Source organism: Hemitrygon akajei, chromosome 3 (assembly GCF_048418815.1).
Source record: "Hemitrygon akajei chromosome 3, sHemAka1.3, whole genome shotgun sequence".
NCBI classification, from domain to species: Eukaryota; Metazoa; Chordata; class Chondrichthyes; order Myliobatiformes; family Dasyatidae; genus Hemitrygon; species Hemitrygon akajei.
In genome coordinates this window covers 113,859,633-114,003,811 of record NC_133126.1, presented here as the reverse complement: position 1 = coordinate 114,003,811, position 144,179 = coordinate 113,859,633, and the positions used below count along the sequence as shown (strand labels likewise).

The 144,179-nt window shown below is 42.3% G+C and overlaps 2 protein-coding genes across 4 annotated transcripts in view; both read right to left on the bottom strand.

Annotated features, from left to right (window-relative positions):
- Nucleotides 1-8,040, bottom strand: part of aqp12 (aquaporin 12) — a 31,111-nt gene extending 23,071 nt beyond the window's left edge. For all 3 annotated transcript variants that reach the window (XM_073038164.1, XM_073038169.1, XM_073038174.1), the window contains exon 1: nt 7,376-8,040. In XM_073038164.1, the coding sequence (XP_072894265.1) occupies nt 7,376-7,982 (607 nt within the window). In that variant the 5' untranslated portion in view covers nt 7,983-8,040. The remainder of the gene's footprint in view (nt 1-7,375) is intronic.
- Nucleotides 8,041-24,879: 16,839 nt separating this feature from the next.
- LOC140725316 (serine/threonine-protein kinase PAK 2-like) lies at nt 24,880-115,865 on the bottom strand. Its single transcript, XM_073040631.1, has 15 exons — nt 115,701-115,865; nt 52,286-52,494; nt 46,506-46,606; nt 45,218-45,362; nt 45,052-45,086; nt 44,552-44,668; nt 42,614-42,746; nt 39,722-39,785; nt 39,296-39,344; nt 38,021-38,133; nt 37,632-37,749; nt 35,807-35,906; nt 31,483-31,679; nt 27,385-27,522; nt 24,880-26,802 (listed from the first exon to the last, which is right to left on the bottom strand). Exons 2-15 carry the CDS (start codon nt 52,473-52,475, stop codon nt 26,716-26,718), a joined length of 1,587 nt encoding a protein of 528 aa, XP_072896732.1. The 5' UTR covers nt 52,476-52,494; nt 115,701-115,865; the 3' UTR covers nt 24,880-26,715.
- Between the last annotated feature and the right edge of the window lie 28,314 nt (nt 115,866-144,179).

The following is a 144,179-nucleotide window of genomic DNA, read 5'->3' as shown; positions in this document are numbered from 1 at the left end:
CAGTCTAGTTCTGCATCCTATCGATGTCCCGTTGTAACCTCTGACAACCCTCCAGACTATCCACAACACCCCTAACTTTTGTGCCATCAGCAAACTTACTAAACCACCCTCTAATTCCTCATCCAGGTCAGTTTTAAAAATCACATAGAGGATAGGTCCCAGAACAGATACCTGTTCTACATGGTCACCATTCTCCATGTAGAATATGAACCATCCACAACCACTCTTTACCTTCTGTGGTCAAGCCAATTCTGGATCCACGAAGCAAGGTCTCCTTGGATCCCATGCCTCCTTACTTTCTGAAGGAGTCTTGCATAAGGAACCTTATCAAATGCTTTACTGAAATCCATATACACTAGATCCACAGCTTTACTTCATCAATGTGCTTTGTTACATCCTCAAAGAATTCAATCAGGTTCATAAGGCATGACCTGCCCATGACAAAGCCATGCTGACTGTCCCTTATCAGATTATGTCTCTCCAAATGCTCATAATTCCTACCTCTCAGGATCTTCTCCAACAACTTGCCCACCACTGAAGAAAGATTCACTGGTCTATAATTTCCTGGGTTATCTCTACTCCCTTTCTTGAACAAGGGAACAATGTTTGCAATCTTCTAATCCTCTAGAACCTCCCGTCCCTACTGATGATGCAAAGATCATTGCCAGAAGCTCAACAATCTCCTCCCCCGCTTCCCACAGTAGCCTAGGGTATATCTCATCCAGTCCCAGTGATTTATCTAACTTAATACCTTTCAAAAGTACATCCTCTTTCTTAATGTCTGTACACTCAAGCATTCCAGTCCACTTTAAGTTATCCCCTCATGTAGTGAGACTGTGGAGGAGGACAAGCAGATGTTAGGGAAAAATTGTAGTTTGTTGGATGAGTCGAAGTGTATCATGGAGACAAAACTGAAAAGGGTGATGAAGGTGAAGGGTGACGACTGAAGGTGTTATACTTGAATGTATTTGGAATAAGGTAAATGATCTTGTAGTACAATTCGATTGACAGTTATGATGTTGTGGGTACCACTGAGTTGGGAGTTTACAACCAGGATTATACATTATATTGAAAGACAGGCAGGTGGGCAAAGGAGGAGGTGTGGCTCTTTTGTTTAAAAATTGAAATCAGATTCTTAGAAAGAGGTTCAGCAGAAGTAGAATCCTTGTGGGTAGAGTTAAGAAACTGCAAGGGAAAAGACCCTGATGAGAGTTGTTTACAGTCCTCCAAACTACAGCCAGGATATGGGGTACAACAGGAGATAGAAAAGGGCCTGTAAAAAGAGCAATGTTATGATAAACATGGGAGCTTTTAACATGCAGGTAGTTTGGGAAAATCGGGTTGTTGAGTGCCTATGAGATGGCTTTTGCAAGCAATTTGTGGTTGAGCCCATTTGGGAGAAGGCAATATTGGGTAGGGTGTTATGTAATGCACCAGATTTAATTAGGGAAGTTAAGGTAAAGAAACTCTTAGGAGGCAGTGATCATAATATGATATAATTTATCCTGCAGTTTGAGAGGGAGAACCTAAAGTTAGGTGTGTTATAGTGAAGTAAAGAAAATTACAGAGTCATGAGAGAGGAGCTAGCCAAAATTGACACTAGTAGGGATGATGGCAGAACAGCAATGGCTGGAGTTTCTGGGAGATATTCTGAAGGCATATGACAGATACATCCCAAAGGTGAGGAAGTATTTTAAAGGGAGGATGACACAACCATGGCTAACAAAGGAAGTCAAACACAGCATAAAAGCAAAAGTAAAGGCATATAATAGAGCAAAAATTAGTGGGAAGTTAGAGGATAGGCAACAGAAGGCAAATAAAATAGCCGTAAAGAGAAAAATGATGGACTGTAAAACTAATCAATAATATTAGGGAGGATACCAAAAACTTTTTCAGATAAGAACAGAGTAATAGATAGGCGGTAATGGATTATCAGACCACTGGAAAATGACACTGGAGAGTTGGTAATGGGAGACAAAGAAATGGCAGGTAAACTTTATGAGTATTTTACTTCAATCTTCACTGTAAAAGACTCTAGCAGTAAATGAGAAGTTCAAGAGTGTCAGGGCAGAAGTAAGAGCAGTTTCTGATACTAAGAAGAAGGTGTTTAGGAAATTGAAAAGTCTGAAGGTAGATAAGTTATCTGGACCAGATGGACTACACTCCAGGGTTCTGAAAAAGATAGCTGAAGATGTTATGGAGGCATAAGTCATGAGCTTTCAAGAATCACTAGATTTTGGAATGGGTCTGGATTAATGCAAATGTCTCATGCAAATTTAGCATGGTCTCCTTCAGGGGAAGTCTAGCCAGACAATTCTGTTGGAATTCTTTAAGGAAGTAACAGGCAGGATAGACAAAGGACAGCCTGTGGACATTGTTTATTTAGATTTTCAGAAGGCCTTTGAGAAGGTGCCACACATGAGTTAAGAGCCAATGGTATTAGAGGAATGATCTACTATGAATAGAAGATTGGGTGACCAGCCATTTCTGGTTGGCTGCCGGTGACTAGTGCTGTACCGCAGGGGCCGACATTGTGACCTTTCCTCATTGTATATGGATGAGTTAGATGACGGAATTGATAGCTTTGTGATCAAGATACAAAGGTAGGTGGAGGGGCAGGTAGTATTGAGGAAGCAGTGTGAGTCTGCAGAAGGACTTAGATTATGAGAATGGGCAAAGAAGTGGCAGATGGAATGTAGTGCAGGAAAGCGTATGGTCATTCACTTTGGTAAAAAGAATAAAGCTATAGACTATTTTCTAAATAGCGAGCAAATTCAAACATCAGAGGTGCAAAGGGACTTGGGAGTCATTCTGCAGGATTCCCTAAAGGTTAACTTGCAGGTTGAGTCTGTGGTGAGGAAGGGAAATGCAATGTTACCATTCATTTCGAGGGGACTAGAATATAAAAGCAAGGATGTAATGCTGAGGCTTTGTAAAGCACTGGTGAGGCCTCACCTGGAGTATGGTGAGCAGCTTTGGGCCCCTTATCTAAGAAAGGATGTGCAGCACTGGAGGTGGTCCAGTGGAGGCTCATGTGATTGATTCCAGGAATGAAAGGGTTAATGTCCGAGGAGCATTGGATGGCTCTAGGCCTGTACTTGCTGGAGTTTAGAAGAATGACGGGGGATCTCATTGAAACCTTTTGGATATTGAAAAGCCTAGACAGTGTGGATGTAGAAAGGATGTTTCCTATAGCGGGGAAGTCTAGGACCAGAGGGCACAGTGTCAGAATTTAGGGATGTCCACTTAGAACAGAGATGAGGAGGAATTGTTTTAGCCAGAGGGTGGTGAATCTGTGGAATTCATTGCCACGGGCAGCTGTGGAGACTAAGTCATTGGGTACACACACACACCACCCACACACACACACACACACACACACACACACACACACACACACACACACACACACACACACACACACACACACACACACACACCATTCTATGCATCACATTTACATGTACAGTACAGTGGTTTGCGATCACGTTGATGTGCATGCTCTACAAGCATAGCATATTGTGTGTACTTATTATGATACAGTAATTGTATTTTCAGGAGTATTTGTGATAGCAAAGTGCCTTGCAAGTGTTGCAACAGCCTCGACACTTTCCGTTATATTTGTGGTGAGTCACTTAAGTCTCAACGAGAGAGCAACGCTCCTTCTATTAAGAACGTTCATAAGCTCTACTTTAACCATAGAACCATAGAACACTACAGCACAGAAAACAGGCCATTCAGCCCTTCTTGTCTGTGCTGAAACTTTATTCTGCTAGTCCCATTGACCTACACTCAGCCCATAACCCTCCAGACCTCTCCCATCCATGTATCTATCCAATTTATTCTTAAAACTTAAGAGTGAGCCTGCATTTACCACATCAGATGGCAGCCCATTCCACACTCCCACCACTCTCTGAGTGAAAAAGTTCCCACTAATGTTCCCCCTTTCACCCTAAAGCCATGTCCTCACATATTTATCTCTCCTAATCTAAGTGGAAAGAGCCTACTTGCATTTACTCTGTCTATACCCCTCATAATTTTGTAAACCTCTATCAAATCCCCCCTCATTCTTCTATGCTCCATGGAATAAAGTCCTAACCTGTTCAATCTTTCCCCGTATCTCAACTCCTGAAGACCCAGCAACATCCTAGTAAATCTTCTCTGCACTCTTTCAATCTTACTGATATCCATCCTATAGTTAGGTGACTAGAACTGCACACAATACTCCAAATTTGGTCTCACCAATGTCTTATACAACCTCACCATAACATCTCAACTCCATACTCAATACTTTGATTTACGAATGCCAGGATGCCAAAAGCTTTCTTTACAACCCTGTCTACCTGTGACACCCCTTTCAGGGATTTATGTATCTGAACTCCCAGATCCCTTTGTTCCTCCGCACTCCTCAATGCCCTACCATTTACTGTGTATATACTCGTAACATTGGGCACCAAGACAAAACCTGGGCTCCTCACATTTTTTGCATTCCTATTTATATTTCTTCCCTGCAAGTCTTGGCACTGTCAGTGACGAGCACAGTGAAAGGTTTCACCGGGATATTGCGGTCATGGAGAAATGTTATCAGGGCAACTGGAACCCATCAATGCTGGCTGATTATTGTTGGACATTGAAGCGAGAAGCCTCAGACACTGAGTACTGAGTACTGGGCCTTAACCACAAGCTGTTCCAGCAACTACCATCTGGGAAACAGTACCGTAGCATTAAAGCCAGGACCAACAGGGTCTGGGACAGCTTCTTCAGGCTGATTAATTCACACTGATACAATTGCATTCCTATGCTATATTGTATAAACCTCTAGTTTAATTTCTTGTTTTAGTTCCAGTTTCTGGCTCAGTTTCTTCCTCTTCCTGTTGTACATACTATTTATTACAAATTACTTTAAACTGCACATTTAGACAGAGATGTAACGTAAAGATTTTTACTCCTCATGTATGTGAAGGATATAATAAATAAAGTCAATTCAATTCAAATGAAAATCATCAACAAAACATCTTTAGCTTAGCTGAACTATTGCAAATCATCAGCACCATCATGCAATTAAATGCATTATATTCAATAAAAGTTCATTTCTTCTTTTTCCAAATTCCTATGTGATACGAGTAGTCTGGAGTTACATCAGTGTTCAGCTTCAAGCTGTCTATCATAACCACAAAAATTTCTGACGAATCTACACGTTTTAAAAATATTCTTGCCCAATGTTATCAACCCCTTTTTTAACAACACCTGTACCAGTTTGGTTATGCAGATGTGCTCATATCTCTACCCTGATGTGCTAATATCTGACAATACCTCTATTGAGGCAAAGATAAGACTAATGACCCTCTCATTACCTCATGACCCTCATGTGTTGCTATCCCTTTAAACAACTCAGTGTTCAGAAGCAGGAAAACTACCCACCACGGATCAGAACTGAAGAAGCCTCTCGGATGAGTGGCAAAATGACTTTGAGACAACACGTCCAGTTGCCCTGATTTGCTATTGCTTGATCCCCAATGACCTGGATGACTGAGAACCTTCATAGACAAGAGTGCTCTTTATCTCCTCAAGCCCATTCCATTCTCAGTGAGATAATGGCAGATCTCTGACCAAGCTACATACACCCCACAATATTTTCCCCATAAAGACTTGAGGTGGGCCGGTGGGAAATGAGCAGAGGCATTCTCTTCCCTCTCTCATTGACCATCCCACGCCCAATCCCATTGACCACTCCTCTCCCAATCCCGTTCACCACCCCTCTCCCAATCCCATTCACCACCTCTCTCCCAATCCTGTTCACCATCCCTCTCCCAATCCCGTGCACCACCCCTCTCCCAATCCCGTCCACCACCCCTCTCCCAATTCCATCCACCACCCCTCTCCCTCTCCAGTCCACCACCCCTCTCCCAATCCCATTCACCACCCCTCTCCCAATCCCATTCACCACCCCTCTCCCAATCCCATTCACCACCTCTCTCCCAATCCCATTCACCACCCCTCTCCCAATCCCATTCACCATCCCTCTCCTACCCTCAATCACAGCCCCTCTCCCTCTCCCGTTCACCATCCCTCTACCACTCCATCACCGTCCCTCTCCTACCCTCATCCACGGTCCCACTCCCTCTGCCGTTCACCATCCCTCTCCAAATCCGGTTCGCGGTTCCACTCCCACCCTGCCCTCCTGTACTGCTGTAACACAGCCTAAAACTAGTACCTCAGCTTCTGCAATCAACAAACTGCTGGAGGAACCCAGCAGGTCAAGCAATGTCGGCAGGAGGAAAGAAAAGGATGGACGTTTCAGATCGAAACCTGTATCAATCCGGATCGCTGAAGTTCTTCGGCAAAGTTTGTAACACTCCATCCTCCACCTGGGCACACTGCAGCCTACAGGACTCAATACTGAATTCTCAAACTTTAAACAAGTCTTTATTTCTTTCTTAAACTATTAAAAAGGGTCTTCGACCCAAAAAATTGTCTCTGTTTACATTTTAGACTTCCAGCATCTGTTAAATTCTTCTAGGTTTTCAATGTTTTGTACAGTTTCTAGATGCAAGGTTAATGAAATCCAGTCACTGGCTAATGGGAAGGATGTGAGTTGTGAAGAAATCATTAGCTTCATTTGTCACACGTACACGGAAACATCAGAATGGTCAGTGAAATACGTCCATTTGTGTCAAAGTCCGAGAATCTTGCTGGGGAAGCCTGCGAGTGCCCACAGCTCACTAACTCAACCCAGATGTCTTTGGGATACAGAGGAAACCCACGCTGTCACAGAGAGAATGCACAGACGGGGGCAGGGATTGAACCCTGATCGGTCAGCGCTGTGCTGTAAAGCAATTGCACTAAAGCTCCCCGCTACAGTGCCACCCCCTGCACAACGGGCAGCACCGTGCACAATGGGAATCAAACTGTAACAGACTGGATTTTACAAATCCATTCATCTTCTCCATTTTCTCTCTTCTTTGTCCATATCAGGACAAGAGGTGTATGTGTATCTGTCCTTGAAAGCCAGAATCCCAGATTATGCAACATTATTCAGACTTTACAATATTAGTAACACATTACACAAACACAGGTGATTAACTTCACCCTGAGAGTTACAGCACCCTATCACAGAAATTCCCTTTGTTCCCCCTTCGTCCTTCACTCCACCCACTTCCTCTACTAGCTGCCTGTCTTGTTGCTGTGACAGAAGGCCTTTACCTGAAACATTAGCTCCATTCCTCTCTGCAGACGCTGCCTGACCTGAAGGGAGTATCCAGCATTTTCTCTCTTGCAGTTTTAGTTTAGTTTTGAGTTCAACATCTCCTTCAACTGTTTCCAACCACAATCAATCCAATACTTACGGATACACTTGCTTTGAATGGAGACTCACCGATATAAACCAAGGCGGTGATTGTTAGGGCTTTGGACAGAATCCTCAAGCCAGAAGCTGCTCCCTCAAACTTCATCACAACCAGGTGCAGTAGAAGGACGCAGGCTGCTTCGACCAAGGCTCCGTGGCTGATGGATGTTTGAATGGTGGAGCTGCAGTCAATGGCCATCAGGTTCTGGATGAGATGAAACTCTGTCAGCTCCCAGGACCAGTACACCTTTGTGACGGCGCTGGCCAACTGCACCCCTCCAAACTGGGACAAGATCCTTAGAGCAGCTGCTGCCAGCGGAGCATTGGAGCAGAGCAGCTCCTGCAAGGTGACCAGGGGGTTGGCGTGTGCACCATCCAACGTGTACTCGTGGATCAAGACGAGGATGAAGAATAAAGTCAGAACCACGTCCCGCCCAAACCCCCCTCCCCACGGCCCAATCACCGTCAACATCCTGAGCTCAAGCCAGCAAGCCCCCAGCTGGAAGCAGGAGACCAGCTCCAGCAGGAAGGTGCAATAAACCCAGGGCAGAAAGAGCCTTCTGGAGACCATCCTGACCACCTGAGAGAGAGCCACAACAGCAAAGAAATAGGTGGCGGAGATGTTGAGCCCGGCCATGGTTTTCCTCAGACCCGGCTCTCTGTGACTCTTAACATTTGATGCATTTTTAAGTGGAAACGTGTACATTCACTAGAGTCAAGGACAGTACAAACAAATACACGTCTACAAAGCAGAACCAGGCAAGAGTTGGTCAATCATCTACAGACAGTTTACACCTGGCATCCACAGGTTCCTCTCACTGCTGGTGTGAGCACTTTTATCCCAAAGTCTTTATGCTAATAAAAATATCTGTAACACACGTGCTTAAAGGTGCATTTGAAAACTCTCACCACCCTCTGGCTGATCAGCAGAAAACAGAGAGTGGGAATAAAAGGATCCTATTCTGGCTGGCTGCCAGTTACCAGTGGAGTTCCACAGGGGTCGGTGTTGGGACCACTGCTTTTTATGATGTATGTCAATGATTTGGACTATGAGATTAATGGATTTGTGGCTAAATTTCCCGATGATACAAAGATAGGTGGAGGAGTGGGTAGTGTTGAGGAAACAGAGAGCCTGCAGAGAGACTTGGATAGTTTAGAGGAACGTGCAAAGAAGTGGCAAATGAAATACAATGTCGGAAAGTGTATGGTCATGCACTTTGGTGGAAGAAATAAAAGGGCAGACTATTATTTAGATGGGGAGAGAATTCAAAATGCAGAGATGCAAAGAGACTTGGGAGTCCTTGTGCAAGATACCCTAAAGGTTAACCTACAGATTGAGTCGGTGGTGAAGAAGGTGAATGCAATGTTGGCATTCATTTCTAGAGGTATAGAGTATAAGAGCAGGGATGTGATGTTGAGGCTCTATAAGTGTGAGACCACACTTGGAGTATCTTGTGCAGTTTTGGGCTCCTTATTTTAGAAAGGATATACCGACGTTGGAGAGGGTTCAGAGAAGATTCACGAGAATAATTCCAGGAATGAAAGGGTTACCATATGAGGAACATCTGGCAGCTCTTGGGCTGTATTCCCTGGAGTTCAGGAGAATGATGGGGGATCTCATAGAAACATTACAAATGTTAAAAGGCATGAACAGATTAGATATGGCAAAGTTATTTCCCATGGTAGGGGAGTCTAGGACCAGAGGGCACGACTGCAGGATTGAAGGACGTCCATTTAGAACTGAGATGTGGAGAAATTACTTTAGTTGGAGGGTGGTAAATCTGTGGAATCTGTTGCCACGAGTGGCTGTAGAGGCCAAGTCATTGGGTGTATTTAAGGCAGAGATAGATATGTTTTTGATTAACCAGGGCTTCAAAGCATATGGGGAGAAGGCAGGGGAGTGGGGATGACTGGAAGAATTAGATCAGCCCGTGATTGAATGGTGGAGCATACTCGATGGGCCGAGTGGCCTACTTCTACTCAAAGGAATTGAGGTAGAATAGTGACCATAATTCCCAGTACTTAAGACCACAAGACCATAAGACAGGGGAGCAGAATTAGGCCATTCAGCCCATCGAGTCCACTTCACCATTTCATCATGGCTGATCCTGGATCGCATTAAACTCCATACACCTGCCCTCTCTCCATATCCCATGATTCCCTCAACCAATCAGGAATCTATCAACTCCTGCTTTAAATATATGCACGGACTTGGCCTCCATCACGGTCTGTGGTGGAGCATTCCACAGATTCACCACTCTTTGGCTAAAAAAATTCCTCCTTACCTCTGTTCTAAAAGTTCATCCCTCAATTTTGAGGCTGTGCCCTCTAGTTCTGGACACCCCCACCAGAGTGTACATTCTCTCCACATCCACCTTATATAGTCCTTTCGAAATTCAGTAGGTTTCAATGATCTCCCCCCCCCCCCATTCTTCTAATTTCCAGTGAGTACAGGCCCAAAGCTGCCAAATGTTCCTCATATGTTAATCTCTTCATTCCCAGAATTATCCTAGTGACGCTCCTCTGGACTCTCACCAGTGACAATACATCCTTTCTAAGATAAGTGGCCTAACAGTACTGTGGATGTACCTACACCTCAGGGACTGCCACAGTTCAAGAGGTAGCTCATTACCACTTAGGGATGGGCAATAAATGCTGGTTTAGCTGGCCAAACCCACATCCCATAAATTAATAAATTAAAAAATAACTGTTGACAATACTCCAAGTGCAGTCTGACAAGTGTCTTACAAAGTTACAACATTATGACCTTGTTTTTATATTCTATTCCCCTTGAAAAAATGTCAATATTGCATTTGCCTTCATTATCACAGACTCAACCTGTAAATTAATCTTCTGAGAGTCTTGCATAAGAACTCCAAAGCCCTCTGCACCTCTGATATTTGAATTTTCCCCCCATTTAGATAATAGTCCACACTATTGTTCCTTTTACCAAAATGCATTATCATATATTTCCCAACACTCTATTCCATCTGCCCATTCTTCCAATTTGTCTAAGTCCTGTTGCAATTGCATTGCATCTTCAGCACCACCTACCCCTCCACCTCTCTTTGTATCACCCACAAACTTTGCCACGAAGTCATCAATTCCACTATTTAAATTATTAAACAATGTGAAAAGTAGTGGTCCCAATACTGACCCCCGTGGAATACCACTAGTCACTGGCAGCCAACCAGAAAAGATCCACTTTATTCCCACTCGCTGCCTCCTGCCTGTCAGCCATTCCTCTATCCATGCCAGTATCTTTCCTGTAACACCATAGGATTTTATATTCTTAAGCAGCCTCATGTGAGGCACTTTATCAAATGCCTTCTGAAAATCCAAGTAAGTGACATCCACTGCCTCTCCTTTGTCCATCCTGCGTGTTAGTTCCTCAAAGAATTCCAACAGATTTCAGGCAAGATTTCCCTTTACAGAAACCATGCTGACTTTGACTTATTTTATCATTAGTCTCCAAGTACCCTGATACCTCGTCCTTAATAATAGACCACAACACTTTCCCAGCCTCTGAGATTTGGCTAACTAGCCTATAATTTCCTCCTTCTTGTCTTCCTCTCTTCTTAAGGAATGGAGTGACAGTTTCAATTTTCCAGTCCTCTGGGACCATGCCAGAATCAAGTATTCTTGAAAGATCATGACCAATGCATCTGTTATCTCTTCAGCAACCTCTCTCAAGACTCTGGGACGTAGTCCATCTGGTCCAGGTGACTTAGCCGCCTTAAGACCTTTGAGTTTGCTTTTTTCCTTTGAAATAGCAATGGCACTCACTCCTGCTCCCTGACACTCACAGACCTCTGGCATACAGCTAGTGTCTTCCACAGTGAAGAATGAAGCAAAGTATTCTTTAAATTCATTTGCCATTTCTTTGACCCCCATTACTATCTCACCAGCATCATTTTCTAGTGGTCCAATATCAACTCTCACCTCCCTTTTATTCTTTATATAACTGAAAAATCTTTTAGTATCCTGCTTTATATAATTGGCTAGTTTGCCCTCATATTTCATTTATTCCCTTCTCATTGCTTTCTGAGTTGCCTTTACTTGGATTTTAAAAGCTTCCCAATCATCCAACCTCCCACTCATTGTTGCTACATTATATGCTCTTTCCTTGGCTTTTATGCAGTCCTTAATTTCCCTTGTCAGCCATGGTTGCCTATCCCTGCCATTTGAGAACAACTTCTTCTGTGTACCTATCCTGCGCCTTGTGAACTATTTCCTGAAACCTCAGCCATATCTGCTCTGCCGTCATCACTGTCAGTATCCTCTTCCTATCAATCTGGGCAAGCTCCTCTCTCATGCCTCTGTAATTCCCTTTATTCCATTGTGATACTGATACATGTGACTTATGCTTCTCCCTCTCAAACTGCAGTATGAATTCCATCATATGATCGCTGCCTCCTAAGGCTTCCTTTACATTAAGCTGACTAATAAAATCGGGGTTATTACACAACACCCAATGTAAGATGGCCTTTCCCCTGCTAGGCACAAGTACATGCTACTCTAAAAAGCCATCTCGTGGACATTCAACAGATTTCCTCTCTTGTGATCTGACACCAACCTGATTTCCCAATCCTCTTTCATATTGAAGTCCCCCATTACAATTGTGTCATTACACTTATTACATGCCCTTTCCAGCTCCCTTTGCAATCTCAACCCCACATCTTGGCTACTATTTGGAGGCCTATATATGATTCCCATAATGTTTTTTTCCCTTGCAGTTTCTTAACTCCACCCACAAGGATTCAATATTCTCTGACCATATGTCACCTCTTTCTAAAGATGTAATTCCATCTCTTCCCAACAGAGCCACACCACCACCTGTCCTTTCAATACAAAGTATATCCTTTGATGTTAAGCTCCCAACTATAGCCTTCTTTCAGCCACAACTCAGTGATGCCCACAACGTCATACTGACTAATCTCTAATTGTGTCATGAGTTTATCCACTTTATTCTGAATGTTAAATGTATTTAAATACAGCACCTTCAGTCCGGCATTCTTCACCCTTCTGAATTTTGCCTCTGTGTACAATTTAACTCTTTGCTCCATTTGCATTTGTACCCAATCATTGGCTTCTACTTCCTTATATTCATATTACATATTTCATCATCTACCTGTAAACCTGCAGGCTCATCCTCAGCTCTATCATACTGGTTCCCATCCCCCTGCCATGTTAGTTTAAACCACTCCCAGCAGCTCTAGTAAACCTGCCCACAAGGATATTAGTCCCACTTGGATTCAAGTGCAAACCCGTCCCTTTTGTACAGGTCACACCTGCCCCAGAAGAGGTCCCAATTATCCAGAAATCTGTATCCCTCCCCCTTGCTCCAATTTGTCTGCCACACACTTATCTGCCACCTCAATCTATTCCTATCCTCACTGCCACTTGGCACAGGAAACAATCACAAGATTATTGTCTTTATGTCCTACTTTTCAGCTTCCTTCCCAGCTCCCTGGATTCTGGTTTCAGAACCTCCTCCCTTTCTCTACCACGTCGTTGGTACCTATATGTACCATGACTTCTGGCTGCTCACCCTCCCTTTCCAGGATATTGAGGACATGTCCAGAAACATGGTGGACCTAGGCAAACTACCATCCACGTTTCTTTTCCACAGGTAGGTAGTTCCCCCCAACAGTACTCAAAACAGGAGTACTTATTGTTCAGGTGGACAGCCACAGTGGTGCTCTCCACTATCTGAAGTTCTCCCTTCCCTCTCCTGACAGTCACCCATTTATCTGTCTCCTGTAGCCTTGGGGTGACTACCTGCCTGTAGTTCCTGTCTATCACCATTTTACCCTTACAAGCCGAAGGTCATCGAGCTGCACAGTGCTTCATCAACAGCTTAGTGAAACAACACCTTTGTTCCTACTGGACAGGAAAATCTGTTCAAGACCAACTTTAAATGCTGCTGGATTGGGGGCACAATAAATAGCTTTCTCATTTGGAATCAGATTGCAATGGTTGACTTGACTTAGATTTGGCTAATTGTGGAGAATCCCTGCCTGCTCCCTACACCTGCCACCATCTGCAGTTAATAGAATCAAAGTAATAATAATAATAATAACAATAATTTTATTTATAGAGCACTTTTCATACATTGTAGCTCCAAGTGCTTTACAATGGGATAAAAGTATAAAAGAAAAATAAAGATGAAAATAAAAGACAAAAAGGTGCTAGTTAAAAGCAAGGTTAAATAAGTAGGTTTTGAGCTGGTGGTTAAAAGTGTCAACTGCGTCTGCATCCCATATAGTTTTAGATATTGAATTCTGCAGTTTAGGAGTGTAGTTCAAAAAAGCTGACTTACCAATTACCTTTTGAGGGAGATTGTCTAAATTTCAGAGACCGGTGGAAAAAGATCTGAGAGTTGGAGCAGAAGCAAACAAACTGACTATTTGATGTACTTTGGTCCCAGGCTATTGAGAACTTTAAAAGCAAGTAAGAGCACTTTAAAGTGAATTCTAAAAGATCCAGGAAGTCAATGCAGAGTAGCTGGGTTGGGAGTGATATGTTCTAGTTAAAGTCTAGCAGTGGTGTTCTAAATGCGTTGAAGTTTGTCAATAGATTGTCTGGAAGGTCAGTAAGAAGTGCATTGCTGTAGTTCAGTCTATTCAATATAAAGACATGAATTAGTTTTCAGCATCTTAATGTGACAGAAACAGTTGTGCCTTTGCAATATTTTTTAAATGTAGAAGTACTGCTCCAGTCACTTTCTTCATGTGGAACTCAAATCTGAATCAAGGATAACTCCCAGGCTTGTTACATCTGACTTTACAAGGGGGCCAAGTTCCCAAGCTTATCAAGAAGTTTATCTCTTGGCTTTGGTGCCAAACAAAAGTATTTCAGTTTTATCTTCATTTAGTTTCAAGAAAGCATTACTCATCCAGTTGTTTATTGCAGCCATACCAGATGTCAGGGAAGATAGGGTGTTGTCATCATCAGGCTCAAATGAGATGTACAATTGTGTACCATCTGTATAACTGTAGAAATCAAGTTTATGCTCTCTAATAATGTCTCCTAAGGGGAGAATGGATAAGGAGAAGAGTGGAGGATGATGACAGCTTCCCTGAGCAACACCAAAAGGTACATCGTATCACTTAGAAAATTGGTCTCCAAGACAGACAAAAAAATTCTCTCTAAGATATATGAACGAAACTGATTAAGGGCACTAACAGTGAGGCCAACCCAGTTCTCAAGGCGATCTCGGAGAATGTTGTTGTCAATGTGTGGAAGGCAGCACTTAGATCTAGAAGAATTAGAACTGAGACTCTGTTGTCATTAGTGCTGAGCCAAATGTCATTGACAATTTTGTTAAGGACTGTCTCTATACTGTGGTTTGCTCTAAAACCTGACTGAAACTTTTCTAAAATATTGCTTGCATTCAGTAAGTTGTTGGATTGGTTGAAAATGACTTTGTTGACTGTTCGTCAATGGAACCAGGTTAGGAAATTCACCACACAGCTCATAATTAGTCGAAGCTTACACTTCATTGTCTCTGCACAAACAATGTGACCATGTTTTCCCCAAGCCATCAACTTAGAACATGAGTTCTACTGTTCCTCCTGTACCAATACTACCTCAATTTATAACTCCAAAATGTAGGATCGCCATTGGCCAGATGATCGATCCTTTCTATGCTCTGCCTGGGATGGAGGGTTCTTCCTTATGATGGTGGGTCTCTTCAGAGAGTTACCACTGATTGCATACTCGGGGTTGTGGGGTGAGTGTCTCCGACTCACATACTGGCCGATATCACTTAAGATTCAGCCCTTACTATTTTGACAGACAATAGAGGTGATGGTGGAGTCAGGTGGGGGTGAGGTTTAGTACTGCAGCTACAGAGATTATGAAGTTTGGAGCACTGACTACAGCCCAGCTTAACCCCAGTCTGCACTGGTGTTTGGTCTGTGATCTATCCTAGATATAGCAAATTCAACATGTGTCAACATAGAATGGAGATGTGTTTCTGTGGGCGGCTCTACTTGACCATTCTCTCATGTCTCTCAGATAACAGAGTCAAAGGCTCTTGTACTTGGCAGTAGACATCTAAGTGGGCTCAGACAAGTTGAGCAAAGGGACATTTTTCCTTGCTGTATCACTCTATAGCAAGACAGAATGGCTGATGCATTTTTTCTTGTGTGGTTCTACAGTGAAGGCCACCCTCTGAAGCTCTTGAAGGACGGAATCCACACTGCAATTCAAGGAACAGCTCTTTAGCCTCTGGGAGGAAGCGGGTGAGGTCAACTCTCCTGTAGTTGCCACAACTTTGATTCCCTGCTTGCAGCTGCTCATGAGTGCAACGTTACCGAGATCCCCTGGTCAAGCCAGATAAGGGAAATGAGGCTGCGAGTTCGTGTCATTTCACAACCGATGCGCTGGTTACAACCTGTTTTATGTGAAACAAAACGTGCAGCAAGTCTAGACGTAAGCTTTCTCTCAATTTGCTGGTGTAAATCGTCTAGATATAAATCACCAGCACTATTATCTCGGCTGACTGGAATTACACTAAGATATTCATCACCTTTCTGGGCTTAAATATATATTGCTACTCCATTGCCACTTTTCAGTGTTTTTTTATATATAATCAGATGTCCGGATGGTTGAGCTTATTGACGATTGAACTATTACTTGAATTCTCTTTAGTCAAGATATTCTTGGCACTAAGCTGGTCGGTGTAGTGGCATCCGGCATCCGCACCCTCCTTCGAGGCGAGTGGTTGCGGGTTCGAATCCGGCCGGCTCGTTGCTGCTTTCAATCTGTCTGTATTGAGCTATTTCGTGCAATTCCCCCGAAGCGCCACAAGGGGCGGAGAGGAGCAACAACAATTTAGCAAGTTTGCTTGCATCCCAATTTAAAGCGACAAAATTAATATGTATACTTAATAAACGATGTGGTACTTCCCACTAAAAACTTAACACTGCATATAACACCTCACACGTTTTCCCACAAGGTAATAGTGATGTTGAAGCTCCACCTAACGGTGAACATGTGCAGCTGCAAGTGAAACCGAACTGGGTAAGAGAAGGACAGAGAGCGCCAGCCCGCCCAGTGTTATCTATCATCAGTCACCTCAGAGCCAGAGTACAGCAAGTGGACGTTTCGGGCCGAGACCCTTCTTCAGGACTGAGCAGGAAACGGGAAAACGTTAGAGTAAAAAGTGGGGGAGGGCAGATAGAAACTGTTAAGGGAAGCCAGGAGGGTAGGAAAGGTAAAGGGCTGGAGAGGAAGGAATCTGATAGGAGAGGAGAATGGACTATAGGAAGAAGGGCACCAGGGGAGGTGATAGGCAGGTGAGAAGAGGTAAGAGGTCAAAGTGTGGAATAGAAAGGGGGGGCAGAATTTACTTTTTATCGGAAGGAAAAATCGATTTTATGTCATCAGGTAGGAGGCTACCCAGACAGAGTATAAAGCGTTGCTTCTCCACTCGGGGGCACAAGACGAGGGCGTGGACCGACATGTCGAAATGGGAATTAAAGTGTTTTGCCACAGCGAAGTCCCGCTTTTGGCGGGTGGAGTGGAGGTGCCAGTTTACAACGGATCTCACCATTGTAGAGAAGGCTGCATCGGGAGCTGATTAGCAGATGAAGTGTTACCTCACCCGGAAAGGATGATTGGGGTCCTGAATGGAGGCGAGGAAAAAGTGAAGGGGCAGATGAAGAACTTTGGCCGCCTGCAGCGATAAGTGCCAGGAGGGAGATCAGTGGGGAGGGACGGATGGACAGGGGAATCACAGAAGAAGCGATCCCCGTGGAAAGCGGAGGGGGAAGAAATGAAGAGGAGGCAGTGGTAGGATCCCTTTGGAGATGATAACGCAGAGGCTGATGGCGGGAAGATGAGTGCGAATGGAGTGACGTCATGTTCACTGGTTATGGACCGTTCGGTAATCTGATGGCGGAGGGCAAGAAGCTGTTCCTAAAACGCTGCCTGGGGTCCTCGGGATCCGATTCCTCCTGGTTGATGGTAGTAATGAGAAAGAAGTCCTTGCCGATGTGAAGGTTCGTTATGATTTGTTACGAACCCCGTAACTGGGTCACTTACCAGCAAAGAGAGAGAGGTCCGCTGAAATCTGATGGTACTATTTTTAAACGTTTTTATTTATAAAGGGGCACAAAAGTAAGGTTAATACAAACATTCAGATAATATACGTCGTCAATACTCAATCTAAAGCGCGGGTATAGTAATAATCAACAATAAGAAGTAGCTCTATCGTTTTGTCTAGGGGTAAATTATTGTCCGATGGAAATATCAAAGTCTCTGAAGTTCATACAGGCTTTTAGCCTTTCAGGGACCGCTGGGGTCTCACGTGTTGGAGAGAGAAAATAAACTTGCCAGCCTTTTGGACTCAACTCGTTGAATCGGGAACGTGGGTTCCCCGTTGTCATTTCGAAGTCTTTTTCGGGGTTATCAGCCACTCGTTCCCCAAGCTAGGGGAACCAAATCACACATGGCTCCCGAACAGCTTCCCATTCTCACGGGAGCGATGAGCAATGGTCTCTCCTTCTGGTGCGTCGCTGGGGTACTGCCTCCTGCAGTCTCCTTTTTATCATGACTGTCAGATTTGTAAATGTCAATCAAGGTAGGGTGATACCATCCCCACACCACATTGTCCGAGGGTGTCCATGTCCCTGAGAGCTGGCACGTAGCATCGAGTCGCAATTCACACAGGTGTCTCTAAGAACAATGGTCAAATCCGTTGCATTGTTTCTCATTTCCTGGGTCCAAGACCCGAATTAATAGCGATCTTGCGATTCTCAGGAAGGAGGGGGCTGGTCCCGCACCCTTCGGCCCCTCAGAGCTGTGGTACATTCATAACAGATTGATGCCGCCTTCTTGAAGCACCGCTTTTTTGAAGATGTCCTCGACGGTGGGAGGCCTGTGGCCGTGATGGGGGTTTAAAACCCTTTGCAACCTCTTCCATGTCAGGCGGTGATGCAACATAATGAGAACGCCCGGCTGAGGCATGGCCGGAATGGTTTCGAAATAGTATGGTTATGAATGGTTTGACTCATGCTGTACGGTAGTAATCAAACTTCCTTTCTGGTTCACTACAGTGTTTCTGCTTGCTCAGATTATTAGGGTATACAGATTTTTGACGCTGGTTAGGAGGATCTATCTCCACCATACCGGAGGGGATTTGGGCTTTGGTTGTCTGGCGGCGTGAGAACAAAGCATTGAAATGTTACTTTTGTACAAAGATAATCTCATGTCATATCTGTTCACAAATCTGAAAGAGATTTATTCACATAAACAGTTGTAATTGTTTTTCTAAAACTACTTTCATCAGAACGGATTTCCTGTTCTCAGTTGTGGCGATAAATCAGGGTTTAATAAACTGGTGGGCGTGAACACGCAAGTCCATGACTGTTCTGGGATCCATAGTCATGGTTCAGTTGGAAGAATTATAAAAGCCTTTGGCTCAACCCAGCATGTTTTTTCATTAATATTTTCTCACCAATCCCTTTCTCCTTCATGAGGTGCTTAAAAGCCCAAGCTGAGAAATTGAACCCTCCCAACAGCAAATCATTTCAGCGGCGAAGACTCTGACCTGGGCTTACTGAAACCTCCGAATCTGCAAGGGCAGGTGTTAAAATGGACGTACAGCAGAACTTAATGTGGGCCAAAAAGATGACTAGCCAGTCTTTAATACCGGATAGAGGAGTCCAACGGTAGAAGTTTAAAGTGAGAGAGAAGTCGTTTAAAAGGACTCGATGCGCATGTGTATCAACATTATGACATTTAAAAGACATTTGAACAGTTCCGTGGAATATGGGCCAAATGCAGGCAACTCGATTGGATGTTTACCATTTCTGCCTGGCCTGCTGAGTGCTTGTAGCATCATTTCCAATTTCCAGCATCTGCAGTTGTTTTCACTTTTATAAACATATGATTTGTGAATCAATACCCATCAATTCATGTTTGGCGTTCTGTCCTAAATTTTAAACAAGTTTTCTAACCCCCAGAAACTCGAGATTTGGAAGCAGTTCCAGGAGTTCTCGAATCTCCAAAGAAATCCAAATGTAATCACGGTAGCAGAAAATGGTTAAGTACAAGACCACAGTGTGTTGACCTTCTGTATGAAAGGGTCAGAGACAAAGGATTATGAGTATTCTGCCCGTCTCGCTGTACCAGCTCACTGGAAGATTCATCCCATTCCCATATTCTTACCCCACACTTGCTCTTATTCGAAAGCCCTTCAATTAAATATCTTTAAAGGTTAGCTTTATTTGTCAGATGCACATCAAAACGTACAGCGAAATGCATCGTTTGCATCAAATCTGCGAGGATTGTGCCGGGTACATTTCCGGCATCAATACAGCATGCCCACAACTCAATAACCCTAACCGTACATCCTTGTAACGTGCGAGGAAATCAGAGCAGGCAGATGGAAACGTTTAAATAGCAACGATTGGAGAACTAGTCTGCGCACTAAAATAAAATCCTGCAACAGTGAAGACTTGATATCATTTCCATTACCCTGTCTCAGATCAACCCCACCAGTTCTATTCCCTATAACCTGTCTCCATCTCCCCCCCCCCCCCCCCAATATCCTCTCCGACTCCACTGCCAGGCACCGGCACCAGAGAGAATTTACAGCAGCCGATTGCTTTGGGAAACCAAAGCGCCCAGTGTCAATTCGCACACAGACAGTGCCCGAGGGCTGGTGGATCTGTCAGGAAATAGCAACAACTACAGCGTTGTCACAAGATGGAGAACGCTATACCAAGGAAGCGTGGCACCGTAAGTCTCTTACATACTTGTTATAACGGACAGGAAGTATCTGTAGCGTGAGATGTACCGGACATGGTCACTCAGCCTTCAGTCTATCAGGTACGTGCCAACCAACCACCACCCATTCACACTCATCTACACCAATTCCTACTCACCAGCACACTAGGGACAATTACAAACAAGGGAAAATGTGCAGATGCTGGAAATCCAAGCAACACACACAAAATGCTGGAGGAACTCAGCAGGCCAGGCAGCATCGATAGAAAAAAATACAGTCGACGATTCGGCCTGAAGGGTCTTGACCTGAAACGTCGATTGTACGTGTCACTAGGGACATTTACCAGTCTCCCACATACCCACACACTAGGAACAATTTACCAACCATGAGTTAAAAGGAAAGCAGAGAACCTAAAGGAAAATCAGTCATGCAAGCACTGCACCCGAAGTTAGAATAGAACACAAGTGAACAGAGCTGAGGAAGGGGCTCTGCCCAGCTGTGTCACTGCGTTGCCCACGCGGAACCCAAACCGAAAGTAACAAAAACTGCAGTGGTATTACAGCTACTGTCTCATCTCCTGCTCCATCACAGTTGCCCCAGATTCTGAACTGCCAATTTCTCCAGCCTCATGTTCCTTCACCAGAGAATCACTCTAAGTTGCCCTCCCTTGTTATAGGTGAGGATGGAAAAATGCAATGCTCTTGGACTGTAGTCAACTGTTCCATTGTCTCATTTCACGTACCACCAAATGCTCCAGCTAAACTCCTGCCTGTCCTGATAGAAGAAATTAAAACTACCAGGGACAAAGACAGGATGGATATTTAGTTTGTAGGGCAGGTTCTATTGTTTTAGAGACAGGTAGGTGCCTAGAACTGTTAGCAGGGAAGTGGTGGAAGCAGATATATGAAAAGGCTGGGAGCAAAAGGATACACACCACATGCAGGCAGATGGGATTAAGTAAAAGGAACAAACTAACTAACTGCTGGGTGAACTCAGCAGGTCAGCAACACCTGTTGGGAGAAAGGAATTGTTGACATTATGAGATTACCTAAAATTGGCATCAGGGACAGGACAAAAATTACAAGCTGAAGGGCCTGTTCCTGTTCTATTCCCTGCTTCACATCTTTAACAATCTTTATATAGCTTCTTTTCTATCTCTCTTCACATCCCCTCTGAACTCATCTCATCTGGAAGATTTGCCACCTAATACATTAATTTATTTCCATTAAACTGCTCACCACCCCTCTCCCTCCATTACTGCCTCATCAAATATTTCCAACAACGCTTCCCCTCCAGAACCAACCCCTCCAAGTCTACCATCATCATTGGCAGGTAAGCAAGTTTAAAAGACATGAAGTTACAGGAGCGAGTGGGCAAAGATCTCTATATAATTAAAAATAAGGATGCAAGATTTTACGATGATAATACATGATCTTCATAAGATTGGTGTACAAGGACAAGTAACTATGAAACAACAATGCTATTGTTCATTGCTAGGGAAATTGAATACAAAAGTTGTGCTTCAGTTATATAGGACAATGGTGGGTTCAAATCAGGAGTATTGTATTAGAGTATTAGCTTTTTTTTAATTCAAAGAATGTTGATGCATTGGAACCAGTTCAAAAGTAGTTCACTGGTCTGATAAGTGGAATGGACAGGTTGTTTGATGAGAAAAGACTGGATAGACTATGTATCTGCTGGAGTTTAGAAGAGCAAGAACATAGACACCACAGGAACAAACCCATCACATCTACACTCAACATGATGCCAAATTAAATCAAGACTCATCTGCCCTTACATGACCCATATCTCCCCCTTAGTGGAGGAACTACAATTAGAACTCATTGTTTTATAACAATTACTCACAGACTAGGCATTCTTTTTCTCTGAGGTTGGAATTCCCCTCTGTAAAAGGTGGCAAAAAATCAGAGTTTATGAATATTTTTAAGGCAGAGGAACTTGGATACTTGGTAGGCAGGGATGTGGTGTTCAGCCTCAATGGGCTGAAAGACTCCTCCCAGGTAATTATGATGCTTATATCTCCTTAAAATATGACCCCTTATCTTTGTGAGTTTCCACTCCATCAACTTTTCTTACCATGGTTACCTGTTAAATTAATGCCCACATGCCCTAAACAATTTTATTTTAACTGCTGACTGGTCTTCGGTGCTGAAATGGCCTTCACGTAAGTCACACAGATGTTGTGAGACTGTGGTAAACTCTTCCTTCTCATCTTCCTGAATTGGTCGACCGAGTCACCCTCACCAAACACCTCACTTGTGATGCCATCCTCAAATTTGTCAATGACACTACAATTGTTGGACAAATCACAGACAGTGATGAGTCAGCTGACTGGAGTGGGACAGGTCACCTAGCTGAGTGGAGCCACAAAAACCTCTCGCTCAGCATCAAAAGAGCTGATTGTTGACTTCAGGAAGGGGACGGAGGACAGACATGCAGCAGTCTACACTGGGGGAAATAGGCACTGTAGAGAGACAACAGCTTTGAATTCCTGATATTAACATCAAATCCTGGGTCCAGCACATAGATGTAATCATAAGGGAAGCACATCAGCATCTTTACTTTCTTAGGAGGTTAAGGAGGTTTCAGTTGTCATCAAACACTAACAAATTTACAGATGTACTGTTGCAAGTATCCGGTCTAGTATGTCAATTAGAAAGCAGTAATGTAAGAAACTGCAGTGAGTGATAGGCTCAGCCAAATGACACCACTGCTGTGGGCCATATCAAAGGTGGTGATGAATCAGCACACAGGAGGGAGATTGAAAATTTGGCCGATAACAACAAACTCTCAATGACCATAGAACTGATTGCAGATTTCAGGAGAGGGAAACCAGAGATCCATGAGCTGGGTCTCACTGGAGGATCAGTAACTTCAAATCCTTAGGTGTCACTATCTCAGAGGACCTGTCCTGGACCCATTATATAAATGTAATTGCAAAGAAAGCACAACAGCGCCTCTACTTCCTCAGGAGTCTGCGGAGATTCGGCATGTCATCAAAACCCTTGACAAACTTCTACAGATGTGTGGTGGAAAGTGTACTGACAGGCTGCAATACAGCCTGATATGGGAATATCAATACCTTTAAATAGAAAATCCTACAAAAGGTAGTGGATTTGGCCCAGTACATCATGGGTAAAACCCTCCCAATCATTGAGCACATCTACATGAAACACTGCTGTAGAAAAGCAGCACCCATCATCAAAGATCCTCACCTTCCAGGTCATGGTGTTTTGTTGCTGCTACCATGAGGTAGAAGGTACATGAGTCTCAGGACTCGCACCACCAGGTTCAAGAATGGTTCCTACCCCTCAACCATCAGGCTCTTGAACAAAAGAGGATAACTACACCCATCTACTGAGATGTTCCTACAACCAGTTATCTCACTGCAAGAACTCCTTATCTTGTTATTTCATGCATTTGTAGTTTGTTGTTTTCTATGTTGTTGTTCTTTCGTTGAACCTGTTCTATAGATTTGTGAGTATGCCCACAGGAAAAAGAATCTCAGGGTTGTATGTGGTGACATGTATGTACTCTGACAACAAATTTTCCTTTGAACTTTGTATATCATGCACATATCCCTTCCCACCATTAGTCCTATCAACAGGAGGCCCTTAAGAAAACCACACCTATCAAAGATCCCCATCATCCAGGAAATGCCATCTTTTTGCAGCTCCTGTTGAGCAGGACGTACAGAAGCCTGAAATACCACACCACCAGGTTCAATAACAGCTACTTCCCTTCAACTATTTGGTTCTTGAACCAACTGGTAAAACCCTTATCACTACAGTTTAACAATACTATTAGAATCAGGTTTAATATATCTGGCATACATCATGAAATTTGTTGTTTTGTGGCAGCAGTACATTGTTATACATAATTTTTTTAAACTACAAATTACAATAACACACACACACACACACATATATAAATTAGTGCAAAAAGAGCAGAAAAAAGTGAGGTAGTGTGTATGGGTTTATTGTCCATTCAGGAATCTGATGGCAGAGGGGAAGAAGCTGTTCCTGAAACATTGAGTGTGTGTCTTCAGACTCCTGTACCTCCTCTTTGATGGTACAAATGAGGGCATGTCCTGGGTGATGAGGTTCCTTAATGACAGATGCTGCATTTTTGAGGCATCACCTTTTGAAAGTGTCCTCAGTGCTGGGGAGTATAGTGCCCATGATGGAGCTGACTAGTTTAAAACATTCTGCAGCTTCTTTCGATCTTGTGCAGTGGCCGCTCCATAGAGATGATCATGCAACCAGTTAGAATGCTCTCCATGGTACATCTGTGGAGATTTGTTTGAGTTTTTGGTGACATAACAAACTCCTCATGAAATATGGCCACTCTCATGCCTTCTTTGTAACTGTATCAATATGTTGAGCCCAGGATTGATCTTCAGAGATGTTGATCACTTATGCTACTACGACTACTTTGCACTATAATTGACTGTTTTGTTCAAGACAAGTCATGGAAATGACTAACAGAGAAGCACAAATCCTTGAGTGGCCCAGTCAAGAATTCTCACCTTAACCCAATCGAACATCTCCGGCAAGATCTCAAGACTGCTGTCCGCTGCTAACTAACCAGGCACAGCTTGAACAATTTTTTAAGGATGAATGAGCTGGGCTCTAAATAAATAATGCACATCAACTTTGCTGATCTTCTTATGACCAGCCCCATCTTCATGAAGTCCAATAAGTGATCTTATTTCTGTGAGTTATGTTCTCAATATCAGTATGATTAAATACAATAACAGAAAATTACACACTTGTGTTATCTAAAAATTTTATTTTTTTAGTATTAATTAGAAAAGAGTCCAAAACCCCAAATTCCCAGTAAAATCAGACTCTACTGTTAGGCACTTTAATAGATGTGTTCATCTCTTTGTTATAGTTTCTCCTTTAATACTGCAGTAATTTAGCCACAGAATTCACCAACACTCTTATCAGAACCACCAGTGAGGTGTGTGGAGTATTATCCATTGGATAGTTTGCCACAGTCACAGTGTGTTGAATGGTTGAACTTTTGCATCACTGCCTTGTGGTACTGTACAGGTCAGGGTAGCAGGACAGCCCCAGTTATCTGAATTGGCCCATCCCTTCCCTGGAGACTACATCTCATTGTAACACAGTGAGGATATGAGAACTCTGCTCTCCACTACCATCTCTCCATGTGTCCTATCTCACATTCCCAACGATTGTTTTGCTTATAGACAATGTATGATGTTGTACATTGTGTGGGACCATATGAAATGTGCAGTGTGCTGCATGGAGTGCGGCTTGATGCAATGTTTTTGTTGTGCAGTGATGCACAGTGGTAAGTTTGCAATGCAATGATGCATTTTTTTTCACAGTGTATCCATGGAGGTTGGGTGCAGTGCAGTAACAAAGCTATAAGATGCACACAGGAAGGGGTTATCTGCAGAGGATACAGTGTAGAATGAGAAGTGTATGAACATCAGGAGTTCTCTGGATGCAGTTACTGCACTCATCACTCTCTGGGGCTGCACACTGCTGGTGCAGTGCAAAAGATTGAAAATGCAGAGGTCGCTTTCTACAGAAACCTGACGCATTAACCACTGTTACTGTAAACACATCGCAGTTTTTAAACGACAGTGAAAATAAATCAAAACAATTTTCTTTTAAATGAAAATAAATAAGACTATGGGGCATTTGGGTCTGTGCCATCACAATGTAGCACCTGTGTACATCAGATGGGAATACTGCTTGAAGATTCTGATTAACCTGTTCTAATACTAAACATTCAACTCATTCCATCAGCAGAAGCCTTAGGAGTCAGTGAAGCATCAATGAATGCACCCAACATTAAGATAATTTAATGCATTGTTGTGGCTGCAATATGAAGATGAGGGGGATCTGGCAACAATGCAGAGAAGGTCCCACTGCAAAAACAATATTAGGATAACTTGGGCCAAGCATCTTATTGCAAGTTTGAATCCATCGACATTTGCCCAATTACAGCCACAGAAAAATTTAACTCCTACAGCTCTCTTTTGAGTGTGCACACCAATCATCAAGGCATTTTGTGACTAACATCAAAATAATTTCATCACACTGATCACAAGCATGGAGGAAGCTGGTACTTGGTCCCGACAGTCAGTGCTGGTGACTAGTCAGAACTCCAGAAAGTTAGTACAAACAATAAAATTTTTTCTTTTATAAAAGACAGCTACACAGCTTCTCTCCTGAATTCTAATGCAAATCGCCACTAAGATACATAATATACATAAAAAGGCATTAAGCAGAACATCCCAAAGCCCCGCTCACCCAATACAGTACGTAATGTCCTTAGAAGACAAGCAACTGGCAGAGCGAACTGCATGCTGGGAGAAGTCCAAATTCCACAGAAGCGGCAGCTAATCTGTCTTTCAATCTGCAATTCAAGTATTGAAACATAGAGGGAAGGAAGAGGGACCACTTTTTGTTTGGAAATATAAAAGCAGCATCGACCTTGCTTGTGTGGGTTAGCTGGTGGTAGGCACGTGTAATGCCCGAGTGGGGCCTGCCAGCTGCTCTGGCATTTTGTTGCAGACCGTAATACTTGATTCCGAATCTCTGGGGCAGAAGGGAGTCATTGAGGAGAGCTAGCGATTGCTTTTCATCGCGTCTTTGGCAGCCAAAATCAGCGGCGTCAAACTGGATAAGGGCTTGGCCAGCTTCAGGAATGGATGCTGCAGGACAAAGCAAGAAAGATGACCCTTTGATACCATTGAAAAAAATACCAACAGTTAGCATAGTACTAGCTAAATGTAGTGACCAGCTTCTAGGCTGACAGGAAGGACAACGACGTATGCTAAACTTAAGGGAGGGGGAGAAGTTACCAAGGCTCTAAGATGCAAAAGAGTGTAGATGTCAGAATCTAGAGCAGCAGTCGGCTGGAGAAACAGTTGAGCAGCATAGATACTGGGGGTTGAACAGGTGCAGGGGGTGGATTGTCAGTGATTCAGGTTGAAATTATATAAGGACTGAGTGGAGAAGGGAGATGACCAGCATTAAGAAGAAAAGGGGGTGGGGGGGAGTGGCCTCTGAATTAATTTTCTAATTTTGAGGAAAGCAAAATTCTACTAAATTAGTGGAAGTCGTAGAGATCCTTCATGAATAATGGTAACAATGAATGATGGCAGAATTTGCACACATGCATATAAAGAATTGTTTGGATGTGGAAACCTATCAATGGGAATTTACATATAAAAAGCAAGCATTTGGAGAGACTGATACTGGCCAGAAATTTCAAATTAAAATAGGATCAATACCTGCAGTAGTTCCTTCCCAGAGCCCCGTTTCTCTACATCCATCTCCAAGCAGCGGTTCAGAAAATCACGGAAGATTCCAGAGAGCTTCTCTGGATTCTGAAGCTCTGGAGTCCCATTAGTGGCGATGAGGTACAAGGCCTACAATGTATATAGATAAATGAAACGTTGCTAGATTAAAAAGGCAGGGTGGAACCCTGCTCATCTCCTCCTTGTTTCTAGCAAAGATCTCAACTAGGTCAGAGGAACTACATAAAGCTTCATTTAATTAATATCCCTCAAATGATTGTGAACCTGTCAATGTGTGAGAAAACAACCTGCTTTAATGAACAAGTCCCACCAGATACAATGAGAAAAGCTGGGGATCTTAGGAACAAAGCTTGAAAACACACACCACCAGGCTCAAGGACAGCTTCTCTCCCACCTTTCGGTTCTCGAACGGACCTCCTGTACGTTAAAGATGAACCCTTGCCCTCACAATCTACCCTTGTCATGGCCCACAAGGCACTTTCTTTGTAACAGTAACACTATACTGCATCTTTGATTTCCCTTGTACTACTTATGTTTTGAAATGATATGTATGGATGGCATGCATAACGAAATTTTCACCTTGGTACATGTGACAAAAATAAATCAATTCCAATTGATGACTGTCATTTAAATTATTTATTTTTCATTTGTAGGATTTGAATTTGCTGTCTAAACCAGCATTCACTGATTGTGACTGACCTTTGAATTGAGTGGATTGCTGAGCCACTTCTGAAGGCATTGGTGAGCTTTGAGTTAGACTAGGGACTAGGCAAGGATTGGATACTGGTGTGTTGTTTTGATCAGACTGTACCATTATCACTATTACTGGCTGAGTGGTGCCATAACAACCTCTTATTCAATGTCAACAAGACCAAGGAGTTGATTATTGACTTCAAGAGGAGGAAACCACAGGTCCATGAATCAGCTCTCATCAGAGGTGGAGAGGGTCAGCGACTTTAAATTACTATTTTCGAGGAGGTGTCCTGAGTCCAGCACTCAAGTGCAATTACGGATAGAGCATGGTATGCCTCTCCTTCCTTAGGAGTTTGCAAAGTTTCAGCATGACATCTAAAACTCTGAAAAATTCTATAGATGTGTGGTGGGGAGTATATTGACTGGCTGCATCACAAACTGGTATGGAAACACCAATGCCCTGGAACTGGAAATCCTACAAAAAGTAGTAGATATGGCCCAGTCCATCATGGGTATAGCCTTCCCTACCATTGAGCACATCTACAAGGAGGGCTGCTGCTGGAAAGCAGCATCAATTGTCCGGGGCCCCACCATCCAGGACATGCTCTCTTCTCACTGCTCCCATCAGGAAGGTGGTACAGGAGCCTTAGGACGCACACCACCAGGTCCAGGGACCGTTATTACCCCTCAACCACAAGGCTGTTGAACCAAACGGAATAACTTCACTTGCTCCATCACTGAAATGTTCCATGACTTACTTTCAAAGACTTCTCATCTCATGTTCTCGATATTTATAGCTTATTTATTATTTATTTTTGTATTTGCACAGTTTGTTACCTTCTGCACATTGGTTGAACAAAGTGCAGTCTCTCATTGATTCTATTATGGTTATTAATCCATTATAGATTTATTGAGTATGCTCACTAGAAAACAAATCTCAGGGTTGTATATGGTGACATATATGTACTTTGATAATAAGTTTACTTTGAACTTTGATATCAGCTTTGCATTCCAATTTAGCCTGATTATATGAATTTAAAGTTACTGATCTTTACACTGGGCCCAAATCATAGTTAGGTTTAATATCACTGGCAGATGTTGTGAAATGTAAACACAAAGTACACTGCAGATGCTGTGGTCAAATCAACACATACAAACAAGCTGGATGAACTCAGCGGCTCGGGCAGCATCCGTTGAAATGAGCAGTCAACGGATGCTACCCAACCTGCTGAGTTCATCCAGCTTGTTGTGTATGTTGTGAAATGTGTTGCTTTGCATCAGCAGTACATTGCAAAGCCTAACAAAATATAGTGCAAGAGAGCAAAAATAAAAAAATAGTGAGGTAGTGTTCATGGGTTCATTGTCCGTTTGGAAATCTGATGGCAGAGGGGAAGAAGCTGTTCCTAAAACATTGAGTTTGCATCTTCAGGCTCCTGTATTTCCTCCCTGATGGCAGCAATGAGAAAAGCTTGTTGATTCGTACTGAGAGCATGATGATGTTGAACGCTGAGCTGTAATGAATAAACAGCAGCCTGACAAAGGTATTGCTGTTGGCCAGGTGATCCAAGGCCGAGTGGAGAGCCAGTGAGATTGCATCCGCTGTGGATCTTTTGTGGCAATCGGCAAATTGCAGCAGGTCCAGGTCCTTCCTTAGGTAGGAGTTAATCCTAGTCATGACCAACCTCTCACAGCACCTCATCACAGTAGATGTGAGTCCAACCAGGCAACAGTCATTGAGGCAGCTCACCCTGCTCTTTCTGGGCCCTGAACACTCCTGCCAGTTGGCTGGCACAGATTATCAGAGCCCTGCCAGGTACACCATCCTAGCCTGAAGCCTTGCAAAGTTTCACGTCCTGAAAGGTGTCCTGACATCGGCCTCCAAAACAGATATCACGGGGTCATCAGATGCTGCAGGGATTCACACAGGTGTAGTTTTATTCTCCCTCTCAAAGCATGCGTAAAAGGCACTGAGCTCTTCTGGAAGTGAAATACCATAGCCATTCATGATGTTAGGTTTCGGCTTGTGGGAAGTAATGGCCTGTAAAGCCTGTCAGAACTCATGTGCATCTGATTCTGTCTCTAACTTTAATCGGAATTGTTTTTTCAGACTTAAAAGGTGATTGGACTTTCCAAAGTGAAGGCATGAGATGGCACAGCAAGCGTTCTTGGTGGTGTAACGATGGTCAAGTGTATTGGCTCCACAAGTAATATGTTGGTGGTAGTTGTTCAGAGTATTCCTCAAACTGGCTGGTTGAAATCCCCCACAATGATAAGGAAGGTATCAGGGTGTGCTGTTTCGTGCTCAGCTCCCCCAGTGCCTGCCTGACATTGGCCAAGGGAGGTATGTGCACCTAGATGTTGCAGGTTGGGTGTGCAGGATTGAGTCAGAATTGCCACATAGGTGGAACACTATGAGTTAATCATGAACTGTACTCTGTCCACTCTACCTTTAAAAGACTCAGCTGTCCTGTCTTTGCTGTGAATGGTGAAGCCCTTTGGCTGCTGCGCTGCGTCTGAAATGTCAAGCCATGACTCCGTGAAGCAAAGTATAGAGCAGTCCCTCATATCCCCTTGATACTGCAATCTTGCTCCAAGATCTTCAGTTTTATTTGCCGGCAGGAGAGCCGAGAGTCGGTGTTGGTGGGGGGGGGGGGGGTCCTAAGGGCTTTCCATTTCAATTGTACCTGCAGCCAAGTACACTCTCTGAATTTCCCTTTTTTTTTTAAAAAGGGGAACTGTATCAAGGGTTACAAATTAGTGGGGGGGGGGGTAGTATCAGAGGGGTCCTTTTCCGCCTAGAGAGTGGCAGGTACCTGGAATGCATTGACAGAGAGAATGGTGGCAGCATTGAAGTGTCTAAAATTACTGAGGCATAGAAGGCTATGGACTAAGTACGTAGATGTGATTAATACAGATGGGTGCCAACTGGTTAGCATAGATAGTGACCCCTGTTTCCATACTACAGGTCTACGAAAATAGAAGAGACAATAGAAAGAGAGGAAATACATAATCAGACAGGATTCTGTGATCTTTTGGCTGAGTCAAATGCAATGAAACCTTTTGTCTCCCTCCCACCTCCCATCTAACTTTCATTCTTCCAATTTTTAATCAAATCATTTGTCTCCACTATCTGCAGTGTGGTCCATTCCACACAATTATCATCGCATGCTCGATAAATAAATATTAAACCACATACTTTGAAGGGGCCAGAGAGCATCTTCATAATATAAAAATAAATGCATTAAAATCTCCACGTTCTATCTCCAGCAGTGTGAAGCACCCTAGGTCCCTTGACATCTTTCTAGAGTTAAGATGACTTAATAATGACAATATACTTCAAGTCTTCATATACAAGACCACCAGTGAAAGCATACTCACCCTCAGTGGATTCTCATTTAGATATGGGGGTTCTCCTTCCACCATTTCAATTGCCATGATTCCCAGCGACCAGATATCAACTTTGGGACCATAAGCTTTCCTCGTCACCACCTCTGGTGCCATCCAGTAAGGCGTCCCTACCATGGTGCTGCGTTTGCTCTGCTCTGGTGTAATCTGGGCACAGAAGCCAAAGTCGGCTTTATGGGTGCAAATAAAACAAAACAATGTTAAAATATCTTACTGGGATAACAAGTGAACACAAACAAGGGAGATTTTGTTAAAAGTCATTTGCAGATTTCAGAATATTATTCTTTCAGTGAGAAATATGATCGAACTGCTGTTGTAGTTTGTGGAAAGAACACCCCTTGTAACATGTAGAGAAAATGTAACATCTTCTTGTACTAGCCAACATACGGAATGGTGATCTGTGTTGAAGGGACTGTGCAACTTCAACAATATGTGCAATTTGCCATAATCCTAGTATCCACAGTTACTAGTATCAATCTTTGTTCAGCCAAGAGACCTTAACATTGGAGGATCAGTCAAACTGAGAATGTTAAAACAAAAAGGTAACAAAATATCAAGACTACATTTAAGTTTTATGTATAACATGTTTTGATGAAGGGGATTCAACCTGAAATATTAAGTTTCTCTTTTTACACAAGACCAAAAGACATAGGAGCAGAAATAGGCCATTCAGCCCATTGAGTCTGCTGATCCATTTCCCTGTCAACTCCATTCTCCTGCCTTCTCCCCATAACCTTTCATGCCCTGACTAATCAAGAACCCATCAACCCCCACCTTAAATACACCCAATGACGTGGCCTCCACAGCTGCCTGTGGCAACGAATTCCACAGATTCATCACTCTCTGGCTAAAGTTGTTCCTCATCTCCATTTTAAATGGATGTCCGATTATTCGGAGGTTATGCCCACTAGCTCTTGACTATCCACACTATAGGAAACATCCTCTCCACATCCACTCTATCCAGGCTTTGCAACATTTGATAGGTTTCAATGAGATCACCCTGCATTCTTCTAAATTCCAGTGAATACAAGCACATAGCCCTCAAATGATAAACCTTTCATATGGGAATCATTTTCGGGATCCTGCTTTGAACCCTCACTAATGTCAGCACATCCTTTCTTACAAACTACTCACAATACTCCACTCTCTGCCTCCTGCCAATCAGCCAATACTCTAACTATCCTAATATCTTTCCTGAAACACCATGGGCTCTTATCTTGCTAAGCTGTGTCATTTGTGACACCTTGTCAAAGGCCTTCTGACAATCTAAGTACACAACATCCACCGACTGTCTTTTGTCTATCCTGCTTGTTACTTCCTCAAAGAATTCCAACAGATTTGTCAGGTAAGATTTTTCCATAAGGAAACCATGCTGACTGGCCTATTTCATCATGTGTCTCCAAGTACCCCGAAACCTCATCCTTAACAATCGACTCCAATATCTTTCCAATCACTGAGGTCAGGGTAACTAGCCTATAATTTCTTTCCTTTTGCCACACTCGTTGTTGAAGAGTGAGGTGATATTTGCAAGTTTCCAATCCTCTGGTACCATGCCAGAATATAGTGATTCTTTAAAGATCATTACTAATGCCTTCAAAATCTCTTCAACTAAGTTTTGTTGGTACCCTGGGGTGTAGTCCATCTGGTTCATCTACCTTCAGACCGTTCACCTTCTCTCTAGTAATAGCAACTGCATTCTCATATACTCTTGAACTTCAGGGATACTGCTAGTGTATCTGACAGTGAATACTGATGCAAAATACTTATTGAGTTCATCTGCCATTTCCTTGTCCCCCACTACTATCCCTGCAGACTCATTTTCTAATGGTCCAATATCCACTCTTGCCTCCTTTACTCTTTGTATATCCAAAAAAACTTCTGGTACCCTCTTTGATATTGGCTAGCTTACCTTCATATTTCAACTTTTCTCTCCATATGGCTTTTTTAGATGCCTTCTGTTGGTTTTTAAAAGCCTTCTCATCCTCCAACTTCTCACTAATTTTTGGTCTATTATATGCTCTTTTTTTGCCTTTATGTTGGCTGTGACATCTTTTTGTCACACACAGTTGGATCATCCTGCCTTTAGAATACCACTTTTTTGGCACTTACCTATTCAGCACCTTTTGAATTGCTCTTAGAAACTCCAGCCATTGCTGCTCTGCTGTCAACCCTGGTAGTATTCCCTTTCAATCAACTTAGGCCAGCAGTAGTTTCTGCCTACTGCCCAATGGAGTGACACACATTTTGTGTGGCTGCGATTAATTCTTCCTTTTCCTCAGTTTAAACTTCGAATTTTTAACTTTCATTTGTTGGATCTTAGAGGGGAATAGTTGTTGTTATGTCACTATCTTTAAGAAGTGGAAAGCAGCTTCCTGAATCTAGCAATGGAGAGGGGAAAACTTCAAAAGAAAAATCAGAGGATACGCCTGTTTGGGCTGAGTGTTTAGAACATTCACTGATGGTTCTCGACAGGAAAATAGACAACAACATGGTTAAAACTTGATGCTACCTCTTCTGAGATGAAGTCGTTACCAGAGTTTTCAATTTGTGCAGGAAAATATTATTTCCTTAAATTTTGAACTTAAAGAGACGAAGCGTCAGATAGCAGATATTTCAGCCCACTTGGAAAAGTCACAACATAGGATTATTGATTTGGAAGCAAGATCTCGTCGGAATAATATTTGAATTGTTGGACTGAAGGAAGGATCTGAGAGTGGGATTTATTGGACTATTTTGCTAACTTGTTTCAATCTCTGTTTCTGGATATTTTACCTCAACCTCCTGATATCGAAAGAGCACATAGAATTTTCACTTTGAAATCTCAAGATCAGAATGATATATAAAAGCCCTATTGCTACTGTTATTACCAATACTTGCAGATCTCCTTTTCTTCAGCTTTTGCAGGGTACGAGACAAGGATGTCTGTTAAGTCCCTTTGTTAATTAGTTTGGTGCTGGAACCCTTGGCTTTTGCACTTTGTGAAGCTAAAGATATCCATGGAATTTTCATAAATGGGACCATTCATAAGATCTCCCTTTATGCTGACGTTCTCTCAGTTTATATTTCAAATCCTGAAGAATCTATTCCTAGTTTATTGAAACTATTGAACGAATTTGCGAAGTTTTTGGGATATAAACTAAACCTTCCTAAAAGTAAATTATTTTCCCTAAATGATTCTGCTTCTATATATGATGACATTCCTTTTAGAGTTACGGACTCTTTTAAATATTTCGGTATTATTATTACTAAAAATCATAAAGACCTTTATAAAGCTAATTTGGTTCCTTTAGTGGATTTTATGAAGCAATTATTTTGTAGATGGAATCCACTTACACTTTCGTTAGCCAGCTGAATTCATGCAGTTAAAATGATGATTTTACCAAAATTTTTATATGTATTTCAAAATATCCCTTTTTTTTTTAAACAAAGAAGTTTTTTTTGATCAGGTTGACTCTATTATTTCATCTTTTGTTTGGAATAATAAAAGACCAAGAATTGGTAAATATCATTTACAAAAATTTAAAAAGGATGGAGATCTTGCTCTGCCTAATTTAAGGATGTATTATTGGGTTGTTAATATACTTTATATGTGTTTTTGGTTATATTGGACATGATGTTATGTCTTAGTTTGGAGAAAATCACAAGTCGAACTTTTGACCCTTGATTTGATTTTGAGAAAAGGTGGCGTTCATTTGCCCGCTACTATCATCTGACTTGAGTTAATTAATATGGTTTCCTTCCGATTTTTGTTTAAATGGATTTGAGTTGGCGGATTGATGTTTTTCTTCTATGGAAGCTTGTGTGATGTATAGCTCCAGGGTTGTGCTCCCAATGGATTTTTTTCCTGTTTTTTTTAAGTTAGTAGGGTCTTTTTTTCTCTGAGTTAGTACAGGTTCTTTTTTTTCCTATTCTTAACACTTTATTTTTTCTTCTTATTATTGATATATTGCTTAGCTCTGTTAATCAGTTATTTGCTAATTTAATTCTTCATTGTACATACTGACATATTGACTTGATTACCTTAATGTTTTTTTTGTTGATCTTTAATAATAATCAATAAAAAAGATTTAAAAAATGAAAATGAAACTTAGGCCAGTTCCTCTCTCATGTACTGTACATTTGCTGCCTAACCTGAGCATTACCAGTATTGCATTTTCTCCCCCAGATTTTCAGCATCTGTAGTTTTGATTCTTTCGAATTCCTTTTCAATTCCCAGATCTAAGCCTAATGAAATGCAGCCTTTCACTAATGGTAAGGAGAAGTACTTCAGTATGATGGGAATCAAACTGTTACTTACTGAGTTTCACAGATCCATCCATTCCCAGCAGCACGTTATCACTCTTGATGTCTCGATGAATGACCTGGTTCGCATGAAGGAACTCCAATGCTTGTAGGCACTAAACAGAAAGAAAGGGAAGATCGGGCACTAAGTTCTAGTGCTGGAAATCTCAAAACAAAGATTGTGAATGAGATGCCCTGATGTACAGATTCATTCTTTCATTATAGTGCTTCAGTTTTGTGGAGAGACTGGCCAGCTGGGCTTGTTTTTCCTGGACCACAGGGCAATCTGGTTGAAATGTACAGAATTCTCAGGAGCAAATACAGGGTAAATAACATGAAAGCTTTCACTCTAAAAGAGGTGAAAAGTATTAACGAGCATAGGTTTAGAGTAAGCAGCAAAATCTTTGAAGGAATGGGAAACAATTTTTTTTAAACCCAGAAGGTGACTGGAATTTGGAACATACTGCCTGAATGGCGGAAGTGGGGACTGTCACTACATTTCAGTAGTAAATAAATGGGCACTTGAAATTGCCAAGGCTGAAATGGCTTCAGACCTAGAGTTGGTCAACTGGATGAGTGTAGATGTGTAGTTGATTGAAATGGGTACATTTGGTCAAAGGGCCTGTTTTCCTTTTGCTGCTTTCACCTTTAAAAGCAACCCATCTCCTTTCTCTTCATTATAAATGCAGGTGGACCTGAGGAAGACCAGGGAAAGGCAGGTGGACCTGAGGAAGACCAGGGAAAGGCAGGTGGACCTGAGGAAGACCAGGGAAAGGCAGGTGGACCCGAGGAAGACCAGGGAAAGGCAGGTGGACCCGAGGAAGACCAGGGAAAGGCAGGTGGACCCGAGGAAGACCAGGGAAAGGCAGATGGACCTGAGGAAGACCAGGGAAAGGCAGATGGACCTGAGGAAGACCAGGGAAAGGCAGATGGACCTGAGGAAGACCAGGGAAAGGCAGATGGACCTGAGGAAGACCAGGGAAAGGCAGGTGGACCTGAGGAAGACCAGGGAAAGGCAGGTGGACCTGAGGAAGACCAGGGAAAGGCAGGTGGACCTGAAGAAGACCAGGGAAAGGCAGGTGGACCTGAAGAAGACTAGGTAAATGTAGGTGGAGATAAGAGAAATCAGAAGCACATTTTTCAAAAATGGTTGACAGTACTCGATTTTTTTTATTATTTAGAAGCAGAGATCAGCAAAATGTAAAGCAATGTACAAGGCAGAATAATCCTTGCCATATTTACACCATCCTATAAACAGAATATAATTCGTCAGGCAAGTGTCAATAATATGTATAGAAAGAAATCATAAAATATCAGAAATTGTAGCTCATTTAGTATTTTCAATTGAAACAAGGAATCAAGAGGAATCCATGGTATAGCACTGAAGTTCCGGTGATAGAGCTGTGGAATCTGCTTCAGAAATCAGCTGACCCGCAGGCATTTTTGTAAACTAGCAGAAGTCAGGTGAAAATGAATGAAAATGAAGCAGCTTATGCCAGCCGTCACTCTTATGGGTAACTGAATCATAAGTGATGAAAAAAATAGAAACCATGCAAAGGGGCCACGACCGAGATCTCTACAGGCTTATGTGGCAGCTCCCATCGCCATCATTATACCGATCTTTCAAAAAAATACATCTACCTTTTCTTTAAAGATCTCCATGGTCTACATTGCCCCAGGGTAAAAACTTCCAGAGATTTACCACCCTCTGATAGAAGAAATTCCAACACACCTCAGATTTAAATGACATTCCCTTATTTTCTGACTACGATGGCCACGTTTCCCTATTAGTATAAGAAAGATGGTGAAGAATTGGAAAGAAACTTTGTATCAACACTTACCTCCCTGCACACAGCAGCAATCTGTGCCTCATCCATACAGGTTTCTGTAACAACATCGGTCAGAGAACCTCCAGCCAGATATTCCATGACAACACACAACTCATCTCCCACCAGGTAGCTAGGACAAAAAGGCAGTGGTTGTTTGTAACAATGGTCCATTAACAACAAGAGTGCTGCAGATACAGCTTCTCAACTATATTTCTAGCACAGGTTACAAACCCATTTCTGAGGAATATCATAAAGAGAACAACATACACTCAGCAGTCACAAGGCAATAGCCGAGAGACTACAAAGAGGAATTACTTCACCGTACCTAGAGGTGGATGGGGAAACGCATAAAGCAGATTCTAACTGGTAGTGTGCAAACAAACCTGTTCTTTCTCTATTACCTGTCGAGGAAATTGACAATGTTGCTATTCTTCAGCTCTTTCATCACCAAGATCTCATTGATGATGAGCTCTTTCTTTGGTTGTTTCTGCAGGTTGATCTGTTTGATTGCCACCTGGGAAAGAACATGAATGGCATGGTTATGCAGCTTGTCCAAATGCAGCACTATCACAGCACAACCCCATCATAAATACGATGCTCTGCATACAGGCAGGAGCAGACAAAGCCACTATATACTCATTACTACAGAAACAGTCTGCCTCATCTTGCCATGCCTAGTTTTCTCCCACATGGATGGCAAGAGTATTTCTCCAGCACCATCTGGATAAAACTTCTAAATTACCTTCTCACAATGATCATGCAGCCATATAAATTCAAACAGCACCTCAGGCTTCACCTAATTCTTCACAACACCCACAGATCATTAACAAGCCGACTTTACTCCTCTTTTGGGCAATAAACTAAACCCAAGATCAGTAATGGTCAGTATCCATATAAAATACCTTCCTTATATAGACACAACCCAAGTAAAGCTTCTTTCCAGAAACCAGTACAAGTTCTCCCATATTATGAACACCCGATATATAGACACCCAGTGCATATAAGTGAGCATTTGGGACACTGGAGGGGTGAACTGCCTGCTGTTGCAGCACTACAGAATGTTCTGTAGTTGTTGAGTGCAATAGAACATTTCAGTGATTCCTCTCCCCTTGATCCACAACAATTAGGGGCTGCATTGACCCAAGCAATGCTGCAAGTGCTAAGGAGATTCACCCGCTCATAGTCAACGAGACTGGCTGGCAACTGCTCTTTCCGTGCCTGCTCAGTCTCCCATCACACCTGTCCGTCTCCCACACACTTATTGTTCATTTCCAAATTATGAACAGTTCAGGTAGATGTTACACATTTTGAATGTGACTGTAAAAATTTGAAAATCATAACTTGGGGATTTGGTGCACCTTACTGCTCATAATATCCTTATATCTTACAGACAAGAGATCGTGGATATGTTGGACTTTGGAGCAACAAGTAATCTGCTGGAGCAATTCAGCAGATTGAGTAGCATCTGCAGGGGGAAAAGAACTGATGATGTTTTGGGGCAGGGACCTGACTTTGACTGAATACAGACAATATCTTGCCCCCTTCAACAGATACTTTTCAACCTGCACAGTTCCACCAGTAAATTGTTTACTGCCCTTGTATCTTGCTGCTTAGAAGTGGAAAACCCCCAACCTTAGCCTAGTAATAGACAGCTTCCAGGTTTAGCAGTGATTTACCTCCTGTCCTGTGGCCACATCAATAGCAGTGAATACAGTCCCAGAGGCACTGTGAGGAAACAAAATAATACATATAAATACAAGAGAATCTGGAGATAATGAAAATGGAGTAATACACATAAAATATTGAGAGCTCAGCAGGTCACACAGCATCTATAGAGAGGAATAAACAGTTGATGTTTCGGGCAGAGACCTTTAATCAGGACAGCAAAGTATTTCTGCATTAGTGCACTAATATGAATTGAAACCCCTCTCACTATGAAGTGTAATTTGGATTCCCAACAGGTGAAAAGTTGTTTTTAAAAACTACAATGATCAGAGCTTTAAGGTTATCTCAAGAACTCAGTCATATTCTATCAGTCTTCCAGAACCTAATACATCTATCCTGACAAAAAGTTACATAGAAGCTGAAGAATCAGAACTCACCCCTGTCCAATTTTCTCAAATCTGGTGTATTTCTTCTTTGGATCTCCAACACTCACAATACTTCCTGTATAAAGATGGACAAATGAGATTATAACACAATAAAAAACCTCAGGACGTTCAAATGGTTCACAGATCTTCTCCAATATCCAAACTATCACAACCCAGAGCATAGTCCTTAAGTACAAATCAAAATACCTCAATTACAAATCCTCTGTCAAATTTGGAGATTAGACCACCACCTCTTGTGAACTTCATCCTTTCCCCATTGAGTGCTGTGACCTGCATCACCTCCATGAAGAGTACTCAGTTATTAGAAGGAACAGTAATTCATTCAGCTCCTTTAACCAATTCTGTATGCTGTCAGCACAGATGATCTGCACATTACTCCATTAACCTGACCAAGACCCAAACCCTTAAAATCCCTGACTTGACAAAAAATGACAAGTTTTCCCTCATCTACTTCCACATTATCTTAAAAATTCTTCATTAGCATACACCATTAAATCACCTGTAATTAAAAACAAACTTTGTCTATGCATATTTCTCAAGTCTTCTGTGCTTTTAATTCTTCCAAAGACTGCGTTCAAAATGTGCACAGCACCCAGGTGCAACCCATGTCCTTCACTTTCCACCCCTCAAATGGACAATCTTTAATTACAGTTAATTGCTCTAAAATTGAGAACTCAGTTACTCAGTCCATTTCACTAGTTCATTGACGAGACAGACGGTGGGGAAGCTGCACTGCTTTGGTTATGATTCAGACTAGGACCACACTAAGGATGCAGGATCTCCTGTTGTAGCTACCCAGGACAGGAGGCGCCAAGGAAGTGCAGTAGAGCCACTGTGGGGTGCACTGGTATCTGTATTGGGTTGGGGGCTAGGCCCTTCTGTTGGTGCTCAAGTCAGTGGCAGAACATGATGACCAAAACAACATCACATAAATCTACAGTCTACACTTATGAATTTGGGCTAGATGATTATTTTTTTCTTTGTGGCTGTATGTTTTTCTGAAATCATAATTACCGTAGATGTCGGATTATAAGCCGCTATTTTTTTCCCACGCTTTGAACAGCTTTGAACACTGCGGCCTTTACTACGGTGTGGCTAATGCATGATTTTTTTTCATGCCGCCAACAACATTTTGCCTCATAACAGTAGACCAATAAAATTGATGAGTAGTTCACAGAGGTCCAATGAAATTGTACGATAAATCAAGCGCACTTTCACAATTAAATTATTGTAAATCAGTCATTTGTACTCACCCTCATCAACATGGAAAACACTCGAAGAAAAGCATTGTGCTGCCTTTATGGCAGTTATTTAGTTTATAATATTTTCGCTTAGTAATTCATTTGTTAGTATTTTCTAGTTGAATAAAGTATCTATCTATCTATTTGTTTTCTGTACATCCCGGGATACTATGACGTCACATCCGGTTTCGCCGCGTCTTGTGGGAAATACCGGTTTGCGATAAACGGGAAGCTGGGGGGGGAGCACATTACCCGAGCGAAAACGCTGCTTTTAAGTTAAAGGCGATCAATAACTTTTCCTGGTAGGCTGCAGTATATATTTTTTTACGTCGTTAGGAGATATTGGAATGTTGTTCGTGCACTGTTCAGTAAAAAAGTATATGCAACGTAATTTGTGTGTTACCGATACGTATGTATATTTAAAAGTAGCCGTGTTAGAGGCACGGTTCGAAAAAAAAGCATTTGCAATATGTATTTGTTTATGTTACCATACGGATTTAATTAAAAGTTAAAAAATCCTCACGTGTAATATCTTTCTGTGTAAATATCTCATATTACAACGTGGGACACCTGCGGCCTAAAATCCGGTGCGGCTTGTACAAGTACAACATTGATTTTCTTTCTAAAATTAGAGCCAGTGGCTTTTAATCAGGTGCGCTCTGTAGTGCGAAATCTACGGTATATATGCTATTTGTGTTATGTGCTGTTAGTAATGTGTTTTGCTCCTTGGCCTAAAGAAATGCTGTTTCGTTTGGCTATATTCATGTATGGTTGAGTGACAATTAAACTTGAACTTAAATAGTTTTTCAGTGCTCCAAATGCACAGCACCCAATTAGAATTCTCACAATGCAGTGCTTAATCTCCCATCTCTGCAATATACAGCACAAAATTATAGGCAGATTTCACCTGCCCAAATGCTCAGTGCTTACTTACAGTCAAGATCAATATTACCATATGATCCAAGTCAGAAACTGTTCACAGCACAGACCACACTCACCTCTCCTCTGCAGTACACAGCAACTCTATTACAATGCTGTCCATTTGACTTGATCCCAGATTTCACTTATTTCATTTTAACCAGAATGGAGTGGAGCCCCTAATATTTGATTTATTAAGTAAATCACAAGGGAGAAATAGAGGTTGCAGTGGTGCATGTGCAAATTTCAAGAACTTTAGAGTATAAAACCAAGATAATTATTGATATAAATCGCCAAAGAGGTTGCAGTTAAACAATTCCCCTGCCTTTAACTATAATAAGGTGGAACATCAGTTTAAGTAATGTTCTTCCATAATCTATTACTTATTTCCATAAGTAAGCACAAAATGCAATTGTCCACTTGGAAGAAGACACCTGACAAACCACCAATAAAGTGGTGTTGAAAAACACAATGTGTCATTCTTGAGGCTCCTGTTTTAATTCTGAAATTCAAAGGATTGATTGTTTTGGCAGTCAAGTGAAGTGTTTCAAGGTAACATCACTAATGTTCAAGTCACTTATTAAAACCCTTCCCCAAGCTCTTTCCATGAATTTCACAGCTGCATTATGTGAAGATCCAACACACACATCAGTTCTACCACATTAAATCTAAATATCAGTGTGATTACTCCAGAGAATTGCTTGTAAAAATTATAAGCACTTACTCAATTTTTCCATAATCTCATCATCCGTCATCTTAGTTTTCTTTTTTGCTTTCTCGGATTCCTTAGTGCCATCACCACCTGGTTCCTTGCTGGCAGCAGGGGGGATTGGATCTATCACCGAACGTGTGTAAACCTTAAAAAAAAGTAAATGCTGCTACAGAAACTGCAAGATTATACCAACACACACAATAATGCATACACAATTCAGCTTTTTAAAACATCCTTAAATCACACTTCATCTCCCATTATGTACTAATGTGCTGGAATACAGTTTGTTGCATGTCACAGTTCTACAAAACCCAAACCAGAGGAACATTATTGAGTTTAGACAACAGCCACTGCCTTTAGCACCTCGTCTCAAACTCATCCCACAGGAATGAATAAAATAAATGCAGAGAAATGTTCAAAATCAGACCACCAGAGGTGATAAAAATCAGAATAAAAAAAAAGTAAGGAAAGCTATAAAGTCAACGTGTACAAACACACTGGAGGAACTCAGCAGGTCGGGCAGCATCCATGGAAACGAACAGTCAACGCTTCAGGCTGAGACCCTTCGTCAGGACTGAAGAAGGAGGGGGAAGGGGCCCTATAAGGAAGGTGGGGGGGAGTGGGGAAGGTGCCAGGTGAAAAACCAACCAGAGGAAAGATCAAGTGGTGGGGGAGGGGAAGCAGGGAGGGGATAGGTAGGAAAGGTGAAGAAGGAATGTAAGGGGAAAGCACTATGGGTAGTAGAAGAGGGCAGAATCATGAGAGAGGTGATAGGCAGCTGGAAGAGGAGACAGAGTGAAAGTAAGATGGGGGAAGGAAGAGGGAGGGAATTATCCGAAGTTGGAGAATTCGATGTTCATACCAAGGGGCTGGAGACTACCCAGACGGTATATGAGGTGTTGCTCCTCCAACCTGAGTTTGGCCTCATCATGGCAGTAGAGGAGGACATATATGGACATATCTGAATAGGAATGTGAAGCAGAGTTGAAGTGGGTGGCAACCGGGAGATCCTGTCTGTTGTGGCGGACGGAGCGGATTTGCTTGACAAAGCAGACCCCCAATCTGCGTTGGGTCTTGCTGATGTAGAGGAGGCCGCACCAGGAGCACCGGATGCAATAGATGACCCCAACAGACTCACAAGTGAAGTGTTGCCTCACCTGGAAGGACTGTTTGGGGCCCTGAATGGTGGTAAGAGAGAAGGTGTAGGGACAGGTGTAGCACTTACGCTTGCAGGGATAAGTGCCAGGTGGGAGATCGTGGGGAGGAATGTGTGGACCAGGCAGTCGAGGAGGGACTGATGATGAGTTTGGCCTCAACTGACACTTTCACTCTGTCCAACACCAGCAGCCAAGCAAACGCCATCTCTTCTGACATCCACCTTAAAGATCTTGCTTCTTGCCCTCTTTCCTTACCCTGTCTCTGCACTTGCTAAAAATCTATTACATCTCACACTTTTACTCAAACTTCTTTGGTTCTAGTGAAAGACCATTAATACGAACAGAAATAATTTCTCAATAGATTCAGGAGATCATTCAGTTTATAACCAGCATTCTCTCTTCTGTCTTCAGTGTTGCAGGTATTTTGCTTTTGTGATTTTGGGAGGTCTATCCAGAGCACTCTACAGATACCACAAAAGACTGTTAAGAAGTTCCAGAACAGATCTCTCTTACAAACTGCTAGGTATATATTTAATGATGCAGCTTGCACCAGTGAAAATTAATGCTGTTCCATGCAGATAAAAGATTATGAAACACTGTGGGGATTAAGGTTGCCTGTGATAAAAATATGTATAGAGCAAAATGGGCAATGGGTTCTACACATCAGACACTGAATACAAAAACAGAAATAAATGATTTCCAATAATTGAGTTACTTAGTGAAGTTTATCCCTTGAAGGGGGATATAGAAGGGGTTATAGAAATCCAATACCAATAGGTTCAAGAGTACTCACGGATTTGGTGCACTCTGGCCTTGGGGCAATAGCTGGAGGGAGAGCCTCATCATCATCATCATCATCCTCCTCCGGAACAGTTGGTACGTTTGAAGGTTCTGTGCCTTTTGAACTGCGCTAAAGAGAGAGGATTACACTTTAGAATTTCATCAAACTGCATCATATTCTATTCCCATAGTTCGTATAAACCAAAATCTTGTCCTGACTTAAACAAGTGAAGTGTTTTCCTCTCATATTATTCAAATATAATTAGTCCTTCATACATAACCAGATTCACATCTTAAATTTAGAGAATTTTAAAAATCTAATCAATGGAAAGCTCTCACAATCCACTTTTACAAATATGCACAAAACGGCATGTCATCATTTAGGGAAACACAATACTGAATATTAAACTCAGTGATCTCACGAATACCAGACTAGCCAATCCATTCTATGCAAAGCTTGCCAAACATATTAGATAGAGTTGGCCAAGATACAATGTAAAAAAAAAGACTCACCTTTTGTGTACCAGCAGGAAAACCATCTTGTTGGTCTAAATAAAAGAAAAAGAGTTCAAACCAAAGGTTTTGCACAATCCATAACAACTATTTTAAGTAGGGTTACGCAACACCTGTCATTTTTTCCACTCACTCACCATTTCAATATTCCACTTGAAGGCCTTACCTGAGAAACTCAGATATTTCTGTTTCACTGTAGCTTTGGAATCATAGAACTTCAGCACATCTAGTACAGCCTGAGGATTTTTCTTCTGTTCCAGTTTGGTGATGTTGGAAGTCTGCAATAACCGAGCCCACTGCTCGGGCATCCCCTGCAAAACACCACCACTTCAGCTTCATAGGCACTGGGATTCATACGCTAACGAAGAACTCTTGATCTCCCAATCTACCTCGTGGTCCTTGCACTTTATTTGTTTATCTGCACTCTCTCTGTAACTGTAACGCTATATTCTGCATTTCTGTTTGCTTTTACTGCCTTGACATAATTCTGTATGGCATGAAACCAAAAGCTTTTCACTACACCTCAATACATGTGAAAAGAATAAACTAATACTAGTATCTTTTCACACATTTATTGCGATGGGCCCACAACTCAACTCACCAATGCTCGAGGGTTGAACTGCCCAACGTGTGTGGGGGCTATGAATTAAGCATTTAATTCTCCTTGCCTTAGACATACATTTATTAAACCCTAAAACCACTATTTAGCAAGATCCTGAGCCAATGAAAATAGGACACTTGGGATAATATTTGAACACTGCATCAGAACAACTGGACACAACTCACCCATGTCTCTGGCTTCAGTTCAACACGTACAAAGCAGAATGGAGACAGGGAGAATATAACCTTGACTAAAACCTACTAATGCTTTGTAGGAAACATCTGGACAACAAAATATTAGAATTATTAATAGAAAAGCAACATTACACTTTATCTGAAGATAGATGAAAGTTGTACTTTGGTTGTCCATAATCTGTCTGGGCTAGGATAGGCTATGGTACAGATTCACCAGAATTACCCAAACATCAAAAAGAAATTTGACCTTGATTTGTATTTAAACGTTGAAGGTGACCAAACCCAAATTTCTAAAGGTAGAAATTTGGTGGTGTAGATAAAGGAACCATGTCTCTGGTGGAAGGATCAAGAAGCAGAAGGCATATCTGCCCAAAGGTAAGCACAGGATCATAAGCAAATATCTGATAGTGGTCAGAAAAATCTACCTTGGCAAAGTGCAAACTTACTCAATCTGCCTCTCAATAAGAGAGCCACACTTGGAAGGTTTGTGATATCAGCCACCAAGACTACAGGCAGGCGGTTTATATGACCTTCAGACAGTTTACGCATTAGTTGGTGACTGCCAGCAAATTAATTGGAATAGGCCACTTCCAAGACAGCCAAAAATCAAGTCAGTCAAGCCAGACTGATCACCATTGCACATCTCATTATGTACTCACTGTGAATTCGCCTGTAACAGCATCAAACCCAACATGGATTGTATGCTCAAAGTCTGACGGAGGGGATATTTCTGGCCGTTCTTTCTCTCTCTTCTTATTCCCTGTAAAAACAATGCAATGCTGTCAATAAAAAAAACACAGAAGCAATAAACTGAAAAGAACGTATTTAAAAAATAAGCACTTTGATAGCTATGTGGGCAATTTCTGTGATTTAGCTAAAGGCTGTCGTGCACACTTCACATGGAGGTTACCTAGAGTGCTTCACAGAGTGTTACACACAAGGAATTAGGTACAGTGGTTATGATATTTAACTAGTCTGTCAGAAGCTGGGGGTTCAGACACCAACCAAACACACCATATTAAATAAACTTTGTTATTTATTTTCTGAGTCCAGGAGTCAAATTACTGTAAAATTCCATCTAGCTCCATACAATGCAAGGAACCATGTATCGTAATGACCTCCTCAGTGCTCCCCAATCCCACCTGGTCTGGCCTGTACTCGATTTCAGTATCACACCTGTATATTAGAAAGCCTTTGGAAGGAATGCTTACACAATTGCTATATTACTATGCGAATATTAATTTTGGCCTGGAAAGAAGATCAAGAGATTAGATTATAAAATCTCGTCACAACAGCTGGAGAATTTAAATTCAGGTAATCACATGGTCTGGAATAATGAATTACAGTATGTAATAATAACTGTGAAGCTTTTGACTATAAGACATAAAAGCAGAATTAGGCCTTACAGCACATCGAGTCTGCTCCGCCATTCCATCTTGGCTGATTTATTATGCCTCTCAACCCCATTCTCCTGCTTTCTCCTCGTAACCTTTGATGCCCTGAATAATCAAGAACTTACCAACCTCTGCTTTAAATATACCCAATGACTTGGCCGCTACAGCTGTCTGTGGTAATGAATTCCACAGATTCACCACCCTCTGGCTACAGAAATTTGTCTTCATCTGCTCTAAAGAGACATCCTTCTATTCTGAGGCTATGCCCTCTGGTCCTGGACTCCCCAACTATTGGAAACATCCCTTCTACATCCACTATCCTGGCCTTTCAATATTCGATAGGTTTCTATGAGATCCTCCCTCATTACTCTAAACTTCAGTGAGTACAGTGAGATCATTCTTGCAAATCTCCTCTGGACCCTCTCCAATGCCAGCACACCCATAAGGGCCCCAAAACTGCTTCAAGCGTCTCTTGCATTCCTGGCATACTGTTAGCATCTTCCATAGTGAAGACTGATGCAAAATACTTATTCAGTTTGTCCATCCTTTTTTGTCCACTATTAATACCTCTCCAGAATCATTTCCCAGTGGTTTGATAGCCACTCTTGCCTCCCTTTTATTCTTTAAATACCGGTAGTTGAAAAACCTTTTGGTTCCTTTTACATCACTGGTTAGCTTGCCTTCGAATTTCTTCTTTTCTCTCCTCATTGCTTATTAACCTGTCTTCAGTTAGTTTTTAAAAAGCTTCCAAAACCTCAAAGCTTTCTCCTAATATTTGCTACTTTATATACCCTCTTGCTTTTATGCTTCACTTCCCTTGTCAGCCACAGTTGTGTCATCCTCCCTTTAGAATACTACTACTTTGGGCTAAATCTATCCTGTTTCTTCCAAAGTGCTCCCAGAAACTCCAGCCATTGCTGCTCTGCCATCATCCCTGCTAGCGCCTCCTTCCAAACAACTTTTTCAGATATATAAACTCCTCCCTTATATTTTGGATTGTCATACAAATTTATTTAGAGTAACACAAGCAAACTGCTGTCTTTACTTGGTCAATCTGAAACACAACACCTGGGTCACTGCAGTGACTCTGACTTTATATTTATGCTCTGGAATGGACTGGAGGCCTGTGACCAGTGGAGTGCCACAGGGATTGGTGCTGGTTCCATTGCTGTTTGTCATCTATATTCACATTTTTTAAAGATGATAATGTTGATAACATGGTTATTAATATGGGGATGATACCAAACTTTGTAGAGTAGTGGACAGTGAAGTGTGTTAGCTAAGTTTCTATGGAATCTTGACTAACTTGGTATGTGGACCAGGGAATGGCAAATTGAATTTTACTATGAAAATTTGATATGTTGCACTTCAGTCACTTAAACTAGGACAGAACTTGCACAGGAAACAGTGAGTGTTGAACAGAGGAACATGGGGTTCTCAACCTTTTTTATGCCATGGATCCCTACCATTAACGAAGGGGTCGATGGAGCCCAGGACGGGAGCCTTTGCTTTAAAGTGAAGACACAAGCACTGAGTGCAAGAATTGTGATCAAAAAGATCGATTCTGGAAATCTAGAGCAACACACAAAGTGTTGGAGGAACTCAGCATGTCAGGTAGCATGTCAGGGTAATAAAGAGTCAATGTTCTGGGCTGAGACTGTTCATCAGGACTGGAAAGAAAGAGACATAAACCAGAATAAAAAGGTGGGGGGAGGAGGGAGAAATTACTGCAAGTAGAGAAATTGACGTTCATGCCATCATGTTGGACTTATGAAGGGTCTTGGGCAGAAACATCAAAATGTTTATTCCCCTTCATAGATACTGCCTAACTTGCTGAGTTCCTCCAGCATTTTGAGTGTGTGGCAAGAGAATTGTGACGACATGTTACAACTGTGCAAGTCATTGGCAAGACTGCACTTGGAATACTGTCTGCAGTTCTGGTTGCCTGGATGTAGAAAGGATGCTATTAAGCTAGAAAAGGTGCTAAGAAGGTTTACAAGGACAGTGCTGCACTGCAGAGCTCAAGCTATGAGGAGAGACTGAATAGGTTCGGAATTTTTCCTCCAGAGCACAGAAGGCTCAGGGGTAACCTTATAACATCATGAGGGCACAGAGAAGGTGAATGTCAGTTTTTTTCTCCGCAGTAGTGGAGTCTGAATCTAGAGGGCATAGATCGGAGTTGAGAGAGGAAAAACTGAAAGATCTGAAGATCATTTTCCACAAATAGTGGTGACTATACAGAACAAGCTGCCAGAGGAAGTGGTAGAGGTGAGTGCAATTACAATTTTTAAAAGACATTCAGACAGGTACATAGATAGAAAAGATTTAGAGGGACATGGTCAAATTTGGGTAAAAGGACGAGCTCAAGTAGACAACTTAGTTAGCATGGACAAGTTAACTCTAATCTACTAGCCAGGGAAAGAGCAACTAACTCATTGGGAAACAAATTAAAATTAGTTGAAGTAGATCTATTTGTAAATTTCAAACACTCTCAGATGGCAAACATCAGGCAATATCCTTTTCTTTCTCACTGGATGTCACATTGCCAGTTGTTGTAATCAAAACTGCATTAATTATGTTAATAATACTTTGGCAAAATTAGTACTACCTCAAGAAAGGAGAAGTTAAAACATAAATAGTAAGCGAACAAAGGAAATGTGAAGCTCCCCTCTGCAAAGTTTCACAGAAGCTACAAAACAGAGGTATTGCTCAAGAAACTCTTAGTTTAAAAAAAAATCAAGATCCCAGCATAGTTGGGAGTAGCTAGCAAGCAATGTAGGAGCCACTGGTGGAGGCCACTGTTTGCAGCTTTTGCTATTGAAAGTGCATGTTCCCTCCCCCCTTCCCTTTCCTTCAAGCAAGCGCGACAAAAGGAAACAAAAATCAGAACATTGAATATTTGACCAGTTCCCTGGCGCACGGAGGCACCAGACCTTAAAGAGACTATCATCTTGAAGAACACCATTTTTATCTTTCCAAGGTTTAACCCAATAACTCAAGAGTATAAAGTGATAACAGAATGCTTAGCAACCTCAGGAACCAAGCCAACACAACAGCCTTTATTCAGTGAGGTGCACGCTTAAACTTTTGCCGAAATGCCTTCAGAAGCTTCTGTTGATGTGAGCTTCTATTTATAATTGAGAAAAGTATGATAAATACTCAATGCAAAGTATTAAATGCAGAACTGTGGGCTGTACAGTGAAAACCTTATCCATCACTGCAACCACGATATATGTAACCCAGTGGGGTAGTAACCAACACTAGCACGACACTGGAGACACAAAAGACTGCAAGTGTTGATTCTGGAGCAACAATCTGCTGGAAGAATTCAGTGGTCAAGCAGCATCTGTGGAGGAAAGTGGTTATCAACATTTCAGGTTAAAACCCTTTATCAGATTCCTGGTGTAGGGCTTTGACAAAAAATGTCAATAATTACTTTCCTTCCAGATGTTGCTGGACTACCGAGTTCTACCAGCAGATTCTACGTTACACTAGCACTACACCCGAAACTCATTCCACCCAGTGGCTGCTTCACATAGTACTGTCATGTCCCATGTTCCCACAGCAGATTTTCACACCCACACTGAGCATATTCAGTCCCTATAAAAAATATTCACCAACCCCCCCCCCCCCGAAGTCTTCATGTTTTATTGTTTTACAACATTGAATCACAGTGGATTTAAGTTGGCTTTTTTTAAACACTGATCAACAGAAGACTCTTTTGTGTTAAAGTGAAAACAAATTTCTACAAATTGGTCTAAATTTATTACAATTATTAAACACAAAATAACTGATTGCATAACTACTCATCCCCTTCAAGTCAGTATTTAGTTGATGCACCTTTGGCAGAAATTACAGCCTTGAGCCTGTGTGGATAGGTGTCTATCAGCTTTGCACATCTGGATACTGCAAGTTTTCCTCATTCTTATTTGCAAAACTGCTGAAGTTCTGTCAGATTGCAACGGAATTGTGAGTAAACAACCCTTTTCAAGTCCAGCCACAAATTCTCAATTGGATTGAGGTCTGGACTCTGACTTAGTCACTCCAGGACATTAACTTTTTTGTTTTTAAGCCATTCCTGTGTAGCTTTGGCTTTATGCTTGCATCAAACATAGCATTTAGGTGATAGCCAAAGGGCTCAATTTTGTTTTCATCAGATGATAGAACCTTCTTCCAGCTGCCTTCAGACTCCCACATGCCTTCTGGCAAACTCTAGCCTAGATTTTATGAGAGTTTTTTTCCCAACAGTAGTTTCTCCTTGCCACTCTCCCATAAAGCTGTCACTGGTGAAGCACCTGGGTAACAGTTATCGTATGCGCAGTCTCTCCCATCTTACCAACTGAAGCTTGTAATTCCTCCGAAGTTGTCATACGTCTCTTGCTGGCCTCCCTCACTAGTCCCCTTCTTGCATGGTCACTCAGTTTTTCAGGACGGCCTGTTCTAGGCAGATTTACATTTCTTGATGATTGACTTAACTGCATTGCAAGGAATATTCAGTAACTTGGAAATGTTCTTGGATCCATCTCCCGACTTGTGTTGTTTAATAACCCTTTTTGTGGAGTTGCTTGGAGTGTTATTTTGTCTTCGTGGTGCTGTTTTTGCCAGGATACTGACTCACCAGCAGTTGGACCTTCCAGATACAGGTGTATCTTTACTACAATCAATTGGAACACCCTGGCTGCACACAGCAATTTCAATTTAACTAATTATGTGACTTCTAAAACCAATTGGCTGCACTAGTGATGATTTAGTGCATCATATTAAAGGGAGTGAATACTGATGCAATCAATTATTTTGTGTTTTATATTTAGATCACTTTGTAGAGATCCGTTTTCACTTTGACATGAAAGTCTTTTTCTGTTGATCAGTGTCAACAAAAGCCAAGTTAAATCCACTGTGATTCGATACTGTAAAACAATAAAACATGAAACTTCCAAGGGGGGAGGGGGTGAATACCTTTTATAGGCACTGTAGCTGCTCCTTCCAATCAATGGTCACCCCACCCTTACCATACTCCACACTCATGCTTTGTCACCAAACTCTACCTTTCTCTCCAGCATTTGAGAAGATGGACTTCAGCTTTGTCCGCTTCTGTTTCTCTTCAGGCACAGATGGGAGTGGCTTTGCATTATGGTTGGTCAACAGAGTGTCCTTACTGGTCATACAGAAACTGGTGCTGCTCACACGTACTGGGGGTGCAGGTGGTTTGTCTTCCAACTCCCCGTTGTTTGACATAACGTCAGATTATGAAACCCTAGAAAAAGGAGACAAAAATGTTTACCACTGAAACATACTATCACAGGTCAAAGGACTTTTTTTAAAAGAAGTCCTGCTGGCTCAACAACAAAGGTCCAACTGTTTCTCTCACAGAACTTTTAATAAAGCACCAATTGATTATAGAGATCACACGGTCCATATTTCTTTTCAGTTCAGCAGCACAGGTCCACTAACACACATACGTCAGGATGCCTGTAGAATTCACCAAAATACACTACAAAATAAGCCACAGTGTAAATTCCTTAGCCCTGCACTCTGCATCACGTTAAGACTAGGGAGCATAGAGAACCAAACTGTCAAAGATAAATCCTCTTTCAAAAACCCATAAAGCCCTCTGTTTGGAATCTCTTTACATAGTTGCTTTACTTCTTGACTGGGACCTCAAACAGATCCTTAATCAGAATTCAATGGGAGCCAAAAGTAAAAAGGATCTCTACCATTTGACTTTCATCTTACAACACTAAAGGATAAATCTGAAATTTAGATTGGTAATTGCAACCAATTTTTTAAAATCAGTATTAAATGTGAAAATATGTAGCTCCCAATTCTTGGCAGTTCTCAATTGTTTTACCAAAAGCAGGAACCCTGATGAATCCATTTGCACTGATATTTTCCCATTAAAGTGGAGTAATCACCCATATTTATTAATACATCTTTTTCTGATAACTGTCTGCCCTCACCCTTCATACCCGGCTGACGAAGGTCCTTCAAATTGACAAATGGTTCTGACCACGTACACACAGAGTTGGACTTTATATTTTAGTTGCCTGTCTAATAGATCTCAAACATTAAGCTTTTTGTACACAGTCATCTTTAACATTTATGGTAGTTTTACTGTGCATACAAATGTTTATTTCAGCTGCACAAAGTAACTTTGCTGAACTGAAAAAGCTGGCTGTAAATTTTCTGTGAACCTCTGCCAATGAGGAGCTTAATACCCTATTCTCTTGACACTGATAACATTTATTTTGTCTCCCATTATTTTTTTGATTGTCAAATGATTTTTTTTTTCAAAATTCAGCATCACCAGCAAATTGGTCTGACACTGATAAAAACACTATGTTAAATGTTAATTGTTTCCAGAGTTAGAAAAGAGAATTTCAGGTGTTGCAGAAGCTCTCATTCTCTGGCAGTGGTTAATTGACATCTTTCTTAACGCATACACCATCTTTCAGTTAAACTTGTACAAGTCGGGGCATCATATTGTTTCCTTGTACACCTAAAATAACAAAGATGCTAGTTTTGTTTGCACTCTAAATATTAATATTTAAAATAAAAAAGGGTCACAATCCAAATAGATCCCAAGTGATTGGAATTTTAATTCTATTGCACACAATTTGAAATCTGTCAACTTTTTGAAATTTTCAATTAAACCTAATCCCTGACACCCTCACCATCTTGCATTGTTTTGTCCCCATTAACTAAGGTGAATTCCAAAATTATACATGGTCTTGGGTTCCTGTTTGAGACAGTTCTTTAAATAGCAGCTTCCTGGAAACTACATCAGCTTGCTCCTACAGTCACAGTGACACCGATTTAAAATACTCAGGCTCAGAGCAGTTGGTTGCACTTTTGAAGTCAATCTTTTTGTAGGAGTATCTCCCTGACATTTGCTACCCAGCACAGAAAGCACCAACTTCAACCCAAGAGACTTTGAAAACACCTGTCCAAGTCATATCCCCATACTGGGCTATAGTTTAAACCATGACTGTGGATTCTGGTTCTGTCAGACTGAATGATAACTACTAAAACATATTCTATGATTTGTTTGTCAGCTAAGAGAAGATAATTCCTGTCATTCTGCTAGATTCATTGATTAATTAAAATTAAAAGGCATCTTTGCCCAAGAGTCAAAATAAATAGTTCACATATGGAGAATATCTCTTTTGCAGTCATCCCAAAATCTTCAGTTAAAACGTCCTAACTAGGTTAATTTTGCTCAGTTCTACCAGGAACAGAACATTCTATACATTAGGTGATTGACACAAAATATGCAATATGTGTTATGATCTAGATCCCCTTAATTCTCTCACAGAGCTACAAATGAATAGTATTTGTGGAATTACATTACCAGCAAGGTCTAAGTTGAAGATGTGCTTTGTAAAACCTATGACAATTACTTAAACCTAAAGATTAAGAATGAGCAATATGCCCATAATTCACTAACAAATGGAGGTAATAGAACTGCTGACCCAGCAGTGGCTCAGCTTGTGTAGGAACATTTGACAATAGTTTGATTGGGGATGTTGGTTGTAGCGGTGGCTGTGAGATGGGGCAATCTTGGGGGCAGTGAATCAGCTGAGTGGGATGGATAGGTAGGGTTTAGTCGCAAAATAATTACTTGGAAAAAGTTAAGACTATATTCATAAAGTGTTTCTCTGATATTCAGCAAGAAATTTAACTGCAGGTGCTGGAATGTGAAGCAAGAAACAAATTGCTGGAGGAACTTACAAGGTTCAGACTGTAGGATTAGACTAAGGGAAAGAGCCAGCTGTATTTATACAGCAGCTTTAATATAAGGAGTTCAAAGGCCTTTCTAATAAAATTTGGCAATGTCAGTTAAGACAGATGAAGAAAAATGGTCAGAAGAAGGTGGTAGCAAGTGTCTTAACAAATGAAGGAGGTGTAAAGATATGCTGAACTCTGGGCATCACTGGCTCAACACATAGCACCCAAGATAATGTGACCAAAATCTAGGATAGATATGAAACTGGTCTTGGAGGAAAGCCATTTCTTCTCAGAATTCTGTCTATCCAAAATTCACTGATCTTAACATTACATACTTCAATATCAAGGTAATCAACATGCAGCTTAAGAAATATTAGAAACAAGCAGGTAATTTTTGGATTGAGTAGCTGTGACTACTGGATCTTGTAGAGATGGTCCTCGTACTTCAGTTTTTCTATCATCAATAGCAATCTTTGTTGTCTCTGAGACAGCTCAGTGAAGTTTCAAGCGGAGTGTGCAGCCTGGAAGCCAAGAAGGCTGGAGATGGGGCACTAGCCCACAATCCTCTCCATTTCTTGCTGATCTCCTAATTAAAGCATCAAGCAAGATTAAAGTCAACGAGGATGATGGAGGAAACAAGGTGTTCAGCATCATATGCCTGTGTTTGACTTCTCTCTCTCTGTCCCTCCCTCAATGCTGCCGGAGGAAGGTGCTTGTGTTTCACTTGTCTCTCTCTCTCTCTCCCCCCCCCTCTTGCTCAATGCTGCCAGAGGAAGGTCCCCACTTTTGATTCATCCCTCTCTCTCCACTCCCACTCAATGCTGCCAGAGGAAGGTCCCCACTTTTGATTCATCCCTCTCTCTCCACTCCCACTCAATGCTGCCGGAGGAAGGTCCCCACTTTTGATTCATCCCTCTCTCTCCAATCCCACTCAATGCTGCCGGAGGAAGGTGCTTGTGTTTCACTTGTCTCTCTCTCTCTCTCTCTCTCTTCCCCCCCTCTTGCTCAATGCTGCCGGAGGAAGGTCCCCACTTTTGATTCATCCCTCTCTCTCCAATCCCACTCAATGCTGCCAGAGGAAGGTCCCCACTTTTGATTCATCCCTCTCTCTCCACTCCCACTCAATGCTGCCGGAGGAAGGTCCCCACTTTTGATTCATCCCTCTCTCTCCAATCCCACTCAATGCTGCCGGAGTCTTGGGCAAGGTTTAATCAACATGGCTTGTGGGTGGACTCTGCAGTTCACATTATATCTGTTTCTGTTTTCTGGTTACTTTTTTTTAATAAATTGCTATCTTGTGTGATTCTGATCCGGTTCTGCGACCTGCAGTCAACGAACTACACAGCACTAACTGGAACTGAACTAAAACCGGATCTTTCTGGACTGTTTCAAAGACTGTGGTTTGATGTTTTATATAGTGTTTTTTTTTACTTTTTTTGCTGTTTGTGTGGTTTGTTCTTTTTTTTTGCACAGTGGGTGTTTGATGTTTTCTTTGAATGGAGGGGTTCCATGGTGTTTCTTTGTTTTGTGGCTGACCGTTGAAAGACAAATCTCAGGGCTGTATACTGCATACACACTTTGATAATAAATGTACTTTAAATCAATCTCTGTCTGTGAAGATAAAGTGCACCAAATCCAAATTTGTAGGTGACATAAAAATACCTGGCAGTGTGGGCAGAATATGGAAAAACTCAATGATGTGCATTACTCCAATTGCATATTGGATCACCAAATCCAAAGGACGATATACAATAGTTGCAGCAAAGATTCACTAGATTGATTTCTACTGTTTAGAGGTTAACAGAAAATAGTGGACAGGACCTTTACAAGACCATAAGACATAAGAGCAGAATTAAGCTATTTGGCCCATTGAGACTGCTCCACCATTGAATTGTGGTTGATCCCTTTTCCCCTCCTCAGCTCTGTCCATCAAGAAGCTATCAAGCTCTGCCTTAAATACACCCAATGACTTGGCCACCAGTTGCCTGTGATAATAAATTCTACAAGGTCACCACTACCTGGCAAAAGAAATTGCTCCACATCTCTGTTTTAAATGGGTGCCCCTCTATCCTGAGGCTGTGCCCTCTTGTCTTAGACACCTCCATCATGGGAATCATCCTTTCCACATCTACCGTGTCTAGGCTATTCAACATTCCAAAGGTTTCAATGAGAACCACCCTCATCCTTCTAAATTGTAGCGAGTACAGATCCAGAGCCATCAAATGTTCCTCATATAACCCTTTTATTCCCAGAATCATCCTTGTGAACCTCCTCTGAGCCCTCTCCATTGCTAGCATATCTTTTCTTAGATGAGGAGCCCAAAGTTGTTCATAATACTCAAGGTAAGGCTCCACCAGTACCTTATAAAGCCGCAGCGACAAAGCTCTGCTCTTGTATTCTAGACCTCTTGAAATGAATGCCAACATTGCATTTGCCTTCCTCACCAGTGACTCAACCTGCAAGTTATGCACAAAGACTCCCAAGACCCTTTGCATCCCTAACTTGTGGATTTTCTCCTCAAACAATTCCAACCGGTTATCAGGTAAAATTTGTCCTTAAGGAAACCACACAGACTTTGTCCTGTGTCACCAAGTAATCCATCACCTCCTCTTTAACAACTGACTCCAACATCTTCCTAACCTCTGAAGTCAGGCTGGCTGGCCGATAATCTCCTTTATGCTGCTTTCCTCCTTTCTTAAAGCGTGGAGTGACAATAGCAATTTTTACAATCCCCTGGCACCATGCCAGAGTCCAATGATTTTTGGAAGATCATTACTCCTCCACAATCTGAACTACTACCTCTCAGAACCCAAGGGTGCAGCTCATCTGTTCCAGATGACTTATGAACCCATAGGCCTTTTAGCTTTTTAAGCAACTTCTCCCTTGTAATAGTAACTGCACTCTCTTTCCTCACATCCTTCAACATCTGGCACACTGCTAGTGTCTTCCACAGTGAGGACTGATGCAAAATTCTCATTTGGTTCATCTGCCATCTCCTTGTCCCCTGTTATTATTTCTCTGACCTCGTTTCCTAGCGGTCCTATATCCACTCTCATCTCTCACTCTCGTTTTTTTTTACATACAGGTGGCCCCCATTTTTCGAACGTTCGCTTTACGACACTTCGCTGTTATGAAAGACCTACATTAGTTACCTGTTTTCGCTAACAGTAGGTGTTTTGACTGTTATGAAAAAAGGCAGCGCGCACCCCAAGCTCCTCCCCTGGAACTGCATTCTAGCCGCCGTTGCCGAAACACGTGTCGATTTATTTTGTGCATCCGTTAAGTTCTAAGGTATTGGAACAGCCTAAAAGGGCATGTAAGGGTGTTACACTTAGCATAAAACTAGACATAATTAAGCATTTCGATCGTAGTGAACATTGTCCACGTGTTGAACTATTTGCACTATTTATACGCAGAGAGAAAGAATCTGGAAAACTGCCTATGTCACTGTTGGTTCTGTTCGTAGCAAAGTGGTCTCTCTTAGTCGGCATCCAATAATGAATAAAATGGAAAGTCTATTGCTTGAGTGGACTGATGGGTGTACAAAGCACGGTGTTCCATTAAGTTATCTTAAGGAGAAATCAGTCAGTCTTTTTAACAAGCTGAGACAGAAAGCACTGGATGATGGTGATGGAAGTGTTGTGAAAGTGGAATTTAAAGGTAGTCATGGGTGGTTTGATCAGTTTCTGAGGCGAGGGCAGCTTCATAGCTTAAAGTTTACTGGAGAGAGTGCTTCCGCTGATACTGAAGCTACCTAAAAGTTCCCAGCAGACCGAAGAAAATAATTACAAAAGGTGGTTATTCGTATAAGCAAGTGTTTAACTGTGACGAAACTGCAATTTATTGGAAAAAATTGCCGAGCACCCCAATCTCTGACAAGTCAGCCTAACACACCATCATCAGTGTGCTCGCTGTCTTCCCGATTCCAGTAAATGAAACTACACTGTACACACATTATTTCTACTTTATATAGACTGTGTATTTTTATGTGTTATTTGGTATGATTTGGCAGCTTCATAGCTTAAAGGTTACTGGAGAGAGTGCTTCCACTACGTAGTGAGATTATACGCTACGCTAGACAGTGCTGCAATGATTGCAGAGAAGTATTTCTACTTTATATAGGCTGTGTATTTATCATATCATTCCTGCTTTTACTATATGTTACTATTATTTTAGGCTTTGTGTGCTATTTGGCATGATTTTGTAGGTTATTTTTTGGGTCTGGGAACGCTCACAAGTTTTCCCCAATTAATAAATGGTAATTGCTTCTTCACTTTATGACATTCCAGCTTACGAATCATTTCATAGGAACGCTCTACCTTCGAATAGCGGGAGAGACCTGTACTTGAAAAAGCTTTTACTATCCACTTTCATATTATTTGCTAGTTTGCTTTCATATTTCATCATTTCCTGCCTAATGATTCTTTTAGTTGCTATTGATTTTTAAAAACTTCCCAATTCAGTCTTCACTAATTTTTGCTTTGTTGTATGCCCTCTCTCTTGCTTTTACATTAGCTTTTACTTCCCTAATCAGCCACTGTTGTAATATTTTGTCATTTGAGTATTTCTTTGTTTTTGGAATACATCTATCTTGCAACTTCCTCATTTTTGTTACAGAAACTCACGCCATTGCTGCTCTGCTGTCATCCCTGCCAGCATCTGCTTCCAATTTACTTTGGCCAACTCCTCTCTCATACCACTGTCATTTCCCTTACTCCTAAAATACTGCTAAGTCAGACTTTACTTTCTTCTTATCAAATTTCAAGTTGAACTCAATCATATTGTGATCATTGCCTCCTAAGGGATCTTTTACCTTAAGCTCCCTAATCACCTCCTGTTCATTACATAACACCCAATCCAGTAAAGTTAATAATCCCCTAGTTAATCAACAAACTACTCTTAAAAAGCCATCTCGTAGGCATTCAACAAACTCACTCTTGGGATCTATTACCAACCTGATTTTCCCAACCTCCCACGACTATCATAACATTGCCCTTTTGATACGCCTTTTCTATTTCCTGTTATAATCTGTGGTCCACATCCCAGCTACTGTTGGGAGGCCTGTATATAACTGCCATTAGGGTCCTTTTACCCTTGCAGTTTCTTAACTCAACCCACAAGGATTCAACATCTTCCGATCGTACATCACATCTTTCTAATGATTTGATGCTATTCTTTACCAGCAGAGTCACACCTCCTCCTCTGCCTACCTTCATATCCCTCCAATACAACATATTACCTTGGGTATTCACCTCCCAACTACAGCCATCCTTCAACCACGATTCAGTGATCGCCACAACATGCTTGACAATCTGTACTAGTGCAACAAGCTCATCCACTTTATTTCTTAAATTGCGTGCATTGAGACTGTATTCACTACCCTTTTTGATCTGCATCCCTAATGCACTGATACTCACCCTGCTGCCTGCAATTTTGTCCTATCATCTGCCTGACCTTCCTGACAGTCTGACTGCACACCATCTTTGCTTTTTAACCATCCATCCTATCCTGAGTCCCTTCACTCCAGTTCCCACCCTCCCGCCAAATTAGTTTAACCCCTCCCAACAGCTCTAACAAATCTTCCCACGAGAATATTGGTCCTCCTTGTTTTCAGATGCAACTCACCACTTTTGAATCGGTTATACCTCACCCAGAAGAGATCCCAATGATCCAATAACCTGAAACTCTGCCCCCTGCACCAACTTGTCAGCCATGCATTAATCTGCCAAATCAACCTGTTTCTACCTTCACTTGTAAGTGGCATAGCCAGCAATCCAGAAGTTACTACCCGTGAGGTCCTGCTTCTCAACTTTCTACCTAGCTCTCTCAATTCTTTTTTCAGAACCTCTTTGCTTTTCTTTCCCATGTCATTGTTACCAATATGTACCAAGACATCTGGTTGCTCTCCCTCCCTCTCCAAAATGCTGTGGACACAATCTGAGACATCACTGACCCTGGCACCAGGGAGGTAACATTCCATTCGGGTGATCCATTCATGTCCACAGAATCTGTCTGTTCCCCTATCACTACTGCTCCCCCTTCTCCCTCTTTCCCTTCTTCACCACGGACTTATACTCATTGACAGTAACCCAGTCTCTGTGGCATTCCTCTGGAAGGTCACCCCCCACAACAGTATCCAAAGTGGTATAGTAATTATCGAGAGGAATGGGCACGGGGTGCCCTGCGCTAACTGCCTATTCACAGTTCCATTTCTCCTGACAGTCACCCAGCTGAAAGGCTGCAATTTAGGGATGTCTGCTTCCCTGTAACTCTGATCGATGCTCCAGTTCAGAAGAGCAACAGGTAAATTCATCAAAATGTATAGCGTTTTGAAAGTATTTGATAAGATAGACACGGTGTTAATATTTCCCTTGGCTGAGGTTTACAGAACCAAGGCAAAGCACCTCAAAACAAGGGACTGCACATTCAGAATCAGGTTTAATATCACCAGTATATGTTGTGAAATGTGTTACCTTCACGGCAGCAGTACAATGATAAATAAATTTAGAGATAAAACTGAATTACATTAAGTATATCTGTGTTTATGAAATAGTTATGTTAAATAGTGCAAAAAAAACAGAAACAAAGAAAGTAGTGAGGTAGTGTTCATTAGATCAATGTCCATTTAGAAATCAAATGGCAGAGGGGAAGAAGCTGTTCCCGAATCACCAAGGGTGTGCCTTCAGGCTTCTGTACTTTCTTCCCGATGGTAACAGTGTGAAGAGGGCATGTCCTGGGTGGTGGGGATTCTTAATGATGGCTGTCACCTTCCTAAGGCACTGCTCCTTGAAGATGTCTTGGATACTATAGAAGCTGGTACCCTTGTTGGAACTAACTAATTTTACAAGTTTCTGCAACTTACTTCGATCTTGTGCAGTAGCCCCCCCCCCCACCACCAGACAGTGAAGTAGCCAGTCAGAATGCTCTCCACGATACATTTGTAGAAGTTTGAGTGTTTTCATTGACAAACAAAATCTCCTCAAACACCTAATGAAATATAGCCACCGTCTTGCCTTCTTTATAGCTGCATCAATAAGCTGGGTCCAGGTTAGGTCCTCACAGATATTGACACCCAGAAATTTGAAATTACTCACTCTCTCCACTTCTGATCGCTCTATCAGGATAGGCTTGTGTTCTGTCATCTTACCCTTCCTGAAGGCCACAATCAGCTCTTTGGTCTTGCTGACATTGAGTGCAAGGTTGCTGCTGCAACACCACTCCACTAACTGGTACATCTCACTCCTGAACACCCTTTCGTCACCATCTGAGATTCTGCCAACAATGGTTGTATCATCAGCAAATTTACAGACAACATTTGTACTACGCCTAGCCATACACTCATGGTTGTAGACAGAGTGAAGCAGTGGGCCGAGCGCACATGCCCGTGGTGTGCCTGTCTGTGTTGATTGTCAGCAAGGTGGCTAAAGCTAAAAGAAATTTCTTCATTCAGGGTTGAGAAATACTGAGAATTTAGAATACTTAACCAAAGGAGATTGACAAATTTTTCCGTTAGGAAAATCAAAGTTACTGCAAATTGCCCCAAATGTAGGTGAGTGATAGAGTTTGAGGTGAGTTAGTAAGAATGGGGGGGGGGGGGGTGGAAATACATGCAGAATCAATGTAAATGGGTGGCTGATGGTCAGTGCTGCCAGTAGGCCAGAGGATCTGTTCTCATGCGGTCCCTCTATGACTCTACGAAAGTGATGCTGAACTTTAAAAAGCTAAGGCCTTACGAAATGGCAGAGTAGATGCAAGAGGTCAGACAACACACTCCGCAGAATATCAGATGTTATCGCACAAATAGAAAAACAAAATATGATCAAAACATTGATAAGTCCCACACAAAGAACAAATTTCATACAGTGGCAAAGCAATTGCCTTAACAGACAGACAACAGCTCTTGGAGGACCAGGATTGATCTGTGGATCTCAGTTTGCAATGGCTATGCTATAATCACACCCAATGCATTAGCACATCACAGTGCATCAGTCCATCAAATACAATGGCATCTGCCTCAGCTATCAATTTAAAAAAAAGATATCCTGCAACATCAGCCAAATAGACCTGTTCATATCTTTACAAGGAAGGTCAAAAATCACACCAAAACCTCTCTGAACTATCAACTCCAATGTAACTTGCTGTGCCGAAAAACAGACAAATATACTGGGAGGACTCAACTATGTTCTTTGTTGGGTTACTGAAAGACAACTGCAAGAGGCTAAAATGCAACATATTTACATTAAGATAGTACATATACTCCCCCAAAGCACATTAGGGGAGACATTCAAACAGCTGAACTGGAGCTATATAAAAGAGGTTTTGTAAAAAGGAGAAAGATAGGTGATTTTATAGGCTCTGCACAATCAATAATTTTCAGGCTGCACTAACTCTGGGCAGTCAGGATGGGGACCAGGTCCCAGTTACCAGGGTATCAAAGATGCATTCAGACTTCTGAGATATAAATAACAGAAAGGGGAGGGGGGGACAGAAGGCTCAAGATTGGGACTGGGATGGGTCTGAAGAGGAAAGAAGTCAAGTCATGGAAGAGTTATGTAAGCAGCTGAAGATGGAACTGAAAGGTTGTGTGTGAAAGCACATGCTTCTGTCAACATGTAGTGGGTGTACTGTGTATGAAACACATATACACAAATCAATTACATGGGCATGGATATGTACTTACATGGACAGCATGTGGTCTGTTTCGGAGTATATTCTAAGTCTGCACAGTGCACCATGGTCTCCAACCACAGTCTGTCTGTGCCTCTACACTATTGGTAGCACAAATGCAACAGTCACATCACATTACAACTCATACACAGACAAGCCTATGATGACAACAAAACTAATAATACAAGGACATAACATGTTCTATTTCCATCCAGTCACTGAAGTGGTAAGATTGGGTTTCAACAGGAGAACAGCAAATATCACAAAAGTGTGAACCTTTTGCCATTGGCACATGCAGTGAATTTAGGCCAGTCTCTGCCCCATTGGTTGAGTATTTTGAACCATTGTTAGATTGACTGCTGTGATCATTTATTTCACACTGCCAAATGAATCAAAAGCCACACACACAGTTTGAAATGAGCACAGGGTGCTTTTCAACCAGTGACAATACAAGGCAGCTTGTAACCGGCAAAATCTTAAACAGACCCAGGCGTATTAAAAGAAATGATATACCAGACAAGGCAAACAGTGCAATGAGCATGCTACAGACAACGACCCACCTCCAACCTCTGATCCAAATTCTGCTGCCCTATCACATCCAGTCATGAATCTAATCAGTGAGAGGATGAGGTTTGAAGGCTTCAGCTTTACCAAGTACAGTTTGCAACTAGTCAATCGTAGTATTAAGGTTACTTGGAACTTGAATGTTCTAATAGACTGGTAATTGCAAAAGGCATTAAACACTGGGCCTGCATGCTGCAAAGGAAAAGTCAAAGCTCTTGAACTGTACCTCCCAACTCATGACTCCACCATCTGAAAGGACGATTGAACCAACTGTATGGGAACCCACTTAAGTTGTATGCATTGCCGGTCTGGAAATACTTCCGCTTCTTTGTTGGTTCTAAACTCCAGAACTCCCTACCCATCAGCATTGTAGGACTATTGTTAACAGAGAATAGGTCTGGGGAGATTCACTACCACTTTCTCAAGGACAACTATTGCTGGCTTCGTCCACACTCAGATCCCAAGAATAAATATATTGAAAAAACATCACTTTGCCCTGCGGCATTCCCTATGCAAGACTTTACACGTCCACTGATATCATCAGTTGCACCAAGATCATTACATTATTCGCTACTCATTTCAAGCCAGTACAATGAAACAATGGTAGTACAACTGTCACTGGAAGATTGCTGGTGCATTATACAGCAGCTTGGAAAGAATCCATCACTTACTCATACAAAATAGGTCCAATCTATCTGCAAGAAAGGCTTCTATAATATAAGTTGGCACCATTAAGTGGTGACTGTGTGCAGCTCTGAAGGGCTAATGTCCTGCTGCCGCAAAACAACAAATGTCAATACGTATGCCAGTGACGTTGAACTCATTTCTGATTCGAAATATGAAAATTGATCTAGAAACATTGTGGTCAATTGCATATAGTTTTGTCAACAAATTAGATAGTTTGTTTATATTTCTATTGAAGACAACTATCATTAATAAGCACGAATGTATGAGTAAATTAAAAGGCTTGCATTTATTTAGAACTTTATATAATACTGGGACACTCTGCAGTACTTTGCAGACAAAAAGTACTTTGAAATTGTAGCCTTGCTATAGCAAAGGAAACATGGCAGCCAACTTGTGCACAGCAAGACCAGCAACAGTTAATGCACTTTTAGGGGCATTGACTGAGGTATAAAAATTAACTGGGGAATATCTAGCTAAATGCACTCTTCTTTTGAAATAATGCCACAAGGTTTTTCCTTCCATCTACCCAACAAGAAATGGCTGATATTTAACAGTGTAGAAGTCCTGGGGCAAGGCAAATATGACAATAAATCTTGTTTTATGTAAAAACCCACTGGACCAGAAATTGAAATGTAACCTGGACAATTAAGTCTGCTCACACCCGTCCCTCAATAGTTATACATTGATGCTTACTGCATCACCAAGTGGTAGTTTTACTTTTTCATATTGCTTACTCAAAGTCTGTACCACTTCCTTCAGTCAAGGAACCCTAAAGGTTGGAGTCTGTGCCTTACCAGAAAGGTAATGAGATACTAAAGGAAATAAAGCTACAGTCAGATAATCATCTGAAACAGACTCCATGTTGACTGTAAAACCAGGGAGTAGTAGTGGCTCAAAGAGTACCTTGAATAATATGTCTAATATCCTACCCTCACTTCTCCATAACCCTCAATTTCCTTTGAGTTCAAAGGTCTGATTGCTTTCAGTATTGAAAACAGTAAACACTGAATACTGATAGACATCAGCAGCTACAGAAGTTAAACAATTCACAATGCCATGAAAAGTTTTTCATTCACTCTTTATCCTAAAATCAGAGTCAGGTTTAATATAACTGGCAAATGTCATGAAACTGTTGTTTTGTGGTAGCAGTACATTGCAATACACAATAATAAAAACTATAAATCACAGCAGGGAAAAGAGAGGAAAAAATTACTGTTTGTGTTCATGGGTTCATTGCCCATTCAGAAATCTGATGGCAAAGGGGAAAAATACGCCTGAACTCTTTCAATTTTGTATTTTATATTGCCGTTTGCGCAATTTGTTTTCTTTTTGATGTTTTTCTTTGAATGGTTTTCTTTGCTTTGTAGCTGTCGGTGGAAGGTGAATCTCGGGGTTGTATAGTGCACATCTGCTTTGATGATAAATGTACTTTGAATCTTTTAAGAAGCTGTTCCTGAAATATTGAGTGTGTGTCTTTGCCAGTTGTAAATTCTATAACTAGGGTTAGAACACTTGCATTGTCTCTACTAAGTCCTCAAGAGTATTGTGTTTTAAAATGAGCTTGTAACTCTCAAACTTCAGCCATCACAGAGTGATTCTAGTCAAATTTTCCTAATAGATCAGCCCACACTTCCCAGACAAGAATATCCTTGCTAAAGAAGCCTCCACTGAGCTCATCTACATGGAGTGCTGTCACAGGAAAGCAGCATCGTCAAGGTCCTCCAGCATCCAGACCATACTCTCTTCTCATTACGGCCATCAAGAGCTTCAGGACCCATACTACCAAGTTCAGGAATGGTTATTGCCTCTTAATCATCAGCTCTTGAACCAGAGGGATAACTTCACTCACCCCAACAATGAACTGTTCCCACAACCGATGGACTCTCTGCTAGTTCATGTTCTCGTTGTTTATTGCCATTACACTTGCACAGTTTGTTATTCATTGATTCTGCTTACAGTTACTGTTCTATAATTTGCTAACTATGCCCACAGGAAAAAGAATCTCAGGGTTTTATGTGGTAACATGCAAGTACTCTGAAAATAAATTTTACTTTGAACTTACCACCAGTACGTCTTTGGACTGTGTGAGGAAACTCACAAGGTCAAGGGGAGAACATACAGACAGAGGAAGAAATTTAAGGTGATTTCCAACAAGAAAATGAATCTCAGGGTAGTACATTGTGACATATGTAATTTGATAATAAATATAGTTTGAACACCACCAAAACCATACATAGTATACAAACAAAAGAATTTGGAGTGGCCCAGCTAACCGTGTCAACTGCCTTACCATTCTGATTTAAGATGGCACCACTGAAGATGGGCAACAGCTTACTAGTAGTTCATAAAGCAATAAATACAACTAAATACTTTTAACAACACTTTCTCTGTGGAAATTGTGGTAAATGGTCACCACAAACAATGAAAAGGCAAGCGAAGGCAAGGCTGACTTAAGGGTTGAGGCGTGCGGTGCAATGCAAAGTTGGAACAAGGCCAAGGCATATTCGAGACAGAATCAGAGTAGGGGGCAAAGTTAGAGCAAGCGGGGCAGAGGAGTTTCGGAGCCCAGCCACCAAAATTAAGAGCGAGGTTTGATTCATCCAAGTACTGTACTGATTTGGAAAAGTTGGGTACGGGCCGGAATGAGGTAGTGGGGTCCATGCCGAGAGCACATCGATGCAGTGGGGCCCGGGTCCTAGTGTGTGGTGTGACCTGGCGTTTGGACAATTTAAACACCAGGCCAGATGGACTGAAAAGGCAGGGTCTCAGAACTACAGGCGAGGGTCCTAGTGTGTGGTGTGACCTGGCGTTTGGACAATTTAAACACCAGGCCAGATGGACTGAAAAGGCAGGGTCTCAGAACTACAGGCGAGGGTCCTAGTGTGTGGTGTGACCTGGCGTTTGGACAATTTAAACACCAGGCCAGATGGACTGAAAAGGCAGGGTCTCAGAACTACAGGCGAGGGTCCTAGTGTGTGGTGTGACCTGGCGTTTGGACAATTTAAACACCAGGCCAGATGGACTGAAAAGGCAGGGTCTCAGAACTACAGGCGAGGGTCCTAGTGTGTGGTGTGACCTGGTGTTTGGACAATTTAAACACCAGGCCAGATGGACTGAAAAGGCAGGGTCTCAGAACTACAGGCGAGGGTCCTAGTGTGTGGTGTGACCTGGCGTTTGGACAATTTAAACACCAGGCCAGATGGACTGAAAAGGCAGGGTCTCAGAACTACAGGCGAGGGTCCTAGTGTGTGGTGTGACCTGGCGTTTGGACAATTTAAACACCAGGCCAGATGGACTGAAAAGGCAGGGTCTCAGAACTACAGGCGAGGGTCCTAGTGTGTGGTGTGACCTGGCGTTTGGACAATTTAAACACCAGGCCAGATGGACTGAAAAGGCAGGGTCTCAGAACTACAGGCGAGGGTCCTAGTGTGTGGTGTGACCTGGCGTTTGGACAATTTAAACACCAGGCCAGATGGACTGAAAAGGCAGGGTCTCAGAACTACAGGCAAGGGTCCTAGTGTGTGGTGTGACCTGGCGTTTGGACAATTTAAACACCAGGCCAGATGGACTGAAAAGGCAGGGTCTCAGAACTACAGGCGAGGGTCCTAGTGTGTGGCGTGACCTGGCGTTTGGACAATTTAAACACCAGGCCAGATGGACTGAAAAGGCAGGGTCTCAGAACTACAGGCGAGGGTCCTAGTGTGTGGTGTGACCTGGCGTTTGGACAATTTAAACACCAGGCCAGATGGACTGAAAAGGCAGGGTCTCAGAACTACAGGCGAGGGTCCTAGTGTGTGGTGTGACCTGGCGTTTGGACAATTTAAACACCAGGCCAGATGGACTGAAAAGGCAGGGTCTCAGAACTACAGGCGAGGGTTCTAGTGTGTGGTGTGACCTGGCGTTTGGACAATTTAAACACCAGGCCAGATGGACTGAAAAGGCAGGGTCTCAGAACTACAGGCGAGGGTTCTAGTGTGTGGTGTGACCTGGCGTTTGGACAATTTAAACACCAGGCCAGATGGACTGAAAAGGCAGGGTCTCAGAACTACAGGCGAGGGTCCTAGTGTGTGGTGTGACCTGGCGTTTGGACAATTTAAACACCAGGCCAGATGGACTGAAAAGGCAGAGTCTCAGAACTACAGGCGAGGGTCGGGCTGGTTCTGCTCACTGCTTTGCGACATTTACTCCACTTTCCGTGGTGCTGATGCTGTGTCCTGCTTTGGCTGCTCGTGTCTGTGAGCTTTGTTACAATTTACCCCGCCGTGCAACAGGCTGAGGCTGTGGGCCCACTTTTGTTCTGAATGCTGGTGCTTGCTTTTATTGTTTGCATGATTTGCATTTTGTTTCCTCTCTCTGCACATTGGTCTTTTTTTTAAACTGGTTTCTTTCGAGTTTTGCAGCTGCCTGTAGCAGACAAATCTTAAGGTTGTATAATTTATACATACTTAGATAATAAATGTATTTTGAACAATACAGCAATACAGATTATTACTCTGCCCACTGTAATCTTTCACTGCCTTCTTTATCAGTGCATCTCCACTGATATCACATTATTCAAAGACTGCTTCCAGCGATCTTTGAAGCAGTGTTAAAAGATTCATAACTCACAAAAAATTGCATCTCAGTTTGAAGATAGTTATAGATAAGGATAACTTTTATTCTCAAGAGAAAGACTAATTTTAACAGTATTAGGCAGGAACTAGGGAGGGGTGATCAGGAGCACCAGGATAAATTAACATCCAACACATGGGAATCTTTTAAAGGCCAAGTGGTTATGAGTTCAGTTCCTATGAGGATGCATGGTCTGGGGAACCTTGGATCTCAAGGGATATTGTAAGTTCTGTCAGAGAAAAAGAAAGCAGGTTTAGGAATCTGAAATAAGACAAAGCCTGATGAATATAAAGAAAACAGGCAAGAACTTACAGAATTGGGGCTGAAAGGGACTATGAAATATGCTTAGTAAGTAGGATTAAGAATCCAAAGGAACTTTATACATAGCAAGAGGGTGGCAAATGAAAGGGTAGATTCACTTAAAATTCAGGAGAGAATTTATGCTTGAAGCCAGAGGAAGTGGCTGAAGCTCTAAATGAGTATTGGTATTCATCAAACAGAAGGGTACGGAGAATATAGAGATCAAAGAGGGTCATATTTAAATTCTGCGTTAGAATCAGAATCACTATTACTTGCATACTGTATGTTTTGAAATTTGTTGATGGTATTAAGGAGGTGGTGTTGGGTATCATGTAAAACATGAAGATATACAAGTCCCCAAAGGCTTGATGAAATCTATCCCAGGATAGTAAGAGAAGGACATTGCTGAGGGCTTGAAAGAAATACCTGTATCTTTGCACGATGTCTCAGGAGACAAGAGAATAGCCGATTTTGTTCTTTTAAGGGCAATAAAGATAATCAAGCAATTTATAGATCAGTGAACTTTACATCAGTGTTAAGGAGATTATTAGAGAAGATTCCTAAACACACAAGGAAAAGTACGTGCTTATTACTGAGCATGGTCTTGTGTGGGGGAGGTCCTGTCTCGCACACTTGTTGCGGTAGTAGAGATAATTGATGAGGATAGTGTAGGAGATGCAGTCGACAGACTTTAGAAAAGTATTTGACAAAGATTCACAGTGAATTCAAAAGTTGAATACAAAATTGGCCTTGTCAGAGAATACAGAGTACGGTAGAGGACCATTTTTCTGACTGAAGGTCTTTGACAGTGGTATTCCATAGGAATCTGTACTGGGCTCTTCTGTCATTTAATAAAATTATTTTGATGAAAATGTAGGTGGTCTGATTAGCAAGTTTGCAGACAATTTTAAAAATGGTGGCATTGTGTATATTTTAAGGAAGGATTTACCAAAGGTAACAGCAGGATTTAGTTCAGTTGGAAATTTGGGTGGAGAAAAAGCAAATGGAATTTAATCACAACACATATGAGATGGTACATTTTGGGAGAACAATGAATGCTAGTATCAAGGGATCTTGGGGTACAAATCAGTATGCCTCTGAAAATGGCAACCCAAATTGAGAGGGTAGTAAAGAAGGTGTACAGCATGTAGGTTGTGATGTAGAGTGTAAAAACTGGGAAGTCACATTGTAACTGTCTAAAACTTTGGTTAGGCCACTTTCAGAGCTCTGGTTGCTGCCTTAGGTGGTGGATGTGGAAGCTTTGGAGACAATGCAAAAAGAGGATCACTAGGATGTTGCCTGGATTGGAGAACATTAGCCATGAGGTTGACAAACTAAAGTGTTTTCTACAGAGTGTCAGAGACTGAGAGGCAACCTGGTAGAAGTATCTAAGTCATTTACCCAGGTTCTTTTTAAACAAAGTGGTATGTGGTATGTTAGGAAAGGTGCTAGAAGCAGATATAATAGCAACGTTTAAGAAGCATTTAGACAGACACACCAACAGATCGTGCAATGAATAGTGAGACACAGATGATGAGCAGGCAGATTGAATTACATAGTGGGGTGTGTCAGGAATGGACAGGAGGAGGAGTATAGGAAACTGATACAGGACTTTGTGATATGGTGCAACTCAAACTACCTGCGTCTCAATATCACCAAGACCAAGGAGATGGTGGTGGACTTTAGGAGATCTAGGCCTCATATGGAGCCAGTGATCATTAATGGAGAATGTGTGGAGCAGGTTAAGACCTACAAGTATCTGGGAGTACAGTTAGACGAGAAGCTAGACTGGAATGCCAACACAGATGCCTTGTGCAGGAAGGCACAGAGTCGACTGTACTTCCTTAGAAGGTTGGCGTCATTCAATGTCTGTAGTGAGATGCTGAAGATGTTCTATAGGTCAGTTGTGGAGAGCGCCCTCTTCTTTGTGGTGGCGTGTTGGGGAGGAAGCATTAAGAAGAGGGACGCCTCACGTCTTAATAAGCTGGTAAGGAAGGCGGGCTCTGTCGTGGGCAAAGTACTGGAGAGTTTAACAACGGTAGCTGAGCGAAGGGCGCTGAGTAGGCTACGGTCAATTATGGAAAACTCTGAACATCCTCTACATAGCACCATCCAGAGACAGAGAAGCAGTTTCAGCGACAGGTTACTATCGATGCAATGCTCCTCAGACAGGATGAAGAGGTCAATACTCCCCAATGCCATTAGGCTTTACAATTCAACCGCCAGGACTTAAGAACTTTTTAAAAGCTATTATTAATGCTTTTTGAGATAGTGATTTAGATGCATATCATATTTTTTTTTACTAAGTATTGTATGTAATTAGTTTTGCTACAACAAGTGTATGGGACATTGGAAAAAAGTTGAATTTCCCCATGGGGATGAATAAAGTATCTATCTATCTATCTATCTTGGTATTGCAGTTGGCACAGTCGGTGGACAGAAGAGACTGTTCCTGTGAAGTACAGTTGGCCCTCCTTATCCGCGGATTCCGCATGTGCGGATTCAACCAATCGCGGATCGGGAAAACCCGGAAGTTCTCTCTCCAGCACTCATTGTTTGAGCATGTACAGACTATTTTTTCTTGTCATTATTCCCTAAACAATACAGTATAACACCTATTTACATAGCATTTACATTGTGGTGGTGGCATCTGTCGGTCTCGAGAGACCATAGATCTGCGCCTGGAGTTTCCAGAGTGCAGGCCTGGGCAGGGTTGTATGGGAGACCGGCAGTTGCCCAAGCTGCAGGCCTTCCCCTCTCCGTGCCACCGATGTTGTCCAAGGGAAGGGCACTAGGACCCATGCAGCTAGGCACCGGTGACGTCACAGAGCAATGTGTTGTTAAGTGTCTTGCTCAAGGACACAAACACGCTGCCTCAACTGAGGCTCGAACCAGTGACCTTCAGGTTACTAGTCTGATGCCTTGCCCACTAGGCCACGTGCCAACACGTTTTACATTGTATTGGGTATTATAAGTAATCTAGAAATGACTTAAAAGTACAGGCAGTCCCCGGGGTATGAATGAGTTCCATTCCTGAGTCCACCTTTAAGTCAAATTTGAAGTCGGAACAGGTACATCCGGTATTATTTAGCGTCAGTTAGTCAAACGTTTTTCTTAGTATACAGTACATATTTTATCTTTCTATGCATATAAAACACTTAAGAAACATATGTATTTCAATAATATGAGGAGAAAGCATTCTCCTCATATCTTCCCACCAAGCTGCCTTTCACTCTTTGAAATTCCAGCAGAAATGGACCTAGCCTATCCTTTCTTCATAACCCAACTTGCCAATGCTAGGTTTTAGTCCAGAGAGCTTTTTCTCAACTGCACACAATAAATTGAGTCCAAATTATACAGAGTCCACCAGAAGTGGTCTCATCAATGCTCATACAACTCCCCCCTTTTGCATTCAAAACCCTTCACAATAACTAAATACCCAAGTTACAGAGATACAATTTCTACAAACTTCCAAATAATTCTAGAGAGGTACTGAAGACCAAGAAAAAGATCCTTATTCACAAGAGGGAAAATAAAAAGTACTATATGAAAGTGAGACTAATATCCATTATTGAATAAAATCTTACAATTGATTGAGACAGAACATTTGGAAAGTCATATCTGATCAGAGTTACCATGGCTTCATGACAGCAAAATGATACCTGACAATTTTATTACAAACTCTTTGAAGAAATGCCTGCCAGAGAGAAACCAGTAGATCTACTAAGTACAGATTTTTAGAAAGCATTAACAATGTGTCACCAAAAAAAAGGTTGGTTTGCACAGGCTGGCTAACTAGCAAACAGCAGCAGATAAATGCGAATTTTTGAGTTGACAACTGTAAACAGTAGGGTACTACAGTCACTGGATTATAGCTTACAATATAATTATTTAAAGGAAGGGGATAAACTTCAAAAGGGGGCTTGGGAAGGTAGCAGGTAGTGAGCAAGATGCAAGCAATTTAGAGATTCTGATAGGTGAAGTGAGCAAGAAGTTGATAATGGGAAATGGTTCACTTCAGATGAAAGAATGAGAAAACATATATAAATAAGCAAAGACTGCAGAAAGTTATGGCCCAAAAAATACTGGAGTCCATGTACATGAACCAAAGATAGCTAGTATATAACTGCAGCAGATAATCAGGGAGGCTAACAGAATGCTTGTTTTTATTTGAGTGAGGTTGGAGTATAAAATGGAAGTCTTAAATAACTGTAAAAGGTTTGAGAATTTAGTATATCTGTACAGTTTTGGCTTCTTCATTTAAAAGAAAGAAACTTTAGCATTGGAAGCAGTTCAGTTAGAATAATCAATGTCTGTGCAGGATTGCCTCTCAAAGATTGAAAATGTTGGACTCACTCTATTTGAGTTCAGAGGAAGGAGATGATCTTATTGAAACATACCAGAATCAATGTGGTTTGGTAGGGTAAATGCTGGGAGGGTATTTCCCCTCACAGGACAGTCAGAAGAGAAGTTTGGTCTCTGAACTAAAGGTTTAGTGTGATATGAGGAAGTTCCTTCTCTCAAAAAGTTTCCGAGTATTACAAGTCCTTGTCCTGGAAAGCTTTGAAGGCTGATTTCTTGAATTCATTCAAAGCTAACATACATTTTTAATCATTAATGGAACCACAAGGGTACAGTATAAAGAAAGTGGAGAGGAAAAGTTGGATCTTACTAAGTGGCAGAACAAACTTGAAGTTCTTTATTTTTATCGGCTTAACACTTAACTTTCCGAGTTACTTGCTGCACCTTGCACACTAGTAAATCATTAGACACCCAACTCCTTCTGCAATCACTTATTCAGACAATATGCTTTTTTACCTGCTAAATTAGACAAGTTTACATTCCCCACATTATACACCACTTATCAGATCTTTGCCCACTGACTCCTCATATTCTCTTCACAACTTATTTCTCTACCTGCCAATGTATCATCAGCAAACTTAGCAACCATCTTTCATCCCAGCTATAAAAGGTTGAGGCCTCAGTATAGATCCCTTTGGCAGACCACTCATTGGTTGCTCCAACCAAATGATCCACTTGTGCTACTGTTTTATGAGAGAGAGCCAATCTTCAATCCACACCAATATGCTACTTAGTATTCTTTATATTGTTCTGCAATAACCTTTGATGCAGTACGCTTCTCAAGTGGCTTTTGGAAATTATGTACAACCGCTTGTTTCCCTTTATCCACAGTAAGCATTCCTTCTTCAAAAGTACTTCGATAAATCAGTCACAATTGCCTTCCTTTTCACAGAACTTTCACTGAAAGGCCTTGATAGAGAGAGGATGTAGAGAGGATGTTTCCGATAGTGGGAGAGTCTAAGAGTAGAAGACACAGCCTCAGAATAGGACATCCAGTTAGAACGAAGATGAGGAGGAATTTCTTTAGCCAGAAAGTGGTGAATCTGTGGAATTTGTTGGCACATGTGGCATTGGAGGCCAAGTCATTGAACATATTTAATGCAGAGGTTGATAGGTCAGGGCATGAAGGGATGTGGGAGAAGGCAGAAGATTGGAGCAAAGAGGGAAATGAATCAGCCATGATGAAGTGGCAAAGCAGACTCAATGGGCCAAATGGCCTCACTCTGCTCCTATATTTTAAGGTCTAACTACACTGACTCTTTTGATTACTTTAGTATTTTTTGTGCTCAGCTGTAACATTGCTTTTAACATTTTTCTATGACAGATGTTAAGCCAAATAGCTTGTAGCTCCCTGCTTTCTGTTTCCCTTTTTGATTAAATGAGTAATATCTCCTATTTTAACAAACTATTGAAGCATTCTCTGAATCTTGGAACTTTAGCACAGTAAAACCATAAAAGAAGTGGCTAATGCAGTAGTATACAAATGTATTATGAAGTTCAACAGGATATGGGAAGTTTTTCAGCCTGATGTTCCAACAATTTACTCAGTAACACCTCCCTGGTGATCGCAATTATCCCGAGTTCCTCTTGATTTCTGATTTACTGCTATTACTGGGATGTATTACAGTGAAGAATAATGCAAGATGCCTGTTTAATTCATCTACCATTTCCCTATTTCCCCTTACTGATTCCCCAGACTCATGTTCTATGGAACAAACACGCATATAGTTAACTCTTTGCTAAGCATCCAATTTTTAAAATTTATAACCTGCTGTGTCTCATACTCAAAGCTCTCATCCCATCTAGCCTTTGGTACCCCTTTTCTTAAACAACAAACTACTTACAAGAAACACCAGAAAATGTTTGCATTCCTAACTGCCTACTGTACCTGTATGTTAACTTAGTTATTTATGTGCTTTTAAATCTCTCTGAATACCAACAGTTATGTGTCTAACCTTTACTGTTCCAACCAGAATACTTGAAGAGCTGAATGTCAGGTAGTATTGTTATGTTGAGGCCTATTCACCAGAGCTGAGAAAGTGAGAGGACTGCCTAACTAGCAGATTCCATCATCTACAACTTCTTTTGTCATTCCAATTGCTAATCGACAAAGTTACCTTCCAATTCCCAAAATTACAAACCAACTTCCTCCTTGCTGTAGCTGTCTATATCCCTTCTGGAATGTGTTCTTCTCACAGTTCATCTCCATACATTGGTTATGGGATACAAACTGCCAATTCACAAGCACTGATATTTGTGGCAATCCACTCATTATACTCCACCAGCTTTAAAAACAATCCACTTATTCCTTTTCCATTTCTATCTTGTCATAGCATTTTGTTCTTTGGCAGGCTTTTTGTGTTGAACATGACTTAATTTAACGATGATTCCATACAAGTGACAATGCAGGATCTTCAACGCTGCTACAAATGGGTCTGTAATTGGTTTAGATTGAGGCAAACAGATGAGGTGTAAGGATCGCAACAAGATAATTGAGAGATAAAGTGCTCATCCATATCATATAAGAGGCCTTATCAAGAATTGTTTAACAGCTAGATATAGTTTTTGAGCCTTGTGGCTCATGTTTTCAAGTTTTTGTATCTTTTGCCCAATAGAAGGATTGGGGGGGGGGGGGGGGAACAACTTAGGTAAAAAAGCGTCTTTATTTACACTTCCCACTGCCTTGGGAAGCAGCTAATGCAGTCAGAGTCCAAGGAAGGGGTGCTAGGTTATGTGATGGACTGAGTTATGTCCACAGCTCTGCAATTTCTTGCAGCTTTGGAAGGGGGAGTTGCCAAACCAAGCTGTGAAGCATCTGCATAGGATGTTTTCTGGAAATCATCCATTAAAATAGCGTCAAGCATGTGGACATGGCAGCCACATTGTTAGGGACACTGGCTTTCTGATGACACCGATATTGAGATATTCATCCTGCCTGCAGATCTGGAGAATTTTGCAGAGGTAGTAATGGGGGTACATCCCTATTTCTGAGGCAAGGATCACAGACTGCATCGCCAATGTGGACTGGACAGAAACAGTGACAAACTTTTGAGAATAGCCGAATTTGAAATAGATTCTTCATTATTTGTCTCAGTTGAAGGAGCAAAAGCTTTTGCAAAAAAAATTTTTAAAGACCATGTACAGTGGCTAATGTTGCCTCATACACTTGTTGAACAGCAAATGCCACATCCACTACAAATACAGATAAGCAGAGTCTGCACTGAAATCTTGGAAGGAGCACTGTAGCCAGAGGGAGGGGGCAATTAAATCCCTTGCAGTGACCTCTCCTGTGTCAAACACGAAGACCTGTCTATAATTATTCCCTGAGCTTATCTCCTTCCCTGAACGTGGTTCCTCAGCATGCTTGTCACTTCAGAGACAGAGCCATGAATCCTTGACAGCAGTACTTCTCTGCCATATTTTCATACCTCGTCAGGAATCTGAGCTATAGAACAGTCCTCTCAAACTCTTGCTGGGGTATGGTTGGGCTCTGGTTGGATGCATTGAATGGAGTGTGGAGTGCCCCTCCCAGCTGAACTTGATGACCTTTATCGATCTCTTCCATCCTTGGCTTTACATTTGGGCCACAGTGCCATCAAGACTGTGAGCAAGTTCTTTCCATCAAACATCTGTAATTTAGGTTATGATTTTTGTTAGTCTTACAGTATGTTTTTTCAAGGCTGCATTAGAATTCCTTGTCCATTGCTTCTAAAGTCAGGGGTAATTAGCTAATGAGAGGAGCATGCTGACTTTATGACATAGTGAGATGAAAGGACATGATAACATTCGGTTCATTCCACAGGAAATATCACTCAAGGATAAAAGTTCCATGTAGGAGGCATTCTCTGCTTTTCCCTTCCAGGTGTGGATGTCATCTTGTTTTTTTAATCTGATTTATTGCCTGCTGTTTGATCTTACTTGGGATGGTAGTATCCATGTGCAAAATTTCCAAGCTATATTTGAGAGTGACACAGTCTGTTTCTTCTGGGTTTGTTGTGTGCATCTCGACATTTCAAGTCCTCTAACTATATTTTGTGGAATGGAATTAGTCTGTGTGAGATTTTCATTAATATGGAGTGCCACTGGCTGCCACAATATTGACATAAGGAAATCTTGGAGCTATATAGCAAGGACATACCAAGCAATTGGAGAACAAGTGCAGACCAAACATTCATGTGGATACCTGCATACTTACTCACTCACATTCTAGCTGCACAAAGCAGCATTCTAATTCCTTGGACACACACACACTTACTTATACTCTCTCTCAATGCACCCCACCAATCTCCTACCACTCTAACACATCTTCACCCTCCTTCTCTTTTCTATACCAACCCAACTCCGCTCCCACTCTCATAATCTCTCAAACTCATGTCCTTAAATAGTAACTCATTAAATGCTGTGTTCTGAAAACAGTCATTGTGACAGTACTTATTTCCTATTACATCTGTGATGCTGATGAGAAAACTAACTATCAAGGTCTCCAAACAACAGGACCACACATTACATGAACACCCAATCAGAAAACTTCTCAGTCAGTGGCGAGCATAGCCAAATTCTTCCTCAAGAACCACCAACCTTTCTTCATGAGGTAATTTTTTTTAAAGTAATCTGTTTTTGGAGCCTGGGTTTTGAAGATAAGGATGCATTTTTGATGAACTCTAGCTTTTACTTAACTTCAGAAAATGGGAACCAAGTAATTGCTTCAGGCACTAATTCTCAAGACCATGGTGCTTCCAAAATCAGTGGATCTTCCAAGATCATGACCTCGCAACAAGGATAGAGATGAACATATCTGTGTCAGGATGAAATTTGACTTTGTAGACATCACTGCTTCCAAGATATTGGGGTCAATCTTAGGGCCGAGGAACACTTTGGAATCTTCTGATGGTAACTGCTCGAAGCATCCACCAGGTAGTTCCTTTCACCAGTCCCTGACCTGATACCTAAGCTCATGTTATCTCCTGTTGTTATTTCAGCTACACAAATCCACCGGAAACTTGTATTTTGCTATCATTTATTGCTAATAAGCCTGCATAGAAAATAACAAAGATCAATTCCAGTGAAATGTCAAATACATTTGAACTGTCAAAATGCACAGCTAATTTTGGTGGAATTAGTGTTTCTAGATAGTCTCTCCTAACAAGGATCATTTGCTTCTCTCCGGTCCTGTGGGTTCCGGAGTGGCTAATGAGGCTAACGCGGGACTCTGTCCAGATGGAGCTGATGAGTAGAGAGATGGGAATTGATGGGCTTCTGCTGCTTCTCATTGACATTCTTAATGCTGCTCCCTTTTAAGTGATCATGTACTGTTACACTCACCACTAACTCAGAAATTCCTGGCCCATTATAATTTAAAATGGAGAACTAACAATTGTCCCATGGAGGCTTTGAGAGTATCAAGTCATTTCCTTCTGAGCTCAGAGTGTGTGTTTTAGGGAGGTTGTGTCAGGCTTGCAAATTGTGTGACCTGCCCATGTCAATTGGTTAAATGTATTCAGAGCCAGGATGCTGGCAACATTAGTGTTGGCTTGACACAGCTAATGGTTTGGTTATCCTACCTGTGATTTGGAAATTTTTTCAGCGACAGCTTTGGTAGTATCTCTCCCATGTTTGTTGTGGGTAGTGATGCTACATTTGTCATGGGAAGAGGTTACAGAGAGACAGAATAAGATTCAAGAATGTGCACAAAGCCTTCCTAAAGAAACGCAACATGGGAAACTCTGGGCCACAACTACTTTAAAGAACTGCCTCCAGGATAGCCTTGAGAATTAAGGACATGCTCTGGGAGCACACAAGAGGTTCTGTGTGAAATCATTGTTTTCCACATTAGTCACTGCAGAATGCACACAACCACAGTGGAACGGTCAGTCTCAAGGCTCTGCTTAAAAAGGCTACATCTCGGAAGTATACCGGAGGTCAGGGATCACTGTGGCCTGTACACGAGAGCCTTGTGCTAGGTTTGAGGTTTTGATCTTCAACCACATTTTTCAGATGTCCATAAGGATGCACTGGTACACTGAAGTTAAGGCTCATCATTAATGTCTGTCTTTACTAAGGATGACCATTGAAATATGGAGAACAGCCAACATATTCTGGAATCTGCTCATGGAGCTACATCATCCAGAGATGGTTTTACACAGCAGAACTACAGTGGTAGAGGATGAACAGTTTGTAGATGTTTTATGAATTGACCCATTTTAGTGAAGGACTAAATAAAGTGACTCCATGCAGTCACGTACTCAAGCACCACCTGTTTACATAGCTAAATAATGGAGGTTGAAATTACCTTCTTTCAATGAAGGTAGATTGAGCAGCTTTTTACTTGCCCTGTAAATTAACTCCACTCTAGTTGGAAGCAAGGTGCAGTTTTGCAGGGAGTAAAACAGCTAAATATTAATGTGACTGGAGCTTTAATCCAACATGTCTTTCACAAATCCTAACACATCAACAATGAAACACTAAGATATCAGCTCGAAACTAATAAGGATCTTTCAGTCACATTTGACAACATACAGTAGAATGCCTCACACTACATTTATGACCCTGCTCAGCACTAATTAACAGTTTTGTCATTTCCTTTACTTGAAAGGAAGTTATTTTACAATGACAAGCTTTTCTCTGGTGCAAGTATATCCCACTATATTCAGGTTGAATCTATACAACATCTCAAATGGTCTGACTGAGGTCCACTGCTGCCTTGTGCTCCTGCTTTAGAGAGCTGATCAGCTTCATGCTTTCCATGTGATAAATTCTACACTTCAACTTGTGCACATACTGGTGCTTTAAGGAAATTAACCTTGATGACACCAAGCCACAGAATGATTATACTTTCCATTGAAATTTCCAAATACCCAGTACTGCCTGGTAATGCCATTTGCTGAATGAACACTATCTGTCAACAAACCTCTCGGTACTGCTGTTCCATTCCTCTATGGGTTCATTTACATTGATAGATAGATAGATACTTTATTCATCCCCATGGGGAAATTCAACTTTTTTTCCAATGTCCCATACACTTGTTGTAGCAAAACTAATTACATACAATACTTAACTCAGTAAAAAATATGATATGCATCTAAATCACTATCTCAAAAAGCATTAATAATAGCTTTTAAAAAGTTCTTAAGTCCTGGCGGTAGAATTGTAAAGCCTAATGGCATTGGGGAGTATTGACCTCTTCATCCTGTCTGAGGAGCATTGCATCGATAGTAACCTGTCGCTGAAACTGCTTCTCTGTCTCTGGATGGTGCTATGTAGAGGATGTTCAGAGTTATCCATAATTGACTGTAGCCTACTCAGCGCCCTTCGCTCAGCTACCGATGTTAAACTCTCCAGTACTTTGCCCACGACAGAGCCCGCCTTCCTTACCAGTACCAGCTTATTAAGACGTGAGGCGTCCCTCTTCTTAATGCTTCCTCCCCAACACGCCACCACAAAGAAGAGGGCGCTCTCCACAACTGACCTATAGAACATCTTCAGCATCTCACTACAGACATTGAATGACGCCAACCTTCTTAGGAAGTACAGTCGACTCTGTGCCTTCCTGCACAAGGCATCTGTGTTGGCAGTCCAGTCTAGCTTCTCGTCTAACTGTACTCCCAGATACTTGTAGGTCTTAACCTGCTCCACACATTCTCCATTAATGATCACTGGCTCCATATGAGGCCTAGATCTCCTAAAGTCCACCACCATCTCCTTGGTCTTGGTGATACTGAGACGCAGGTAGTTTGAGTTGCACCATATCACAAAGTCCTGTATCAGTTTCCTATACTCCTCCTCCTGTCCATTCCTGACACACCCCACTATGGCCGTGTCATCAGCGAACTTCTGCACATGGCACATTGTTAATACATGCTGGTATTTATCTACATTTTATTCCAGATCTAAACTTCTAACTTTGTTTATTCTGTATAGCTATTAAGCGTTGTGTTTTTGTTGCATGTAGCACCAACAGACCACAGCAGCTTCCCAATACATGTAAGTAAAGTTGAATAAAGTTGTCATGAATAAAGTTGAAATATATGTGAATAAAACTCGATCCTTGTCAATATCTACTAGTGACAGAAAAACTTGCTGGAAGTCTCAAGATTTTCATTTTAGAACTCTATGGCATTTGGTTTGGTTATTGACATGCAGTGTATCAGCCTGCCTTGAAGAGAAAGGAAGGGAAATGAGATCATTTCACTACAAACATCTTCATCAACACTAAAGAAAGAGAAAATCTATCCTCAGGCGCCAACAGTCTCTATCATTAACCTGAAGCCCCAGGCACAAACATCATCATTACTAATGGATTCACAGCAACACCCTTTCTTCAAATGAATCATGGCTAGAGCTCAGTACCAATGTTTCTTTAGCTGTTGGCACTCAGTAGGTCAATATTTAGAGTGCTGTGATGTACCCAAGAGAATATAAGTGGGAGTTATGTAGAGAATCATGTACGTAGACAGAACAGAGGCATTCAGCAAGCAGCCTCTTAATTTGTATTTTTTCTACATAATAATGAGAAGCTAACACAGGAGGAGACTGACGACAGTGTACCACACAGGAAATACATACAAGGTAGAAAGGAAACTATACAAGATATGAGGCAGTCCTTTGTAAATATGATTTGTCAGCAGCAAAAGATGTACCTTTTTTCAAACAAGAGAAAATTTGCAGAAGCTGGAAATCCGAGTAACACACACAAAATGCTGGAGGAACTCAGCAGGCCAGGCAGCATCGATGGGAAAAAGTACAGTCGACGTTTCGGGCTGAAACCTTTCTGCAGGACTGAAGAAAAAAGGCTGACGAGTAGGTTTGAAAGATGAGGGGAGGGGAGAGAGAAACATCAGGTGATAGGTGAAACTTGGAGTGGGAGGGATGAAACAAAGAGCTAGAAAGTTGATTGGTAAAAGAGACAGAAGGCCATGGAAGAAAGAAAAAATGGAGGGAGTAGGAGCACGAGAGGGAGTGATGGGAGGGGGCAAGGAGATAACAAAAGAGAGGGACAAGGGAATGGGAAATGATGAAGGGGGTGGGGAGGCATTACTGGAAGTTGAGAAATCAATGTTCGGGCAATCAGGTTGGAGGCTACCCAGACTCCCTTGTCCATTCGTCCCTCCCCACTGATCTCCCCTCTGGTACTTATCCTTGCGAGCAGAACAAGTGCTACACCTGCCCCTACACCTCCTCCCTCGCTACCATTCAGGGCCCTAAACAGTCCTTCCAGTTGAGGCGACACTTCACCTGCGAGTCTGTTGGGATCATATATCGTCTTCAGTGCTCCCAGTGTGGCCTCTTGTATATCGGTGAGACCTGACGTAGATTGGGAGACCGCTTCGACAAACATCTACGCTCCATCCACCAGAACAAGCAGGATCTCCCAGTAGCCACCCGTTTTAATTACACCTCCCATTCTCATTCCAACGTCCATCCATGGCCTCCTCCACTGTCGGGATAAGGCCACACTTAGGTTGGAGGAACAAGACCTTGCATTCCATTTGGGTAGCCTCCAACCTGATGACACAAATATCGATTTCTCAAACTTCCGGTAATGCCTCAACCCCTTCACTATTTCCCATCCCCTTGTCCCCATCTCATGTCATCTCCTTGCCTGCCCATTGCCTCACTCTGGTGCTCCTCTCTCTCTTCCCCCCCATCTTTTTCTTTCTGCCATGGCCTGCTGGCTCTTTCACCAATCAACTTCCTAGCTCTTTTCTTCATCCCTCCCCCTCCAAGTTTCACCTATCACCTGGCGCTTCTTTCTCCCTTGCCACCCACCTTTCATATCTACTCAACGGCTTTTTTTCTCCAGTCCTGCCAAAGGGTTTCAGCCCAATACGTTGACAGTACTTTTTTCCATAGATGCTGCCTGGCCTGCTGAGTTCCTCAAGCATTTTCTGTGTGTTACGTTTTTTTCAAATCTCCAATACAGATAGCACTGAGAAAGAATGCACAGTGCTGGCTTACAACAGTGAGAAGATAAGAACCATGTACAAAGATCATCCCGTCATGAGCAGCCCTTCACTGGTTACAGTAGTATTTGGCTAATAACTGCTCCATCAACAGTGGCAGACAATAACTAAAGTAATGACTCAAGGAAGTGATTTTTTGAAGATAACCAAATGCGAACTTCAACACTGCTCAGCTTCTTCATTCACAATGCTGCTATTACAGCAGCCAGAGTTCATCTCACTGCTACCTGATTCTCTATGAACAAATTCCCAGTTTAGTGAATTTCAAACCTCACCCATCTCTGTGTGATGGATTGGTATCGTTATCACCCATCAGTATTTTCAAGTTACAAACTGCATCCAAGGATCCAGCATGTTAACTTGTGACTGCATCCATTTCCTGAACACAGTAAGCAATGATGCCCGATGCGGACTATCTACCATATTCCTGAACTTGCAGGTGAAGGAGTCGTCTCAAATGAGAAAAAAACAATAATGTCATGCATATTTTCTCTACAATATATGCCATTTGATGGAAAACCAGATTCCTGGTTACATCATCTTAGAAAGCATCCTATTACTGCAATTTTTGGCTTGATTGATTGCCCTCTGCAGCTCGGCGGATGATTGCATTTGTTACTTTAATGGCTAGAAGATCTATTTTATTGAATTGGAAAGAGATGAATCCTCCAACTACATCTCAATGGTTTTCCCAAACCGTATCCTGTTTAAATTTAGAAAAAATTAGAAGTGGTACCTTTGATCCCTCAGTTAAATTTGAAGAAACTTGGTGGCCTTTTATTCAATACGTTCATAGAATGTAATTTGACCTTTTCCGATTCCTTTATATCATTCATTAATTTGAGTAGAGGAGCGGAGTTGACGACACTAATGATTTTATTTCATGTAATAGAATAGCCCAGCTTTGTTTAGTTTAGTTTTGTTTATTTTGTTCTTGATTTTTCAATTTGAGGTTTTTTTTCCATCTTTTTATTTTTTTTCGTATCTTGTTTATATCAAGGGTTTGAGAGGTCAATTATATTGGTGTTACCTATAGTTTTTACTCACGTGTTAATTGCCAACAATGTAATCCCACTCCCTTTATACTATTAAGACCGTTATGTATTTGTCTTTGAATAATTCAATAAAAAGATTGAAAAAGAAAGCAAGCATCCATCTGGATACATTACAGCTTGGTGCGGCAACTGCTCTGCATGTTACTACATGAAACCAGCCTCCACTCCATGAACTCCGTTTATACTTCTCTGCGGCAGTAAAGCAGCCAGCATGATCACAGACCCCACCCACCCAGACATTCTCTCCTCTCCCCTCTCTCATCAAGCAGGAGATAACCAGAAAGCACATACCACCAGGTTCAAGGACAGGTTCTATCCTGCTTTTGTAAGAGTATTAAATGTTCTCTAGTCTGGCCTCTTGGCCTCATTATAGTCTCTCTACACTGCACCTTCTCTGTAGCGGTTAGACTTGATTCTGCATTCTGTTGTTTTACTTTGTTCTACCTCTGTGTAATGATTTGACCTGTATAAACAGTATGCAAAAGCTTTTCACTATACCTCAGTACAGAATGAATAATAAACATCTTTTCACAAGGTTCCCGAGGTGACCGTGACGGTGAGAAAAAAGGGAAGGCATCTGAAATGGCCCCAACCATTTCATACAATCTCTGGAAGACACTCTGAAGTCAGAGTTCATTTATCTCAGTTCAGCTTAAATGGATTCACGACAACACTGAAGCATGTGGCTAGCACATAACATTATTCAAAACAAAATAAGCATAGAAGACAACAAAATTTGCTGCATAAATGTAGCCTTCTGTTAAATTTGTATCTGCTTAGAAGCACAAATCACATTGTGGTTTCAATTGGTTATTAACTGAATTTTAGATGCATTTCCCTTCACATTTTCTCAGAATCTCCCAATCAGAAGTTTCAGTGCACCTTTTCCTGTTAACTACAAAAACTCGTAGTTCACATTGCACTGACTGTCTTCATTTTCCTCTCAAGTGGAACTGCATTGTTTTCTTCTGGGTCATTTCCGTAATGAGAAATTTTCCACACTAGGCACAGCTTTAAAAGCATCCTAGGCAATTTTTTTCTGACTGGCTCAGATCTTGAGGCCCAAACCTATGGTCTCTCACAAATTTGATCACTGCAAGCATAGAACAGTTGCTTTGTTGATAAACACAAAAGTCCATAGACCTTAGAATCCAAGCAACACACTCAAAATGCAGGAGTCAACAGGTCAGGCAGCATCTATAGGGAGGAATAAGCAGTCGACATTTCAAGCCAAGACCCTTCTTCAGGACTAAGGAGGAAGGGGGGAAGATGCCAGAATAAAAAGTTGGGGGGAGAAGGGAAGCTATCTGGAAGGTGATAGGGGACACCAGATGGTTGGGAAAGCTCAAGGTTTGGAGGAGGAGGAATCTGATAGGAGAGGAGAGTGGACCATAAAAGAAAGGGAAGGGGGGTGACACGGGGGAGGGGGAATAACAGGCTGGTGGGTATCACAAAGTCATAACCCACAGAAACAGCCTCTTCGGCACCAAAGATCTGTTCAAAGATAAATTCTACTCTAACTCAGTTTATTCTTTCCACATTCCCATCATCTGTCGCCATCTACACTGGGGTAATTAATTTACCAAACTGCAGCTCTTCCGGACATGGGAGGAAACTGGAACACCGGGAGGAATCCATGTGATCACAGGGAAAACAGACAAACTCCACACAGTGCCCGAGGCTAGAACTGAACCCAGGTCTCTAGGATTGCAAGGGAGCAGCTCTCTCTAGTAGCCGTGCCACTGTGCTGGCCTTTTGAACAAACTTGCTCAAAAGCCTGAAGGTATTCACAGCAAGTACTCTTAAAATACCACTGTGAAACCATGCAGAATGTCTCTTAAAGATGAACAATATAAGTACTATCGGGAACAGCTAACAAATTATCAGCACTGGAAATATTTCAGGAACAAAGTTGTTTTAAGTGCATTAGTAATCAAATCAACTAATTTCCTGCTGGTGATATGAGAATGTGCAGCATTCCCGTGTATTCAGTCTGTGCCTACACCACTACCACTAACTGTTGATCAAACACGTGTTACTTTGCACTGGCCTAACCACATCTGAAGGCGTTGCTTTCCTGTCAGTTGCTGAACAGAAACCCCGAGGAAGCAGCCAATCAGGGTCACGCTGAATTCTGTTCTCAAACCAGCCTTTTTTGGTGCTGCCGGTATCACGGTGCCCACTGCAACTACGGCACATTGATGTTTCAGCAAGATGCAACACTATTGGTCACATTAAATTTACCTTTGCGCTGATAAAATGGCAATGTGGTATGCTGGTGAATTAGTAATCCAGTATACTGGACTGATAGTGTTGAAAATAGGCACTGAAGTAGACTGAAAAATTGAATTTACCTAAAAATAAAAAGGTGCCTTGAGGATGAAATTAAGTGACTGTTGCAAAACCCAACAGGTTAACAAGTGCTTATCTTACTTTACTGAGACACACAGAGCGTGGAATAGGTCCTTCCGGTCTTTGAGCTACGCTGCCTGGCAACCTCATTTAACCCTATAGCTTAATCGCAGGACAATAGAAAAGCAACAATTAACCTACAAACTGGTACGTCCTTGGACTGTGGGAGGAAACCAGAGCACTTGGGGAAAAAACCCACACATTCACAGGGAGAATGCACAGATTCCTTACAGGTGATGTCAGATTTGAAATCCAAACTCTGACACCCCAAACTGTAATAGTGTTGCTTTAACCGCTGTGATTAAGGAAGCAGAGCAGCTATTGTATAATCTACATCTGGTGTCAACCTAACATGAGTCTTTGCCAACCTATGAAAAAGGGTTATGAAGCCACTCAGTCGTGTTAAACCACTGCATATAAAGAAAAAGTAACAAAATTTAAATTATCCTTATTTTATCAGGATAAATGTACAAGTGTTTCCCACTATAACAGACCATTTAGTAGGTGATTAGACAAGCACTTGATCCATATTTTGTATTAGTGTTGAAAGGCGGGATTCAGACAGATGGATGCCCACTGGTTGGCATGAATGAAGTGTCCTTCTTGGCCTATTTCCACGCTGATTCACTGGAATAAGTACAGGAGATCCATCTCACAGACTAGTCATAAGTGTTCAAAGCGCAAAGTAAATTTATTATTACAGTACATAAATGTCACATACAACCTGGAGATTCATTTTTTGCCAGCATACTCAATAATTACAATAACCATAACAGAAATAATCAAAGACCACACAAGTAGGGTGGACAACCAAGTGCAAAAGACAAACTGTGTAAATGTAAAAAGAGAAAAGGAATAATAATTTAAAACAAATAAACAATAAATATTGAGAACATGAGATGTAGAGTCCTTGGAAGCGAGCGCACAGGTTGTGAGAACAGTTCAGTGACGGGGCGAGTGAAGCTGAGTGAAGTTATCTCCTCTGATTCAAGACTCCTGATGGCAGCAACAAGAAGAGAGCATGTCCTGGGTGTTGAGGGGTCCCTTATGATGGATGCTGCTGTCCTGTGACAGCACTCTGTGTAGATGTGCTCAGTGGTGGGGAGAGCTTTACCCATGATGGACTGAGCTGTATCAACTACTATTTATAGGCTTCTCTCCTATAAGGGCATTGGTGTTTCCATACCATGTTGTGATTGTCAAAGTATTAGATGTCATGTGGAATCTTTGCAAAGTTCTAAGAAAGTAGAGGTGCTGCTGTGCTTTCTTCATAATTGCACTTAAGTGCTGGACCCAGGACAGATTCTCCAAAATCAAAACACCTAGGAATTTAAAGTTGCTGACCTTCTCCACCTCTGATCCCCTGATGACGACTGGCTCATGGATCTCCAGTTTTCTCCTCCTGAAGTCAATAATCAGCTCCTTGGTCTTGTTGACATTGAGTAATATGTTGTTGTGGCTTCACTCAGCCAGATTTTCAATCTCCCTCCTATATGCTGATTCATCACCACCTTCGATTCAGCCTACAACAGTGGTGCTATCGGCAAACTTGAATATAGCATTGGAGCTGTACTTAACCACACAGTCAAAGTATAAAGCAAGAGGAGCAGGGGGGTAAGCACAGTCTTGTGATGCCCCTGTGATGATGGAGATTGTGGAGGAGATGCTGTTGCCAATCCAAACTGACTGGGGTCTGTAGTGAAATAAAAAAAGTAATCAAGGATCCAATTGCACAAGGAGGTACTGAGGCCAAGGTTCTGAAGCATAGTGACTAGTTTTGAGTGTATGATGGTATTGAATGCAGAGCTGTAATCGATAAAGAGGATCCTGATGTATGCATCTTTGCTGTCCAGATGTTCCGGTGAAGGGTTCAGTGAAGAGCCAATGAAATGCTGGTAGGCAAATTGAAACAGATCCAAGTAGCTTTTCAGGCAGGAATTGATGTGTTTCATCACCATTCTCTCAAAAGACTTCATCACTGTGGATGTTAGTGCTACTAGATGATAGTGAGGCAGATTACTACATTCTTCTTCAGCACAGGTATAAATTAAACTTGCTTGAAGCAAACTTCCAAAGTGAGAGGATAAAGATCTCAGTGATCACTCCAGCCAGTTGATCAGCACAGGTCTTTAGTACTTGGTCAGGTAGTACTCCGTCTGCGACGAATAGATTCGCCCTCAGAGACTGAAATCACAGGGTCATCAGGCGATTGTGGGAGTTTGTGATGGCTCCTTCATGTTTTGATGGTCAAAGCGACCATAGAAAGCATTGAGCTCATCAGGAAGCGAAGCCCTGTTGTTACCTATCTCCCTTGATTTCACTTTTAAGAGGTGATAGCATTCAACAGCTGTCACAACTGTCAAACAGTCACAATTGAATCAATGAAGGATATCACAATTGTCACCACAAACTTACATTACTACTATGCCTAAAGAAACAAGTCTATTATAAAACTAGCACCTCAAAACCAGACATTCACAAAGGAATGCGAATCATCAGCAGGAAAACAGCAGTGAATGACAACAATCTGTAAATTAATGATCAGGCATTTCCAACCTGACTCATTATATACACTGTTGGTATAAAAAGGGACCCAAGAAATCTGATGCCAATATGGTAACACTGGAAACATCGAGAGTAGAGGAAACAGTACAACTATAAGCAGAATTTAAGTGATTCAACAACCAATAGATCAAGTTCAAATACTGCAGCTCCATCACATCCAGTTGCAAACATCACAGGCTTTCTGAGGGGCTGAAACAGTTCCCAGGAAGTCCCATTAAACAATGAGTTGAACAGGTGTGTGTGTGTGTGTGTGTTCTCAGCAGAACATGAACAATCACACAGTTCAAAAAGGAGTTTGTCCTGGAACAAACATTTAACTAAAAACATCACGATCAATTGAGGGATCCTGTAAACAAATTGATTGTCGCATTAACTGCAATACAATTGCAACTACATTTCAAAGTCATTGACTGAAGTACTCTAGAACATCCTGGAGTAACAAGAGGTACAAAGTTTTATTTGACTTCTGTCTTGGCCTACCTCTGTGCCCCCACCAACACAGCTGACAAGTCTTCAGTCATTCTGATGCACTACATAATGTGTAGAAATAGCCAAATGCACAAGGCACTTTAGCAACCTCATTCTGACTCACGCGCTGAAGCTCTGTAACAAACTACACGGTAAGCTGAATTGTTCCAGGACTATGGTATCTGATAATAGGGATGTGCACTGTGCCCCCATGTGCACTAAGCGCAAGACAGCAAAAAATCTGTTGAACTAAATACCTCTCCATCAGCCCGATCCCAATCAGAAAAAAATGTCAACAATGCCATCAAACTCACCAATTACTTTCTCATTACTACAGCACAGTCTCAATATAACTCGCCTCACTTTATCTCATCACTAACGAGAAAATCTGCAGATGCTAGAAATCACACAAAATGCTGGAGGAGCTCAGCAGGTCAGGCAGCATCTATGGATAGAATACAGTCGACATTTCAGGCTGAAACCCTTTGGCAGGACTGAAGAAAAATAGCTGGAGTATATTTAAAAGGTGGGGGAGGGGGAGCACCAGAGGGAGGCAATGGGCGGACAAGGTGAGAGGGGGAAAAAGGAGATGGGGAATGGTGAAGGAGCTAGGTGGGGAGGGAAGAAGTTTGAGAAATCAATGTTCATGCCATCAGATTGGAGGCTACCCAGATGGAATATAATGTGTTGTTCCTCCAACCCAAGTATGGCCTTATCCCAGCAATGGAGGCCATGGATTGACATATCGTAAGGGAAATGGGAAGTGGAATTAAAATGGGCAGCCACTGGTGGACAGAGCGTAGCTGCTAGGCAAAGCGGTCTCTCAATCTACGTCAGGTCTCACCAATATACAGGAGGCCGTACCAAGGACACTGGGCACAGTATATGACCCCAGACTCACAGGTGAAGTGGTGCCCATTATCGTCCTTTGATGCTCCTCCCACCTTTTTTTTTCTCTTCCATGGCCTTCTGCTCTCTCCAATTGGACTCCCCCTCTCAGCCCTGTATCTCATTCACCAATCAACTTCTCAGTCTTTACTTTATCTCTCCCCCTCCCAGTTTCACCTATCACCTTGCACTTCTCTCTCCCCTTCCCCCACCTTTTAAATCTACTCCTCAGCTTTTTCTCCGACTCCTGCTGAAGGGTCTCAGCCCGAAACATGGACTGTACTCTTTTCCATAGACACTGCCTGTGCCTGCTGAGTTTCTCCAGCATTTGTGTGTCACTTGACCTCATTTTTGCATGTACATCAAATACACTATTTCCACAAGATTGCACTTCATTGCAATTACATAGGATAAAATCTATAGCCCCTTGTTGTATTCTTCAGTTTGATTGACATTACTTCAGCAGAGTTATTTGGTACCATTGTGACAGAGATCAAGATTCCAGACTGGTTATTTTATCACTGAATACATCAAACATGGACAGGCGTATTTGCACTGCTAATGATCATGTGAAGTGTTTGAGTACCCACAGTCAACCCCTGAAGTATTATTTCTGAGTGTCTGGGGATGTTGGCCTCAGAAGCTTTTAAATTATTGATTTGAACCGCTTTGTCTGTGTCTGATGCTCGAGAGTTAAATGGTGCTCCAGTCATACCTAAACCAAAAATATTGAAGTAAACCATGTAATTTCAGTTACTGAAACACTATTTAAACACCAGCTGATAACTTTGTGCTTAAAAGTACAAAAATCTGATGTCACTTGGAGGTCAGAGAGATTCAACCAAGCGAGCCTCCCATCATCTGGCCTCTGTGTCTGCATGTCAATCTAAAGCTCCAGTCTCCATGTGGCTCGAAGCCCCAAATTATAGACTTCCCTCCTAACATAGGAATTAAAGTAATCTGCACTGTCAAAGATGCACTCTACGTACAGCACAGAACCATCCTTTCTTGTCTAACTATAGGCATGAATTCCATATTCATGTCTCCTTCACATGCTCTGTGTACCTGGTAGGTGACAGTAACAATCACTTGTGGGGAACAATCTTCAGCGGTGAGGAAATAAGTGGAAAAAAATTGAGGAACAGGATCAATCTGCACTTGAAGTAGGGACTGCCCTGGAATGGTCAGCATAGCTTTAAGAGATATTCTATCTCAGCCTTTTTTCAAAGAGGTAAAAAGATTGAAACAATAAGACTGATGTGGTCCTCAGCAGGGCTTTTGACAAGGCCTTGTGTTTAAAAGTGGTCAGAGGTTAGAGGCCCTGGGATCCACAACAATTGGTACTATTATCTTGAGATACAGCAAGGAATAGGCCATCCAGCCCTACGGACCGCACTGCTAGTAACTCCCAATTTAACAGCAGCATAATCACAGGACAACTTACAATGACCAATTAATCTACTAACTGGTATGTCTTTGGACTGTGGGAGGAAACCAGAGTACCTGGAGGAAACTCACACATTCCAAGAGGAAGATGCCCAAACTCCTTAAAGACGATGCCGGGATTGAATTCTGATGCCCCGAACTGTAATAGCATCATGCTAACCGCTACACTACCATAGCGCCAGTAATGATCAGTGTGGCTTTAAGAGGTTATCCTTTTGATAGTGGGGAGTGCAGGTTAGCAACAGAATAATATTGATCAGTTGGCAATATGGGCAGAGATATAGAAGATGGAAACTAATCCTGAAAAAAAATGTGAATTGTGACATCTTTAGAGAACTAATGAGGCCAGGATTAATGTTACAACCCTAGGAAGTACCGAAAAAGAGGGAGCTGGGTATATACACTCCGTGTCCACTTTATAAGGTGCATCTGTACACCTGCTCAGTATTGCAAATACAGTGGATTCTGGCTAATTGGGACACATCAAGGCCAATACATTTGGCCCAACTGAGCAACTGTCCTAATTAGCTGAAAATTTATGAAAATAGTTTAAAAGCTATTAAAAAATAAACAGTTTAACTGAGTAACAAATGATGTATTTAAATGAAATACAGAACAAAGTAGAGTACTACTACCTCTACAGTACTATAAAACTGTATTAGTTCCTAATAGTTATCAGAAGAATCTATACAGTGTACACTGGAGCGTGCTATTGACTGACTGTAAATGAATAAAATCAGCACAGACACCTAGTGCAGACAATCATACGATGCTTTTGACAATTGTCCCACCAAATCTCTTTTTGTTGTGAAATTCAAGATGATTATCGAATCTTCATATTCTTCATATTCCTAAATTGAAGTAGGGAAATCATTTTGCTTTCACTCTGTTTCTGGCATCTCCAAGCCTGAATGCTTGAAAACGCAGTGAACAAAACAGTTCTGAATTGCCTCACTGCTATCAGTGACAAGAATCACTGCTTTTTGAACACAAGCATATGCAAATGACAATATTTAAAAATTGTTTGCTCTAAGCACAGATAGAGTCTGAACAGCCACACAAGTGCACGCTTCTGATGTTAGTTAGAAACTGTTTGGCAACAGTCTACTGTCCCATATAAACAAAGGGAATTCCAGGTATTTTCTTGATTTAATTTTGTTGGTGTTTTTTTTAAAAAAAAGTGGTGCCCTAAAAAAGCGGCTGCCCGATTAACTAATTGCCCAGTTAACCAGAATCCACTGCATCTAATCAATCACGTGGCAGCACCTAAATGCATAAAAGCAGGCAGACATTGTCAAAAGGTTCAGTTGTTTAAAGCAACATCAGAATGGGGAATAGATGTGATCTCAATGACTTTGACTGTGGAATAATTGTTAGTGCCAGATAGGTGGTTTGAGTATCTCAAAAACTGATCGCTTGTGTTTTTCACACTTAGTCTAGAAATCTAGAGTTTACAGACATTGACACAAAAAAACAGTACTGTGGCCAAAAATGCCTTGTTAATCAAAATCACGTTTATTATAACTGGCATGTGTCGTGAAATTTATTAACTTAGCAGCAGCAGTCGTTCAATGCAATATATAATATAGAAGAAAAAGTAAAAATAAATAAATTAATTGCAGTGTGTGTATATTGAATAGATTAAAACCGTGCAAAAACAGAAATAATATATTAAAAAAGTGAGGTAATGTTCACCATTCAGCAATCTGATGGCAGAGGAGAAGAAGCTGTTCCTGAATCGCTGAGTGTGTGCCTTCAGGCTTCTGTACATCCTCCCCGACGGTAACAATGTTAATGAGAGAGGTCAAGGAGAATGGCAAGACTGGTTCAAAATGACAGGAAGGTGATAATGACTCAAATAACCATGTGTACCAACAGTGGCGTGCAGAGGAGCATCTCTGAATGCACAACGCGTTGAACCTTTAAGTGTAGTGGTCGCCAACCTTCTTAAGCCCGAGATCCCCTACCTCAATACTTTCACTTGCCTTAGTGAAAGGCAAGATCAACCTACTAAAAACAGCTCAGATTGTACTTCCGGCTTGAGGCCCTTTATTTGGGCTGATTGTATTTGAATTACATAAAATGTTTTTGTCAAACTTTCAAATTAATTTAACCAAGAAAACACTGTAACTAGCATATCAAACAGGCCATAGCAGCATCGAGCTCATCCAATAACGCCTTGAATAAGCGGTGCTGAAGCGCTTTTGCTCGAATCAAGTTTATCAGTTTGACCACCAGTGTGATTACATGAGAAAAGTCCACGACTTTCCCAGCCAAGGCCTGCTGATGAATCACACAGTGATAATCCAGGAAGTCGGGAAAAATCAGGGTCATTACGACACATGGCTATAAAAACCAACGCGTACACCGCGCATTGCTGGGGCCCCAGCAGTAGTAATTGCCACCAGTTTATGAATGGGGATGTCATTTTCACAGACTTTTTTTTTAAACTCATTGTAAATATTCTCACCTCTTGTTCTCTCCTTTAAGTGCAAAGCAGTGAGGAAGTCCTCCTTTTTTTAATAAAATCCTGGAAAGCCATTCTGAGAAATACAAGCTGAGCTGTTTGCATTACATCCAGGGATTTATCGAACTACCGCGAAAAATATTCACAGAGTGACAGGTCCTTTAACACTTGTTGATCCACGTCCTCTGAGCAGCATGTTTGCTGGGCCTTCAACATCGATTTCAGCTCAACTTTCCTGATAATGGTAAACTTACTGAGACAGAGGTACACAAGCTAATGACACCACTGTTTTTGTTTCCCATTTCTTGTACATTTAGGGAATGTTGGAATTTAAAGGGGGAGAAGGGTTGTAATGTGAGCATTATAAAGATAAGTTAATACCAATTAGGATCATGGTAATATAGCAATACTCCTGCTACGGAAACTGTTCGTAAAGAGAGTTTGTTTCCAGGGTTGTGGGGTTTTCCTTCCGGTCTTTTCAGCCCGGTGCACATTAGTGAAAACCTCTGTATGTGAATACCGTTTTACCGTCCTCGATAAAGTTGTTCCTTTTGGGCATGAAGTTGTCGAGTGTTCCTTTTTCAAAGTAGAGGTTACTACATATTTGCATCAAAAGGTTTATCAGGCATAACGTATTGTGTATTTCTTTTTCTTTTTTTTTCAGGATCTACTGGGAAAGTCTCAAAGATTGACCGTCGATCACGATTGACTGATTGGCGACCACTATTTAAGTAGATGGGCCACAGCAGCAGAAAAGCACGGACACACACTCAGCGGCCACTTTATTAAGTAAAACAGCCACCCTAATAAAATGGCCACAGAGTGCATGTCCAAGGATCTTTAGGAACAGCAGTACAGAGTACAGATAAACAAGGTGATCAACTTGCATATGGAATACTTGCTTTCAATAGCCAGGATATCGAACAACAGATGGACCACTATTCATAATAAAACACGAATTACACCGCAGCTGGGGTACAGCATGCAGTTCTGAGCACCATGCAACAAATACTGCAGAGATTGCAGAGGAGATTCACCACTATGTTGTACAAGATGGAATATTTTAGCTAATTTTAACTGGAAAGACTGCTTGTGTTTTCTTTGAAGAGAAAACAGAGTGGTGACCTGATGAGGTATACTAAATTATAAGGGACATAGATTGGGCAGTGAGAAACAATTCCACTTCCAAGTTCAAAATGCAAAATAAATCTATTATCAGAGCACATATACACCACCATATAAAACACCAAGATTCATTAGCAGAAGTGTCCATGACCGGAGGGCACAGGTTGCAAAGAAGGGGTAAGGGATCCCATGTGGAGTACTGGGAAACAAGATGACAATAGAGATCCCTGATAGTCAGCATACATAGGGTGGTCTGAAGGGCCTGTTTCCATCCTGCATGGCTCTAACTATTGAAACGGTGTACAATGGAAGAGGGGAAACAATGGGGGAAAACAAGTGCAACTATGAAAAAAGCCTATCAAAGCAGATTTAATAAGTTGCAGAAAGAAAAAAGGAAAACACTGATGAAGAATTTACAGGGATCTGGAAAAAAGGGTGTACTCTGCAAATGGTTTGATTTACCGTAGATTCCGGATTTTAAGCCGCTACTTTTTTCCCACATTTTGAACAGCTTTGAACTTTGCGGCCTTTAAAACGGAGCGGCTAATACATGATTTTTTTTCATGCCGCCTCGTAAACATTTTGCCTCATAACAGTAGACCAATAAAATTGATGAGTAGTTCACAGAGGTCCAATGAAATTGTACGATAAATCAAGCGCACTTTCACAATTAAATTATTGTAAATCAGTCATTTGTACTCACCCTCATCAACATGGAAAACACTCGAAGAAAAGCATTGTGCTGCCTTTATGGCAGTTATTTAGTTTATAATATTTTCGCTTAGTAATTCATTTGTTAGTTAAAGTTACAACTGTTTTAACTATATTTGTTTTCTGTACTACATCGCGGGATGCTATGACGTCACACCCGGTTTCGCCGCGTCTTGTGGGATACCGGTTTGCGATAAACGGGAAGGAGGGGGTCGAGCGGCGGAGCGAAAACGCTGCTTTTAAGTTAAAGGCGATCAATAACTTTTCCTGGTAGGCTGCAGTATATATATTTTTTACCAGTCGTTAGGAGATATTGGAATGTTGTTCAGTAAAGAAGTATACGCAACGTATATTTAAAAGTAGCCGCGTTACGGGCACGGTTCGAAAAAAAGCATTTGCAATATGTATTTGTTTTTGTTACCATATGGATTTAATTAAAAGTTAAAAAATCCTCACGTGTAATATCTTTCTGTGTAAATATCTCATATTACAACATGGGACACCTGCGGCCAAAAATCCGGTGCGGCCTTTACAAGTAAAAAATTGATTTTATTTCTAAAATTAGAGCCAGCGGCTTTTAATCAGGTGCGCTCTGTAGTCCGGAATCTACGGTAATCCCTTGAATGACAGGAATGCATGTCCACATTATGGGTGCGTTTTCCATCCTAAGTTACTCCACAGTTTACCTCTTGCAGAAACCCCCATTCATGCCTTTTTTTAAAATCCTAGTCTGAATACTCCTAACATATTCCTTAGCTTCCATCTTCCCTATACACAAAACAATTTCAGATCCCCTGCTGCCTGCGTTCTCACCCACGGAGCTCCAGTATTCAGTGACAGCTTTAAGCAAAATCTTCAAACGCCAATGTCCAGAAATCCCCCCAAAACACAAAGTTTTCTGTAAAGATGCACTTAAAATGTGCCTCGCTGTATCACTAACTAAACTTCATCTGGTAACTTTCCTGCAGAGTGCCCTGGGACACTTTATAATATTAAAAGGTAGGCTATAAACACAAGTTGTTTTGGTTGTTGTAATTTTTTCAGAGTATGATATAAATGGTGTCTTTGTGTTGTGTGATTCAAGAGTACCAATAAAACTAAAACTACTGGCACCATGTAGAATACTCCCCAGCACATAAATAGGAGGATTCAGAAGTCTCAAGCCGAGAATGCCATTCAGAAAGATCATGAAAGATTCCTTCCTTCGATGCCACTTTCTAGCATTGCCTTCATGTGTCTTGATTCTCTTCAAACCCAGAAAAGGCTCAATATTTCTGTTCCAAATGAATGCAGTGCCAGGGTAAAGAATTCCAAAGATTCCCTACCCTAAGTCAAGAACCACCTCATCTCATACCTACCAAAAAAAAATGGATCTGGACTCAACTGGCGAAAAAAATCCTCTAAAATTATTACGGGGTTTGTCAGGCTAGATGTAAAGTTACACACACAAAATGGTGGAGGAACTCAGCAGGTCAGGCAGTATCCATAGAAATGAATAAAAAGTTAACTTTACAGGCCGAGACCCTTCTTCAGATATATATGGTGGCTGGTTAACTGGCTACTGCAAGTTGCTGTGAGCATTTGACATTGGCAGAAGGGGTGGTGTGGGGAAATGATGAGTGTAGAGGGGTGACATTTTGAGCCGAATGGCTCATCTCCTTGGTCACCAGAATGCAGGGTGATCTTGAAAGGGTAATTCACTTTTGATGGCTCAGAGAATGCACACAGTATACAACCCGAAATCCTTACTCTTCAATGAAACCCTGCCACTAACTCTCAGGGACAAATGATTGATTGTAACCAATTCTTCATTCAGTTATTAGCATTGCAAATCATGAAATCTTCCCCCAATGTTCTGGGATTCCTCAAAGGACAAATGAGCTGAAGTGGCCACAAACTGCACTGTAACCGAAGCATTCTCAAATCCTACAATTCAGCAATGAATGACTTGCTCCCTACTTCCCAAAACTTCTCAAGTACCTCCAATACACGCCAGGAAATGCACTGGGATAATCTACACTTCTTTGAATGTGCACAGTTGCTCCAGCAAAATAGGTCACAATTACCCACCATCTCTACACAGCAAGATCCAAAGACGGAAGCTGACCAGATACAAAAAATGGGACAATTAACATTTGAAATAAGTATATCACTGGGAAATAAGTTCCAATTTGGGAATTAGTGGTGTAGTTTGAAGGGAAAAACACAGGTTGCATTAAATAAATAGGTCCGCAATAGGGTAGGGGAACAAAAGAACATACATAGAAACAGAAATCTACGGCACATTACAGGCTCTTCAGCCCACAAAGCTCTGCTGACCATGTAACCTACTCAAAAAACTGCCTAGAATTTCCCTGCCACATAGCCCTCGATTTTTCTAAGTTCCACGTACCTATCTAAGAGACTCTTAAAAGACCCTATTGCATCCACCTCTACCACAGTCGCTGGCAGTACATTCCACACACCCACCACTCTGTGAAAAGCTTATCTCTGACATCCCCCTCGTATCTACTTCCAAACACCTTAAAACTATGACCCCCTTGCGTTAGCCATTTCAACCCTGGAAAAAAAGCCTCTGGCTAACCTAAATTGATGAGGTTAATAAAGCCAAAAATCAAGTAAACCATGAACAGTAGTTAAGCATCTTCCAAAACTTGTGATGCATTATAAAGTGTTCTGGTCTGCTTGTGACATCAAATTATGGGGGACTGATGAAGATCCAAAAGATTATAACATAAATTAAGATTAAATAGTCCAGAGCACTTTTTTTTTGAAGTAACCAGAGATTTATTAATACTTATTAAATGTTTGATGCGGAAACATTTTCTGCCTCACCACCTTTGGGAGGCAATATGAGAGATCACTTATAAATCCAATGGGAAAGTCAGAAGGAGCTTCATTACTCAGTGTGGTTAGAAAGTGGAATCTGCTGTTAAATAGTGTGGATGAGATAAATTGAACAGAAGCATTCAAGGAAAAGTTAAATAAGCATGCACGAGCGGTGAAGATGTAGGTTATGGTGTTAAAATAGGATGAAAAAGGTTGGGAAATTTTCATGAAGAATATCAACAGCAAGCCAAGAAGGGCCACTTGGACCAAGTAGTTACCAACATCTGCAGCAGATTCCAATAGGCTTCCGAGCCAATGGGCAGACCTCCTTCTGCCACGGATTCCTCCAATTTCATTGCAATTTTTATGGAATTCAGGGCCTCGTGACTCCAACAAAGCCACTGATTTAAAGATTTCTATGAAGGTGTGTTATTGCTTGTGAAGAAAAATGTTACTGAAAAGGAAGCAACCAAACAAGTCACATCGTGTCTGATCAAAAGGTTTAGAGCTATGACAGAGCGTTCTCCCCCCACGCTAGCACTCTGCACAGGCAGACAACCGTGCAGTACTGGAATTTGGTGCTCCAGACTGCAGCTGTCTCACATGTCAAGGCTCATCTGTTTATGAGGATCAAATCTATCTGCCAAGTCTCTTCTTGTTGTCAGCTGCAGCCCATGCTCTCAAAATGGAATCCAAACATCCAGTTTAAAGCTCAAGGCTATATAATTCCTCCCATAATCTTTGAACACAGATAAAGCTGTGTTCTTCTAAAGCTGAAATTTTCTCTTCACATTATATAATCTTTAAATGTGGTGTAATCATCCTATCAATCTCATTTTACTTGTAACCCATCCAATCTTCCCTTTGCAACTACCACCCACTGCCCTGATCTCTTCTTGGAAGTATTCATTACATAACTGGACAGCTAACCATAGATTGAGATTGCAATCATAACAGCGACTTCAACTCCACAGCAGTTTAGACCAAAATGGGTAATGGAGGTGGGTAGGGTACTGCTGTTGCTAAACTTTGAGCAGAAAGTGAAAATTCCATGTCAGATAAGGAGCAAATCCATAAGCTGCAATGACAATAATACTTAACTCCAACTCTAATTAACCCTTCCCTTTAACAGGGACAATGTAATTGGACACAGACAAACAACCTGATGTGCAAAGGAGGAGGAGCTAAAGACAGTACCAGTGAGTGACTTCTCCTAGTCCATCTGCAAAACAGTTTAAATTCTTCTCTGTAATTTCCTTTTCAAGGTGGTTGGGGGCCTGATGGAGTCCATAATCTACAGCGGCACTCAAACTGTGGTTCTTCACAGCTCTCTGATCAGCCTGGAAGATGTGCACATTCGGGGCGTGGCCTTGTGCAGCTCTATTGACAATCCAATTCCTCGCCGACTGAAGTGCTGTGGAAAATCGGAATATCGAGACAAAGGGCGTAGCAGTCAGAGGCCTCTGCGCTCGAGCGATTGCTCTCTCTCACAATGGTAGGAAAGAGTTTGTTGCCAGAGAAACTCAAATAAGTGACGCTGTAGTGTGTAACATTGAAACAGCAAGCTGTTGGCAGGAGTGAGTGCACGTGCATGAAGACAGACACACACACATAGTGGCACGTCAACACGCTGGAGGAACTCAGCAGGTCGGGCAGCATCTGTGGAAATGAGCAGTCAACGTTTCGGGCCAAGAACCTTCGTCAGGACTGAAGAGGGAGGGGCAGGGGCCCTATAAAGAAGGAGGGGGAAGGCATGTCAAACTGCTGAGATGGACTGTAGCTTTTCTTGGTCTCTAGATGACGGTCTCTTTGGGGGCTTTGCTATTGCTTGCATGCCAGGTGGTGGGAGGGATGAAAGCTGGGGTTTTAAAGTTTTCCTGTCATTCATTCTTTGAGGTGTTTTTTCCCCCGTTTCACAGATGTCTGCAGAGAGTAAGAATTTCAGGTTGTATACTCTATACATTCTCTGATATTAAGTTAAACCATTGAACTTAGCCAAGACGTAATTTATATGAAACAGTAAAATTAAAAGGCTAATACATTTCTATGCAATATTCGCACGTCTCTACCTTGTCTATGATTTAGAGAAGCCAATGCCTATATGATAGCCAGCTAAGAGAATCTTGCAGAGTAATGTCCATATTGTACCCCAGCTTAATAGGAAATGTCCCATGCTAACCTGATCCCAGTAGGAACTGTTATGCTTCATGCAATAAACAAAACATTTAATGAACAGAAACTGTAGACTTCAGTAAACTTGCTCCATGGCGAACAAAAATTATGTACCCTGATTAATACTCAACATAATTAAAAATAATTTCTCACAGGATTTATTTTCTATCTTGGCTCATCCTCCCAACACTTTCAGGTTGACTAGAAAGCTGGATGCAGGAAACCCAATGTCAGGCACACTGGTGTACAGCATTCCAGAAAAAGGAATTTTAAAGAATGATAGCACTGCCCCATCTCCCCTCATATATAACATGTTTTTAAACAACAAAATTAAAACCTATTACTGAAAAGATCCTGCTCACATCACCTGATGTGGCTATACCCCAAAGGATCATGTTGTTTATGCTCTCCAAAGACTCACTGGCCTCATTGTATATTATTTTGTTTTGATTTCAGATTAACAGTCGTGCTGTTTGAGTAAAGCAATAAGAGAATTCTAAATACTTTTGAGAACAAAAGATCTAAAAATATCTGTCCCCCAAGAGGGTGAACCCTCGCAAGGCAACTGGCCATGATGGAATACCTGGCAGGACTCTGAAAACCTGTGCCAACCAACTGATGGGAGTGTTCAAAAACATTTTGAATATCTCATTTTTACTGTTGGAAGTTCCCACCTGAATTAAAAGGTCAATTATACCAGTGCCCAAGAAAAGCAGGGTGAGCTGCCTTAACAACTATCGTGAAGTGCTTTGAGAGGTTGGTTATGGCTAGAATCAACCCAAGAACTTGGTTGCACTGCAGTTTCCCTTTCACTACAATAGATCTATCACAGATGTGAACTCGCAAGCTCTCCATGCAATCTTGGATCACCTGGACAACACAAATATGCATGCCAGGATGCTGTTTATTGACTACAGCTCAGCATTCAACACTATCAATTCTACAATTCTGATTGTAAGGCTCCAGATCCCGAGCCTCTGCAACTGGATCCTCGACTTCTTAAGCGGAAGACCACAATAGGTGTGGATTGGAAATAACATCTCCACTTTACTGACAATCAACACTGACCCACCTCAGGGATGTGTGCTCAACCCTCTGCTCTACTCTCTCCATCTATGACGGTGGCTAGGCACAGCTCAAATGGCATCTATAAATCTGCTGATGATACAACCACAGATGGTGAATAGAGGGCATACAAGAGCAAGATATACCAGCTAGTTGAGTGGTGCCACAGCAACAAAGTTGCACTCAACATCAGTAAGACCAAAAAATTGATTGTAGACTTCAGAAAGGGTAAGATGAGGGAATATACACCAGTCCTCATAGAGGAATCAGAAGTGGAGAGAGTGAACAATTTCAAGTTCCTGGATGTCAATATCTCCAATGACCTAATCTGGACCCAACATATTGATGCAGCTATAAAGAAAGCACTACAGTGGCTATAGTTCATTTGGAGTTTGAGGAAATTTGTTATGTCACCAACAACACTGACAAATTTCTATAGATGTACTGTGGAGAGCATTCTATCTGGTTGCAACACTGTCTGGTATGTGGGGGAGGGAGCTACTGCACAAGATCAAAGTAAGCTGCAGAGAGTTATAAAACTTGCAAGCTCCATCATGGACACTAGCCTCCGTAGTATCCAGGTCATCTTAAAGGAGCTGTGCCTCAGAAAGGCAGCGTCCATCATTAAAGACCTCCACCACCCAGGACATGCCCTCTTCTCATCAGGAAGAAGGTATAGGAGCCTGAAGACACACATTCAACGATTCTGAAGTAGCTTCTTCCCCTCTGCCATCCAGCTTCTGAATGGATAGTTGACCCATGAACATTACCTCACTACTTTTTATTTCCTATTTTTTCACTACTTATTTAACTATTTAATATATATATTTTACTGTAATTTAGTTTTTTTCCTCTTATGTACTGCATTGTGCTGTTGCTGCAAAGTTAACTAATTTCATGACATATGCCAGTGATATTAAACCCAATTCAGATTCTGAAAAGGGGGCAGCAATAACCCACAACCTTTCACCAATTCATGTACCGGTAATTGTTCTCAAAAAATTTCATTAGTAATCTGCACAAAGTAGCCTCATACAAAATGATGGCAGTTTGCAACTTATTAAGTGTTTCTTTATTACTTCTCACCTGAAAAGGAACAAAAAAGTGTGCCAGGGAACTTCTGCAAGAATTCCACACAGAGTCAGCTGCTAAGAATTGTGGAAAAGCAAAATTAAAGAAAAAGTTAACAAAAGATAAGGTGGCTTTTGAAGCCGCAAAAGCAATTTACAAGAACAATTCAACAGATGAGAGAACAACAACACACACAAAATGCTGGTGGAACATAGCAGGCCAGGCAGCATCTATTGGGAGAAGCACTGTCAACGTTTCGGGACGAGACCCTTCATCAGGATTAACCGAAAGGAAAGATAGTAAGAGATTTGAAAGTAGTGGAGGGGAGGGGGAAATGCGAAATGATAGGAGAAGACCAGAGAGAGTGGGGTGAAGCTAAGAGCTGGAAAGGTGATTGGTGAAAGTGATACCCAGCTGGAGAAGGGAAAGGATCATGGGACAGAAGGCCTCAGGAGAAAGGGGGGGGGGGGGGGAAGCACCAGAGGGAGATGGAGAACAGGCAAACAACTGAATATGTCAGGGATGGGGTAAGAAGGGGAGGAGGGGCATTAATGGAAGTTAGAGAAGTCAATGTTCATGCCATCAGGTTGGAGGCTACCCAGCCGGTATATAAGGTGTTGTTCCTCCAATCTGAGTTTGGATTCATTTTGACAGTAGAGGAGGCCATGGATAGACATATCAGAATGGGAATGGGACCTGGAATTAAAATGTGTGGCCACTGGGAGGTCCTGCTTTTTCTGGCGGACCGAGCGTAGGTGTTCAGCTAAATGGTCTCCCAGTCTGCGTCGGGTCTCACCAATATATAAAAGGCAACACCGGGAGCACCGGACGCAATATACCACACCAGCCGACTCACAGGTGAAGTGTCGCCTCAGAGCAGATGAGGGAGTTCAGTTATGTGGGAACACTGGATAAACTGGGATTATTCTTCTTAAAGGTGGTTGCAAAGACAGGTATTTAAAAACATCACTGGCAGTACAGAGAGAAAAACTCCCATTGCCAGAGGGGTCAAGGAGAAACAGACTGACAAAAGAACTAAAAGAGAAATGAGGAAAAATATTTTCACACAGCAAGTGAGTGGTCAGAGTTTCAAGGTTGGTCCAAGTATCATTCAGATACTTACTGCAGCATCAATTTGAAGGGAAAGGACTAGCAGGACTGCAGGGAATAGAACTAGCTGGACTATCCTTACAAAGCTAGTACAGACTCAACAGGCTGAGGGGCCTTCTTTTGCATTGTAACCATTCAACCAAGATCATCCCTATTTGACAATTACATCCCATACTCAAGGGGTCTCATATGAGACTGTTCTGCACATACTTAGTGGAAGCCTAAATTCTTGATTACTTCTACAAAATTTGCTTCAATACATCTCTTCAAAGAACAAAGTACTATGGATTCCAGTTAATTGGACCATTGGTTAATCAGGGCAGTCGCTTATTTGGGACAGCACTTTAAAAAACAGGAAATAGCCAGGATTGGCTTCATTATTTGAGACACGATGCTACTTAATTGGGGCAGGACACTGTTGAACTATTTTTAACTAGCGTCAAACATGTGCACTTGTGTGGCCGTAAAACACTGCACTGTGCTTAAAGCTAACAGTTTTTAAATAGCATCAGCTGCATGCATTTGTGTTCAAAAAGCAGTGATTTTTGTTGGCAAGAAATAAGACAATTCAGAACTGCTTTGCTCACTGCGTTTTCAACCATCCAGGCTTGGGAATGCCAGAAATGGCCAGGAGTGAAAATGAAACTATTTCACTACTTCAACAAGTTAGAAACTATGAAGATTTAGAAGGTATTGACAATCAACTTGAATGTTACAATGACAATTCTCTGAATCAAAGAACTGTAGTGGCACTGATAGTGTACTAATTTGTCCTGTGCTTTATTGAAATACATAATTTGTTGCTTAATTAAACAGTAGTTTTTTTTTAAATACCTTTTTAAGTATTTCTATGAAACTTCAGCTAACTGAGGTAGCCACTTAATTGGGCCAAAATTTAGTAGTGCCGATGTGTCCTAATTAACTGGAATCTACTGTGTTGTCAGAGCAGAAACCACAGCGTCCCACACAACCACACATATGCATGCAAACTCATTTACATACACTACTCACAGGTGACATGGAGTGGGGGGGGGTTGGAGGATAAGAATTCAAACAGGTTAACTGGGTCACATTTCATTATGAGATTAGCATCTCTAACAGAGCAGAACTCCCTTGGTGTCAGCCTAATTATGACTCATGTTTAAAACCCTGGTACATTCAATCCAACAGTTTAATGAATCAAAGGCCAACTGGCCTAGAAGGATACTTCTTCACTCACACTCACACATGGTAGCATAGTGGTTAGCACAACGCTTTACAGACAGGTAACCCCAGGTTCAATTTCCAGTGCTGCCTGTAAGGAGTTCGTACGTTCCTCCCATGACCACATGGGTTTCCTCCAGATGCTCTGGTGTCCTCCCACAGTCCAAAGATTAATTGGTCCCATGATAATGCTAGGGTTAAATAGGGAATTGTTGGGCATATCCATTAATAGGTGACATAATACACACGCAGCAAAACACTGAGAAAAGCTAAACTGCTGACAAACAGAACTGTTAGATTTCTTAATTTATTTACACACTTCAGCTGTACATAACAACTAATGACCAAAAAGAGCATCTCAGAATAACAGGATTTCTCAACATAACCTCAGAGGAAGTAATCCCAAACTGCACAAGGTGGGTGTTGCAGTGTGGTCATCTATGGGATCACCTTGTATGAATTCATTTGCTACTATAACACACTGCATTACACTTACATATCCTCGCAGCAAATAACAGAGACCCTTCCTTCAAGAGGTAGAAGAAAGCAATGTCAGAAAACAAGGCTTGAAAGATTTTATTCTTTCAAAGAATGGGCTAATTCATAGAAAACTATTATTTTGTCCAAGAAGATACTGAATTGTAACTGATTAAAAAGAACTGCTAATGTAAAATAAAGACATGCCAGTGTTTAACGTTAGAAAGACACTTGAAAGAAAGGAGGAGGGAAACTGCCAGGTATGGAGAAATGAGCCCTAGCAAGGGATCTCTTTCCAGCCAGATACAAAGACGCCCCTTTAGAACTGAGATGATGAGGGAATTCTTCAGCCAGCAGCTGGTAAATCTGTGCAATTCACCGCCACACAGGGCTGAAGAGGCCAAGTAATTTGGTGTATTTAAGGCAGAAATCGATGGGTTCTTCATTGATACATGGGTTAAGAGAGAAGACAAGAGAATGTGGTAGGGTAAATAAAAGTCACAAATGAATGATGGAGTAGGCTTGATGACCTAATTCTATTCCCTTACCTTACTAACCAAGGCTGATATTCTAAATTAGAATACCAATTTGCCCAATTACAAAGCATTGGCACCAATCTACAGGTGTAAATCACAGTTTATGAACCTTACAAAACAGTAGCACTGCCTCGGCCTGAAAGCAGCCTCAAAGGGCCTTGCACAAACTACTACAATTTTGCAATTAACTTGCTGCTAACAGGATATAGTCTGGACTCATGTTATCAGACAATTCTCCGCTTTCAACGCTGTCTGAAAACTAACTGCTGCAAGAAAGCACTAACTTTTCGTCTGTAGAAGTTCCTGGCTCAACATGTATTAGCAGGTTCCCAAAAGCCACTTTCAAGTTGAAGAGAAAAGGAAGTAGCTCACTCGGAGTAGAGAAAAATGGCTCTGCAGTTAAGGAAACAAAAGCAACCAGGACAAAGTCCAAAGTTGGGTGGGGAGTGGGGGTGGGGAGGTTCTGTTGAGCAGACTTCCAATGGCTCTCCAGGTGAATAACTAGCATTTGTCCTGACCTGTGCTTCCTACTCTTAAAAGCTTTCCACTTATGCAAGAGGCAGTGGAAACTGAAGGAGGAAGCCACACAAGTACAGAACAGAACAAAGAACTGTCAGTTCCTGTTATTGCAAAGCAACAAACCCATTAGGTGCAGCAGAGAAACTAATCACAGCAAAGTAAATATACCACCTTCGCAAGCCAGGTAAGTGAAGCTTGTTCTGTCGTTGATGCCGATAGTGATTCCGGTTCAATTTAAATTACCCTAAACTCTGCTCCTGCAGATAATTATTGCATTTGTGGTAAGCACTACTTTTACTGAACCTCAGTCAAAACAGCAACATCCTCTATACCAGTTCAGTGCCATCACCCACTCCAATTCAATTCCCTCAATTCATATCAGCCAGTTCATTTCCATTCATGAGTTCCATGATGACTACTACATTTACATAAATCGCAGAAACAGACTGCACATCATGCCAGTTTACGGACTTGATCAAATTGGCTATAAGAACTTAGTCCCACATAACTTTACAAGACTTGTGGAGAGGCTAAAGGATTTAAGGTTTATAGAGCTAGCACAGCTCTAAAATAGTATCCATTGTCAATGGAAGCAGCCTTTCATGACCACCTAAAGCACTCTGGAGCCATTGAGTGCTTTTAAACTGGAGTCATTTCAGGACTATAGGAAGTGCAGTAATTAAGAAACAATGTAGAGCACATTCATGCTTGCTCACTGGTAGTGTTGAGAGACTGGAGGCAATCTTAAAGACACACTCCTTTGCTTCACCCTGTGTAATAATGAGGTAATTCTAATGACATGCCTGCCCTAATCAACGGGGAATGCTTTCTCTTTTTATGCACTGCAACATTCAACCTTATCCCTGCCTGTATGCTACATACCACAACACTAGTTCATACAGCGATATATTCCTCAAACCCAAATCCAGGTCTAATGAGAGATGGCAAGCTGCAGAATAATGAGCACAGAACTGTCATACGCAACTGGATTTTTACTCAAAAGGTTCCAGGGAATAATGTTTAATAAAGACTAACTGGATAGCTCTAAAAACAGTACAGATACAATGGGATACCATTCTGCACTCAGATTCAAAGTTGCTCTAGTTTTTAAACCATGCCCACCCCTGACCAAAATGCACCCAAGTCATTGAACCAGATCATGCCCCTTTGGTTTCCAAGGATGGACATCACAGACTCGTTTAAAGTTCAAAGTAAATTTGTTACCAAAGTACGTATATGTCACCATATACTACCGTGAGATTTATTTTCTTGCAGACATTTACAGTAAATGAAAAGAAACAATAGAATCAAAGAATAAATTGCATACAACACAGACAACCAATGTGCAAAAGACAACAAATTGTGCAAGTACAAAAAGGAAAAAGAAACAAAATAATAATAATAAGTAATAAATATTGAGAACGTGAGTTACAGAATTCTTGAAAATTAGTCCATAGCGTGTTGGCACGTGGCCAAGTGGCTAAGGCGTTGGTCTAGTGATCTGAAGGTCGCTCATTCGAGCCTCAGCTGAGGCAGCGTGTTGTATCCTTGAGCAAGGCACTTACTCTGCGACGACACAGGTGCCAAGCTGTATCGGCCTAGTGCCCTTCCCTTGGATAACACTGGTGGCGTGGAGAGGGGAGACTTGTAGCATGGGCAACTGCTGGTCTTCCATACAACCTCGTCCAGGCCTCAGTCAACATTGAAATCGATGGACAGCCAAAGGAGAGAAGATTGTGTGTGGAATCAGTTCAATGTTGGGGTAAGTGAAATTATCCACACGGATTCAGGACCCTGATTGTTGAGAGGGAATAACTGCTCCTGAATCACAGGAACTTGGTGCTGTGGGACCTGAAGCTCCCATACCCCCTTCCTAATGGCAGCAGTGAGAAGAGAGCATGGTCTGGGCAGTGGGGGTCCTTGATGATAGATGCTGCTTTCCTGCGACAGCACTCCATGTCGAACTGCTCAATGGTGGGGAGGGCTTTGCCTGTGATGGACACGGCCATATGCACTACATTTTGTAGGCTTTTGCATTCAAGGACATTGATGTTTCCATACCAGGCCGTGAAGCAACCAGTCAGTACATTGTCCACCACATATCTACAGAAGTTTGTCAAAGTTTTAGATGACATAATAAATCATCTCAAATTCCTAAGCAGAGGCACTGCCATGCCTTCTTTGTAATTGCACTTATTTATAGGCTGCAACCATGACCGATACTCTGAAATGATAACACAGAAGAATTTGTAGTTGCTGACCAGCTCCACCACTGAAGACCTGAAGAGGACTGGCTCGTGGATCTCTGGTTTCCTCCTCCTGTAGTCAACATCAGCTCTTTGGTTTTGCTGTCATCTAGTGAGACTTTATTGCTGTGGAACCATTCAGCCAGATTTTTAATCTTTCACTTATATAAAGGCGGAGCAAAGTTAAGATGGCGCTAAATGGTGATTCCTTTGCTTGCACCTTTGGAAACAGCTCCATTTCCATCTTTAATATTTTTATTTTTCCCTTTCAGGGTTCTTTTGAAGACCCTGACCTGAAGTTACACGCTGACTTTGGTTCTTTGAGGGAATGGGTCCCCTTCTCGGGGTTTCAGTTCTGGACGTTGTTCAGCCTGAAAGTTTGGCTCAAATTCCAAAGCCTAAGATCTCGGGGCTCTGGAGACGTGGATCGGGGGTCAGCGTCACGGCAGGAAAACTGTGTGTTGTCAGGGGATTCAGGATATCCGCTGTGGGCCCAAAGACCCGGGATCTTTGCGGTCTTCAAGCCCAGAGCTCAAAAAAAGTGAATTAACAAACTTTTAACATCATATCCAAGCAAGTTGCTTGTTATGTCTCCCCAATTGCTGGGAAAATAGAGACATCTTTCTCCCTTATTAGGGAGAGAGAGCTTGTGGGATGTTGAGTGCCAGATGAAACATGAAGTGTTTGGGGTAATGGTCCTTCAATACCAGCTCCATAGCCAAGAAAGCTCAGCAGTGTCTCTACTTTCTGTGAAGGCTGAGAAAAGTCCATCTCCCACCCCCCATCCTCACCACATTCTATAGAAGATGTATCGAGAGCATCCTGAGCAGCTGTATCACTGCCTGGTTCGGGATTTGCACCGTCTTGGATCGCAAGACCCTGCAGCGGATAGTGAGGTCAGCTGAGATGATCATCGGGGTCTCTCTTCCCGCCATTAGACATTTACACCACACGCTACACCTGCAAAGCTAACAGTATTGTGAAGGACCCCACACACCCCTCACACAAACTCTTCTCCCTCCTGCCATCTGGCAAAAGGTACCGAAGCATTCGGGCTCTCACAACCAGACTGTGCAACAGTTTCTTCCCCCAAGCCATCAGACTCCTCAATACTCAGAGTCTAGATTGACATCTATATCATTTATTATTATATTGAAATCTGTCCTCTACTGTGCCTATTGCCTTGTTTATTAATTATTGTACTGCCCTGCACTGTTTTGTGCCCTTTATGTAGTCCTGTGCAGCTCTGTGGTCTAGTGCAGTTTTTATGTTGTTTTACGTAGTCTAGTGTTGCCTTGTGCTGTCTCACATAGTCTAGTGTAGTTTTGTGTTGTTTCATGTAGCACCAGGGTCCTGGAGGAAAGTTGTTTCGTTTTTACTGTGTACTGTACCGGCAGTCTATGGTCAAAATGACAATAAACTTGACTTGACTTGAACTACAAGCAAGTCTGTGACTTTGCTGATGCTTTGCTCGTGCTCAGTGTGGCACCAATGCTTGCTGGTGGGGGAGGGGGATTGGTGCTCACTGCCACTTACGTGCGGGAGGGAGGAGAGCTGGGGGAAAGGACTTTGGGGTTCCTATGTTTATCTGTCGTTCTTTCTTTGCGGCACTTCTCTGTCTTCTTGGATGTTTGCGAAGAAAAAACATTTAAGGATGTACATTGTATACATGCCTCTGACACTAAACTGGACCTTTGATATGCTGATTCGTCACCATCTTTGATTCAGCCAACAACAGTGGTATCGTCAGCAAACTTAAATATGGGGGTTGGAGCTGCGCTTAGTCTCACAGTTACAAGTATAAAATGAGTCGAGCAGGTGGCTAAGCACACAGCTTTGTGGCTCACCTGTGCTGATGGTGATCGTGGAGATGTTGTTGCCAATCCCGCCGCTGGCTCTATGTTCCCATGACAGCGTGGGTTTCCTTTGGGGGCTCCAGTTTCCTCATACATTCCAAAGCCGTACTGTTTGGCAGGTTAATTGCTCATTGTAAATCGTCCCATGACTAGGCTAGGATTACACTGTGCAGCTCAGCTCAAAGGGTCAGAAAGCCTACTCCACGCTGTATGTCAATTAATAAATCCAAACCAACTGGGGTCTGCAAGTGAGGCCTGGGTGTCAGAATGGATTGATTACTTTTGAGGGGATGATTGTGTTGAATGCAGAACATCTTCACTGACCAGAGCTCCAAGGTTGAGTGAAGAGCCAATAAAACGGAATCTGCTGTGATGGGAGACAGATCCAAGTCAAACCTCAGGAAGGAGTTGATATGTTTCATCACTAACCTCTCAAAGCACTTCATCACAGTGGATGTAAGTGCCACTGGACGATAGTCATTGAGGTAGGTTACCACATTCTTTTTGGCTAACAGTATGATTGAAGCCTGCTTGAATCAGGTGGGTACCTCTGACTACTGAAGCAAGGGGTTCAAGGTATCAATGAAGATGCCAGTCAGTTGATTCGCATGAGTCTTCAGTACTCAGCTAAGTTTACTGTCTGGGCCAGATGCTTTCTGGGGTTTCACACTCCTGAAGGATGCTGTCGGGGCTGAACTCAGAGACTGAAATTACAGGTTCGTCAGGGACTTTGGGAGTTTGTAAGTCAAAGCACGCATAAGAGGTATCAAGCTCATCTGCGAGCAAAAATGTCGTCACAAATTATTTTGGTTTCACTTTGTAAGAGGTGGCAGCATCCAAGCCCTGCAACAACTGTGCAACATCCATCTGTGATTCAAGTTTGGTCCAGAATTGCCATTTCTCACGTAAGACAGCATTTCAAAGGTTGTACCTGGACCTCTTACATTTTACTTGGTCGCCAGATCTTAACACCACTGGTCTGGTTGTCAGCAGATTACGGACTAAAAGAGCTGATGTGAGATGTTATAATTCATTATTATCCAGGATACAGATGCATTCTGATATATGTCTATAGGCCAACCTGAATGGCAATTGTTTCACCACAGATGCTGCTTGATCTGCAGAATATTTCCAGCATTTTTTTATTATTATTCCAAATTTCGGCATCTATATTTTGCTTTTGTAACAGACCAAAGATTGAGCCTTACAATCAATTACTGCAGAAGTGGTGCTCTCTCCAACTAGGCTACCTCTTACACTCAACATTACTAATTCACAAATAAGAGTCTCCAAAAACTGTTTAATGCACAACAGCAGACTAGCACACAAATGTAGAAGATATTCAAATGATGAAAATAAAAATATCATCTTGGTTGAGACCACACTACTTACCTCTGAAACAGAAGATCTTGGCTCAAGACTGCTGGACTGAAAGCATTAATTTTATTGACACACTGTGGTATTGAAACAATGCTACAATGGTAGTGATTCATTTCACAGTGCAATATTAAACTGCTCAGTCAACTGGATATTCAAGGTTCCATAACACACGATAAAGCAGCATGCACTATCATAACTGGCCATCATCGACCATTCAACTAACAGCAACAAAATACAAAACATTACTCCCCTTGTTGTTTGTGAGTTATCGCATTAACAATAACTTTCCATTCATAACAATAAGATCCTATTTAAGCAGTTATTTCTGTATAAATGCAGGATCGTTCTTTTATTTAATGCATCCAGGCGTGTCTTGATGAAAGCAAATCATCCTGATTTCATTGCAATTGGGAAACACACACACTTCAGTCCCATTGTTCTTATATCCTTGTACTTTGAAGAGCAGACCCATGGAACTTTGAGAAACTAAAACGAGTGAGTACAAGTTCAAGCTTGCGTGCTGAATTGGAATCCTTCACCACTAGCTATGACCAAACACAAAACCTTTGCTCAACTCCATGACTGAATACAGTGCTATAAATACAATTACATGCCCAATATAAACCTCGCTGCTTTACCGTGTACATTCTACCTGTAACTAAAATAAGGGCATAGAGTCATGCTGAAGGACAGCATTTTTTATGTTTCCTGATCCGAAACCCTCACTCACCATTAGTGACCTGCTTCAGCTTTCCAACAAAATAATTTCTTGACAAAATCTTCATTTGCTCAAATTACAGAAATCTCTCAACATCACCCATCACATAATGACACAAAACATTTCCAATGTTGTAAAATCAAGAAACGTCACAGATTCCCTCCCCCAACCACGTAATCGCTGCTGCCCTTGTAGTAGTTGCACCCCCACTCCAATTCCCCTGCTGTTGGATGTCCATTCCCCCTCCACATCCTTGCCCTCAGTCACCCTTGACCCTCCACCTCCTTAAGTCACCTGTACCCCTTTCTTTTCGGACAGCCATGGTCCCTCCCTCACCCTTGGCCACCAGTAAACTATCATCCTCCTCCACATTAAGGCACCCATAACCACTCCTCCTCCTCCCCCATCTTTGGACACCCACACACCCCTCCTTCCCACCCTCGTGCACCCGTGCCCACCCCTCCTCCTCGGCCATGTGTACCCTTCCCTCTTTCTTTTTAAACACCTGCTCTCCCACCTCCTCCATACTCACCCCCACCTCATCCACCCTTGGGAGACTGTACCACCTCTTCGGCCACTTCAGGCACCCACACCCCCTCTTCCTCTGCCCTCAGGCACCCATGCCCCCTCCTCCACCATCCTCAGTGTCTGCACCCCTTCCTCCGATCCTCAGGCAAACTAACCTGCAGCCCTCACTCTTTCTTTTCGGACACCTGCTCCCCCATTTCCTCCACCCGAGGGAACCCGCGGCCCCTCCTCCACTCAGGTGATCCCCTTCCTCTTCCTTTTTGGACACTATCCCCCCCCCCCTCCTCCGTTCTCGGCTCCCTCACCCCCTCCTCTTTGACCACCTGTATCCTCTTCGGACACCTGTGCCTCCCCTCCTCCTCTGCCACCCGCAACCCCCTCGGCCGCCCCTCTCCAAATCTTCCGCCGTCGCATCCCCGCCCCCTCCTCGGCCACCTGTACCCCTTCCACTTCCCATCTTCTCACCCGCAACCTCTCCTCCGCCTTCGGACATCCACACCCCTTTTTCCTCTCTCTTCCTCCTGCTCGGAATTTGGAGAACCCCGCTCCCTTCTTCCAGCAACAAACACTGGTTGCAGGCACCACCCGGCCCCCTCACATGCCTATCCACCCGTCCAGTTAGTGCCGCATTCCGAGACTAACCCCCTCTCTGTCCCCGACATCTTTCACTCAAAGGCAGCAGGTGCCGGTCGGGGCAAAACAAGCCGCCGGAGCCTCGCTCCAACAGTGCACACTCACCCGGTGTGTAGGGCCGACGCTCCGGCAGCTTGGGCTGAGCTGCTCCAGATTCCTGCGAACGGAGAGACAGGCACGAACACACAGGGTAAACCGCCACCGAATGGCGGAGGGAAGCGGAAGTCAAGCCGCAGCCAGGCCCGGCACGGCCCAGGAAAGGAAAGGGTGGGGAAAGGGGCAGTCCTTGACTGGGTCCGACCCAAAATCCAGCTCCTCCTTTCACCAGCTCTCGTCCCGTCTCAGACCAACCACAATCCCATTGCATTTCGGGAGATGCAGTCCATTTCTCAGAACTTCGATTCCGAGCATACGATGGTAAGCGTCTCTCATTCAAATTGACTACATCTCCCAGAATGCACACCGGCACACCGCTTGTTCTCACAGAGATGTGGCGCCCTCTCTGGCCATTTGCGGGGCCTCGGCACACTCACCGGGATAACGCGCTCTTCAGCACCGATATCCCTCAAACTGAAATTCAGTGTGTCGTTCCCCCACAACATCATGACCAGTAGAAACCTGAAGAGATGCCACCCAAGTACCCACAGACTCTGCTTAGTTACGAATGAAAACTAAAAAGGTGCAGATGCTCGAAATCTGAAGTCAAAGCAGAAACCTTCGCCAGCTCTGACAAAAGTTTTGCAGTTTCTTCTACCAGAAGATGCTGCACAACCTGCTGAGTATTTCCAGCGTTTTCTATTTTGATCTCTTTTTATCCATGGTCCACTATGGTTATATTGAGAATGGGGTTTAATATCACTAACATGTCATGAAATTTGATGTTTTGCAGCAGCAGGACTGTGCAATGCATAGAAAAAACTATAAATTACAATAAAGTATATTTAAAATTAATTAATTAAGTAGTGCATAAAGAGAACAACGATAGTTCACGGGTTGGTTCAATGTTCGTTCAGAAATCTGATAGCAAAGGGGAAGAAGCTGTTCCTAAAACATTGAGTGGGTGGCTTCATGCCCTTGGATCTCCTATCTGAGAGCATGCCCTGAGTGATGAGGGTCCTTAATGATGGATGACACCTTTTTGAGGCATCGCCTCATGAAAATATCCTTGACGTTGGGGGAGCTAGTGCCCATGATGGTGCTGGCTTTTTCTGATCCTGTGCAGCAGCCCCTCCACACCAGGCAGTGATGCAACCAGTTAGAATACTCTCCACAGTACAAGGGTGAACATTTGTCAGAGGCTTTGGTAACGTAACAAATCTCCTCAGAGTCCTTATGAAATGTTGCCACGGATGTGCCTCCTTTGTAATTGCATTAATATGTTGGGCCCAGAATAGATCTTGAGAGGTGGTGGCCCCTGGGTAACTGAAACTGCTCACCCTTTCCACTGCTGACAGCTCAGTGAAGACTGGTGTGTGTTCCCTCATCATCCCTTTCCTGAAGACCACAATCATTCCTTGGGTTACTGATGTTGAATGCAACGTTGTTGTTGCAACGACACTCAACCAGCTGATCTGTCCCATTCTTGTACACCTCCTCTTCACCATCTGAGAATCTGCAAACAACAGTTATATCATTGGCCAATTTACAGATAGTGTTTGAGCTGTGCCCAGCCACACATTCATGCATGTAGAGAGAGTAGAGCAGTGGGCTGAGCACGCATCCTTGAGGTGCACCAGTGTTGATTGTCAGTGAGAAAGAGATGTTATTGCCGATCTGCACTGACTTTGGTTCCCAATGAAGATGTCAAGAATCCAGATGCAGAGGGAGGTACAGGGGCCCAGGTTTTGGAGCTTGTTGGTCAGTACTGAGGGGATGATGGTGTTGAACGCTGAGCTGTATGTAATAAACAGCAGCCTGACATACATATTTGTATTGCCCAGGTGACCCAAGGCCGAGTAGAGAGCCTATGAGATTATATCTGCTGTAGAGCTGTTGTGGCAGTAGGCAAATTGCAGGAGGCCCAGGTTCTTGCTTAGGCAGCAGTTGAATCTAGCCATGACTAAATTCTCAAAATACTTCATCATAGTCGATGTGAGTGCATCTGAATGATAGTCTTTGAGGCAGCTCACCCTGCTCTTCTTGGGCACTAGAATGATTGTCCTTTTGAAGTAGGTGAGAACCTCCGACTGCAACCTTGAGAGATTGAAGATGTGCTTGAATACTCCTGCCTGTTGGTTGGCACAGGTTTTCAATGCCCTACTGGGTACACCACTGGGGCTTGCCACCTTGCAAGGGCTCACCCTCTTGAAAGATGTTCTGATGTCAGCCTCTGAGGCAGAGCTCACAGGGTCACCAGGTACTACAGGGATTGACACAGGTGTTGTTTTGTTTTTCCTTTTAAAACATGAGTAAAAGGCAGGAGCTCACCTAGGAGTGAAGTATCACAGCCAGATACGATGCCTTGTAGGAAGTAATGGCCTGCAAACCCTACCACAGCTGACAGGTAACTGATTTTGGTTCTAACTTCAATAGCGACTGCTTCTTTGCTCTTGAAATAGACTTCCTTAGGTTGTACCTTGACTTCTTGTATACAAACTGGATTACCAGTCCTGAATGGCATCGATCTAGCCCTCAGCAAACTGCCAATATCCTGGTACATCCAAGCCTCTTGGTTTGCGTGTGTCCAATATGTTCGCAAAGTCATACACTCATGCACACTTGTTTTGTATGAAAATGGTGGCATATTCAATCAGATTCAAAGGTAAACACCTGAGTACTTTCCAGTCTGCCAATTCAAATAAGTTCTGTAAGTACTGCTCTTCCTCCCAATCACCACTGATACTGAGTCTTCAGTCTCTGCCAATACACCAGGAGTAGATGTACAGCCAGATAATCGAACTTGCCAAAGGGCGAGTGTAGAATGGCATGGTAGGTGGTGTAACAGTGGACAAGTTCTCAGCTCATCACACTGAGATGACACAAGAATATAGGACAGAGGTCCCGATCATAATTCACTGAATTATATTTAATGCAGTGATTTACTGGCAGCTTCTTGAACAGAAGATTGCTCATCATATGAAAGGAAAGATCTGCTGCTTCACAGTGCTTATCTACACAGATATGCAGTGAGTTAAACAACTTCTCAAAAAATCACCAAAGACAGAAGTTTTCTTTCAGCTTTTAATGCAATTTCAGTTGTAAAAAGATATTGTTGTTTCAAGGGCAAATAAAGAGAGAATGGAGATGAATGTCTTTCCACTCTGTGCTTCCAGTTGAATCAAAATTAACCCACGCAAGTAATGATATAACAAAGCAGCTTGCAGGCAGGAAGTGATGTTCATATAAAACAAACTGTGCCTCTGTAGGCCAGAACACTCCTCCTGGCATCCATAGAATGTCAAGTTTAACTACTGAAACTTTAATCCACAAGACATAGGAGCAGAATTAGGCCATTCAGCCCATCAAGACTGCTCTGCCATTCCATCATGTTTGCTCTTGGATCCCACTCAATCCCATGCACCTGCTTTCTTGTCATATCCTTTGATGCTCTGACCAATCAGGAAACGATCAACTTCTGCCTTAAATATGGGCACGTACTTAGCCTCCACCACAGTCTGTGGCAGAGCATTCTACGGATTTACTACTCTCTGGCTAAAAAACATTCCTCCTTATCTCTATTCTAAAGGGTCGCCCTTCAATTGTGAGGCTGTACCCTTCAGTTCAGAATACCCCCACCATAGGAATCTCCACCATAGCCTCTCCACATCCACCCTATCTAGTCCTTTCAATGTTCAGTAGGTTTCAATGAGACCCCCATGCATTCTTCTAAATTCTAATGAGTACAGGCCCAAAGCTGCCAAACACTCCTCATATGTTAACCCTTTCATTCCCAGAATAATCTTCATGAACTTCCTCTGGACTCTCTCCAATGACAACACATCCTTTTCAAGATAATGGGGCCCAAAACTGTTGACAATACTCCAAGTGTGGCCTGACTGTGTCTTATAAAGGATCAACATTATCTCCTTGTTTTGATATTCTATTCTCCTTGAAATAAATGCCAGCATTGGATTTGCCTTCTTTACCACAGACTCAACCTGTAAATCAACCTTTTTGGAGTCTTGCATAAGGACTCCTAAGTTCCTCTGCACCTCTGAGGTTTGAACCTTCTCTCCATTTAGATAATAGATCTATTGTTCCTTTTACCAAAATGCATTATCATACATTTCCCTACACTGTATTCCATCTGTCTCTTTTTTTGCCCATTCTCCCAATTTGTCTAAATCCTGCTGCAATCGCATTGCTTCCTCAGCACTGCCTACCCCTCCACCGATCTTCGTATCTTCTGGTTGGCTGCTGGTGACCAGTGGTGTTCCTCCAGCCTCAGTATTGGGACCGCTGCTTTTCACATTGTTTGTTAGTGATTTAGATAATGAAATTGATGGCTTTGTGGCAAAATTGCAGAGGATATGAAGATCCCTTTTATTCCCACTTGTTGCCTCCTGCCTGTCAGCCATTCCACTATCCATGCCAGTATCTTTCCTGCAATGCCAATGGATTTTAGCTTGTTAAGCAGCCTCATGTGTGGCATCTTATCAAACATCTTCTGAAAATCCAAGTAAATGACATCTACTGCTTCCTTTGTCCACTCTGCTTGTTACTACCCTGAAGAACTCTAACAGGTTTGTCAGGCAATATTTCCCTTCTCAGAAACCATGCTGACTTTGACTTACTTTATCATTAGTCTCCAAGTTCCTTGAAACCTCCTCCTTAATAGTAGACTCCAACACTTCCACTGCAGTTGGTTGCTTTCCTCTCTTCTTAAAGAGTGGAGTGATATTTCAATTTTCCAGTCCTCCGGGACCATGCCAGAATCAAGTGATTCTTGAAAAATCACGACCAACACATCCGTTATCTCTTCAGAGTCCTCTCTCTGGACTCTGGGATGCAGTCCATCTGGTCCAGGTGACTTATTCAACTTAAGACCTTTCAGTTAGCCTAGCTTTGTAATAGCAATGGCACTCACTCCTGCTCTCTGTTACTCACGGACATCTGGCACACTGCTAGTGTCTTCCACAGTGATGACAGAGCAAAGTACCCATTTAGTTCATCTGCCATTTCTTCCCCCCCCCCCCCCCCACTTCTTTGGCAAAAGAAGCATAGTCTCAGAGAATGGTTTTGAAAACAGTGTTTAGTAACCAGTCTTGAACTGGTTTCACTTCAAAAATATCAGCCTTGATAAAATTCCTGGTGGGGTGAGCAAGAAATGCTGGGCCAGATAACCTCTTGTGGCAGGATCAGCCAGGTTGAGATCAGTAGGAACATAGTTCTGTTAGCTCTTCTGAGTTGATTGACTGACACATTGGATTCTATTAAGTACATAAATGTCAAATCTTGTTTTATTAATTATATAACTGAGCACAACTTTGTTGTCGGTAAAGAACTTGATATCAGAATGTATGCTGGCAATGAGTGAACCCAAGTGCAGAGGAAAGACAGACTTCCATGTGGAGATATCAGCCAAATTGTTCATAAGAGTTCCAGTAAAACCTCAGTGGTTTGGCAGAGCAGCACCATGAGATGTAACACTCAAAGCCAGGACCCCACAATAAGCACTAATCAGGAGTCTGCTTAAGTAGTCACAGAATATGGAAAATCCATGCCTGTCAAAATAAACACATCCAGATTAAACAGAAAGCACCAGGAATTAAAGATTCTCATTAAGACAACAATTAGCAAATTCAGGTGCTCTAGAAACCTTGAAGACAAATGCTCTCTGGCTCTCTGCACAGGCCTGAAGAGCTCATGACAGTACTCCCCTCCCTATGGCTGGCATCTGGGGAACTCCAGACATAGAATAAACCTAGCAAACGTTAAAACATGGAATAAACCTCAGAAACCTGAACGACCACACGATGACCTTGAAATCCTTGGAGAAAGCAGTGAACGTAGACTAGAGAAGTTCAGAACATGGACTAGAGAAACTCAGAACGTAGACCAGAGACACTTGGAAACCAACCAATGTCAAAACACCACTGTACCTCAAGCTCATGCACCTTTGGAAGTGAATGTTGGCACCAAATTGGGGGTTTCCCCATAGCAGTGGCCATTAGAATTGTGGAGTTAACAAAGAAAGGTAGTTTTACATTAAGAACTTTACCATGTTGATGCCTCATGATGCCAACAAGTTTGCCCACCAAACTAAAATTACTACCCTCATCAGTTTTTCCACCCCATATTTCTGCTTTTCTAAGGAAGACATCATTTGTGTTCCTTGCACAAAAAGCTGGAGGAACTCAGTAGGCCAGGTAGCATCTATGGCAAAAACTACAGTCGATCTGTTGGCCTGAAATGTTAACTGTACTTTTTTTCCACAGATGCTGTCTGTCCTGCTGAGTTCCACCAGCATTTTGTGTGTGTTGTTCAGATTTCTGGCATTTGCAGATTTTCTCTTATGCGTGTTATCTCGCTACTGGAAAACAGGCCTTTTGAATAATTTCCAAAGAACTGAAAATGATAAACATAATTGACCAATTCAAGTAAAAGAGAGAAATCAATTAATTATTGAACTATTAACCTGGGATCAGTAGTACAGAAAGTGCTAGAATCTATTACAGGTATCATGTTTTCCAGCAAGTGTACTTAGAAAATCTTACAGACATTGGTTAGAATCAACAGGAATTTATAAAATTAAAATTGTGTTTGGCAAATCTGCTGGAAAATTTTTGAATAATGGGCCTCAGGACTCACACCACCAGGTTCCGGAACAGCTTAACACCCCTCAACCATCAGGCTCTTGAACAAAAGGGGATAACACTCGGGCTTCACTTGGCTCATAATTGAAATGTTTCCACAACCTATAGACTCACTTTCAAGGACTCTTCAGCTCACATTTGCAAGATTTATTGCTTATTTATTTATTATTTTATTTTTATATTTGCACAGTTTGTTGTCTCTTGCACACTGATTGACCAACCAAGTTGTGCACTATTTCAATGTTTGATAGGTTTCAGTTAGGTCACCCCTCTTTTTTCCCCAAATTTCAGTGAATACAGGCCCAGAGCCATTAATGCTCTTCATATGACAGGCCATCAAATCCTGGAATCATTTTCATGAATCTCCTTTGAACTCTGTAGTGTCAGCACATCATTTCTAAGATAAGGGGCCAAAACTGCTCAAAACTCCAAGTGAAGAATCACCAGTGCTTTACAAAGTCTCAATGTTACATGCCTGATTTTATACGAGGGATGATTGATAATTCATGGCCTAAGGTAGAAGGAGTCAATTTTAGAAAACCTAGCACATTTATTTTTCCTACATTTACACATTTGTCCAGCGGTCATGTAGCATACGGATCCCTTCTTTGTAGAAGTCAGCATCTTGGACCTCCAGAAGTGGTCCACAGCAGGGGTGATAAACTCGTGGCCTAAGGTAGAAGGAGATGAGTTATTAACTTCAAACTGCCTGTATAATCACTCAAAGAGTTGAACTGCACATGCATGTAACGAGAGCTGTATAACTCATCTCCTTAGGCCGTGAACTGATCAATCACCCTTCATATTCTAGTTCTCTTGAAATGCATGCAAACATTGCATTTGCCTTCCTCACCACCAATTTAGCCTGCAAATGAACTTTTAGGGAATCCTGCACAAGGTCTCCCAAGTCCCTTTGCAGCTCAGGTTTTTGAATTTTATCTCCATTTAGAAAATAATCAACCCTTTGATTTCTTCTACCAAAGTGCATGACCATACAATTCCTGACACTGTATTCCATCTGCCACTTCTTTGCCCATTCTCCTAATTTGTCCAAGTTCTTCTGTAGCCTCTCTACTTCCTCAAAACTACCTGCCCCTCCACTCATCTTCATATTGTCTGCAAACTTTGCAACAAAGCCATCAATTCCATTATCCAAGTCACTGACCTACAACATTAAAAAAAAAAGTCCCAACACCAACCCCTGTGGAACACTACTAATCACCAGCAGCCAGAAAGAAAAAGCTCCCTTTATTCCCACTCTGCCTCCTGCCTATAAAACCCTGATTTATCCATTTAGTATCTTGCAGAATTCCAACAGATTTAATAGACAAGATTTTCCCTTGAGGAAACCATGCTGACTATGGCCTATTTTATCATGTGCCCCCTCCCCCAAAACCACATCCTTAACTGACCTATAATTTCCTTACCTCTGCTTCTCTCCTTTCTTAAAGGATGGAGTGACATTTTCAATTTAACAGTTTTCTAGAACCATTCCAGAATCTCATGCTTCTTGATAGATCATTGCTAGTACTGCCACAGTCTGTTCAGCCAGCTCTTTCAAAGCCCTGGGATGTGCACCACCTGGTATCCAGGTGACTTACCTACCTCCAGAACTTTAGGTTTCTCAAGTACCTTTGCTATACTAATCTTCGGGCCCCTTGACACTCTCAAACTTCCTCATCACTATCATCCCCTGCCAAATTAGTTTAAATCCTTCTGAACAACTCTAACAAACTTGCTGCAAGGATATTGGTCCCCCTCAGGTTCAGATGTAACCCATCCTTTTTGTACAGGTCATACCTTCCCCAGAAGACATCCCAAAGATCCTTAAATCTGAACCCCAGTTCCTCAGCCATGCATTCACTTGACAAATCATCATATTCTTACCCTCACTGACATAGGCAGCAATCCAGAGATTACTACCCTGAAAGTACTGTTTTTCAGCTTTCTACCTAGTTCCCGAAAATCTCTCTTCAGGACATCCTCATCTTGTCATTGGTGCCAATGTCAGGACGTTGGAGCAGGGATCCAATTGCAGACCCAGTACTGTTCACACAGTGATATTAATTGAGTAACAAATCCCAAGGTGCAAACAAAGTCAGCATCAAAGTTCAGGCAGAGATCAAAATATCCAGAGAAATCCAAAAACCAGAATCAGGAATCAGGCAGAGGCAATATTCAGATGGACAGAGTACAGATACAAATGCTGGAAAGGCTCAGGAAAATTCACTGGCACAATCTGGCAACAAACAGATGAAAACACAGGACTGAAATACACTGAGCAATAAACAGAGAGGCAGATGATAGGTGGAGCACAATGAGACACAGGTGGCAGCGATACAGGTAGTAATGAGGAACAGGTGAGAGACGGAGTACTCAGTGATACAGGGGCCGGAGTAGAGCAGGAGCGGGGACAGGAGCACATGGCAATACAAAACCACAGACTGACAGCTCGGGGGAAACACACAAGAAGACAGCGTTCACCTGGAGGTACTGACAGTACCCCACCCTCTACAGATGCCTCCTGGTGTCACGGCAGGTAGAGCTGGGCCCCGTGATATAAGTCCCTGATGAGAGAGGGCTCCAGAGTGTTATGGGTGGGGACCCAGCCCCTCTCCTCAGACCTGTAGCCCTCCCAGTCCACAAGGGACAGGAGGCCATGGCCCCGGTGATGAACGTCCAGCAGTCGACACACCGTGAAGGCCTCTAACCCATCAATGAGCTGTGGGGGAGGGGGGTTTGGAAATAGGACACGGGATGGCTTGATGTGGGACACGTGGAAGGTGGGATGAATGTGGCAGAGTGGAGGACAGCTTGAGATGGACAGTAGCAGGGCTGATGACTTTAGCAATGGGAAAGGGTGAGCTTGTGGTATTCCACCTCGAGGGGCAGGTATCGGGTTGAATGCCACACACGCTGTCCCTGGCGGTAACGTGGGGCCTTGGATCGATGGCGGTCAGCTTGACACTCGATCCTAGCAGAGGCACGGAGAAGGGCAGAGCAGGTGCGCCTCCACGTCCACTGACCACGACGGATGAATGCCTCGGCAGTGGAATGCCAGCCTCCTCCCCCTGGGCAGGAAACAGTGGAGACTGTAGCCAAGGCAGCCCTCGAAAGGGGACAGACCGGTGGATGAGGACAGATGAGAGCACGGTAGCTGCCGACTCCACGCAGAGGGGTTCTGGGAGACCAGACACCACAATATTGTCTCCAGCTGGTGGTTGGCCCACTCAGTCTGGCCATTGGTTTGTGAGTGAAATCATGAAGACAGAATCACAGAAGCACCCAGAAGATTACAGAATGCCCTCCAGAAGCTGGATGTAAATTGAGAGCCCCTGTCTGACACAACATCTACAGGTAAACCATGTAATTTCAAGACATGCAGTACTAGTAATTTGGCTGTTTCTTTGGCAGAGGGGAGTTTAGGTAAAGGAATGAAGTGTACAGACTTGGAGAAAAGATCAACTACTGTGAGAATGGTGGTATTACCATCTGATGGGGGAAGACCGGTGACAAAGTCCAGGGCACTGTGGGACAAGGGTCTCTTGGGGATAGACAGGGGTTGTAACAGACCAGCGGGTGACTGGTTAGAGTTCTTGCCTTGAGCACAGACCGAGCAGGCTGAGACAAAGTTGCGGATGTCATCTCCCATGGAGGGCCACCAGAACCACTGATTGATGAAGGCTTAAGTATGTTTGGTTCCAGAGTGACAGGATAACTGGAAAGAATGATCCCACTGCAATACCTGTGAGTGGACAGAGCTGGGAACATAAACATGGTTAGTGGGGCATTGACTGGGAGCTGCCTCATTCTGTTGAGCAGCTTGCACAATGGATTCAATGTCCCATTGCATTGCACCCACGAGATGTGAGCAGGGAGAATGACATTGAGGACCTCAGGGGTCTCAGAGGAGGGAAATCTTCAGGAGAGGGCATCGGGTTTTCCATTCTTGGAACTGGGGCGGAAGGACAGAGTAAAATTGAATCTTGAGAAAAACGGACCAACGAGCTTGACAGGAGTTAAGACACTTGGCTGTACGGATATATTCCAGATTCTTGTGATCAGTCCAGACTAAGAATGGCACCTTTGCTCCCTCCGGCCAATGCCTTCACTCCTCCAGAGCTAGCTTGACAGCCAGCTGCTCCCGGTATCCCACATCGTAATCCCACTCCGTGGGAGTGAGGCGGTGAGAGAAGGTGCAGGGGTGTACCTTCTCATCCTTGGCCGTGTGCTGAGAGAGAACAGCCCCTACGCCAATGTCAGACACATCCACCTCCACAATGAACTGCCCATCGGTGTGGGGTTGAATCAGGATGGGGACAGAGGTGAAACGTTCCTTCAGGTCAGCGAATGCTTTTTCAGAGGCAGGGGACCAGGGGAATCTGACAGCCGATGAGGTAAGAGCAACGAGGGTTGCAGCCAGTGTGCTGTAGTTTCTGATGAAGCAGCGACAGAAGTTAGCAAAGCCCAAGAAGTGTTGCAACTCCCGACAAGTCGAAGTTTGGGGACCATTCGACCACCATCTTGACCTTCTGTTGGACCATCTGAATGGAATCGCCTGAAATTACAGACCCCAGGAAGGAGACAGGATTGCGATAAAACTCACATTTCTCAGCCTTCACAAAGAGCTGGTTCTCCAGAAGGCACTGGAGAACTCTGTGGATGTGACTTGTGTGTTCAACAAGGGACACAGAAAAAAATCAAAATGTCGTCGAGATACACTAAAACAAATTGGTTCAGCATGTCCCTGAGAATGTCATTTACCAGGGCTTGGAAGACGGTGAGGGCATTGGTGAGACCGAATGGCATGACCAGATACTCGTAATGGCCTGAGGTGGTGTTGAAGGCCGTCTTCCACTCGTCCCCTTTGCGAATGCGGACAAGATGGTTGGCGTTACGGAGATCAAGCTTGCACCAGCAGGGGAGGAAGACGGCCGGATGATGCCTGCAGCCAGAGGCTCCTGAATGTATTTACTCGTGGCTTCTGTTTCGGGTACAGACAGGGAGTACAGGCTTGGGGGACATATGCCAGGCAAGAGGTCAATGGCGCAATCATATGGACGATGAGGCGGTAGGGAAGTGGCCCGGGACTTGCTAAACACAGACCTGAGGTCCACGTATTCAGGAGGGATGGCACTAAGGTCTGGAGATTCCTCAGGGGGATCGAGGTTTGGAGACAAGGAGATCTAAGCATGGTGGAGGCAGTGGAAGTGACAGAATGGGCTGCAGCCTACAATCTTGTGACTGAACCAGTCAATATGGGGGTTGTGTTTAACCAGGGATGGCTCAGGCCAATGGGAGCTTGAGGAGCGTCAATAACATAAAGGGTTAACTGTTCATGATGGTTGCTGGATAAACTGAGACTCACCGGGGCCGTGACATGGGTGATGTTAGCCAGCGTCTGACCATTCAAGACGTTGCCACCAATGGTGACTGGAGAGCAGGTGTGGGTAATCCCCACTGGGCAGCCAAGCCGGAATCAATAAATCACCCCTCCACACCAGAATCGACCAAGACGGAGACTGCTCGGTGTTGGACGCCCCACTCCAGAGAAGCAGGTATGAGAGTGAGTGGTATCGAGGAGGGCCGGGCAGAGGTCACGCTCACCAGTACTCCTCGTCCTACTGGTGAGCGCTTGGCTTTTACTGGGCAGGTGGAGATGAAATGGTTTGGTTGGCCACAGTACAGACTGGAGCGGGTGCTGATTCTCCTTTGTCTTTCAGTCGGCATCAGGCGGGTACGGTCAACATGCACGGCCTCGGGCTCTGGAACAGGAATTGTAGATGGAGGCAAACAGCAGGGCAATGTAGACTGACGAGGAACTTGGAACCCTCTGGAACCCATTCCTCTGTGGCACTGCTGAAGGTGAACATCAATACGGATGGCCAAATCCACCAGGGCTTCAAAGGTGGCAGGAAGGTCCTGGGTGACCAGCACAATAGACATGGGTGGCAGCAATACAGGTAGTAATGAGGAACAGATGAGAGACAGAGTACTCAGTGATACAGGGGCCGGAGTAGAGCAGGAGCGGGGACAGGAGCACATGGCAATACAAAACCACAGACTGACAGCTGGCGGGAAACACACAGAAAGACAGAGTTCAACTGGAGGTACTGACAACCAAGACTTCTAGCTGCTCCCCCCCTCCCTTGAGAATGCAATGCACCTGATCCGAGACATCCCTGACTCTGAAACGTGGAAGGACACATACCATTCAGGAGTGTCTATCATGCCATGGAACCTCGTCTGACTATGGAATGAATTATTTGTATAAGTAATGAATAACAGAGATCCCAAAACTGACTCCTTGAGCACCCCACTAATCACAGACCTCTATGGGGAGTAAACTCTTTGCTTCCTATCATTAAGCCAATTCTGAATCTATCTCATTAGTTCCTCCTGAATCCCATGCGACTAACTTTCCAGATCAGTCTGCCACGTGGGACCTTTACTAAAAGTCCATATGGACAAGCTCCATCATCCTACATTCATCTATCCTCTTAGTTACCTCTTCAAAGAACTCTAAAAAATATTCTTAGACATGACCTCCCATGCACAAAACTATGATGATTATCCAAATCATGGTAGATCTTGTTCTTAAGGATTCCCTCCAGTAACTTCCCTACAACTGGAGTCAGGCTCACTAACCTGTAGTTCTCAGGCCTGGCCTGTCCTTGCTACCCTTCTTAAACAAAAGAACAACATTAGTCTTTGTGGTGAACTACATATATCTGTCTGGACACGCCCCCCCCCCCCCCCCCGCTGACTGCTCCTGTGGCTCCTCCCACAGACCCCGGTATAAAGGCGATTGGGGCCACAGACCCTTCCTCAGTCTCCAGGATGTTGTGTGATGGTCACTTGCTGCTTGTGCTTTCTTCCAGCCAGTAAAAGCCGACCTTAACCCACGTCTCAGAGTTATTGATGGTGCATCAGTCTTCTAGAGCTTGACCAGTGACAAACGATAAAGCAAGTACTGTTTTTCGATAAGAGCCTCCACGATTTCTTTCCTAGCCTCCTATAAGGTCCGGGGTGCAACTGGTCAGGTCCTGGGGACTTAATCTTAATACCTATCAAGGGTGTAAATACTTCCTTTCACACAATATGCATATGATCCAAAATCTCCCTTCTTACTCTCCTCATTTCCCTCTTGCGGAAATCAGAATTTTCAACTTGTTGATGGATGTAAAAGTGCTTTTTTTTTGGTAGGGCCAGGAACTCATTATAAACTCTGAGTTATTTTTATTATGGCTGTTTTATATCCCAGGGTGAATTAAAAATATCTCCGGTGTTTTTACTGTAATTGAAATGTTTAAGCAAGAATGTAAGTTAACCATACTTACAATCACTATCACAGCAATATCTTATGTCAGTCTTTCACCTCTGCACATTTAACTTACTTTTATGGTCCAATGAAACAAAAATAAATGGCTTTGAAGCCACATCAATTTTCTATGTTCTGCAGGAGTGTGAATACTGTATACAGTATGGGTTTGTTTGGCCTCTGTTAAAATCACATTATTTTTACCTTTCTTCTACTTGATTATCAAATTTGAATGAAGAACTAACACAATCAGACACAAACCACAGAAGTGTAAAACGAAAGAAACACAGAATTATTCCAATTACTAGCAAACATTCTGATTTACTGTCTTGGATAGCATCCATCAATGCTACATACATGGCTGTAGTGGGATAGATGCTATACTCCTGACATAGTGACTCAAAACTTCTAACAGTTTGCAAAACTGTATTCAGAAGGTCTTATAATTCATGATATCAGTAACGTTAACAAGCTAGATGTGGAGACAGAACTGGGGCTGGTGTGCAGCTGGAGCCAAGAGCCGGGGATGTGGGCTTTGTGTGTTTCTGGAGTCAGTAACGTGGGCTATAAGCTGAACAGCTGGGTCCAAGTCATTGGAAACATGAGTCTGGTGTATAGCCTTATCAATGTAGGACAGAAGCTGGGAACATGGACCCGATTTGTGGCAGGAATCAAGGGCTAAAAGTAATTAAAAAAACTAGAAATGTGGCACAGGAGTCAGGTGTTTTAATTATTTAGCAATACAGTGTGGAATTGGCTGTTCTGGCCCTTTAAGCAGCTCCGCCCAGTAACCCCCAAAACCCAATTTAACCCTAATCTAATCACAGGACAATTTATAATGACCAATTAACCTACCTGGTGCGTCTTTGGACTGCAGGTGGAAACCGGAGGATCCGGGGAAAAGCCAAGCATTCCACGGGGAGGACGTGCGGAGACCCTTTACAGAATGCACACCAGAATTGAGCTCCAAACTCTGGAATATCCCAAGCTGTAATTGTGTCGCACTAACCGCTATGCTACTGTAGTGCTCAGGTTGGAGTGCAGTGTGAACACACGTTGGGTGTGTGCCTGGAGCTAGGAGTGTGGATAGGTAGGTAGCCAAAGACACAGTCTGAGAATGGGACCGGGGGTCAAGAGCATGGATAAGATGCATAGCTGGAGCTGGGAATGCGGGTCCATAGGAGGACGAGGTCCTCCTGTGCTCTGAGGAATAAAGTCCCAACCTGTCCAGCTACTCCCTGAAACTCAGGTTTCGAGTCTCAGCAACATTCTTGTAAATATTCTTTGCACTCAGTGTCTTTCCTACAACAGGGTTATCAAGGTACCGCACAACCGTTCATTTTGATTCTTTGCCTTGCAATATTGAACTAAATCATATTGAATTGATTCTGTAAGCAGGTGACTTCATTTGGGAATTGTTCTAACCATTAGCATTCTGAAAACAGGCAGAAGATGAGCTATACCAACAGTTTCCAACATTTTCAGCCCACATTCATTGCAGATTGATTAGAACATAGAACTTAGTCCTCACTCTAGGAAGCCTGTGTAATACCTGATTTCCCCATGTTAATGGAAACACACAAAAACAACTTATTTTATCTTTAATCGTGCTTCTGTGAAAACGTTATACCAGTTTTTGCAGTTTAATTGGTGGAATTAATGACTCTCCAAGTAGTTTATTGTCACGTGCACAAGTATGGTGAGATACAAATACAATAAAAATCTTGCTTGCAGCAGCATCACAAACACGTCAGTAAAGACAATACTCAGAACAGAAATTACGCATAAATTATACAGATCACTGAAGAAAAACTCCAACCAGAGCAATAGTACCAACATATTAAAAAGTAATGACCATGCCCATTTCATGTCAAAGGATTTTTTAAAAAGTTGAATTTCAATAGTAAAATATACTTTTTATATTGTTATGTCTACTGGATTGGGATTAGTTTCAGATTTTTCAATTTAATTATAACCAAGTGTGTGTACTTTTGTTTCATTTCTAGCTCCTATACATAAATCTGGCCATAAAACAATAAACAAGAGTGGCTGGGACTATAAAAGTAGCTATGCCAGTTTAGAAAAAAGTTCTTGAAAACAAAAGGAATTGCGAACCGTTGCCATATTGGACAAGATTGGGCAATTAAAAATGGAAAATAAGGAAATGACAGGTACATTGACCAAAGTCTATCTATCTTTATGACAGTGGACACTAAAAGCAACCCAATAAAACATAAAATTAAGCAGCAAAAGGAAAGGAGGAGCTTAAAACAATTATTATCACAAGATAAGTTACTCAACAGATAGATGCAACTAAAAGCTGTGAAGTGCCCTGAACCTCACAACTTGCTTCCTAAGGTCCAAAAACAATGGCAGCAGATGGTGGTTGTGATCTTCCTAAATTCGTAGATTTGGAATGGTCCTAGCATATCATAATACAATAAATGTAACACAGTATTCAATAAGGAAGGGGGAAAGAAAGCAGGAAGCTTCAGGCTTGTTAACCTAAGAGCTGTTGTTTGGAAAATAATGGGATATGTTATGATAGTTTCAATAGACAATAGGTGCAGAAGTAGACCATTCGGCCCTTCGAGCCTGCACCGCCATTTTGAGATCATGGCTGATCATCTACTATCAATACCCAGTTCCTGCCTTGTCCCCATATCCCTTGATTCCCCTATCCATAAGATACCTATCTAGCTCCTTCTTGAAAGCATCCAGAGAACTGGCCTCCACTACCTTCCGAGGCAGTGCATTCCAGACCCCCATAACTCTGGGAGAAGAAGTTGTTCCTTAACTCTGTCCTAAATGACCTACCCCTTATTCTCAAACTATGCCCTCTGGTACTGGACTCTCCCAGCATCTGGAACATATTTCCTGCCTCTATCTTATATCCCTTAATAATCTTATATGTTTCAATCAGATCCCCTCTCAATCTCCTTAATTCCAGCGTGTACAAGCCCAGTCTCTCTAATCTCTCTGCATAAGACAGTCCCGACATCCCAGGAATTAACCTCGTGAATCTACGCTGCACTTCCTCTACAGCCAGGATGTCCTTCCTTAACCCTGGAGACCAAAACTGTACACAATACTCCAGATGTGGTCTCACCAGGGCTCTGTACAAATGCAAGAGGACTTCCTTGCTCTTGTACTCAATTCCCTTTGTAATAAAGGCCAACATTCCATTAGCCTTCTTCACTGCCTGCTGCACTTGCTCATTCACCTTCAGTGACTGATGAACAAGGACTCCTAGATCTCTTTATATTTCTCCCTTACCTAACTCTACACCATTCAGATAACAATCTGCCTTCCTGTTCTTACTCCCAAAGTTACAGGGCATTTAGAAAAAAAATTCAAATGCACATGAGGATATAAAAAGCAGATAGATAAAGGGGAAACAGCAGATATAATCATAGAGTCCTATAGTCAAACAACACAACCTTCAGCCCTTCCTGTCCGTCTTGACCATCAATTATTCATAGAGGATTTTTGGATTTCTAAAATACTTCATCACTGTTGTCATATAAAAGGATAAGGCACGAGGTAAGACCTTGTGGTGTTGGGGTAACATATATGATTAAGGATAGGCTTACCCACAGAAAACAGGGGATCAGGATAGATGGGATATTTTCAGATTGACAAGCAACGATAAAGGGAATGAATGTGTTGTAGCTGCATTTGCTGATTGAAAAAGTAGATAGACTAGTTGTGAGGAGAAAAATGGAAAAAGATAGATGAATCGAGAGGGCAAATATTTGATGAAGGATACTGTAAGGCATGGGTGTCAAACTCATTTTAGGTCACGGGCCGGATTGAGCAAAATGCAACTTCATGCGGGCCGGATCAGTCGGACGCGTGCGAGCGCAGCTTTCGTTGCCTCCGTTTTTTCAGCCTGCTCTCATGTGTCTCAGTCTCTGCTATAACTACAAAGTGTTTCACTTTACAAATTCCGTTTCTTATGAAGAAGACTGCTGAGCAAGACTGCCGAATAAACACTAAAAACCCTGAAAACCTGGTACCTGAATAAACTCAGCATTAGCCATATCATACGCCATAGGCGCTTCGATTACTGGGGCCAGCTTTAATAGTAATTAGATATTATCTTGCGGGCCAAAGATAATTATCCGGCCCGCGGGCCTTGAGTTTGACCTATATGCTAAAGACAGGGAAGTCCATTGTGTTTCTCTTAGACAGTGCCTGGGATCAAGGATGACTTGCCCCATTCCAGTTCTGTGGGTGACAACTTAGCCTAATGCTGAATGTGCAGACCCTGTCACAGAATCAGAGTTATTATCACTTTCTCATGTGACATGAAATTCGTTGTGTTGTGGCAGCAGTACAGTGCAAAGGCATAAAATCACTAAATAAAACAAACAAATGAAGTAGGAAGACAGATAGTTTGGGCGTTGTAGTATTCCTTCCTCCATTTTCAATGGGCTTCTGCAAGGCTTTGCTTCAGAGATTTGAGGTTCTCAGTGTCCTGCAGAGTTCCTCCATTTTGATTGGTCACAGGCCACACTGGGTTTGATGTGAATGTTATACTGTCTTCAGAGACCTTTATAAAATCCATAATGCTTTTCTTCTGTCCTCCTGGTTATCTTTTGCAGTGATAGATAGATAGTAGGATCATATGAACTTATAGCCTGCTCAACAAAGCTTACTGAATTAAGGCCTTAATCCTGGGCATGTTGACTGGGAAGTGTACACTATTGATGGTTCACCTCTCTGGAAGATTTGGAGTATTTTACAGAGACCACACTGGTGGTTTATTTCCAGTGTCTAGAAGTGCCTGCTGCAGGTGGTTTAAGTCTCAGAAATGTTGAGGAGTAGAGGGATCATTGCTGACCAATAGACCATGACCTTTGCATGAGGTTTGAGGTCTTTATTTTCAAATTCCACTTTACTCAGACAACCAAAGGATGTGCAGGAACACTGAAGATACTAATTCACCTCCCTACTACCCACACCACCTTCCACCCTTTACTCCATGCTCCACTTTCCTCTTCTATCAGATTCCATCATCTTCAGCCCTTTGTCACTTCCACTGATCATAATTCCACCTACTGGCACTATTCCCATTCTCACTTCACCCACCTGCCCGTTACCTGTGTGTTATGTTTTGTAACTTCAAAACATTGAACTAATTCAAGACTCAGGAGTACAAAATGTGGGTCTAACTTTAAGTTTATTTTTTATTGAGGCGACGACTATCACATGGTAGCATGATGATGTATGCAATCCACATATTTATACATATAACCCATAATAATTTCTTTAAATAAACAGGAATGCTTAATGAACCTATATATATACACACACACATGCAAGCTTACTCAAACATTACAGAAATATTAAATACGCAACACTCATCCACGCTTAGCTGTAAACTCCAACTCAATAGAGAATGCATTTCAACTATATACACAGTATACTATATAATACAACTACTATATACAGGCATCCACAGTATAGTAAATTTTTAAATTGACCCATCCAGGCCTTAAGATTTAATCATTGCGGTGGATTTCTTACTCTTGTGGGGTAACGTCTTGCCTGAAAAGGGAGGTCACTCTGCTTGGCAGGTGAGACTTGTTGCTGTGAGCAATCTCAGATTCTGGGCCCTCCTCCAGAGTGGTTGTAGGAATTGACTCTGAGACTGCAGGAAGTGGTTCTCAGAACAGTAGCTTCTTTTATTCTTCTTTTAGTTTGTACAACTTGATCTTGGAAAGGTGCATTTAGCTCACTGGAGTATTCTCTTATTAATCCCTCTATTGCTCTGTTTACAAGCTGGTCCCTCATCTAGCTTGCTTCATCCACAACATTATCTGACAAATCTTCTGTTTTCATATTTCTATTGACTCTTTTCTTTTTGACCTTCCCTTCATCCAGCTGGGCTTTGGTCTTTACATTTAGTTGTACAAGCAGCTTTTTGTCTCCTACTTGAAGTTCATGCAATAACTTGAACAAAGACGGAGTATATTCTGGTTCTTTATACTCACAAAACTTTCCTGAAGCTCCTTGAACTCTCTTACAGCTTAAAACAAGCCACATTTTGCAAGTAACTGCCTGATTAGCATCTCAGATTCTTTCTCAGACCTGTTGTAACTGGACCTTTGCTTTTGTCACTCTTGCGGTTTCTCTGAGCAGTGTGGTCCTTCCTTGGTTAAATATGCTTTCCAACCAGAGGCACAGAGGTTGGTACTGACACCTGTTTGTCCTCTGTTGGGCAATGGTTCATGATGTACAACATGGAGACTGTGTGGCATCATTCAGTACCTTTCTTAATTCGCTTTCAGTTGACTTTACTACGAGCTATATGGCATGCAAATGGTGGCTGGATCTCCAGTTAAGATGTAGTTCTCTCAGCCAATCAAGCCCCCACAATGCTGGTCCTTTCATTTCTACCACATACAAGCCCAATGGTTTGTTGGTTGTTGTACTTCACTGTTATGAATGTCATTCCCATAGGTGTTATTTTTTCTCCAATATAAGATTTTAGTTGGCTATCTGCAGGCTTCAGTTTAGTATCTATGAAATGCCATTCAAACTGATTTTGTGGAATGACTGAATCAGCTGAGTCAGTGTCCAATTCCATTTTCATTAATTTGCTGTTCACTTCTGGCGTAAACCATTATGCTTGTCTATTGTTAATTTTCACATTGCAAATCTAAAGGTTGCACGCGCTGTTTCACTCCCATCGCTATCAGATTTTTCATCAACAGTGTGCAGCTTAGTGCTCCTTATGAAACTGCAACTTGACTTTTTTTTCTTTTTGTCTTCTCTGTGCAGACTATTTACTTTTGTCTGTCCAGCATGCTCTTTGTATGTGTCGTACTTCTGTTGCATTTTCTGCAAGTTTCACCCTTAAATCTGCATTGGACTGGTGTATATGAGCCCCTGCTGCAGCAGTAACACAACTTGTTCAGCCTGGCCGGTTTCTGTTTAAGTGTTGCAATTTTATTCACGGTCACTTTCATTACTGACTGCAACTCAATTGCATCTCTGTCTGTAGATTCCATTGAAACAGCAATTTCAACTGTTCTATTAAAGTAAGTTGTGCCTCAGTTGGGAGTCATTTTTGAATACTTTCTTGTAAAATTCCACAAACTAAATGATCTCTCTGTGCATCATTAAGAAGATTATCGAACTGACAAGACTCAAATCTCTTTAATTCAGCCACATATGCTGAAATGGACTCCCCTTTCTATTAATTTCATTTATGAAATCTAAAGCATTCTGCAATCAACAATGGCTTCAGTCCTAAGTGTTCCTGCATCACTTTTACAATATCAACAAAGCCCACATCTGCTGCTTTGGTTAGAGCAGTCAAACTTCAAAGCAAACTGTCATGTATTGCCCTGGAGGAGTAGCTGGGGTGACGGAACCTAGCTACTCAGTGTACCACACACTTCCTCATTTGTGCTCATCATCCTGCTTAGTGAATGGACAAGGTTTTCAAAAAGTTCTCCCCATTTCTCTCTTTGCATGCTCCATGAACTTTCTCACAATGGAAAAATCTGTTCCTACAAGAATGGAAACTTCACCCTTTTTAACCAGATCCAGCCAGATCAACACTGGTGTGTCAATGTTGAGGTTTTATAAGGCACTGGTGAGACCTCACTTAAGAGTATTGTGAGTAGTTTTGGACCCCTTATCTAAGAAAGGATGAGCTGACATCAGAGGGGTTCAGAGGAGGTTCACGAGATGATTCCTTAAATGAAAGGGTTACCCAATGAGGACCGAATGATGGCTCTGGGCCTATACTTACTGGAATTCAGAAGAATGAGTGGGGATCTCATTGAAACCTATCAAATACTGAAAGGGCCTCAATACAGTGGATGTAGAGAGGATGTTTCCTATTGTGGGGGAGTCTAGGATTGGAGGCCCTCAGAATAGAGGGATGTTCATTTAGAGGAGGAATTTCTTTTGCCAGAGCGGAGTGAATTTAGAATTTGTGGCCACATGTGGCTATGGAGGCCAGGCCATTGGGTATATATAAGGCAGAGGTTGATAACTTCTTGACTAGTCCAGATATGAAGGGTTTCGGGGAGAAGGCAGGAGATTTGGACTGAGAAGGAAATGGATCACCCAGGATGAAACAGTGGAGCAGACTTGATGGGACAAATGGCCTAATTCTGCTCCTATGTGTTCTGGGCTTATGATCTAATTATCTCAGTTACTCCAACATCTGCTTCCGAAAACTCCAGTTTCAATGACAAGTAACCATTGTACGGGTACTCATCAGTGCTAAGCCCCCAAGTCTCAAGGGCACTGAGTGGTGTCAAAGTAAATGTGCAAACTACCGGTTGTAAAAGGATCTATAAAGCAAAGTAACTTAAGAACCTGTGTCAAGTATGGCTGTAGCAAAAACACCTTCAATCCATATGGATACATTAGAGCTTGGTCCCACAAAACCTGCTGGAATAGTGATTTGCACTTCATTTCCCTAGATACACTGATTGGGATATACTGTCTTCTAGACACCGGCCCATTCCTTTACTGGATCCCTCCCTAGGTTTGCCTCTTTTCTTCTCTGTTTGATTATCCAGAGCCATCATCACGTAACAGTGTGCCCTTCACAACCTGCTCCACCCTCAAGCAATTTCTCTCAGACAGCTGAATGTCCCCTTTGTGGCACAAACAATGCAGCAGTTTCTCCAACCTGAAAAGGTGTGCAGACAGCTTCTCCCCTTCCTCCTGGAATGTGTGTCTAAGTTTCACCCTAAAATCAGCTGCACTTTCAGCAATGCCAAGAGTTTTCAAGTAATTAGCTGATGTGGCTAATGGGTTTTCTGCCTTTAGGAACCTCAGTATTTCAGCCACTGGACACTTTAAGCTCTCTACCAGTTTTTTCATCTTATCTGAGCACTTCCATTCATCCAGTTACTGGGATGTCTGCTCAGACCACGTGTTTCATATTCTTCTTCCCCAGTGGGTGTGGGCTAGACTCCAGAGAACACTCCCAGCCTACGATAACTTTGGCTCTCTGCAGTTACGCTTCAGCATTTATTAACCAGTGATATCATAGCCGAAACCAGCTCGGATTTAAATCAACCGCTGAAGGAGCCATTATACCATTCACATCAGACAACCCCTTTCCCTTACTTCAAAGAAGCCAGAGCAACTTGGCTTTAAAGTCTTTGCCCTCAGCTACCCTCCCCCCTTCTCTTAAAATATGGACCTCCCATGGCCCCACCTCTCCAAGGTTTTCTAACATAACAGGCAGCGTGACTTCAGTCACATCACTGCTAGTCTGGAAAGTTGGGCTTATGTTCCATTGACCTTAGAAGAATGAGAGGTGATCTTACCCATAAGATTTTGCTTTTATGTTGTCTTTGACTTCCTGAGTAAGCCATATTTGCCTCATCCTCTCTTTAGAATACTTCTTTGGGATGAATCTATCCAATGTCTTCTGGATTGCTCCCAAAAACTCCAACCAATGCCATTCTTCCATCATCCCTGCTATTTTCCCCTTCCAATCAACTTTGGCCAGCTCCTCTTTCATGCCTCTGTAGTTTCCTTTATGCCACTGTAATACTGATACCTCTGATTCTAGCTTGTCCCTTTCAAAAGTGCAGGGTGATTGATGCCTCCTAACGTTTCCTTTACTGTAGGCTCCTTAATTATATCTGGTTCATTAGACCAAAAGATCATAAGACATAGAAGCAGAATTAGACCGTTCGACCTACGGTCAATCCACTATTTCACTATAAGCAGCACACCTGAGGACTGGGAGAAATTCAGAGTCCAGCAGAGGAGGACAAAGGGCTTAATTAGGAAAGGGAAAAAAGATTATGAGAGAAAGCTGGCAGGGAACATAAAAACTGACTGTAAAAGCTTTTATAGATATGTGAAAAGAAAAAGATTGGTTAAGACAAATGTAGGTCCCATACAGTCAGAAACAGGTGAATTGATCATGGGGAACAAAGACATGGCAGACCAATTGAATAACTACTTTGGTTCTGTCTTCACTAAGGAGGACAGAAATAATCTTCCGGAAATAGTAGGGGACCGAGGGTCTAGTGAGATGGAGGAACTGAGAAAAATACATGTTAGTAGGGAAGTGGTGTTAGGTAAATTGAAGGGATTAAAGGCAGATAAATCCCCAGGGCCAGATGGTCTGCATCCCCGAGTGCTTAAGGAATTAGCCCAAGAAATAGTGGATGCATTAGTGATAATTTTTCAAAACTCCTTAGATTCTGGATTAGTTCCTGAGGATTGGAGGGTGGCTAATGTAACCCCACTTTTTAAAAAAGGAGGGAGAGAGAAACCGGGGAATTATAGACCGGTTGGACTGACATCGGTGGTGGGGAAAATGCTAGAGTCGGTTATCAAAGATGTGATAACAGCACATTTGGAAAGAGGTGAAATCATCGGACAAAGTCGGCATGGATTTGTGAAAGGAAAATCATGTCTGACGAATCTTATAGAATTTTTTGAGGATGTAACTAGTAGAGTGGATAGGGGAGAACCAGTGGATGTGGTATATCTGGATTTTCAAAAGGCTTTTGACAAGGTCCCACACAGGAGATTAGTGTGCAAACTTAAAGCACACGGTATTGGGGGTATGGTATTGATGTGAATAGAGAATTGGTTGGCAGACAGGAAGCAAAGAGTGGGAGTAAACAGGACCTTTTCAGAATGGCAGGCAGTGACTAGTGGGGTACCGCAAGGCTCAATGCTGGGACCCCAGTTGTTTACAATATAAATTAATGATTTAGATGAGGGAATTAAATGTAGCATCTCCAAGTTTGCGGATGACACAAAGCTGGGCGGCAGTGTTAGCTGTGAGGAGTATGCTAAGAGGATGCAGGGTGACTTGGATATGTTAGGTGAGTGGGCAAATTCATGGCAGATGGAATTTAATGTGGATAAATGTGAGGTTATCCACTTTGGTGGCAAGAAAAGGAAAACAGATTATTATCTGAATGGTGGCCGATTAGGAAAAGGGGAGGTACAACGAGACCTGGGTGTCATTATACACCAGTCATTGAAAGTGGGCATGCAGGTACAGCAGGCAGTGAAAAGGGCGAATGGTATGTTGGCATTCATAGCAAGAGGATTCGAGTACAGGAGCAGGGAGGTTCTACTGCAGTTGTACAAGGCCTTGGTGAGACCACAGCTGGAGTATTGTGTGCAGTTTTGATCCCCTAATCTGAGGAAAAACATTTTTGCCATAGAGGGAGTACAAAGAAGATTCACAAGATTGATTCCTGGGATGGCAGGACTTTCATATGAAGAAAGACTGGATCAACTGGGCTTATACTCACTGGAACTTAGAAGTTTGAGGGGGGATCTTATTGAAACGTATAAAATTCTAAAGGGGTTGGACAGGCAAGATGCAGGAAGATTGTTTCCGATGTTGGGGAAGTCTAGAACGAGGGGTCACAGTTTAAGGATAAAGGGGAAGCCTTTTAGGACAGTGATGAGGAGAAACTTCTTCACACAGAGAGTGGTGAATCTGTGGAATTCTCTGCCACAGGAAACAGTTGAGGTCGTTTCATTGGCTATATTTAAGAGGGAGTTAGATATGGCTCTTGTGGCTAAAGGGATCAGGGGGTATGGAGAGAAAGCAGGTACAGGGTTCTGAGTTGGATGATCAGCCATGATCATACTGAATGGAGGTGCAGGCTCGAAGGGCTGAATAGCCTACTCCTGCACCTATTTTCTATGTTTCATCATGGCTGATCTATTTCCCTCTCAGCCCCATTCTCCTGCCTTCTACCCATAACCTTTTACATCCTGACTAATCAAGAACCTATCAACCTTCGCCTGTGACCCTGGCTTCCACAGCCGCCTGTGACAATAAATTCCACAGAATCACCACCCTCTGGTTAAGGAAATTCCCCCTCCCCATCTCTGCTCTAAATGGTTGTCCCTCTATTTTGAGACTGTGCCCTCTGATTCTAGACTCCCCCACCAAAGGAAATATCCTTTTCACATCCCCTCTATCTAGGCCTTTCAACATTCAATAGTTTTCAATGAGATTGCCCCTCATTTTTCTAAATTCCAGTGAGTACAGCCCCAAAGCCTTCAATCACTGTTCATATTATAACCCTTTCATTCCTGGAATCATTCTCGTGAACTCCCTTGGAACCCTCTCCAATGTCAGCACATCTTTTCTTAAATAAGGGGTCCAAAACTGCTCATGAACTGCTCATGATACTCCAAGTGAGGCCTTACCAGCGCCTTATTCAGCCTTAACATTACATCCTTGCTTTTACATATATTCTAGTCCACTTGAAATGAATGCTAACATTGCATTTGCCTTCCTCAACACTGACTCAACCTGCAAATTAACCTCTGGAGAATCCTGCACAAGGACTCCCTATACCCTTTGCACCTCAGATTTTTGAACGTTCTCCCCTTTTAGAAAATAATCTATGTTTTTGTTCCTTCTACCAAAGTGCATGACCATACACTTCATGACACTGTATTCCACCTGCCATCTCTTCGCCCATTCTCCTGATCTGTCTATGCCCTTCTGTAGCCTCTCTGCTTCCTCAACACTACCTGGTCCTCCACGTATCTTTCTATTATTTACAAACCATCAATTTCTTCATCCAAATCATTAACATACAATTTAAAAAGAATCGGTCCCAACATAGACCCTTGTGGAACACCACTAGTCACTGGCAGCCAACCAGAAAGGGCTCCTTTTACTCCTACTCTTTGCCTTCTCCCAGTCAGTCAATACTCTATCCATGCTAGTATCTTCCCTGTAATACACTGGGCTCTTACCTTGTTTAGCAGCTTCACGTGCAGAACCTTGCCGAAGGCCTTCTGGAAGTCCAAGTACACAACATCCAGCAATTTTCCTTTGACAATCTGCTTGTTATTTCTTCAAAGAATTCCAACAGATTTGACAGGCAAGATTTTCTCTTCAGGAACCTGTGCTGACTTTGGCCTATTTTATCATGTACCTCCAAGTACCCCAAAAGCACATCCTTAGCAACCAACTTCAACATCTTCCCAACCACAGGTCTTTTCCTTTTTTTGTTTTATTTTTAAAACTTCCCCAATCCTCTAACTACCCACATTTTTTTGCTCTATTATATGCCCTCTCCTTCGCTTTTATGTTGGTTTTGACTTCCCTTGTGAGTTACAGTTGTGTCATACTGTCTTTAGAATACTTCCTCTTCTTTGAGATGTATCTATCCTGCACCTTCCAAATGTGCAGTCACTGGAGTAAAATAGTGAAGATCCGAGGGCAAGATTGCTATATCATAGGGAAATGAGAAATTGTTCTGTTCCTTGTTTGCACCAAACGTGGCTTACTCCCAGCACATCGGATTCAGTAATCAAACCCGAAGGTTCTCAATTCACAGGATGGACAAACTGTTGATTCAGAAAAGGCAAAAGGTGGAGATGTGTGTTTCATGATGGTGGCGCTCTGATGAGGCGGTTTTGTTGCACTCGTGTTCTCCTGACCTTGAACGCTTAACAGTCAAATGCCATCCATTCTATTTACTTAGGGATTTCTCCTCCATAATTTTGACCGTAGTTTACATCCCACCAGCGGCTGACTATAATCAACTGCATGATGCTGTCTCCAAACAAGAAACAGTCCATCCTAATGCATTTCAAATCAGAGCTGTGGACTTCAACCAAACTTGTTTGAAGAAAACCCTATCCAATTACCATCGGCATATATCCAGAGGTCCCAACACACAAGACCACTGTTATACTAAGACAAGTATGCCCACCATTCCATGCCCAGACTGCATTTCGGTAAATCTGATCACTTCAATAGTTCAATAATTCCATTTAAAAATCAGAGAAATGTATACAATATAGAACTTGAAATTCTTACACTCCTCAGACATCCTTGAAACAGAAGAAAAACCCCCAAAGAAGGGATGAAAGAAAAAAAGAAGCAAGAACCCCAAAGTCCCCTGTCCCCCTCCCACACACAAGCAGCAGCAACTCTCCCCCTACCCCAAATTATTCTGGCATAAAGCATCAGCATTCCCACCACCCACCTTGCAAGCAACTGTGAAGCCTCCAAAGAGAGTCCGTGGTCTACCGTACATCAAAAACTAAAACTGTTCACTTCAACATTTCAACAAACCACTGTCTGTCTGCCTGTCTGTCTCTCTTCTTCCCTCCCTCCAGATATTGCTCCTTCCATAGCAACAGGGAACAAGACAGTTGCTATTTTGATGTTACAGTCAGTCTGAGGTGTTACTTTTTCATTTCCAGATAACCTGACATGAGAGTCAGCAAATCAATTACCGAGTGCAGAGCCCTCCAAGAGCCAACCTTGCTGTCTTTGATGTTCCAACTCCCGCTTTGCTTCAGAATGCGACAGCAGCGAGAACTTGTGTCCACAGGGTCACGCAGGCCAGGCATTGACCTGGACATACCGAAACGTGGCTTATTGGTGAGCTCCAAGAACGGGAACACGCCATCATGAAAACACTGCAGTTTTTGAGTGCCGCTGTAGATCAAAGATCCTGATAGGACCCCAGCCACCCTGAAAAGGAAAACAGAGACATTAGAATAGAA

What these genes read in the sequence shown, in the direction of transcription:
- LOC140725316 (XM_073040631.1), bottom strand. Translation starts at nt 52,475, where the DNA reads ATGTCAAACAACGGGGAGTTGGAAGACAAACCACCTGCACCCCCAGTA. An exon ending in CTCAAATGCTGGAGAGAAAG is followed by an intron (nt 46,607 to 52,285) that starts GTAGAGTTTGGT and finishes TTGTTTTTACAG; the next exon opens with GGAATAAGAAGAGAGAGAAA. An exon ending in CTGGGAAGGAACTACTGCAG is followed by an intron (nt 26,803 to 27,384) that starts GTATTGATCCTA and finishes TTTGTCCTGCAG; the next exon opens with CATCCATTCCTGAAGCTGGC.